The sequence below is a fragment of the Cavia porcellus genome, unplaced genomic scaffold, assembly GCF_034190915.1.
Source record: "Cavia porcellus strain 051 isolate PalLab524CR breed Dunkin Hartley unplaced genomic scaffold, mCavPor4.1 scaffold_19, whole genome shotgun sequence".
Taxonomy (NCBI): Eukaryota; Metazoa; Chordata; class Mammalia; order Rodentia; family Caviidae; genus Cavia; species Cavia porcellus.
Window position 1 is genome coordinate 63,325,942 of NW_026947502.1, and position 144,179 is coordinate 63,470,120.

At 36.5% G+C, this 144,179-nt stretch overlaps 1 protein-coding gene, 1 long non-coding RNA gene and 5 pseudogenes across 2 annotated transcripts; 6 read left to right on the top strand and 1 right to left on the bottom strand.

The window, feature by feature from the left end:
* Window positions 1–18,429: 18,429 nt before the first annotated feature.
* LOC100725003 (olfactory receptor 8K3-like) lies at window positions 18,430–29,316 on the top strand (annotated as a pseudogene).
* Window positions 29,317–45,448: 16,132 nt separating this feature from the next.
* Window positions 45,449–46,378, top strand: LOC100725273 (olfactory receptor 8K3-like). Its single transcript, XM_005000935.1, has one exon. The coding sequence runs from the start codon at window positions 45,449–45,451 to the stop codon at window positions 46,376–46,378; it is 930 nt and encodes a 309-aa protein (XP_005000992.1).
* A 3,829-nt stretch (window positions 46,379–50,207) lies between these two features.
* LOC100725544 (olfactory receptor 8K3-like) lies at window positions 50,208–56,779 on the top strand (annotated as a pseudogene).
* Window positions 56,780–63,572: 6,793 nt separating this feature from the next.
* On the bottom strand, window positions 63,573–80,655 carry LOC134471673 (uncharacterized). Its single transcript, XR_010041249.1, has 3 exons — window positions 80,314–80,655; window positions 66,523–66,600; window positions 63,573–63,995 (listed from the first exon to the last, which is right to left on the bottom strand). It is a non-coding gene; the product is annotated as an uncharacterized LOC134471673 (long non-coding RNA).
* Window positions 80,656–86,657: 6,002 nt separating this feature from the next.
* On the top strand, window positions 86,658–87,439 carry LOC100725814 (olfactory receptor 5W2-like; annotated as a pseudogene).
* A 10,630-nt stretch (window positions 87,440–98,069) lies between these two features.
* On the top strand, window positions 98,070–99,199 carry LOC100726087 (olfactory receptor 1165-like; annotated as a pseudogene).
* A 6,343-nt stretch (window positions 99,200–105,542) lies between these two features.
* LOC100726362 (shootin-1-like) lies at window positions 105,543–112,593 on the top strand (annotated as a pseudogene).
* The last annotated feature ends 31,586 nt before the right edge of the window (window positions 112,594–144,179 follow it).

The window sequence follows — 144,179 nt, forward strand, 5'->3', positions numbered from 1 at the left end:
TGAGAGATGGGAATAAAACCATTCCACAGAAAAAGGGGCTCCAATGGATGCCATTCTGGGACTGGGCAGGACTGGCAAGAACAAAGAGTAGCAGTAACTTCAGTTAGTTGCTCCATTCCCAAATGGGATTGGTGGAGTGTGCTTGGCCCAGGTCACACCCCTGATTGAGACCAAATGAATTATCTCAAACCAATTCCCTATGCAAAGCGGTGCTCACTAATAGAGTGAAGGCCTAAGCAGGTTAACTGATCCAGAGGGCAGGGGCCAGCATATGCTGCCCTTGTTTGCACCTCAGTCACAGATTGCATTGGGCAGGATCACCTAGCCAGAGTGCTTCAGAAGAATTGTAACCAATAAAGAAAGAAAGTGGGACCTTCTATATACACTTGTATGGAAGAAACAAAATATATGAGAGGAAGAAGCAACAAGAAAAAGTCCCCAGCCCCCAATTCTGAGAACATTGACAAAGAACAGGTAAATGCAAAGGAGACTGAGGACAGCAAACATGCAATATCAGACATGGCACCAGTGGACATAAAGAGATATCTTCAAGACCTCATAGGTGAGTTCAAAAGTGAAATATTTAACCAAGTAAAGCAAGATATAAATAGATTAATAAAAGAAATGCTAAGCACCTCTCAAGACACAGATGGAAGAGTGGAGGAACACATTAAAAATGGAGAATCATTTGATGAAGAATATAAAGAAAATATAGAATGCATGAAGCAGGTTCAAAGAGATTACCAGGAAATTAAAAACTCCATTGAAAACTGGCAAAACTGCTTGAAAGAAACTAAGGATAGATTATCCAAACTAGAGGACATGTTTGCAATGTGGGATCATGAAAGGAAAATTTTCTTTAAAATAACAAGGAAATAAGCAGTAATAATACAAAGGTTAGAAGATGCCAAGAGCATCTATAACAAGAATAAAGAATGTGAATGAAGAAGCAGGGGTACAAACAAAGGAACTACAAAGACTATTCACAGAAATAAAGAAAACTTCCCAAACATAGGAAAAGGAAACAATATTAAGATATATGAGGAATACAGAACTCCAGCCACCTACAACCAAAACAGAACTACACCCAGCCATATAGTAATCAAGAACATTGAAATCCAATATAAAAACAGAATATTAAAAGCTGTCAGAGACAAGAAACAGATTACTTATAAGGGAAACCCCATCAGAATTATGGCAGTCTTCTCCACACAAACCATCAAATTAAGGATAGGTTGGAGCAAAATATTCCAAGCCCCAAAAGAAAATAACCTCCAGGCCAGATTGATGCACCCTGAAAAACTGTCTCTAGAAATTAATGCACAAACAAGATATTTCCAAGACAAAGAGGAACTGGGGTAATTCATGACCACTAATCAAACTCTACAGAGAATACTGCAGGACATTCTAAAGAGAGAGAAAAGTACTAGGATTCCAGGAACAGTGGCAGAGAGGCCTCAAAGAATGGAGCAGAAAGCAAAATGAAGAAGACAAACAGACAACTAGTGACAGAAAAAGAGCACAACAGAAATGAAGAAGAGAAGGTTGGTTATAATATCTAATATAGATGGCTTTGATACACTAAATTAAAAAAAAGAGAATCACAGGCAGAATAGATCAAGAAGCAGAGTCCACCAAGATGTTCTTTATAGGAAATATAATTAACCTGAAAAAGGGTATATGGATTGAAAATCAAATATGAGAAAACAATGCTCTATGTGACAGGGAACCAGAGAGTAATAGGGGAAACTAGACCAGTATTTGTGGATAGGTGGGAATTTAATAGGTAAAAGAATACAACTAGAGATCAAGTCCAGGAGGGAGAAGGTTTGGAACCACTTAGGAAAATAGCAGATTTCCACCCTCCCCCAATTTAAAACCAAGGGTGTTGGTGAGACCCAAAAATGTACAATATACCCTGGGGATGAAAGGGGAAAAATAGTCTTTGAAAAAACAGCAGAAGATATTTTAATAGTGTATCAGGAACTAAAACCCATATTACTCGCACTGTTCTGCTTAGATAGAACTTATTCCGTCACAGTTTGTCTATAAGCACTAGATTTGAGGGCACAGACAGCTATCCCCAAAATATCAGGACATAGCACAGCAATCACCTTTAATTTCCTATTAACTTAATCTGGAGCCCTGTATAACTTATACTGTTATATAATGACTGATCTTAGTAAAATCTGGTTTGTTTGATTGGGGCTTGATATCAACAGATTTTATTCAAAACTGTTATGATTGATAGTATCAAGTCTGACAGTATAGACAACTATACTGAAAATGACAAGATTCACTATGATACACATTCTTGTTTGTTTTTGTAGTTTTACACTTTCTACAAAGTTTTGTTTCTATTAATACTGTTATGTACTTATATATTCAGTTATACTATATACTATATATAGTTATACTAAACTGATGATATATCCAATTCTATTGAAGATAACAATAGACAACACAGTAACCATGGTATAACTCCTTGTACAGTGGTTTTATACATCTTTTCATTTTATGTGTCTATAGGAATACATTTTCTTCTGTCCTGCTTTGTTTTATTTCCCCCTCTAGTAGAGAAAGTATAGAAATACATATTAAGACTTATGTATGTGTAGAACCTATAAACACTTTACGAGAACTGATAACACATGATGAAAAGAACAAATACTTTGAAGGAAAAAAATACACTGCAGTACCCAGTGCTGATTCCAGAGTGTCATGATGTAAAATCTAGCAATACTATTATTCTTTGTCCAGAGTGATTTTAGTCTGCTTTGATTTGTTTAATCTCAACATAAATGAAGATAAGAATAACTGCATGTATGTTTAAGTGTATAGGATTGATAATGATATTAAGTTTTTGTTGGATAAAACTATTTGCAATCTTGCTATTTGAATTCCCACTTATAGGTTCCACTTTTGTATCTTGCACAATTATTTGTAATAGGACAATGTGTAAACATCAACTAGTGATTTATTACTGTTTATATTTTTTTCTTTGAAAGTATGTATTATTTCTACCCATTTTCTGTTTTGTTTAGTCTTTTTTAAATAAAAAATTAAAAAAAGAAAATGATATGGGAAGCCATTGCTAATTTCCTATCATCTTGTTTTGAAGTCTTTTCATGCTTTTGTTCTTCTGTTTCAATTGTTTATATTCTGTTGTGTTTTATTTGATTTTATTATGTGTGATGGTATGGACAACTTTCTTGAGGAAAATGAGATATTATTGTATCCATTATTCATTTCCTGTAATGCTTTCATTTTTTAATCAGTTTTATACTATTTTGTTATGTTTGCTGTTATTGTGTGTGAAGGTATGATCAACTATTTTGAAGAAAATGAGATACTATAGTAGCCACTGTTGATATCCTATTATCTTGTTTTATTGTGTTGCTTGAATTGTTCTTTTATGATAGGGTTTGTCCTGTTTTGTTTTCTTTTGTTTTATTCTCCTTAAAATTAAAAATAAAGTGTTAAATGTTACAATTGGGTTTTTTCATAAGTCATCAAAATTATCTTAAGATAATTAAGAATTTCTTGGAGTTGAGATTATTAGACAGGACTCCAGTTGATGAGTAAGGAAGCAGCTGCCTGGTAACATTTTTAACCAGTTCTTGTTCATCAAGCAGTGGTTCCAGTGATCTCAGTAGTCTTAAGGGAGACACCTCAACTAAAGTCATAAAATATATTATTATAATATGTTCACATTGGTCATTGTCAAAAGAAATACAGTAAGGCTTTTGATTTAAAGATGTGTTCATACAAAAATTTCATATAGTTATGGTAGATTGCTATTAACCTCATAGTATATTCAGATATTCTGCATGCCTGCAGATGTACAGGTATTCCAAAATGTAAAATAGAGATTTTTTATGGTGATAGAATTTTATTTCATATTCAGACATCTTCTTTTAACAAAAACTTAGGTGATGTATATCCCACTAAAGGCCAACAAGTTAAGTAAAATCTTCCTATGTATTAGATAAGGATGGTTAGCTAAAAGGGATATTTTATGACAAAATAAAAATTCAAGTGTGTTACAAAATGTCATCATGATTGTCATGATAAAATGTTGTATATGATTTTGATTTCTAATTTTCTTTTTAAAATATGTAACTGTCTTATTACAGTTATTGAAATGTTAGAACACCCATGGTTTTAAAAAAAATAATGGTTCTATGTAATGCCCTAAGATGCTTGATGTTTAGATAAGATATAATGTTTTGCTTACTTCCTCTATAACACTGTACTTTTATCAATCCTTTCTTCTGAATGTTCAACAACTGAAGTTTAGAGACCAGAAAATAGAGAGATGAACTAAGAATAGCCAATGTTTTGGCCCTAGTCCTTCAAAGTCAGTGAGGACTCAGGACATTAGAGAACCTTTGATGCAACATCTATACTCAGTGAATCCTTGGTCTTCTGATCAAAGAGATTGTGAGACTACAGAGGAAAATTATCATTGGTGTGTTGTGTGTCCATGGAGAGTCATCAGGAGAAAAAGTCTCACAAGCTTTCATAGAAAGCAACCTGGTCAAGCAATGGATGTGACTCATCCAAACAGCTGACACTGAAAGAACTAAAGTACTATGTCTGGTTCTGAGGTATTCCTGAAGAGACTTAACTGACCTTTGTAGACAGCAAAAACTGTGTTTAAAGCAGGTCTAACTTTAACTTGGTCTTGAGCATCCTGCAGAAAATATACAACTACAAGAAGGTATTTAAAACAATGCCATAGTATATGTTATAAAAGAAACCCAAATCACTAATATCTTCTGATAATTGCCAACTACACTGGTAGCTGACTACTGTTATGGATTAATGAACTGCACATGGTTTCATTTGCAGAATGAAGAGGACTTAAAATCCTTGGACTGCACTTACATAGTATCTTCAGAGCTCTCCAACACAGCTCCTTCAGCTTCACCTTGCCATCCATCCTGTACTATAAAAAAACAGAAAAGAGGGATATGTTGGGTGCTGTTGAATCTGGAAATTCACCACACAGGCAGTACTGCAGCATGGCTGGGGCATGACAAATCTGAAAATAAAGAGTGCCCAAGGCAAGCCACATGAAAAATTTGCTACAGCCAAGAAAGACACGAAGCCCCTAGACAATCCAAGAAATGAGTTGCTAGGCAGCAGGGTTGAAATTGACATCCTTCTGATTATATAAATAAAGATACTACATATCTCAAGCAGTTCCTTCTCTCCCATCAGGAGAGTAAGGACTCCACCTGAAAAAAAAAAGCAATTATATATGAAATGTTTTTTGAGAAATCAGCAAAATTAGGCAAGATATCATGGTCTGTTCTGTCAGGGTGTGTCATTTGGGAAGATTTCAAAAATGAACTTTTTGAACATATGCAATACCCAAGCTTATAGAACAATCATTAAGGAATAATTGAGTTTTACCAGAATTATCACTTACCACAAACAACAGTTGATCAATGAAAGGTTTAGTTTCTCAGGCTCTTGAGAATAGAAAGCCCCAGAAAGAAGATAAAGAGCAATAAAAACAGGTCTCTGTGTCAAACATCAATTAATTCACTTTAAATATTTACATTAGAATACAGAAGCTCCAATAGATCAACTAGCATTTCCCATCTCAGCACATATTGGATATCACTAAGATTTATATATTCCTCTACCACATTAAGTATGCATTAAACATAAGCTACTCTTTTCCCTTCAAGCCTTGATTTCTGATATTAGAGTTCTTATTTCTTAACTCATTATCAGTTTTATGGTAATGCTTCTCTCCTTCATGGAATACAGTGGAAAGTGTTGATAAAAAAATTATGCAACTTTTATTGATTGGGCACATGCTCTACAAACTAAAAACATCATGCACAAGAACTGAATGACTCCTTGTTATCAACATATTTGTAATACCAAAAATCTGTACTTTACAGAATATATACAAAAGAGAGATTTAAGAATAAAATAACCACAGAACTTTCAGAAATATACATGTGAATTCCCAAAAGATTAGAGGTAATTATAAAAAGAAGTGAAAACTGCCTATAGCATGTTTGATTTCCTTATCAAGGTCATTTTTGTAGGAAAAAAAGACAAAATTATTGAATGTAAATATTTTCTTAGTATTGCTAGCAGTGCTTCTTTTTTTGGGCTACCCCTCTGGACATTCCTGCTTGACTAAAACCTCAAAGAGAGCAATTTGAAACCAACTTAACATAACTTCCGCTACCAATTTATATTTGAATTATATTTTTATTTTTCCACTTATTAGGCTGGAAATTACCAGAACTTTTGTGTTTCATGCCTCTCTTTCTTTCCCCAGTCCAAGTTCTAGCTTAGTAGTCCTAATCGTTATAGTTCTCACCAGCTCATTTCACCATCTTTGTTTCCCCTAGAGTGTGTCTGTACATTACACTTCACCTGTATGAGAAATACATCCACTTAATTGTTTACCATCAGACATTTTCACTAAATAAATTCCTACACATTTTTTCCAGATTAATTCTCCAGATTGACAGTTCTGCTGGTAGATTTCCTACTCAAAAATCTTACTGAATAGACAGTGCCTTTCTACTGAATATCAGAGAGTTAGATAAAATTCAGAATCTCATAAATCCCCAGAAGGAACATTTATAGGATTACAAAAGCAACTTTCCAAATTTTCATCCACGGTTCAGCACACTTAGACAAATCAACTGAAATGCAGTTATCCTACTCATTCTGTACTTTTGCACATTGTAGCTCTTTTATCTCATATACGCTCATTCATTCTTTTGGCATCCTTTCATTCCAACCCACTTGACAGTTTCAGGAGAGCAGAAACCATAACTCTTTCACTCAGGAGAGCAGAAACCATAACTCTTTCACTCACTTTAGTGTGTAGGAAAGTGTTTGTTATATAGGTGGCTTCAAAATATGTTTGTTAAATAAGTAAATGAAACAGCATCACCCCAGATATATCTCATGTGAAAAAATTCTCAAAAGTTCTCTGAATGTTCTGTAAAATTCTACTGCACTTGACTAGTCAATGGCGATTTTCAGAGATAACATCATTTTAATAGGAAGTTTACGATTGTCTTCAGTGCAGGAGCATTGTCTTCTTTAAGTTTTCTACAATGGTAACCAGTTAAAGATTTTGGACTAAATGACTACATGAATGAGGAAAATCTTTTACTGTTATGCTGTGAAAAGCCTGGAGTTTTGTGCATGTTGAATGCATCTCTAAGATAATAGGACACATGCTAAAAATCATGACTAAATTCTGTTTCTGTAAGTTTTAAATACCTAGTAAACTTCTAACCAAAAGTTTAGGATTGTTGATTCTGAAACAACTATTGTTAGCAGCCAGGCAAAGAATATTCAAATGTTCAGCAATTTATAATTAAAATATTACTGGCTACATATTCAAGACAAACAGTCTCCCAGATATAGACTTTATGCTAGGTTTCTGAGTATACTAATTAATTGTGATATTATTCCAGTAAAAGAGAAAGAACAGAAAGCAAATAATGAGCTCATTGAAATATAATGCAAATAATTGTAACTCCTTGATCTCTCAATAAAATTTAAGTTAGTAACCACACAATTAATTATTAATTAAATTGCTCAATACCATCATCCACTATGCTAAATGAATTAGAAGAGTAGCTTTATTTTTCTGGAGTTTTCAGATAAAATTTCAAACATGATGTAATAAAGAAATGCATTAGTTTTAAACATGCTGATGTGCTAATCATTATGACATAGCAAATATTAATTTTCCTAACAGTCCCATTCTTACATTTGGAAACCAAGAAAGTGAAATGGTAAAAGTACTTAGGAAGTCATAAGCTTAAAAGGTCAGTAATATTTTCTTAAAAAATTGATATACTAATCATCAACAAGTTTAGGAGAGAATGTTCAACGTCATTAACAAGGACAGGAATGCAAATCAAAATCACAATGTATCAGCATGGCTGTGATTGAAAACACAGAAATTAACAAATTTTTGTGAGCATCCAGAGAAGAGGTAACCCATGCAGAAAGTTGTCATGTTGAAGAGATATCTGTTCTCCTTTGTTTATTACAGCACTATTTCATAATATCTAAGACATGGAATAAACTTAGATGTTCATCGACATAAATAAAAAATAAAATGTACACATAATACCTACAAATTGGAAAATTCATATGCAGGTGGTATTATTCAGTTATAGAAAAAAATTAAATCCTGTCATTGGTATCCTATGTATGAGATTTGAAACCATTAGTATTAGGGAAAATAAACTAGGCATAGACAAGTATGACATGTTCTTACTTACATGTGGAAACAAAAATAATTGGTTCAATAAAAGTAGAAAAATAGAAATGATGTCCCCAGAAGACAGGAAGATTAATAGAAAAGAAAAAGTCATAGTCAGAGAATAGTTAACAGGTAAGAAACAGCAGTTGGCAGGAATAAATTGTGACACTGTACAGCAGAGTTAGGTGACTACAGCTCCCAACAAATTATTATGTATTTTATAAGGAATTAGAAGTGAGGATTTTGAATGTTTTCAACACAAAGAAATGATAAATGCTAGTGATTATTGAAATGATATTTTTCCTGGTTTGATCAATACACATTACATACATGTATTTTTAATTGATCATGATAAAAATATGACATGGTACGTATACATCTATACAATTGACATATGTTAATAAAAACAAAATGTCACAATATTTTTACTTAGTTTGATTTGTTTTTGTCTTTTTGAGACAGAGCTTCACTATGTAGCTTAGGCTGCCCTTGATCTCATTTTGTAGCCCAGGCTGGCCTAGGATTTGCAGCAATTCTCCTGCCTCAGCCACTTGAGTGCTCAGATGATAGGCATACACAATCACAACCCAACCAAAAGCCATAACATCTTTAAAAAGGTAATAAAAATGGAAACAAATTCTCATATTAAGAAAAATAATTTTTACTTGGGAATTAATATTATTGTACTTTAGGTCAATTTCTATTTATTCTTATGACTAACACAAAAATTATAAATATAACAGGGTATATACATGAAAAATGTACCAAATTTATTTTTTTTCTATGCATTTAATTATTTCTAACGCTCAATATACTAGTAAAATACATGTTTTAGTGCCATGAATTTGGTTTTACTTACTAAGTCATAATTGTGCCTATCAATAGAATGGAGCTTTGTAAACAACATTGTAATACCAGAAATCTAATTCTACTCTTGTTTTAAATCAAAAAATGTCAGGACACTAGCACATATCTACAAAAATGTTCATTTGATTTTATAATCCCTTATTTCTATGGTTAACTTGAGTTACTCTTATAATTTTAAAGAAGTCTGAAATAACCAGAGTGCAAAGCTGTTTGAAGGAGAGACAAGAATATACTGGCACGTATTTCAGGGTGGTAATAGTAAATTAGAGTCATAGCTGTGTCCTTCCCATTTCATTAGTGAGGAGTAACTAGGAGTGAGATACACTTTATCAAACAGTTTAACAGCCATAAGTTAATGGAGCTAAGATTTAAACTTGGAGAAATCTATTTCCAAAAAAATTTTTTTTGAGCCAGGGCCCCATTCTGTAGAACAGGCTAGTCTCTAACTTGATTATGCTGCCCAGACTGGCTTTGAACTCACAGGGAACCTCCTGCCTCAGCCTTCACAGTGCTGGGATTGCAAGCATGTGCCACTATGCCTGGCTACAGTTGTATAATTAACTGTATCCCAGACTAACTTACTCTTAGAAAATCTCCCAGTGTGGTTTAGTACTATCAATGTACTGTACTACACAAAATAAAGGTTCACTGGTCTTTCTTCCATGGACCAAAGCTACCCTATTATTTCAGAATGGAAGTGAAACTATTGTATATCAAGGGTATCCTATAATCACAGATGCTGATATGCTTGTCATCACACAGGCAGCAATGATCTTGCCTCACAGGAAACTTGCTGTTCCATGACAGTATCTAGCTCCTTCAGTTGCCTGATTTAAAACTACTCTGTATACAGTGACTCACTTAATTGCACCGAATGGGCTGTGAATCAGTCAGTACACAATCATTTTGCTCAAAGATGAGATGAGCTCATCATTTGGTGCTTAGCAAACACATGTTTTTCTGATAACAACAATAATTATTATAGTACTTTAGAGTTCTGTATAACATTTGCCTGGAGGATTTACAGGAGTTTCACATGCATATTACTAACTGTAGAGTGCTATACTGCCCTTATCTCAGTGGGAATATAAGAAGTAGTGTTTTCAATATTTCTTTTCAACTTCCAGTGAAGTAAAATCAGATTTATGGGGAGAGGAGAAACATATAAGTGTAATAAACTTGAGTTTTGAACACAACATTTAAATCTAACTTTGATACTAAATGTAAAAATTGTTGGTAAGGTTCTATAGATTTTTAACATGATTTCACTTATTTTGTGACAACAGCAACCTAATTAAGATAACAAATACAACTTACAAACTCCTAGTAGTGATGAAACAAAATTGTTACTTGGCTTAAATGGTTTCATAAAAAATATTAAATCATGAACTCATAATGTATATTAAATATCTATGTGTAGTTATTACTGTTGAAAATTAGTATCATTTAATATACTTATAGGCCATTTGTTTGCCCTTTACAATGAAATTTCTTCTCATATCCTCCTTGTATATTAATATATTAGTGACTCTTATTGATCATATATTTTGCAAAATATCTCTAAGTACAGTTTAATTTGTTTATGGTTTGTTTTACTATATGTAAGCTTTAACTATAAGTTAAATCACCCAATATTTCATGTTTTTCATGTATCATATCTCCTATATTTACTTTGATCTTTGCTATAAGCTGATATTTCTAGTCAACTCCTTGAATTACTACATATTTACTTTTTGTGTGGTAATTAAGAATAAAACACATTTGTTCCTCATATGAATAATTAGATACCAGGCACCATTTATGAAATAAATAGACTATGGATACAGATGTAGCTTTTTTATACAATGGAGTGCCACTTTGTCATGAAGAAGGATAAACTTGAGATATATCTAGGTAAACAGTAGCATCTTGAGACTAACTCAAAAATCAGACACACAGGCTGAAATATCACTTTTTCAATAGTGTGAGAAACTAAAAGTGAATATAAAGACAAAACTATATAATAGATATTGGGAAATAGGAAGAAAATTTTGGAAAGGAAAACATGAGGAGGGGAAAAAAGGGGAGAAACAAGAAACAAAAGAGAAAGAAGGACAAATGGAAACAAAACTTTTATAAATAAAGAGGGTCAGAGGGGTTAAAGGGAAGGGAGAGAATTGAGGAAAAAGAATCAATATATAGCATCATATGGAGGTATAAATTTCCTACGATAACTCATGATATATATCTAATCTCACATTACAACCACAGAATCAAGAATATGTGATATCACCATTTTGGCCTGTGAACCTTAAAATATTTACAATCTGGTCCAGTGCAGAAAAAATATTTACATTCTATTTTCACATCCTTCCTTTTTACTACAGAAATAATTTCAGGGGTTTCCCCCCATACAGTCTCAAGTTATCTTATAAAAAATTACTACAGAGGGGGAAGTGGTAAACAAAAAAAGAAAAATAAGAAAAGAAGGAAATATGGTAAAAAAAACTTTTGTAAATAAGGAGGAAAGGGATTGAAGGGAGGATACAGGAATGAGAAAAAAGAATCAATTTTTATCATGTACAGGTACAAATTCCTTATGATGAATGTGATCTTTATGGATACCTGAAATATACCAATAAATTTAATAAAATAAAAATAAATGAGAAAAAATGTGGCCCCACTTCTCATAAAGTAGGGTCTCTCGTCTCATTTTACTAATGATAAAAATGAGTAATGAAGTAGTTAAGTCATTTGCCAAAGATCAGTCAGCTAATAAGTGTCTCGCCAGGAATTCTACACAAAAATCCTGAATCTGAGTTCATCCTGTGGACCAGGGAGTTTATCTACAGCTCTGTAGCAGTTATCACATTATTATTTACTTTCATATTTTCTTTATTAGATTTTAGTTGTTTTACTAGCTTTCCTATGTGTCACTTCTTCACAAAGACTGGCCCCAAAATCAGGAATTTTCAACCAGGAATATTTGGTCAGATCCGGGACATTTCTGTTGTCACAGAGGAAGAAGCATTGGCATGTGGTGGTTAGAATGATCAGGGATGTTGCTATACACAATGGTCAGAATAGTCCACCATAGCAAAGATATATTTAGCTGAATATGTCAGAGGCTGTGAAACTGTGCTATGTCAACCAGTTTCTTAACTTCAGAGCCACATATGCAACTAATTATACAGTTACTTAATTTCTGTGTCTTAAATTTATTGAATCTTTCACAACTATAATAATAATGGCACTGGAGATCACATTTGTTTGGTTCAGTGTTATATTCTCTGTGATTTCCACAATAAAGGATTCACCTGTAAATACTAATTAAGTATGTTTAATAAGTAAACAGAGATCTCATTTAAGATTTTGTAGTGATTACTTAGTGATTCAGAAAACTATACATGTTTAGTAAACATTTTCATTTTCTAATTAGTCATCTATAAAATATTTGATATGTATATTTCACCATTGGCCATTGGCCTTATTTCCAGTAAGAGGTCCTGCTGTGAGGCAAGAAGAAAACCTATCATCTCCTGAGTTTCAGCAATGGTGAAGCTTAGGCTGCTGAGCAAGAAAGCAAATCACCTCCCTTCCTGGTAAGCATCCCTGGCATAAGCCAGGAAGAGAACCAGTCAGCACCTCTTGAGAACCAACCATGGCGGGAATTAGGTGGGTGAGCAAGAAACCATTTCACCTAACTTTCTGGTAAGTGGCTCTAACACTAGCCTGAAAGAGAACCAGTTAGTGTCCCTGAGATCCAGGCATAATGGAGCATAAGTGGCTGAGATAAAAGTCAACTGGCCTCCTTTCTTGGTAAGCAGATGTTATGTGTTAAGAACTGGTGGTCAACTTAACGCTGGCTGGAATACATCAGCATGTCACTGAGCATAGATGCTCCACCTGAGGAAAGTTGCCAGCCTAAATAGAGAGGTGGAGTAGGAGAAGGAGGGCATTAAGTGTTAATGTGTTCTTGCACTGAGGCATTGTAGGTTCTCCTACGAGTTGCTGTTTGAGCCTTTGGTTCTCCTGGAGAAGTTTTGGTCAACTGTTTCCTGGCTCCAAAAGAAAGACATGCACTGCTTGGTCTTCAGGATCAAATCATCATGCTGGCTTCCTGGCACATACCCAACTGTGCTTGTCCTTGGAGGAGCTCAGGGCCTCCATGTTGCTCAGGATGACTGTGTTGCCTTTCAGGACGGCCCGGGTCTTTGTTGTGAGTGTGACTCCTCGTTTCCAACACTGAACCCTCATCTCACCAGCACAGCTCCTCCAACCCACTGGCATGGACTTTCTGTCTTCCACCACTGACGTTATGGCCTTCCTGACAAGAATCCATAAAAGAGACTGGCATGAGTCCTTCTTGTGGGCCCTGGACCTCCAGCTGGAGTCATGGGAGGCATTGTCATGAGCTCTGGGTTTTCATCTGGACTCATGTGGGACATTGCTCTGGGATTTTAGGCCTTGACTAAATATTGTATGTTTTTGGTGTTGTGGATAGATTTTCTGCGTTTTCTCGTGTTAACTCCCAGTGACCATTATAAAAATAATATTATAAACTCCATATCATGATTGTAATTGTCCTCTGCATAACCCAGGACTACAATAGTGGGCCTGGACAATCCAGGAATTGAACCAGTCAACATCTATGTGAGATCCAGTCATTGTGGGGCTTAAGTGGCTAGGCAAAGGCAATTCACCTCCCTTCCTGGTAAGGGACCCTGAGGTGAGACAGGAGGAGGACCAGTCAGTGTTTCTCAAGATCCAGTCATGGTAGAACTTAGGTGGGTGAGCAAGAAAACAATTTGTCTCTCTGCATGGTAAGGGACCCTGGCCAAATCAGGGAGAGAACTAGTCAAAGTCTCTCAAGATCCAGCCATAGTGTAACTCATGCTGCTGAGCAAAAACTTACTCTCTTTGATTCCTGGTAAGGCACTCTAGTGTTAGCTAGAAAGAGACCCAGTCAGAATTTCTTAAAATCCAGCCATGGTAGAGCTTAGGTGGCTGAGGAAGAAACCAATTTTCCTTCCTTCTTGGTAAGTGGCTCATGCAGGATCCAATAAAACCAGTCACCATCTCCTGAATTCCAGCATTGTTGAAACTAAGGTGCTTGTGCAAGAAAGCAACTCCCTCCCTCCATGTAAGTGACAATAGTGTGAGCCATGAAGAAAACCAGTCAGAGTCTCCCAAGATCCAGCCATTTTGGACTTTAGGCACCTGAGCAAGGTAGCATCTCACTCTTGTTACTGTTAAGCATCCCTGGTGTGAGCCAGGAAAAAAGAAGTCAGCATCTCCTGAGATCCAGCCATGGTGGAACTTGAGTGATTGAGCAAGGAAGTCACTTGACTCTCATCCTGGAAAGCAGCCATTGCACAAGCCAGGAAGAAATCCAGTGTCTCCTGAGACTTGGATCCAGGCATGGTGGAACTTAAGTGGCTTAAACAGAAAGCAGTGTGCCTCTCTTCCTGGTAAGCAGCCATGGTTTGAACCAGGAAGTGGACATGTCAGTGTCTCTTGAGATCCAGCCATGGTGGAGCTTACCTGACTGAGTAAGAAAGCAACTCCCTGCCTTCCTGTTAAACAGTCCTAGCCCTAGCCAGGAAGACAATCAGAGAGCATCTTCCAAGGTTTAGCCATGGTGAAATGAGGAGGTTGAGCAAGAAAACAACTCACCTCCCTTCCTGGTAAGCAGCACTGGTGTGAACCAGAAACACAATTAGTTAGTGTCTCCTGAAATCTGGTATGGTGAAACTTAGGTGGCTGGGCAAGAAGCCTACTTGCCTTCCTTCCTTGTACGTGTCCCTGATGAAAGACAGAAAGAGTAGAAGTCAGCATCTCCTGAGGTTCAGGCATAGTGGAGCTTAGGAAGCTGAGCAAGACAACCACTCTTGGTAAGTGTTCCTGGGGTGAACCAGGAAGAGTCAGTCAATCCAATAAGAGAACCAGTCAGAATCTCCCAACATTCAGACCTGGTGGATATTAGACAGCTGAGCAAAAAGCATTTCACCTCCCTTCCTGGTAAGTGACCCTGGCAGGAGGCAGGAAGGAAACCAGTGAGCATCTCCTGAGACCCAGCCATGTTGGACATTAGCTCACTGAACAAGAAAGCAATTCCCCTGGCTTCCTGTTAAGCAGACCAGGTGCAAGTCATGAAGGACCAGTCAGCATCTCTCAAGATTCAGCCACGGTGTAGCTTAGTGGGCTGAGCAAGAAAGCAATTCACGTCCCTTCCTGGTAAGCAGCACTGGGGCAATCCAGGAAGAAGACCAGTCAACATCTCTCAAGATCCATCCATGTTGGAACTTAGAGGGCTGAGCAAGAAAGCAATTTGGTGAAACCCTGGTGCAAGCCAGGAAGAGAACCAGTCAATGTCTCCCCAGATTCAGCCATGGTGGAATTTATTCAGCTGAGCAAGAAAGCAACTTGCCTCTCTCCCTGGTAAGCAGCCCTGTCAAGAGCGAGGCAGAGAACCATTCAGCATCTCCTGAGATCCAAGCATGGTGGAACTTGGGTGGCTGTGCAAGAAAGCAATTTGCCTGCCTTCCTGGTAACAGTACCTGTCAATAGCAAGGAAGAGAAGTAATCAGCCTCTCCTGACATCCAGTCGTGGCAGAACTTAGAGGGCTGAGCAACAAAGCATTTGCCCTCCTTTCATGGTGAGCAGCCCTGGAGGGAGCCAGGAATAATACCACTCGGCCTCTCCTGGTATCCAGCCATGGTGGAACTTAGGCAACTCACCAAGTAAACTCCTCACCTAGCTTCCTCGTAAACAACATGGCCAGGAGTCAGTAAGAGAAGCAGTCATTGTCTCGCGGGAACCAGTCATTATTTCCCGAGATCCAGGCATGGTGGAGTTTGGGGGCCTGAGCAACAAAGAAAGTACCCTGCCTTCCTGTCAAGCAGTCCTGGCTTAATAGAGATTCTCTAATTTTCCTAGAATGAACTTGACCATGGAATTTTCCTATTTCAATGTCAGTTCTATAATAGTAAATCTAACTATACTGAGATGAATAAACTAATCAATGCTCTAATAGATATACCATGGGAAAGACAGACAGGTGGAGTCTCTAAGTAGGGAATGTGAAGGAAAATTTTGATGGACACAAACAGTGTCTGAGATGATAAACAAAAAGAGAAGAAATATTTTGTTGTGCAAAATTAGGTAAATTGTTTCTTTTGTTTTTGAAGTAAACCTGTATTTGATTAAGAGGATTTTATAATAGACTTCAGCATTTAAAAATATTTTTCTATGGAATATAATTTTTGGAAATCAGAAATTAGAATCCAGGACATTATTGCCAAATATATCTCATAGAATTTAATATTTAATACAATTTTAATTCAGAATATTTGATATGATTAAGAATAAGAATTACACAAAAATTTTAGGATGCTCAAAATGTTAATAGCAAAGCAACTTAATAATTGAATTTAGGATTCTAAGGTACATTGAATTTTTTCATTTATAGAGACACTAAGAAAAGAACAACAGAAAAAATACTTGCATGACAATGAACTCAAAATGTAATTTGTTCAAAATACTTCTCTCCTTCTCCCAAAAATCATGTCCAGGTTGCTTGAACAGTGAATTCTACTAATCTTTTATAAAGGACGTACCACTTCCTAAAATTTCTTTCATAAAACTAGAGAGAATGTATAATTAATATATTTTGAAGGAATATTGCTTTCTTAACAAAGGCCAATAGAAGCATCTTGAATATGAAAAGTCCAAACCGGATGTTAGGTCGCAAACCCAGATATATCACAAACAGTAATATATCATGTTTTAAGCAAAGAACTTGCATTTGGTTTAACATTCACAATTCATGTTAAGCACATAGTGAAGAAAGTAAAAAAAAGCAAGCATCTCAGTCTATGTCATATTTTCAGAAGCTTCAATATGCATTCATGACAAAACCTTTGCCTAAACACTAAATTGGAAATTCTTAAACTTGGTAGTGATCTGCCTTCACCTGTCATTTCCTTTATTTCTATTTTTCTGCTTTTTGTTATATTTAAGACTGATTAACCTCCTCAAGGCTCATCTTCAGCCTTGAATTTCAAGAGAGAATCAAAGAAAATAGAATTATATCAAGGAAAAGGATAAAATGGGGCTATGAAATTCAAATGGCACCTCAAAACTGTCCGAACAGAGCATATCTTCCTATCTCACATTCTTACTGTCACTGACTAGTATGGACTCTATAGTTCAAAACTCAATTTTAAAAATGCACAAAATTATGCTGCACATTATTAACACGTGTGTAACCACATAGTTAACCAATGACAACTTCCACATGAATGGCGTGCTCTAGACACAGTTTCTCTGGTGTAGGCAGTTACTTACTAGGGCCAAGGCCAAGAGTGAAAGGCAGAGGAAGCAGTTCCAGGGCTGCAGGCCATAATCCCAGCACTCTGGGAGCTGAGCCAGAAGATGGCAAGTTCCAGCCTACGTAAGATACTTTATTGGCTGCATTAGACCCTCTCTCAAAATAAAACAAAATAAACTCCTTGAGATATTGCTCAGTGTGGAGCCTCAGCAATGAGTCCCAAGTACCACAAAGCAGAAGAATGTATTAGATTTAAAGGATAGGAGATCTACATATCTGTGACTAAAGTAAACCCAAGATTGACTGAAGTGAATACGTAGTCAATCTTTTTAACTTATATATTAATCATTATGAACAACAAACATGGAATAACCTATGAAAATCCAATTGTGCCACTAGTTTATAGTTAGCAATATGCATTGGATAAGCAAATCATTTAAGAACTGTGTGAAACAATGTAAAATGTGAATAATGTAGATAATTTGATAACTTTAAATATGGTATCTGGTTGGTACAGGTTGTCATCTCAGATTTTTGCTAAAATGTTTTCAACAATATACAATATCTAATGAGGTTTGGTATAATGATAAGAGTGTTTTAAAATGTTCACACTGTAATGTCATGTTCCAAATTGTAGGAAGAATTTGGTACTTTTGTATGCTGTGTTAGCTTTCTGTCCCTGGGATCCAATACTTGTCATGCACAATTTAAAGGAGATTTATTTTTGCTTACAGTTTTGGGGCATTCAGTCTGTGTTTGGCACCTCCAAAGCAGACACATCACTAGCTGTTTAATGACCAAGAGGCCAAACAGTGGATCAGTTTCAGAAAGAAAAAGGCAAGAGGGCAGATATAGACCTTCAAGGTCATGCCTTGGAGACACTCAGACAGTCCCAAAAGTGTGCTTACTAATCCATTAGATGGTCCCCAATCTGCTCAATTGACAATGTTCACACAGGTGAAGAAAATGGTACAATGAAGAATGGATGCAACAGGTAGGTTGTAGAAAACACTTTGATTTGCTTCATAAGAAAGTATCCTCAGAGAAGCTGGCAGAGTGAAACTAACAGACAACTGCTCATTCAGTATACAGTACAGTGGGGGGCAGTACTCATCAGTTTGTGTGCCATAACAAGAAATGGGGAGGAGGCTGGGGATTTAATTCAGTGGTACAATACTTTTGTGGCAAAGGTGAGGCCTTGAGCTCCATCCCTGGTACCTGCCCCCCATAAAAAATGAAAGAACGAAGAACAGAGAAGCCTCAGGTAAGACATGCTTTTATTTCAGGGAGCACACACTAGGATATGCTTAAAACAGCCACCAAGCATTTAGCAATAGCAGAAATCCGCTGACATAGGAAACATGATGAAAGGCCTTCTCTCCAGACAGACCAAGTGATGCAAATGTCTGAATACTGATCTAGGACGCTGCAGCCTAGAAGATCCAAAGGTAACCCAGAATACCTCGTTGCTGTACATGGAAAGAGTGAAAACCCTTTCTTTTTTGACTTAAAATGTAATGCATTTGGGGTGATAGCAGAAGCATCAAAGGTAGGTTCATTTAAGCATTCCATTTAGTAATGATTTGTCACCTGTCTGTAATCCCGGCTATGCCAGAAGCTGAGACAGAAGGATTGCTAGAATCTGAAAGTTCAGTGAGATGCTTTTCAAATTTAGAAATTAATAAATGGCTATTGATTTCAGTAAGTCTAGAATGCATCTGGGTTTGATACCTAGTACTGCAAAGTAAATTTAAAATTGTAAGAGGGTAGCAAAAACTCTTCCACACTCACAAAATTCAGCATTTAGTGACTTCAAATGAACAGTGAAGAGATGTACTGAAGGAAAATTTTCCTAATTGTAAAATATATTTGGAGAAATAGTTTGAAAATTTCTAACCTGTTTATGCACAAGTGAATTACCATGGAGGAGATCAAAATCATATGACCAAGTGGAAAATAATGTGCATAACAAGTCATTCACCACCATATCATACATAGAGCTTTCTTCTAAATAAACACATTTATAATATGATTCATGATGCCTGCATGAAGTTTTGCTTCACCAACTACAAATTGCAAGTGAAGGAAAAATAGCTTAATTCTAATAAAATAGAGAACCTTCTTTTCTTTTCTTTTGTACAATGACAATTACACATTTTGGGTTATATTACTCCCACAGTTCTTATTACAAGATGGTGAGGGCAATACAGGGTTTCAAATGAAGTTAATAGGAAATCAAAGTAGGTTACTATAATGTATCCTGCTATTTTTATTTATTTTCCCCTTAATTAAAAAGATGAGAATAAAAAAGTAACTAATTTAAAAAGGGAGGGGATTGAGATAAAAGAGGGCATAAAAACAGAACAGCACAGGTCAAAACATAACCATTTAAGCAAAACAGTGTTTCACCTCAAGATATCCTGACATAAAAGTAGTTACCATAGTGACTCTTTCCTTGAAATCTTTGAATATAACTTTGTATACTGTAGCACCAAACATATCAAGACACTGTAAAACCATTCAATATTACAGAGTATTTAAAACCAGCTAACAGAAAATGAACAATGGTTTCTGTATAATCTCCTTGTCTATAAAAGTTTTTGCTTATATTATCACATATAAAATCCAATAAGATACAATCTGTTAAGACCGATGGAGACAGAAGAATACAAGCTTGATGGGACTTCAAACCAAGATGATACTAAATCATCTCTAGCTATTATGATGTCTTGTTTTCTCCAAAATAGCTGTTCCTACCATCCGATCTCCTCTGCCTCATTTCTGTTGAGCTCTTTTTCTGTCATTTGTCAGTTTGTCTTCTTCATTTTGCTTTCTGCTCCATTCATTGTGGCCACTCTGCCATTATTTCTGGAATCTTGGTATTTTCCTTTTATAGAATATCCTGCAGTATTCTCTGTGGAGTTGAATTGGTGGTTGCAAATTCCTCTAGTTCCTCTTTATCCTGGAAGCACCTTATTTTCCCATCAATTTCTAGCGACAGTTGTGCAGGATACATCAATCTTGGCTGGAGGTTATCTTTCAAAGCTTGAGTTATTTCCCCCCACGCTCTTCATGATTTGATGGTTTGTGCCAAGAAGTCTGCTGTAATTCTGATGGGTGTTCCCTTGTAAATGATCTGTTTCTTGTCTCTGATGGCTTTTAATATTCTGTTCTTATATTGGATTTCTGGAATTTTGATTATTATATGCCTGCGTGTAGCTCTGTTTGTGTTGTAGGTGGCTGGGGTCCTGTATGCCTCATACATCTGAGTATCTTTACCTTTTGCTAAATTAGGGAAATTCTCTTGGATTATTGCTGTGAATAGCTTTTGTAATCCATTTGTTTGTGTCCCTACTTCTTCTTTTATGTTCTTAATTCTTAAGTTATAGATCCTCTTATCATCTTCTAGCCTTTGTATTATTGCTGTTTGTTTTTTTGTTATTTTTAAGAAGTTTTTCATTTCATGCTCTCATATTACGAATCTGCCCTCCAGTTCAGATAATCTATCCTTAGTTTCTTTCAAGCTGTTATGCCAGCTTTTGATAGAGTTTTTAGTTTCCTGGTAATCTCTTTGAACCTGATTCATGTGTTTTATGTTTTCTCTATTTTATCCATCAAACAATTCTCCCCTTTTTTCCGGCTCTTCCATTCCACCATCTGTTTTTTCTTGGGCGGTGCTTAGCATTTCTCTAACTATTCTACTTATATCTTGCTTTAGGTCATTAATAACTTCATTCCTAAACTCGTCTATGAGGCTCTGGAGATACTGCTTTATGTTTGTTGGTACCGTGTCTGATATTGCATGTTTCTCAGGTTTGGGGGCCGAGGACCCTTTCTTGTTGCTCCCTCTTCCCATATTTTTTGTTCCTTTTATACAAGCGTATATAGGAGGCCCAGTTTCTTTCTTTGTCGGTTACAGTTTGTTTGAATCTGCCGGCTAGGTGTTCCTGCCCACTGCAGTGTACTAGGGAGACACAGACCTGGGCAGCCTCTGCTGGGCCTGCCCCTCCAGGTCAAGCTACCCAAGGCTTCACTGCACCTCCAGGTGCTGGGACCTGGTTTGGGCTAGCCTACTGGGTCTTAAGTTTGTGGCGTCACCCAGGCCAGGCACTCCCCACCAATCCCACTTGTGAGGGGAATATTCCACTAAGGACACTGCAGGGTCCTATTTCAGCTAGTCTGGCTGGTCCCAATATGTCCTTTGCTGAAGCCTCCTACTCTGTGGAAGGGTCTCTGATCTGCTCACTCACCACAGGTCAATGCAGGGCTCCCAGCCAGTCCCGCTCTCAACTCCATTCACTGCTTCCCACTCTCAGAGCTTTTGCACCTCTCTCCTTGCTGTGCCGATTGGGATGCAGCAGCGGCTACCGGAAACTCAAATCACAGCTTCCAGTGGTGAGGGCTCCAGCTTCTGCACTGAGACCTTATCTGTTCCTGTTATAACATCAGGATTGCGTTTCCAGTTGGCTTCTCTTAGTTTAGTTCATTCCTGGGTCGGCAGGGTGTAACTCCCCTTGCTTAGGACTTCTTGCCCAGCACCATTCCTGGATTTTAAGTGTGGTTTCTTAGAGAGCCCCTGAAGCTGCTGTTATCTATCTGCCATGTTCTCCTGGAAGTCCAAGGCCATTTTTAATTCACATCGATGTCCTACTTTCTTAAAAAAGCTCAAGAAAGTCTATTCATGCAACATATGTGGATATCAAGAAAGTTACAAGCTTTATATGTTATAATATTGTTCTAATTGGTTGAGTTTTTATCATCGTAAATAGACATATTATGATAATTTTCTTGAAGTCAGCCATATAGGTGTCTGGTCTTCTTTGTTTATTTATTTTCCTTATTGACTTGTTCATGACAGCATAGTATTGACTCTACTGGAACCATATTTCCTTTACCTCTAAATGAAAAAAATAAAATTAACTGTCACTTCTCACTCTTGTATAATAAGATGACTATCTTATTATGAAGCAGGTTGGTTGATTTTCATGGCTGCAACTGAATTTATTCAGATTGGATCTGTATGACTGTATACATTTCTTTGAACAATGTTTCAATCATGAGTGGGTCAGTTTTATAACTGAACTTCTAAAAAGTGGAAAGAGATAATCTGATTAATAAAGAGTATACTATTGTGTATACTGGTGCATATACATGTCTCTTCTAAACATTTATTCTGTAAACTTTATACTCCATATATTTGTCAGAATTTATCCCATTCAATATTCACAGGACTCTAATACATCATAAAGAAACTTTTCTGTATTTGCAGTGCAACATCATGGAGCAAAATTGCCTGTGACACTAATGCTCATGAATAAAAAGAATAATACAGTATAATAAAACCCTGCATATGTTGTCACTCTAAGGTATATGCTACTTAAAAGTTAGTTTTGTTAAGAATGTTATGATGATAAAATTTTGGAGTTAAGTTTCATTCTCTATCTGTATGTAGGAAAATGTTGTAAATCCTTAGAAAATAAATATTTGGAATGAAAAAAAATCAAATGTTAATACCAAATATTGTTGGTCATAAATAAATGAAAACAATAAAACTATTTTATTTTTAAATTATTATGTTTTCCAAATTAATTTCAGAGATTTTATACAATACAATAAAGGTCTATTTCTTTAATAATTGTTTACAAAATTATACATGAATTAATATAACCAATTGCTTCACTTGTATTAAAAGTCTGAAAATTACTGTTAATACCTAAACTAATGAAATAAAAATTGAAAGACAGTGTTGTGGTTTAGAAATATATAATAACTTTCACTATGAACTAATTTTATAAGCCTTTTCAAATGTTTCATATTTTATTAATAAAATAATAGTTTTTAAAACCAGGAATTGGAAACTGATAAAATTGTTGCTAATGTAATTTGAGAAAACAGAAATTAATACTCTGTACAATCACAAACCTGGAAAACTGAATGCTGTTTTGACTAAAAAATGTGAAAAGTAGGAAATGTTTATAAAAATGTAATCCATAATTAAGAATAAGATCTTAAGCATCATAGATTGCATTTCATTCACAGACACAAAAATCTACTGGTGAACGAACTCTTGGATGAGTAAGATCTCAAAATAGAAATTTTACTTAAACTTAACTGTCACCTCCTCATTCTAAAATCAGGTTCAAGTGGCTTTATTTGTGAAAATAATTTTATGTTTATGGAGAAAGAATTAACTAATTATTAGAAATTCTTCCAAAAACATAAAGAAATAATTATCTTCTTAGGTTTGGGAACTATTTTTCTAACATAAGAGCAGATAAAGATATTACATATTGGAAAACCCTAAACAAAAACATTTTTTGGTGACACTGCTACTACATAAAAAACAGTACATAATGTTGTCTTTAAACAAAAAATCAGTATTTGATTTTTATATTCAAACACGATTTCATTCACTACATCAAGAATGGTAAAGTAATCCATATACAGATATACAAACCATCATATGTATGTGTCTTATATCACGTCAATACGTGAAAATGTTTTTAGACATTCTTATTAAAACTTTTAAGACAAATTATGTTCTTCCTTTTCTTCTCCTTTCTTCATTTTTATGTATAGTTTTATTTCATTGTGAAGCACACTTTCTCCTCTATCTGTTGATTTTTTAAGGTCAAAAGAAAATCTCCTAAGCAAGGGAATTCTGTGCAGGATAATAATTTGAATAGTACCTCAAATTTCTATAAGCAGAACATTTTTATTCCTTTAAATATTCCTCAGCAATCATGCCTCCTTTGTTGGAAAGGTTTCTCCACTTCTATTCATTATTTTCTTCTTCAAATAACAAAGTATGATCATAGCTACTGTTTCTTATTTTCTATACTTATCACAGAAATTCAGATGAGCACTTTCCTTTTCTCAAAATGTGTGTGTGTGTGTGTGTCACTGGGTGTGTGTGCATAAATGCAAATTGTTCAGCATGTGAAAGAATTTGAAGCCCGAAGTAAAAATCACAGAGAAATTTGTGATTTAAAATTTTTCAAATTTTAAGTAAACATAAAATTATAAGTAGACAAAAATAAAAATATCATGATCAAATAAAGATTTGGTAAAATAAATACAATAGTTCATAAACTGAATTCTTAAGTATTTTCTGAAAATTGCATAAAAATAAAATGCATGAAAATAGAAATTATAAAAAGACAAAAATATAAAATGCATACAAATAAGTAATCTGAGAAATGTAAATGTGAACTTAATGAAACTTTTTCACATACTCTTGAACCTGAAAACTTAAAAGTGATGAACAGATGAAGTAAAAAAAACATTTCACTCTATTAATGCCATATGTATATTATACACTCTAGAAAAAACTGTAAATGTTCAAGAAATTTAATGCTTAAATAAATAAAAGAACAATTTATATATAAATCAGTTAATATTAGTAAGTCCAAACTGTATGTCTGGGTGAAAAATTAAATTTGCAATATTAAAAATGTCTTCAAAGTTAATTTAAAATACATATAAAATTATAGTGTGCATTGCTAAACAATTCATGAACGTATAGTTAACAATGAAAACTTCCTATGAATGACAAATGTTAGCCAAGATGTATGTCTGATAAAGGCATTAATTTGTTATGGTAAGGATCAATTTTAAAGCAAAAAGGGCATATTTATATTTGTTAATATTACATTTAACAATAAATAATCAATGATTAATGTGAACAGCCAAAGTCAATTTCCCTCTAAAATTCATTTAAATGAAAAATAAATTGATCAAGTTTAGGAAAATATGCATTTATAAATTTCATCTTTGATAGAGCCTTTATAATAATAGAACATCTTTAGTTAAATTATTAAAACTTTGATTGCATTTCAAAGATAAACTTGTGAAACACATAGTGAAAGTCATCAAAGCAAATTAAAAGAAGGAAATTTGATTGCTGTAATGTACAAAATGTCTTATAGAGAATAAGGTTTATTAATTTATTTAAAGGCATAAATAGTATATTGCTACATCTGAATTTACTGAAATTATTTCTGAACACATTTACAGATAATTTGCTAAGGATAAATTCCCACCATATATTATTAACTATTTTAAAATGATTAATTTCTCTAGTAATTATCACATATACAATTTGTTAAACAAATGCTTCTATATTATTTCAAAATATTGTGAGCACTTTTAATTACTCACTGGGGAATTTTCTCTTTCTTTCATCCTCTAAATACTTTTGCTCCACCTCAATTGATTTATATTGTCTGCATAGGCACAAAAAAGGAATATTTCTGAACTTGATAAATTATTTAAGCTAGTGGTTTTAAATTTTATATTTCTTATATAAAATTAATTTATCACTTCTAACATATTTATTCCATCATGGTAACAGTTAACATAGGATCTACCTTCTTAGCATATCTTTAGATTTACAAAGTAATATCCGAGTTTCCTGTGACAAAGAAATGGAGATAGAATATTTATACACAGAGAGGCAGAAGTCCTTGATTAAAATGATGAAGAAAACAATGGTGTTAGTGCGTACTTTACTACTCAAATGCTCCAAATGTTAAAAAAAAAAAAAACTTTGTTGTGGCACTTCATTAGCTGAAATAAAAGCATTCATAGACTTGTAATTAGCAGAGACTTCTCATAGTTACTGAAGGAATGGAAAGGAGTTATGAAAAAGTGATGGGTCAAAATATGGTATAAAATTTTATGTATGCTTTCAGTTTAGACACTCATCCTGGAACTCCTTATTGACACAGTAATAAACCAAATGCTGCTGTGAACAGACTTGTCCTTCCCAACTCCCAAACTAATCAATATAACATTCTACAATGAGTTTACCATTTTCCAAATGATGTCACATTTGCTAACAGAGCACAAGTTAACCAGCACATGAACTCAACACAGGACAAAGTAAAAATTACAAATGGAATGTCACAATTTCAAAATACAGAATTGTGTAATACAATCTTTGGATTTTATCAAGATATAATGGTGGCCTTGTATATCACAAAGAAAAACAAACTGGTACTCTTGATGTCAAATTTGTGCCATGATAGAAAAATTGATAGAGAAAATTCAGCAACAGAGTTTGATATAGAAATTTTCTATTGCAAAACCAAAGGTGGAGTAGCCTTTGTTGAAGAGTTATGTGGCAAATATTATGGCACTTCAAGCAGGAAGCATTAGCCAATTTTTTTTTTTGTTTTACTGGCTCCTAAACGTAAGTGGCATGCGTAATGTTATAGTTTTCAAAGAAAGCAACAAGTGCAAAACACCACTATGAAATTTTCTCAGAGGATTAAGACTGGAGCTCATAAAGAACATTTACAGCTGAGAAAATTCAAAGTGTTTCCTCCCAGGAGACTATGCAAAAATTGTTGACCTACCACAACCACAGGAAAACAGAAAAGATGTCAACTGTGCCCTACAAGAAAGGACATGAAAACAAAACTTAGGTGCGATCCTTTGTAGGGAACATGCAATTTTCATTTGTGAGGACTGCCTTGGGTGTTACAACTGAGGCAAAGAGTACTTGTATTGTACAGTTCTATTGGTATTTTCATTTTAATTCACATATATTCTTATTTCCAATATTACCTCTTAGGTTTTGTAAACAAATATACAGCTGCTGTGAAAATATTGTTGTCTATTTTAAGTAATCATTATATATTTGACTTTAATTTTATTTTATTGTCATCTTATCTTATTATTCAGGTATAATAATTAAAGACATTTTTGCTGGAGAGCCAGTGGAATTTCATTGTAGTTCATATAAGAATTTCTTTCTGTTGTTCTTTCATCTCAGTGCATTTTACTCTAATCTGTACTATCCATTACATGACAGAAATGGTATAAAGCTGTTGTGATTCATTGCTTTCACATGTTTTGTAGTCCCAACTGTGATTTGCTCTAATGAAGAACAGAGAAGCTTATATATCTATCTCTGGATTATTATTACTTATTTGTATTGTTCTTTATGTGTTAAACTCCAGCCACTTTTAAGTTTCCTTGAAATCTTCTTAGACACTTGCTAGCCTATGAAAACAGTAAATTCTCAAATTATGGGCTATCATCATGTCAGGAAAACTCTATTATATCTTCAGATCAAGTGATAAATGTTTCCAAGTGGTGAGATATAGAGATAGAAGGTTCTGCAAAGCAATATTTGTTGCAGCAAGTGATAGTGGAATTTAACAGTAGGCATTTTTGTGTAGGCTGATACATATCACAATGAAGAGAATGATTTTGCTTCTGCTCTCTTTTATTTCCTTCGCACTTTTTTCTATATGGATGCAAATGTTCAAACCATATTTATTAAAATATTTGTAATTTATATAAGCTTCACCTTAATACCAACACACATAAAAGGTCAGTAAGCTTCTGCCATGGAAGAGTTCCATTCCAATAAATGCACCAGTTACAATTTTACTGGATTTGCCACACTTTAGGCTCTTGATAGTTCCAATGTTCATTATGCCCATCATTCTTATGATGCATTGAACTGCACAAAGACTTTCACACTGATCTGTTTTTCACTAGGGGAGTTAGAAGCCCTGTGCCAAATTCAGTGGTGGAGGTGAGTCATTGTAAATTATATCAGATACCAAAATAACTTTATCTCATAGATTATGACTGGAACACAAAAAATTTACCAAGTGATACGCTTGAAACTCAGATATTTATTGAGACAAACAAAATATTTAGAGACAGAGTAATATTCTTTTGTGAGTAAAATCACTCCCAAATAGAAATGCCAACATACTTTCAGAAAAAAATTGGAAAATGTGTCTGGATCTGTCTTACACAATTTTGATATAATTGTATTCCACAGAGTGGAACTAGGGAACTGTTGACCAACTCTATCCAGAACAGGTTTGCTGATCACCCTGAGTGGAGGCGCTCAACCTCACAGCTATAACAGATTTCATCTTGCTGGGTATCACAGATCATTCTGTGCTGCAGGCTTCAGTGTTTGTGCTGTTCCTCATCATCTACTTGACCTCACTGGTGGGCAGTTTGGGCAGGATTGTCCTCACCATGTGGACTCTAGGCTGCAAACACAATGTACCTTTTTCTCAGACACCTGGCTCTCACTGATGTTGGATATGCTACAGCTGTGGGCTCCAAAACGTTGATTAATTTTGTTATGGCTCAAAATACAGTCTACTACTATGGTTGTGCTACAAAGCCTCTTAGCTTTCTTAGCTGTGCTTTTGGTAGTGAACTTTTTATTCTTTCAGCAGTGCCTCATGACCATTTTGTTGCCATCTGTAAGCCACTGCTTTACACCGTCACCATGTCACCAAGAGTATTTTGGACACTTGTAGCAGTTTCTTATCTTTAGTCATGTCTGTGTCTCTTTTATTCACAATAAATATTTTCACTTTACCTTTGTGTGGCCACAGTGTCATCAGAGATTTTGACTGTGACACACTGTCGTTGGCCTGCTCAAACACTCATGACAGTGAGGTAATAAATCCGCTATTTTCATCTTTTGATTTTATTTTCTTTCTTCTGATCATCTTTGTCTTGTACCTGCTCATCTTCATCATCCTCTTCAGAATGAACTCAAGTTGAGGGCAGGCACAAGGCCTTCTCTACCTGCAGGTCCAGTGTGACTGTGGTCAGAATGTTATATGCAACCATGAGGTTTATATCTTTGCAGCCCACTTCTAGCCATTCCATTGACAGTGGTAAAGTGGTCTCAGTATTTTTACTCTAATTATTCCAATGTTGAATCCATTAATCTACAGCTTGAGGAACAAAGATGCAAAATACGTTGTTCAAAGAACATGGATAAAGATACATACTGTTTTCCCTAAAATGTGGTTGCATATAGGAAGTTTTATAGAAAGGGAATTTGTTGAGAAGTTGGTTTCTGTGATTTCAGAATGAATAGCAAGTAAAAATGGGCTTGAAATATTTTTAAAAATTGGTCTTCTTGGTAGTAGATGAACCTGCATATCTTTGACACAAAATTACTGAACAACACAAAAAAAATTTAGCTTTTATTTATGTTAAAGTGACTTTGAAACATAATAAAGTGAGACCTCAGTTTCCAAACTCAATTAGTTGTAAATTTATGTGTGATCACCAAAAATTTTGAGAATTGAATGTATTTTTCCCATAAGAAATAATTTAAAAAACAAATAACTGGTTCTGAGGTCCCCGACTTGCACTTACAATTTTATTTTTTCCAGGACTTTCACACTTTCCCAATATTTTTTTTCTTTAACTTTACATTTGTTCTCACAGTTTACTCTCTTTCCTTTTAGCTTCACTGTGGACACCACTGAATTTCTTGTGAGCCATGGTTATGATATTTCACTCAAGTAAAGTGCAGAACAAGGACGTTATGAAGATTGTATAAATGCACACCAGGAGGGCACGTTGCAGGGAGAGAGCAGCACTTAGATTCACCGTGTCACTCTTTGGTCTCCACTCTGAGACACCACATGTGACTCGTTCTCAACCCTTCCAGGTTGTTTCAGCTCAGATTCTCAGCTTGACTTTGGAGCAGAGTTATGAGCACCAAGAACATTGCTTCAAACTTTGCTGTTCAAGCCGTGCAAAATTTGAGCTTCAGCCATTCCCCAGTGAGGTATCACCATCATTGAAGAAATGTTATAGTAGCATAAAAGGTGATTGGGACTTGTAAACCTGGAGTTTGACTAATGAGAGTAGGTTTGCTACAGGGGAATAAGGTACAATAGAAATCTAGTGATACCAGCAGTACCAAGAGGAAGTAAATTGTTGTTGTGAACTCCTCTACTATTATGAACTCTCTCTCTCTCTCTCTCTCTCTCTCTCTCTCTCTCTCTCTCTTTCTCTCTCTCTCTCTCTCTCTCTCTCTCTCTCTCTCTCTCTCTGTGTGTCTCTGTTTCTGTCTATGCCTCTCTCTGTCTCACTGTATGTCTCTCTCTCTCTCTCTCTCTCTCTCTCTGTCTCTCTCTCTCCCTCTCCCCCCGTGTGTGTGTGTGTGTGTGTGTGTGTGTGTGTGTGTGTGTGTTTCTGATTTTAAGTAATTAAATGCAGTCTTTCTGTTTTACAGTTCATACCTCTCTGTGGATTGCAAAAAAATGTAGCTTCGCTTTGTTCTCAGACAGCTCAGAGGATGGCACATGTGCTTAGCTTTCCCTTCCTATGTGGTACTCTGTATACACCTGTTTGGCAGGAGTTTCTTACTGTATTGAATGACATTCACTTAGCAGGAAAACAGGATGCCAGTAAAACATTCGTGATACATAACTAAAAGAGGAAGACTTTATTTTGCCCATAGTTTCAGGGGATTGAATACATAGATAAGAGAATGGAAGACAGAAACATCATGGTGAGGGGGAGTTAGTTCATGTCAGACAAGAAGAAGAGTGGAAAAACAGTGCCAGGAACAAAGGGACCAGACACACGCTGGAGATCCTCAAAGTTTGTCCTCCACTCCAGGTCCCACCCCCCACCCCACTCCAGGTCCCAACACACCTAGAAATCTTACTGCTTCCTATGTGGCCTTCAAAATAATCAGGCTGCCAATCAATGTTCATATATGTGAGAAGGGTACAGTGCAGAGTGGACACTTCAGTGAGAACATGTTTGAAACACATTTTCACTTCCTTCAGCAGCACATCCTCAGAAAGTTTAACAGAATAAAAATAAAGGCAATCAATAAATTTAATATACTACAGGTAACAAACAGTAAAGATTGGTTTGAGTGAATGGCAAAATACAAAATAAGGTGATTAGGGACACTGCATAAGACCTTACTAATGTTTTAACTGAATCCACAGGAGGAAGGATAAGAAGTGGCTACCATGTATATAGAAAGAAGGAGGATTCATCAGTTCAGCAAACAATGATGCATAGTGCAGGGACTCTCAGGGTCCTCAGTGAACACAAAGATGAGGCAGGGAAGGCTGCACTATCTCCGCAAACCCCTGAGCTCAAGAGAAGGGATTATCGATGATGAACATAAGAATAAGAAACATGTGCACTGTGCGTGCGAGGAATGAAATCACTTTCTCTTTGCAGTAAAAGATAACAGTTGGTGTGATATTGGAAGAATAGCAGGCATCTTCTTTTACAGTGTTCATTTAATAAGGACAGGTCGCGTGCAGTGACACAAGCCTGGGCTCCAGTTATGCCAGAGGCTGAAGCAGGAAAAGCATAGGTTCAAGACAAACATATCAACATGGCAAGACACATTTTCAACACAAAATTTTATTTAAAAAAAGGATGTGGTTGTATCTCAGAGGTATAATGAAACATGGTTTGATCTTTAGTGTTTTAAAACCAAATGGAAAATGTAGGATTATACCAAACACTTTTGCATACCTGAATATCAAAATGTAGTTGTTGCAAACAGTACAGAAGACAAAGTTAAAAGGGAATGTTTCTTCTCTGATGTTTGGAATCTGAAATTTAATGGAATTTTGAGAAATAATTTGTAATTTTATGATATATATATATATATATATATATATATATATATATTCAGGAAATACTGCCCAACTAAGTAAATTATTATGAATGCCTCCAAAAGCACCTTACCAAATAAATAATGCACAAGAAGTGACTTTCATTACCATAGCAGGAAGCTTCAGGTAAAATATCAAAATATATGAAGTGGAATTTACTTGCGTGTGAATGACAAGTGGCAGATACTGTGTACTAGCATGCACAGAAAGAACATGGAATGTTTCATCCATTGTTGAAAGAGGTTAGAGGTCTAGAGAGTTTTAGCTTATAAATATGATTTATATGACAACATGAAATAAACAGTAATATGTGTATACAATTCAATTAAACTATATACTAATCATTATAAAATCTAAGCATTTTAATTTTAGAAAATAATGTATTTATTATTTTTTCAGAAATTTGAGTGTAATCAGAATCATTAATTTATTACATACACATAGAGATATAGACACTCATAATCACACAGATAATTACAAGCCACATAATATACAAATATACACTATTTTGAGCACTCCAAATTTAAAACCTCTATGAACTAAAGGCTGTCATTAATAAGAAAGACAGCTATTTTATTGCAGTATATTCCCAAAATGTGAAAGTGAGTATTTTATTAGATAGACATTAAAACAAAACACAGGTAAATTTAGCATTAATTTAGTGATATAAAATTTTGCATGACAAATTAATTTTAAAGGAAACAATTTAGTGTTGATTATTACACTCACAACTCGTAAAATGAGGTGTATCTAATTCTGTATCATGTGCATCAGTCAAAAGTATCTATTAAATGATTCCTCTTTATTCCTCATTGTTTTCTGATACTGGTAAAATAGTTACTACCTTGATATGTCATTTCATATAAAAATTCATAGTGCAAGTAAATTTTGTTGCCTGGTTACTTCAAATTAGTATGTTTTCAAAACTCTTCCTTTTATACTGTGTATTGGTAATTAATTCTTTTTCAACAAAATATTTCATTATGCTTAGGCTAAAATCCATTTTTGTTACATGTTTAAATGTGAAATTCTACACCATTCATCTCAGAGCAATGCTTAGTATGGTCCTGAAGTTCTTCCTTGTTTTCAAGATCTGGTTTTCATCCCTATTTATCAGCAGCTCCTCTGACTCCAAATCTGTCAAAACCACCATTGTCTTTTCTGACCTGACACAACTGAATGTTTTGCATCACTTATAAAACTGAAATCTTACAATATATGTCCTATGACTGGTTAATTTTACTTACTCTTTAAAGTCATCACTGTTTTTAACCTGTTATATATTTTAATGCTAAAATATTCCCTATTTTGTATGTATTTTATTTGGCCAAACCCCCATTATATGCTGTGTCCTTACTTTGATATTTTGGTAATTTTTATTTACGCTACATGCACATGAGAGTATTTATATTTCTTTGAGATGATACTGCCAATACTTTGGATACATTACTCACAGGCAGCATTGCTGGAACGTAAAATACACACATGCATGCAAAAGTCACAATTACAAATTGTCACTGACAATTAGCAAAAACTTTCCTGGTATGTTACTGAGATCTTAAGTGACTTAGGGATGAAAATATTGCTTAGCAACTCTATGGGGACAGTGGGAAACATTCAAAAATACGTAAACTGAACTTGAAATCCCCATGTGAAGAAATGCATTGGAAATCAAGAGAGATAATGTAATATGATAACAAAGACAAATGGCTTCAGGTGGTACCAGTGTCTACTGTCATGGTCACGTTTTGCAATGATTTTGTTACCTAATATAAGTGGCTATTTCAGTTTCCGTTTCTGAGGCTTTTGTTAATCCATAATGAACAAAAATTCTATCTCTTGGATATAAATGAATGTGATACATAACCTGAGGTGTCAAGCTCATAATCTTGTTTAACACACACAGAGTTTGTGCTTTCCAGATCATAGTTAGGTTCAAAATCATAAACACATGGATTCCAAAGTGGAGAGATAATAAAGCAAAAGTAAAACAGTGTGATGTCTAAATAATAAGAATGTCAAAAGGCAGGGGGATTCAATCTCTTTCTGTCTTTCATATCTTTAGATATTTTTGGTTCTAGACTCTTGCTGTAATTCACTGAAAAATAATTTAGCATTCAGTGAACACATTAATAATAAAGAAATGTGATTCATGCCAGATGTCTTGAGGGGACCTTGTATATTTCATATCAAAATGTCTTTAGAAAAGTACTATTAAAGTATCAGGAGTTTCTTAAGTAGTTACTTACTGGTGGTAGCAAAATGTTCATTTTCATTAGGGTTTGATTCATTACTGAACTCCAAAACTCACAAGAAGAAGCATTTTTAATCTTTCCTTATTTACAAGAAAATTGACATTTTCTATATAAATTTCAATTTTTATTTTTCACATCTGAAAACCAAAACAAAACAAAAGAAAAATGGTAGGAATTCAATCTCACTCTGACGTCTTTCAAATCTTTAGTTAGACTGCTTATTCTTGCACTGATTTAAATACATTTCTGGTATGTCACATCTGACTTGTGCTTTAACATTTAATGTGAGTACTTCTCTATGCAGAGAAAGGTAGGATAGCAGGTATTCATAGCCCTATAAAAATATTTCTAGCAGGGGATTTAGTCCAGCTGCATAAGCACCTACCTTGCAAGTGTGTGGTAGTGAGTTTGATCCCTGATATCTAAAAAGAATATTCATGAAATCCAAACACATATAATCAAGTAAAACACATTACATGACTTTTCATTTGTTTATTCTCTTCTTAGAGAAGGCTGTCACCATACTTTCACTACAAAACACACCCTTTCTGTTTCTTTTGTTGATTTAGGATGCACTGTTGCTCCCAACATTTCCAATATTAATAATTGTATTACCTTAAGAGACCATGAGCCTCCTGTCATCCCGTCTTTTTACAAATTCTGTTTGTTAGAGCCACTCAGATTTCTTTTATTTCTCATATATATGCTTCTTTGTGTTATGCACTATGCTATGTATGGAAGAAACTCTAGTATACTTAGATTTATGCAAGAGTACAGAACATTTTTCAATAATATCTGGAATCGATGTCTCCTTCATTGTTACTTTGCTTTCTCCTTGTGGTAGTTATCATAAAAAGTTCAGACATTCTTTGAAAAATATGGGCTCACTTTATCCGAGAGAATTTTATGTTTTCATTTTATGATATCACTGCCAATTACCTCTCTGTAATGTGTTCTTAATGGTGACAACTTACCAATAAAAGGGTTTTCGTCACTTTTAAATATGCACATCCAAGAGCAGTCTGGCTTTGCTTCTTTTTAAAGAGATAGAACAACCGTTGAGTGCAAAAAAAAATTACAAGAAGAATGTCATGAGTCTAATTTAGATCAAACTCTACCCCTCTACAACACGGAGAGAGGGGGAGAGGGAGGGAAGGAGGGAGAGAGAGAAAGAAAGAGAGAGAGAGACTAAAAGTGAACAAAAAGCATGTTGATATTTTAGATTACTTGTGTTTTACTTGTTAATATCTATTTAATGATATTTAGAAATTAACTTGTGTAAGGCATACAGAGCCTGCCTCTAATTCCAGAGCCCTAGGATGCTGATGTAGAGGGATTTCAGTTTCATTCCCAGCCTGGGCAATTTAGAATTTAGCAAGACACCATCTTACAATTGAACTTGTACCCTATTTCTGTTTTTTTTTTCTTTTTCTCCATAATAAAAAAATAAAAATAAATAAAATAAAAAGTTCTGGGGGTTAAACTCGATGTAAAGTCTTGGATTCAACTGCCAGAACTGAAAAAGTGTGAATAAAATTACATAAAATAGCACTCCTATATAAGAGCATTTCTGTTGAATAAGATATATTTAGTTATAGGGGATACATCAACCACAAGATTCGTATAGTTTCTTAAAGGAGCCTGGAAACATTTGTGGTCACAATGTCATTAGGCATTTCTTCAGGGACAGTCTTCCCTTGTTGTCCTCACTCTGCTCAGATACTTATAACTTTGAGGTTATAATTCTGCACATCTGCTTTTGACCTGATTTTCTCTCTTTTGATCATTCTTGTATCTTGTCTGCTCACCCACACAAACATTCTCAGGATAAACTCCACAGAGCACAGGCACAAAGCCTTCTGTACTTGTGGGTCCCACCTGACCGTGATCACAGTGTTCTATGGGACCTTGCTATTTATACAGGCAAGCACAAGTCCATACTCTGATTATTCCAGTGTTGAATCTATTGATCTACAGCTTGAGGAAAAAAGATGTAAAATACGTTCTTCAAAGGATAAGCATTATTTTTCTTTGATAAGCATTATTTTTTTAAACTTATGTACAAGAGTAGGTCTATATGTATTATTAAGGTGTCCTATAAATAATTTCTAAATGATTCATATTTTAATTATAAATATTAATATCAAAAAACAGGAATTATGCCACACCAGCAAGCAAACCACACCATGCGTGGGCCACCACCTGCCTAGAACAGCCAGACACTACCTAGCCCCTTCTAGCACACAGATTGGCGAAGAAGTATCAACTCGCTCACTCGCTGCCATATGTGACAGGCTTATTGGGAGAAAAACAGGCTGTGATGGTTATGCAGGTGAAATGCATTCAAATGCCTATGGTACTTTGGTGTATCACTAATGTTGCAGATCTAGGACCAGTGGTCTGATCATAGGTTCAGAGGATAGCCGTATGCAGTGTGGCATCTAGGGCAGAGCTCCTTCTGATGGTTGCAGGCATTCAACAATGGCCTTGTTTTGGAAGTCCTATGTCATTTCCATTGTTTTGTTGGCTTGGGTTTTATTCTCTTTTGTTTTATTTGATTATGTCAAATCCAATGGCAGGAGCAGCTATTTCAAAGATAGCAAGATACATTATGGTAGCAATTTTGGATTTACTATTGGTTTGTTTTGAAGTCCTTTACTGCATTCATTGTCTTGTTTTCATTGTTTCTATTCTATTCTGTTCTGTTTGATTTTTAATATGTCGTACATTATCTGCAGCTATTTTGAAGACATCAAAAGGCATTATGGTAACTATTTGTGATTTTGCAATATTTTGAAGTCCTGTATTTCTTAAACTATTTTGTTTTATTTGATTTTATTGTTTTATCATCTTTAAAATAAAAGAGAATTTAAAAAATAAAAACCAGGAATTAGGTTTTATGAAATTATTGCTAACATTTTGCATCAGTAGAGTTTACTACCATGTATGGCAGCAACACAGAAACTTCACATAGTACCTGTAATTAATCAGTCTGTATTTCAGTTTATAATCATAAGCCTGATGCATTAAATTTTAAATCATATGGACACAAAAATACTGGTAAAATAAATTTGTATTTAAAGCCACTACTATTCTAAAATCAAATTTATGTGTTGTGATTTGTGAATTCAACTAAGTGGGGAAAGAACTAATCAGTTTGAAAGAACTGTTCCCTAAAAATAATGAGATGGTATGTTTTCCAAATATTAGAGTGTTATTTACCTGATTTGATAAGAACATGGATGTACCATATGCTAGAAGATATTTTAAAAAGTATCTCATTATTTTAGCAGTATGCAAATAAAGTAAGTGATATTGAATTTAAGTGACATATTGATGTTTTCTTTTATACTCAAAATCAAGATGCCATTCCCCATAGCAAAAATGATAAAAATGGGTGACACTATCATATACATATATATATATATTTATGTATACTGTTTATATATATACACTGTTTTTTATATATACTGTATTAGTTGATTGAGAATAAATTTTTAAAGTTCTAAAATATAGTAATGTTAATAATCTCAACCAAATTAACAATAAATTAAAATTACCAAGATTGACATTGTTTTTGTCTTCTTTCATTCATTTTTATTTATAAAATTTATTTTACTTCAAAACTGATTTCTACCTGTGTTGATTTTATTCTTTATTTCCAACAAAAAAAAGCTTTCTAAAAGTAGGAATCTACCAATGACATTCCTTCTATAGGTTAACAAATTTAGATAATATATCAAATGTGTATCAGCAGATCACCTCTTCCCATTGTGTTTCCTTTCCACAATGCGTGCTTTGAGCTCTCTCCACTGCCGTTCTCCCAAGTCACACTGCAAATATCTAAGGGCAATCACACGCTCACACACATAAACAAGGACTCCTGATTCTGTGTGTGTTTGTATGGATTCACCTAATTCAGCATCTAAATGGAATAATGTAATGTAAAAATAACATTAATAAATTTATTACTTAGAATTTTCAAAATGCACCATAAAAATAATTACAAATTTTATAAAAGAAGAAATATTGATTAAGAAAAATGAATACAATTGTTAATACATTGAATTAATAATTGATTGTCTTGTGATCTATAGGAAAATAAAACATATAGGAAAATAAAACAGACAATAAAACAAAAAATCTCATGGTATTTTTATACAATTGAATAGTAATTTGAGAATATAATTATAAATTCATATGAAATACCTTTGCAAATTCAGAAGTTTGAAAAGTTTTAATAAATAATGTTACCAAGAAGTGGTGATTAGATTGAGTAAAGAAAACATTGCTACTCTAATAATTGATTGTAAGTATTATAGACTCTTGGAAACCATTGCAAATATCTAACAAACTTTATATATCACAAGTTTGAGGATTGATGTATAACACAGTTAGAAAATATTGATAAATTCAAAAACATATACATATATGAAAAAATAGCAGCATTAGATATTTAATCTTTTAAAACTTAATTTAAGTAAAGTACAAATTTATGCCATATATTTTTTAAAAGGCATCAATACATAGTTAATAAAGAGAGCTCCATATTAATGAAAAGTTGTAGATCAGGCTTGGATATGAAGAGAGAGCCTGTAATGATGAAAACTGATTTTCAGGAAAAAAGGAAGGAAAATGAAATTTCACTGTTACATCATAAAATTTAATGACAAAAATAAGTCACTGACAAGTATGAATAAGTAAAGTCGATTTTATTTCTACGATTCACTACAAACATGAATGTGGTTTCATTTGTATGAATATTTATTCATAAAGGCAGCATTTGCTAGAGTAATCATAGGTAGAAGGAACCTGTATAAAGTTCATCAAGGAGTAAATTCATCGGGCACATTTTTTCAAACTCTGAAATTTGAGAGTTTACACATATTGTGTCAGGTGGGAAAGTGTAGCTCTAGTATAGCACCTTCTTGGCAAGCATGAGTCTCTGAGTTCAAATTCAGGTACAAAATAAATGTGTCCTGCTGCCAAGTAATGATTAGTAAAGTTAATTGTATACAGTTAATTAAATTATCATAAGACTAAATTTATTGCAATCACAATCTAATGGGAAACACCTATATGGCAAAAGGAAATTAAATTAGCATTTTTAACTAAAGATAATACGAAAAATGTATCAAAGCAAATTCATGCAAAATTTAAAGACAGTTGTAAATGCATTTCAAAACACAAATAATTAAATATTTATATTTCAAATTGTCAAATTCTGAATTCATTTAATTTGTTTATGTATACTCCCCCAATATACTATTACCTAGTTCACACTGAACAACTCAGCAAGAGCAATTGCATGCACAGGTTTTGTTCAGCCAGACTTCTATGGAGGCTCAGCATGTTAGCATCACTTGCAGGCTCTGACTAAGAAATTTTTCTCATCTTTCCCTCCTCTCAATTCCTTGCATAATTTCAATCCTTTTCTATGTCCTAAGATTCATATCCTCTAAATAGTTAGTAAAATTAAAGCATATTACCTTTATTTTATCTACCATCAGTTAGAATAATAGTTCTGGTTTCCATACTTTTTGCATTACATATTGAAAGAGGAGGGGGAAAAGTTGTAGCAGGAAAATTGGTGCTTGTAAAAAACTGTTCTTTGAAACCTCCATAACTGCTTCATGGTTTTGTAATTACTTCCTTAACCACTGTAATTACAAGAACATAACTCAGCATGCAGGATGCCTGATTATACCAAGCTGTGTGACCATTAATGGAGTCTTGTACCTGGTGATCGCATCCTGATAACTAATCAGAAGGACTGCCAGGCTGTTCTCTCTTACCTCTGTACCACCTTTGTACCTCCTGTTTATGCATCAGACAAAAGTGGGGCCGGACTTTTAGTTATTCTAGACAAGACCATTGGTGTAAAATAAAGCTGTCCTGCCTCCCAACTTCCTGGGGTGTCACTGCTTTTCCAGACTGAGTTTTACCATAATGTAAGTGTGAATTCTCTTTAAAGAAATTATTTTATCAGGATAACAGTCAATATACGTTCTTCATTTTAAACAAATTTTTAAGTACAGAGAGGAAGATTTTTAATTATAGTGACTTTGTTGTACACCAGCTCCCAATAAGTTATTCATAACATGTAACCGGAACTTTGTAACTTCAAAACTCACTCTCCTCTCTCTCTTCCATTATTGTTCCTGTTAAACCACGATTCTTCTTTATAATGCTACGAGTTTGACTATTTTAATTAACTCATGAAACTAGGATAAACTGATAAAGTGAAATATGCTTATTTAGCTAAGTAACATCCCCACAAAGTTTATCCATATTTTCACATATTTCAGGATACCCTTCTTTTTAAGGTTAATTAATGTTATACTTGCCAAGCATATATCACGTTTTCAGTATCCATTCATCCATAACAGACATACATGCAGTAATTGCACTTTAATTACTGCAAATAGTGCTGTGACAAACATGAGAAACCATCACTTCTCTTTGAGGTTTTGAGTTTAATTCTTTTGCATAAATATTCCAAAGAAAAATCTCAGCCACATTGTAGACATTTTTATTTTTTTGTTTCTGTGTAATTTTCCAGTGAATAATACCCCTCCCTTATAAAGGTCAAAATATTGCAGGAGGTGAAATGAAAATTTTCACATAATTCATAAAATTTAATTGGTCTTGGTGCTCAATTAAAGCATTGTCTAAGAATAATTATTTTATTTTATTTTATTTTATTTCCAAGAGAACAAAACAAGACAGAATAAAGCAAATGAGAACAGAACAATGCAAGTGATACAGGACTTTAAAACAAGAAAACAAAAAGTCAACAATGGCTACCAAAATGTCTCTCGTCTTCTTCAAAATAGCTGTCTGCACAATACAATCAAACAAAACCACAAAGAACTAAACCAATCAAACAAAAGAAAAAATTCATTGCAACATTTTAAAACATGATGAAGTCCTATAATGCTTTTGGAGCTTTTTATTTTATTTCATTTCATTTTTTTGTTTTGTTTTAAAGAGTGAAAAACAAAACAAAGAAAACAAAAATACAAGAAAAAATGTCAAATAAACAAAGATAACAAAAACCCAAAACAAAGGCTTTTAGGTTTTTAATTAAAAAAAAAACAAAATATAGGCTTTCAAAATGAGATAGTAGGAACTTAACAAAAGTTGTTATTTTGCATAATTATCTTCAAAAGAGTTACTCAGATTATCAAAGATAGACATGCAAAACTGATCTAATCCTATGGGTGCTAACCATTTTGTGCCAAGAACTAATAATTTTAAAGCAGATATTTTGTTTGCTTCTGTACTCATTCACTTATTTACTCTAGCAGTTATTTATTCCAAAAATGTCTGAAATAAAATATGCTTTGCACAGTATTACTTTAAAGGCTGCTAGTAGACAAATACAATTTTGCATTTATGCTGCTTTTAGAAGAGATAAATTAATACAAGTGAAAAGAGAAACTATTTTAAGCAAACCATCACAGTGTTACTACATGCACTGAGGAAAATCAATGAATTCTATGGAAATGCATTTTATATCCTGTAGCTTTATATTAAAAATTAGAAGTAACACTAGATATATGATGAGTGTCTTACAAATTCTACAAAAATTACTGTTGAGTCTATTTAGAGATATTTACATTTTGAATTCATATTCTGTATCATCTATTTTTCAGGAATTTATACCAATTTACATTGCTGTGTTTCTGAGGCCCACAGTTTGGAAACTAGAGTGATGAATGGCAACATTGCATTCTTTTATTACTCACTGTGATTGATTTAGTGAATCCTCACCATTCTTTGCACTTTGTTTTGTGTGATATTTTCAGGGGAGAATTGACTAATGAGTATTAGTCTTCCTTTCACGCCCTCGGGAATCAAGGCTTCACTTGGGAATTTGTTCCTCAGGATCCTGGACTTGAACCTTTAAGTCAAAGCAGTGCAGAGGGAAGATCTTTGAGTAGTGAATCTTAGCAGATCTCTCTGCACAGGTGGGTTACGTCATGTATTTTATTTACTACAAAATCTAAATGTAAGGTTTAAGTATCTGTGATTTTCTTTTCAATTTTAATTATGCACAAGATGCAATGAAATAATGCATCCTTTTATCCATGTAATCAAATATCTGTTCCTAGATTGCTGAGTGTCAAACGGTATAGTCGAATTTAAATTTTATGATGTCCTAAGTCTCTGTTGATAAAGTAAACTACGTCAATATTTCTACAGAGAACAAATAATCATTACAGAGTTGCATTTTGCCATAGCACACCCCAAAAACCTTATCTGCCTTACAGCCAACTGATGTTTTACAGGAGACTGTGCCAGATGAAAAAGACACTTTTTAAGTGCCAAGAATTGGTTTCTCTGATACCCATGTATTCTTTAGTAGATTCAGTACTTGTCCTAAATACAGTGACCCACGTCTACTGAAGTATAAGATGATTCCAAGAGTTGAGGAATTCAGCTTAGTGGTAGTGAGCTCTAGGTTTGATCTTTACAATGAAAAATACAAATACACACCAGTACAGATATGTGCATGGCAAGTTTCAGGTTAGAGACCAGTGAATATAAGCTTGAACTAAATTTAGAACTAATTTTATTGTCATTTCATTTTCCAGTTATGATAAGTTTTGCAAATGAAATCGGCCAGTATGTTTTGTTTTGTTGTACTGAAACACATACATTATCGGTCCAGGTTTTGTCTTGAAATTTTGGTCTTTAGTTTTTATAGATAAATAATGTGTACGTGTTTATGAGGTGCAACATAAAAAAACAGATGTATATAGTGTAATGATCCAATTAAGACTAATATTATTTGCATCTCTTTGAGTGTTTGTCTTTTGTTTTGATAGACAATGGACACTTAATTATTGTGAAATATGTATTAGCTTTACACTATGCAAAATTGTAATACATTGGATATTATTATTTAAAATGTGAAAGCCCTCAGTAAAACTGAGTCAGTTCAACAATTTCTGGAGTTGAAATAAGTAGCTCCAGAGTTCAAGTCAGTCTTTCTTGATGGGAGAAATGAAGTGTGAAATACACACATACCATTATACTACACATGCATGACAATTTTCAGGTTAGAAATCAGTAAAATAGGAGAGTGAAATAAACTTAATATCTAAGCATTACCTTTGTTAAAAGTTCTCTGCATTACAGTTCCCATAAATGAAGTTTATTTTGATCCACTTTTGTTCTCTAGAATGAATACCAAACACTGTGGGCTTATTATATAATTTTATATCTTTTAATTTATATTTTGGTGTTAGATACACATGAGAAATATAGGAGAACTCAGATATTTAGAAAAATCATTAAGGAAAACGAACACAGAAATGGTGCCCTGTTGTTGAGCAGGTGAAACTGAATGATATTGTAGATATTAGCAAGGAAAAGCCTGCTAAAGCTACCAGCAGGGATGCTTTAAAATACCACAGGATGAGTAACAGCAGTCAAGTTTCTTCTTTGCAGAAGAAACCTGGAGAAACTGAGAGGAGTCACCTTGGCTCATGAAGTCTGGAAGGATGGTCTCTTATATCACTACAAATATACACACATTTGTCTGGATAAGTTTGCTTATATGCACATACTTAAATATATGCTTGTGCACCAATTAGCCCATTTATTGACTAGAATCTGAGTGCCTACTTTAGTAAATACAATACTAAGGTATTGATTTAATTTGATACAAGCTTCATTAAAGAGTCTGAAAGCAAAAATTGTCAAAAAAGTAGATGGAATGAAATAAAATCTTTATATTACTATTGGCAAATCAAGACTTTTCATGCATATTTGGTGGAAGATCTATAAATATATGAGAATAGTATATACAGATAGTAAAATAAAATAAATGTATTTCATTCATGTCAATGCTGCACCCAATTTTATTTTTTAGACCAAATAATTATTGGTCTTGTCTAAAGACATTCAAACAAGTAAAAATTAAGTATATCAGGTTAATTTTACAATATCTACTACAATATGTTGATATGTTGAGTTGCAATGATATTGATCTACTAATCTAAAATTGTCTTTAAAATGATTGATATTTAGTATTAGGACTGCAGATATACACATAAAAAAGCAGAGGACTCTTTCTTTTCATTATAATTCCTAAAAAAAAAATTAAAGATCAGAATAAATTGTGAATTTTAATGAAAAAAATTTGAAAAAACTATCAGAATTATCAATCAATGTTAAACTTTTTCTAAGTATATGTTGCTTACAGATGCAAAAGCTGTTGTATATATTGTAGTTTGAAATTAACAATCAGCAAATAAGGCAGAAATAAATGTCTACCAGCCACCTTATATCTTACAGATTTCTAAACGTGCTTCTTGGTTCAGCAGTGAAAGTATGCCATTTTAAATTAGGACAAAAAAATCTTGGTTTGTCTTACAATTAGTGGCTACATTAAGATTTTAACAGGTGATACTTCCAGAAACACAGTAAGTTCTAATGGTTTTGCTACAGTAATTATTCTTAGTGGTCTGTATACACAAAAGAAATCAGTCAGTACTGAAAGAATTCATTCTAAAAGATGTCACAGACCACTCAGATCTTCAGGTCCCCTCTTAGAGCTATTTTTTATCATCTGTATAATTGCAGTGGTGGGCACCTTGGCGAGGATCATCCTCACTAAGGTAGATATCATGCTACAAACATTCATGTACTTTTTAGTAACACATCTCAATATTCTTAGTCTTGATCATGTAACAGATGTGGGATACAAAATCCTGGTGAATTTTAATGTAACTTAAATGCAATCCCTAAAGAATTTGTCACCATCATGTTCACCATTGGAGAACATTTTATACTGTCTTCAAGGACATAGGACTACTAAATGGTCACCTGCAACCCTTTGTTTTACAGGACAATCAGGCCAAGTTGCTTTTCTCACTAAAAATAACAAAAGTACATGAGGACATGAACTTGAGAACAATTTTTAGGTAGCATAACACTCCCTGAGTAAAAAAAGTCTTTCTTTGTCCTTCTCTCCAAAATGTAAGGACGTGCTAGTTTTTTATGCAAATGAAGACTTTCATGTGATTTAAATGCTGTATCCAAAGTAAATTTCTATACATTATTACAGTTTTATAAAGTAATGTTATTTTTGGAATGACATCATAACAAATGAGAAATTCTTGTGAAATTTTTGAAAGATATGTTAATTTTAAGTTATTGTAAGTTGGAAAATTTGAAACAATTTATAAGCAATATCTCTGGAGAGTGAAATTTTACCACATGATAGATAATATTGCAAAACTACTGATTATGCTTATATTTCTATCCTGAGTAGGTTTTCTGATCACCTGGATGGAGGAGCTCAACCTCACAGCGGTGACTGAGTTCATTCTGCTGGGCATCACCGATCGTCCTGAGCTGCAGGCTCCACTATTTGTGCTGTTTCTCATCGTCTACCTGACCTCACTGGTGGGAAACTTGGGCATGATTGTTCTCACCCAGGTGGACTCCAGGCTGAAAACACCCATGTACTTCTTTCTCAGACATCTGGCTCTCACTGATCTTGGTTACTCTACAGCTATTGGACCTAAAATGTTGGAAAATTTTGTAGAGGATCAAAATACAATCTCCTACTATGGATGTGCTACACAGATGGCTTTCTTTATTGTGCTTATTGCTTCTGAGCTTTTTATTCTATCTGCCATGTCCTATGACCGCTATGTGGCCATTTGTAAACCTCTACTGTACACTGTCATCATGTCACCAAGAGTATGCTGGGCACTAGTGGTGATTACTTATCTCTACTGCACATTTGTGTCTCTTCTAATTACTATAAAGATTTTCACATTGTCCTTCTCTGGATACAATGTCATTAGTCATTTCTACTGTGACAGTCTCTCCTTGTTATCTTTAGTTTGCTCAGACACACATGAAATTGAAGTGATAAACCTAATCTTTGCAGCTTTTAATTTGATTTCCTCTCTTCTGATTGTCCTCATGTCCTACCTGCTCATACTTGTAACCATACTGAAAATGAAGTCCATAGAGGGCAGGCAAAAAGCCTTCTCCACCTGTGGGTCCCACCTGACTGTGGTCACAGTGTTCTACGGGACTTTGATATTTATGTATGTGCAGCCCAATCCAAGCCATTCCAGAGACACTGATAAAGTGGCTTCCATATTTTATACCTTGGTCATCCCCATGTTGAATCCATTGATCTATAGTTTAAGAAATAAAGATGTAAAATATGTCTTGCAAAAAATGTGGGAAAGGGCCTGGTGATTTAGTTCTGACTGGCAAGTGTGAGGTCATGAGTTCAATTTCCACTACAAAAAAAAATGCAAAGACTATGAAACATCTTTTCTAAAAATGCACTGCATTGTGTTTCCTGTAAATGAAGTTTAGTTTTAAACTATTCTTTTTTTAACCCTAGAATGTAAAACAAACACATTGCACTTATTATATACTTTTATTTGTCATTTTGAGACAGGGTCTCGCTATGCAGTTTGGGCTGAACTTGGGCTCACTTTTTTGCCCAGGCTGGTCTCATACTCATAATGATCCTCCTACCTCAGCCTCCCAAGTGCTGGAATTACAGGTATGCAGCACCACACCTGGCTATTATATACTTTTATATATTTAGATTTTATACTTTTTGTATCAGATGCATTTCTATAATTGTGAGAAATAGAAACATTTCACTTATTATAAACTTAAAACAGTGTGACAATTAAAAAATTTTGTTTAAAGTCTACAGATCCTTTGGGGATGAAGCTAATTAGTGCACCCTTGGTGGATCAGGAAAATAGCTGGCACAGAAATAAAATGAGTTTTTATGAGATTTGCAAACATTATGATAAAACTTTTATCATCCATATGTGACTGTGAACTTATTTATATGTGTGCATAAGCATGATATTTCTTTTGTTAAGGTTGAAAATGATTGCATTTTCACCTGACTCCTTTAAGTGTGATAATCTGAGGGTATCATTGGTAATAATGTGCTCAAAAGTTCCCCTGGTATATTTAGACTGCTTCTTTTTCTCTTCCTGATGTGATTTTTTGTCTTCATATAAGCTTCCTATAGGTCAAAAGACCTCCACTTTTTTGTGTATTGAAGCATAGAATTTGACTTTCCCTCATTTAGTGCTTACATGTTGTAAGTTTGCACCCCTTTGAAATGCACTTCTGAAACTCTGCTGGCTCCGGGCATTCAGAGCTTTCTACCCACCTCCCCTACACTGGCTTGATCTCCATTCATTACTACACATTTTTCACTGAAGAGTGCTCACTGTTTCCTCCCTCACTAAAAAGAAAATGCTCATTGCAAAGTCGTAGCCCACCTTTGTTTACTCTTGCAACAGTGCCCAATTTATGGTGCAGTATTTAACTTTTTCTCTTTCTTGGGGATAGCATCCCTAAATCTTGTTCCTATAGTAGTGTACTGTTGTGGGAAGGGTCTTCCCATATTAGCAAATCTATTTGAAAATATGACTGGAAGAAAGCAAGCAGAAATAAGCCCTCAGTTTGAACAACTCTCTCAGGAATCAGTGTGTAGTACACTACATTGTATGTACACTTGTTGGTTCATCCGCATGGATGTCATCTGTGATGCTCTGGCATCTTCCATGTTTGCTTTTTTGTTGTATTGTTTTCACCTTACCATGATTTTATTTACATGACAGGTTTGTTGTCTTAGTGTATCAAAATTATCTGTGTAACTAAAAAGTAGGAACAAAACAATTGTGTGGAATAGTTTAATATGCATTACTACTAAATATTATATATTATAAACACAAGATATTATCAAATATTCTAAACTGATTTTTATGATGATGAAGTTTATGATGTATTATATAGAATAAATAATATTCTAATCCTAAATGTTCTGTATTCTGTAACCATAAATTTATTATGATCAAATTCTGTAATATACTATATAGAATAGAGTATATTCTAGAACCTTAAATATACATAAAATATTTCAAATTCCTAGAAAATAAATATATAGCAGGAAAAAGTGAAATGTTGATGATAACCATAAATCATAAAAATATTTACATTATTCTATTTTTAATTATATCTTCCCTAATGTAATATTCAAAACTACCTACATTATTTTAATACAAAATGATAAAAATTTGGATGTTTAAACTAGACAAAATATTTTTCAATATAGACCAATTTCACATTTTTATTATATATATTGGTATAAGTATTAGTGGTCTCTGAAGTAATAAGCCAAAAAAGAGAGAAGTATTTTGACAATTTAAAATTAGGTTAAAACTTCATTTATTCTGTTTGCCTAGATTGATAAATTATTTCAAGTAGATTGATAAATTATTTCAGAATTTACTTAAATTTATAAAGTAAATTAAATTTTAGAAAACGGAAATTGGGGTCTGACAAAGCTTCTGCTAAGGTAAGATGAGTCATAGAATTTAATATTACATAAAATAACTTTTTGGAAAGTTCAAGATAGTTTAGGGATACACAGGGTTCCTGAAACAAAGTTATCTGTAGCTGAGTTTAGTATCATTAGCAGTGACATACTGTATTTTTTTATTTAGAATATCTTAGAAAATAGTTCATACATGAAAATGACTTCAAAATATGAATTAAAAAAGATATACAGTGCCCTTCCCCATAATCACATCCATGTACTTGAATCCTTTTGTTTTGTTGAAAAAAGATTAAGAAACAACTTGAAATACTTTTCAAACCCTAGAGACAAAATATATTTCCTAAATTTTGGATAAATCTTCACTTCATGTGAAAGACAGATGAAGCAGAATGTGAATTGCACTGGGGATGAGTAACAAGGCCTGGTGACCATTTTAGGACATGACAATGAGTCTCATTAAGTTTTAGATGCTTTTCTGATTTAAAATATTAAAGCTGCACACTTTTTCATAATTCATACACTTTCTGAATCTGTAAATGTAAAAAGTTTTGTCATTGTTCACAGATGCAAAAATGGAAAGCCATTGTGGAACATGCTGAATTTTACAATTATGGGTGAAGAAATCATGCTTCCAACAGATAATACAATTAAATCATGACACTTACACAGGTAGTTAAAAGCAACAGTAAAGGAAAGCAGATGAATTGTGTATATAAAAATTCCTCAGTAGGAAAATCAAAGATACTCAGGGTAATTAAGAAATCCCAGTGTAACTATTGGTTCTTCTTTAAAGCTTTGGGAATATTCATAAAATAACATTTTAAATTCCAATGGCAAGATTCAAAATTCACAGACAATTATAAATTATTCTATATGCTTCTGGTTAGCTATCATTCAAAGGAACAGTAATTCACTTTTTATTTTAGTTAAGTAGTTGGAACTAGCCATTAAGATTATCAAATTCATTTCAATAATAATACATGATTCATTTCTCTTTAAACTACAAAATGGATAAAATTATGAAAAATAGACACAAATCTCAGACTAAATGTTTTCTATCATACTTACTAACATTTTTATTTTATAGCTACAATAATTTAATTTTAAAACTATTATCTTTATGATTTAAAAATGAGCACTGTTTCTATTCGTTATTACAATTGTACTACACTGGTATCCTAAACAATGAACATTATGAGGTCATTAAGCATGATTTGAAATTCTCATTTAAAATATGCTAATGAAGATATCATTGTTCACTTGTACAGTACAAAGACAGATTAGCTATTAAAAATTCAAATCTCAATATCCTTACATTTAGTCAGCAAAAAAACATCATTTTCTCTTCTTGGGATTTCACGTGAGGCACAGAAATTTTTGGTCTACCTTTACTAACAGACAGGAGGCTAGAATTGTCATGGTACAAATCCTCCCCAAGAGTAGCTCCTTAAGAAAGGACTCCTATGATCTTTACTTAGGAGGTAATTCAGGAAAGCAGATATACAAGAGTGGAGTATATCAGACAAAGCCAGGCTAGAGACAGAGCAATATATACCAAAGAAAATTTTATTAAGGTAAATAGTAAGAGATCACTCTTTTAATGTTTTGAGATTTATTACAAAACTCGACAGAATTACTGTAATTTAGCACAGAGAAGATCAAATATCTAGCTGGAAATTCCTTGTTTTTATTAGTAGTGTTCCTTCCATGCTAAATCTCATGCAGTTTAAAGATGTCTTCAAGCTCTTTGAAAATTTTCATCAGAAAGCAGCAAAACAGAGCAAAGTCATCACCATGTTAGAAAAAATCTTACTGTGCCTGCAGACCAGGTGAGACATGGCCTGGGTAACAAACGATGGGCAGACAGATGCTGCATTATGGCAGTATTTGCAAAGGCAGTGATGAAAGCCAGAAAGCAGCATCTCCATTCAGGCTGATACAACAATAAGGGGACGCTCTTTTCTCTGCTGTCTTTGTATTTAACTATAGTTGTTTCCATATGGATAGTGAGGCGCAAAGTTTGGAAGTATTCCTCAAATATTTTAATGTAGTAAGTCAGTGTTTACTACCAGTACATTCACAAGTTCAAGAAGAGATACTTGTGGCAAAGTTATAAACCAAAATATACAAGGTTTTTTAAATTTTTGTTTTTTGTGTTTGTGTATTTGTTTTTTTAATTCTGGTGCATCTGCCTCACTCGAAGTACAAAATAGTTGCGGGCATCACTTGCCCTCCCCTTACATGAGGTGCTCAGACAGACCTGATTTTCACTAAGGGATTTGGGAGTCCGATACCATGAACTGCATCAAACATGTAATAGTTTTGTTACGATGTGCTCCTATAACCATGGTCTTGAAGGAAATTGGAAATTTTTCCAAACTTCTTATTTGTATTAGTTCAGGTTTTCATCACATCATGATTGCATTCATCATGGGGAGTTGGTGCGGAGACATCACACATCTCAGTTCTCTTTCCTCCCTTCTCCCTCTCCTTCCCATCCCTTGGTTATGTTCCCCTTTGTAATGAAGCACAGTGTTTAAACGTTCCTCACTCTCTGCTGGGATATTCCAGTTCCTCATTCATATTGTTCTTAATATTAAGAATTTAATATTAAGAAAAGAAAGCATCATCCTGATTTGATGTGTACCTAACTTTATAAACTGTCCATATCCAAAGTGAATATTTTTGGAGGATAGGAAAAATAAACAGACAAGAATTTGTTCCTGTCTCTCCATGGTTGTCTGTAATGTGGCACAGGTATAAAAGAGCCATATAAATCTGTCCTTAAAATATTTTCAGTTCTGTAAAATCTTGCATAATGGAGTAGAATTGTCTGAATAAGTGCGGGTTTAAAATTTTATGGGTGATAAAAAATATTTAAGAAAAAATTTAGAGAAAATGTCCTAAGTATTCCTGCATTAGGAATAAATGGATAAAATATTTATATTTATATTAGTATATATATATGCTATTAAAAAGTGAAAAATCCTCATATGAACATTAAAATATATAAAGATTACTATAAGCCACGTAAAAAGATTTTGACTGAAATTCTAAGATCTTAGGGATAATGCTGAATTCACATTTTTTGAAGTCATAGAATTTTGGAATTTGTCTAGCAGCACATTTTCCGAAGTAGAATTTAGGAATTATTTAAACTGGCTTTATAAAACTCACAGATTCAATTTTTATTGCAATTAGTGTTTCACTATTGAACATTGTACCCTATTTTTCATAATAAGAAATGGAAACAAATCTCATATAAGACTTTTAGGTGACCTATGTGAGAGAAATCTGAGTGTTCATACTTCTCTTCTACAGTATTTAGATAGATAGAGTAGGTACATATATTATGACACCTTCTCACCAAAGGTCAAGTGAAACTTTCCAACTATTAGAATCTGTAATTTAGAGCTATTCTCGGTTTTTCTTTCCTTTGTCCTGTCTCTCATTGTTCCAGCCTCCTTTGAGTTGAAGACTGATAATCTCAGATTGGCCAGCTCCTTTATCTCCATGCCAGATATTTGCCAATTTTATAAAATACCTGAATGAGATGAGTTGTTCCCAAGCCCAAGAATGCATAGATTTATGGTCTGTCGCCCAATTCTTGGTGTTGATGTGGATTTTGTGCTTCTGACCCCTAGGGTCAGAACTATGGTTGGGGGTGCCTGCTTTTCTTCAGGCACTACAGAGTGTGCAGAGGAGGAGTGGAAGGAAAGGAAGGCAAGGAATACACTGATTCAACTGAGTTTCAGATAAAACACAAGTAATATGAAAAATTACAGAGCAATGGACTTGGAGAGTAAAACTTTACCAAACCATCCAAACTTCTCCCCGCAGAATTGTTACATTTTTCTTTTGAGACATAGTCTCTCTATATAATGCAAGGTATCCTTGGATTTCCTTATATAGCTCAGGTTGACTTCAAATTCATAGTGACCTTCCTGCATCAGCCTCTCAACTCCTGGGATCACAGATGTACCTCACCACACTCAGCAAGAATTCTTTTCTTTGGATTTGTCATTTTCTTCATTCAGTCATTGCTAATGTTTTTGTTTGTTTTGTTTTCCTCTTTGCTTTTTCATATTTTATTAATATTATGAATTAATTTTGGATAAAATAAATTTTATTAGTAAATGCATTGTAAAACTTGTCTAGAATTTATATTCTGATTTTCTTTTTTTTTAATTTAAAGACATGCAGATGTACCAGTTAAAATCACACTTTTTTTACTCTCTTGGTGCTAAGTTTTTGATGCATGATCACATGGTTTTTAAGTGTATTTACTGAACACTCAACATCACCAATTTCTGTAGAAATTATATCTTTATCCAGTTTTATGAATTAATTAAACCTTTGGCCACGATGTGAATACATAGAACATCTTTAATATACTGCTGTTCCATATTAAATATGTTCCTTTCTCTCATTTCCCTGTTTGGTTCCACTGATACATTTGTGATATTTTTGTAATAAATTAATATTCTGAAGAACTGTAGCTTTACAATTCTTAAAAATGTGTTAGAACAGATCATTTTCAGAGGTGTTCTGAATTTTTAAATTATTTATATTTTTATACACCCATCAAATTCCACAAAATACTAAAAAAGTGCCAAATTCTACAAAAATGCGGTAGTAAGATTCTGACCAGAATGAAATGGAGAAAATAGATCTATTTGGTAAAAATTGTTTGTAGAAACATGAATACTACTTGAGATTACTGTTAGTGAAAGATACAATACACACAAGTGGCACATTCACCAACATGAATAGAATTAAAACTGATTTTTTGAGTAAAATAAAATAAACATACACAAAAATTGTTATATGACTTCTCAAATTTGTGGAAAATTTAAAATAATAATTTCTTAGAATGGCAAAGAGGAATAATGGTCATTATTGACAGGGAGATGAAAGATAAAGATAGAAATATAATGGATAATATCTTCAAAGCTCACATAGAAGAGTTATGATTTTTCTATGGTATTACTAGTTGTGACAAACTATGATATATTACAAAATGACTAGAGAGCTAGAGAATGAAATTCTCAATACACAGATCAATGTTTGTGGAGATACAAATGCTTATCTCCATGATTCGATCATCAAAAATTGCATCAGATATCACTTTCTCATAACGTGTAGCATAAACATGCACAAATTTTATTTTTTGGTAAAGAAAAGAATTAGAAATTTTGCAACAGTTGATTAAACAGTTTAGGGACATAGTATGCCTATCAACTTATTTAAGATTAACAAGAAAATTTTGATAAACTTTTAGTCCATACTTTTAAGAATAGTTCAGTCCAGTTTGTTCAACACATTTTATCAATAATGTAATGATCCATCTACATCAAAGTTGAATTGATTTTGGACATTCTTAGTGCCATTATTTAGTATACATTAATATATTCATTATTCTATCTAATACTATCTGATTCACAGGATGAGCATTAATACTAAATATTCCACAACCAAATTCTTTACCAAGACCTAAGATTATTCTAAGATGAATGAAGGGTATGATTTTTAATATTTTGTAAGAGCATCATATCTATGATGCATTTATTAGACAGGATTTTCACATCTCCATAAGGAAAAACAAAATTCTGAGGATCTTGGGATTCTTATTATGTGCCATTTTGCAGTTCTGGTTTCTCCAGAACTCCTAGAATGAAGAGCATTGGAGTTCTCATTTTGTAACTCCCTGGAGGAGTCTGTGTAATATATGGATGATGGTTTTCATGAATATTTAGAAGCGCTTGCCATTAAAGAATTGTGAAGGAGAAACAGCGAGGAATTAGACAGGGACACAGTGCAACCTGTAAACTGTGATGCTTTATCAAAAGCTCTGAAATATATTTTATGAAAAATATATAATATTCTTCAAAATTCAATTATATTAAATATATTTCATATTAAGGCCATCTCTAATTTTATTTTTATAGATGAAACAATTACTTGTCTTGAACAACGCATTTAAGCAAGTAAAGTTAATTTCTTAATATTAGGTATAAAATGTCTAGTTTTCCCAGCTTTCTACTGCATTTTTTCCATAGGCTTCTTCAAATAATACTGTTTGCCTACCAAGAAGACATTGAAAGTAGCAATTTCAACTTTAGAATAATATTTCTCATTGTGAGATAGTTCTACCTTACAATTTTGGTGCAAGTTTTCAAATAAATTTAGATTTTTAGACTTATATTAAAATATCTTAAAATTATCTTAAAGTTTACTTATTTTAAAGTTCAGTGAAACAATTACAGTTGTGATATTAAACATATCATTGGAATGATATCCCTGCTAGTGTCAAAAAAATGCACACATGAATTCTAGCCATTAATATCAGATGGAATAAATTATAGATAGAGGATTTAGTTCATATGAAGCATAGAAAAAACATAAAGATTCCACTTAATTTTTGGACTTTGGATATACTGCTCTCGAGACAATGAATACGTTTTGTGATTTTGTCTATATATGGATATATGAATGTTGATATTGTTCTGTTGTAATCAAGCTAAATTATTCCTTTTATTATAAAATTATGTTTATTATGTTTAAAGTATATTAAATATAGTGTAGTGAAATGCAGTTTATAAAGACTACAGAGGGAAGGAGAAAAGTGTACCATTCCACATAAAGATGTACAACATTGAGAAGTTAACGAAAATTGTTTGTTGTTGCTGTTTATTGCTTAAGCATATATCTGTCAGGCATAATAGCCACATTTATCTTGGAGAACTGATTCATATGTGTAGCATATCTTCAAACTCTTGATGGATTTTACTTTCCTTCCCCTTAATGTTGACTTAATAATGATTTTCTTTGAGTAGTGCAGCTTAAGTTTCAAGGGAAGGAAAGAGGGAGCTGTTAACTTCCTTTAAAGTCCTTTTAGAAATTGATATATTTGAAAACAATCATGTAAATTTTCAGTGAAAATTGTTTCTGAAAAAATTAGGATTATCAATATATTGCTGGCATATTCACAGGGAGTCCTATATACCTTGTACTAATAATAACTAAATGACAGAAAAATAAAATGTATATGGTCTGCCCTATGTTTAGTTGTTTACCCGGTGTCCAGATTTGGTTCTGGGTTCAATGGTAAAAGTGAATCATTTTTAATTCTTCAGGTCAAACAAAGGTGTGTTTCTCTTACATAAAAAGACATCATTGATAAGCCTTTAATTGGCAGTACTATCTGGAATCCAGTGGTTTTTAATGATTCTTCCAACAGTACGTTTCATTAGAGGCCTGGACAGACAGAAGAAATTTAACAGTGCTGAAGTTCATTCTAACTGGCATCAGAGAACACCTTGAACTTTGGGTTCCCTTCTTTTGGTTGTTCCTCATCGTTTATATAGCCTCAGTGGTGGAAAAGTTGGGCATGATTATTCTCACCAAAGTGGACAAGAGACTGAAAACACCCATGTACTTTTTTCTCAGACATCTGGCTTTCATTGATCTTGCCATGGGACCCAAAATTTTGGCAAATCTTATTGCTAATCAAAATACAATTCCTTATCACTGGTGTGCCCATGGCTACTGTTCTTCAGCATATTCATCACTAGTGAGCTTTTCAGGCAGGCACCTGTACCACTGAGCTAAATCCCAGCCCCTCTAGTGAGCTTGTCATCCTATGAGCTGATGACTGCTATGTGACCCTATGCAGTCCTCTGCTCTACACAGTGATCGTGTCACACAAGGCATGCTGGATGCTGGTGACAATCCTTTATCTCTACAGTGATTTTCAGTCTCTGACAATAACCATTAAAAATTTATTTTCACATTTTTGTCAATAAAAATTATGTTTCATATGTTTAAAGTATATTAAATATAGTGGAGTAAAATGTCTACTATGACAGTCTTCCCTTGTTGAATTTGATTTGCCCAAGCACATGAGAAGTTGAGTAGATAGTCCTGATATTTTCAGCATTTAACATTTAATTTGGTTTCCTATATTCTGACAGTCCTTGTTTCCTACATTAAGATCCTTGTGATCATCCTCAGGATAAGCTCATCAGATGGGAGACACATGACCTTTTTCACATGCAGCTCTCACCTGACTGTGGTGGTCATGTTATATAGGACCCTGTCCTTTATGTGTGTGCAGCCCAAGTCCAGCCATTCGTTTGAGACTGATCAATTGACCTCTGTATTTTACACCTTGATCATTCCCATGCTGACTGAACCCTTTGAAATACTGTTTGAGAAACAAACAGGTAAAAGGTGCCCTGCACAGGATATGGAACAATGTGTGCAAACTTTGTCTATAAAGTTCATTTTGGCATTTATTTATGAAAAATCTGAATTGACACAGCTATTAACTATACAAACAATACTGCAAATGAACTATGGAAAAATAGAATAGAGAATCCTATTCAAGACATAGCTGCTTAAATATCAATTGTTTTTTAGGTCTTACCTCACATTTTTTGTAAAGTGCCTGAGTTTCACAATGCCAAACTTTACTTTTCAGCTGAAGAGAAACTCGTCCTTACACTTCTCCTTTTAGATCTCATGTTGTCATATATGTGCTTGGCTCTCTACAATATATTTTTCTACATACCTTTTAGATCCAAATGCATATTGCATCAGTGTATTGACATCTACCAAGAGGCAATTACTGTTTCTGTGCTATGCATATACAGGAAGATAATGAACTATTAAAAATGTCTCACTTAATATTACCATTGTATGTAGAGTTATCTCAGATTTCTATTAACATATTAATCATCTACCTTAAACTTATGTGTATACATATGGGATTATGGAGTAGAAATAAAAGCATAAGTATTTTTCAAGAGGAATAAATTTGTGTATAAAAATCCCAAACATCCAGAGATATTGCTCAGCAGCACAGAGCTTTCCAGGCAAGCATGAGGTCTTGAGTTTTATTCCTGATGCCAAATAAAACAAATAAATAAATAAATATAAAAATCCCCCAAAATAAGCAAACTAAAAATTTATATGAAATCTTCACAAGTATTTTTGCAAGGTCTCCACAATACAAATCAATTATTTTGTGTACTAGCATAAATAATTAACAATTAAATTAAAAAGACTAACTGCACTAGAATGATCACTGTAAAACACTGGCAAAAATTTAATGAGTAATTTTCTTGATTTCAGTCATTAAACTAGAAAGAATATATTTATGTCAATATGTCACTGTGAGTTAAAAAATAAGTATGTGCAAGTCAGATCTTACATTATTTTATAGATTTTAAATAGTAACAAACAAAATTACAGTAATATTTTAAATACAGTGTTGATATAAAATTTATGCTGAAAGAACAAGGTTTTATGAAATCCAGAGTCATAATGTGAAGAAGAAATAATCTAAAAGATTTCAAATAAAAGTTATCAACATATGACATAGAAGCACATCATTTGACAGTTGGTGATATTGGGACACATGTGACAGAATAATAAAATAAATAAAAATAGACTGATATGTAATATTTGTTTTTAGTTAATACAAAAACCCTACTAGAATTTAGTAAGAAAATTCAGTATATTTAGCTAGCTAGTTGAGTTTGCTATGGAGCACTGTTACATTTAAACATAAATTTGAAGTATAATACAAAACTCAACTGATGATACACATTTACATGATGCATGCTAAATAGTCTGTTCAGCTAGCCCAATATTTATACACAAAAAATCATTCTTTACATCTTTAAATGTGCAATATACTTGTGAAAAATTGAAAATATAAAAATTTAACAATCGAGAAATACAAATTTTAAATGTGAAAAGTACACTGTTATATAAAATTATTTTATGAAAGAATTGTCTTTCAAAGACAAATATATATTGTCTTTACAACTCAGAATAAGACAAGATGCCTTAAATCAGACATGGTGGTGCATGCCTGTGACCCCAGCAATGAGGAGGCTCAAGTGTGAGTCCTGTATGTCTGAGGTCACACTAAGCTATATATAAAGAGACCCTATTGTGAAAATAAAAAGACAGACAAAGAGACAGACAGACAGAAAGAAAGAAAGAAAAAAAGAAAGAAAGGAAGGAAGGAAGGAAGGAAGGAAGGAAGGAAGGAAGGAAGGAAGGAAGAAAGGAAGAAATTGAGCACCATAAAATGTGCTAAGGTAGGTGGTAAGGATGTGAGATTGAAACATTTCACAACACTTCCCTTATTGCTTTCCTGGTTGTACAATACACATCTTCAGTTTTGAGCTGTTTCTACTCACTGTCTACAATTTTCCTCAAGGGATTTTTAATGTCCTTAGCATCTCCAACTTCCTTGGGTCTCTTATGAAACTTTCATTTACTCTCACAGTTTCATACATCAACATTTCAGAGGCTTCTTATAGGCCCTGTACTAGTCTTCCAGGCCTTACTTGGAAATTTTGATGGAAACTTCTTGAACCATAAAATTTGAATTCTGCATATATATCAACCCAGCATTCTATGGAGCAGGTCATGGTCTGCTGCCAGCTTCAGCAGTAGTCAGGCTCTTTGAATCATAGAAGATCTGACTGCTGTGTACCCTTACTACTGTAAAATGAATTCTAGGGAACTAATTTCTTTGGAGGCTCTGCCTTCGCAGGACGATCAGAGGCTCTCTCCTCAAATGACAAGGTTTCACTTTTTAGCCTTATGGTTGATTGAATCTTGCTGATTCCTTATATCCTTTCAAAATCACTGTTATGATTTGTGTCTGGATGTCCCTCCAAAGCCACATACAATCATTGGAAAAGACTTTAGAATTTGTGAATGATTTATGATCCAATGTGGGGTTTATGGATTAATATGCTACATCCTCTCTAGGGTGGGTGGTTTACATACCAGATAAAGAACAGAAAGTTTTCTCTCCATGCTCCTCCTCCTTTTCTTTTGTTGCTTTTGCAGTCTTCTCCCACCATGAACAGTTGTCCATCTACCTCACCATTTTGCCTTTCAGCCAGCAGATTATCAATTGAAACCTTCACAAGTATGAGCTAAATAATTCTTTCCTTCCTTCATTTAGGTCATCAGGTATTCTGCCTCGGTAATAAGACAAACATAACCAAAACAATGTGTTCCTTCTTTTACTAGCTCAACAGCCTACTTTTCTTTTTAATGGCAAGAATCTCTTCAGCAACCACAACTGACTTGACTGAAACTTTACACATGCTTCTTTCTAGCCTAACTATAAGATTTTCATGCTTTTTTCTCTGACTTTTGTCCTGATTCTGAGTATAATCAAAACAAAAAGCTGCCAGTGTTACTCATGCCACAGCACAGACATTGGGCTTCCTTGACTATTATCCCACAGCATTTCTTCTACTACCTTTAAAATTCAGACCTTTTCAAATATTCAGGACATGAAGAATATGGGGTAATTTCTTTACCAGAATGTAATGTGAATGATTTTTTATCTAATTACCAATAAACTTCTGTAGTTACCCTATTATTAACATTGGGACTGATCTCTATGACTCATGTCATATGGTGCTTGAAGACCTGTGATCAGAAGAGAGCTGATCATCACTCTGTTCAATAAAGGAATCCTAAGAAAAATCCAAGAGATAGTTTGAGTAAAATACATGATACACTTGAGCTGATAGCACTGAGAACTGGGCCTGTACACTTGAGTTGATGGGCTTAGGCACTCTTGGGAACAGCACAGAGAGTGATCCTACATCATGGAGCTGCAAGACTATGGGCTCCCTCTAAGTCCCACCTTATTCTGTCTGAAGAGTCCTCAGCGTCTCTTCAGGACAGGTCACATCTATAGATTATATAAAGAACACTTTACATACTTAGTTTTGGTGCTGACTCCCATGAGTCCTATTCCCAACAAAAAATATCAAAATTGGTGTCTAGAAAAAAAGTTCTGTTTACATTTCAGGTAAAGAGATCTAGGAACAAAGGCAAAATGACTATAAATGAAAATATGTAAAGCAGTGTCACTGACCAGAAGGACACCAGTCCTTGAAAGCAGTCACATTCAGATATTACACTGCATTGTCTGTGCTCAAGCTCCAGTGTGAGAGGGCAGGTTGCTCACCAGGTCTGCAGTTCAAAGTCTAAGGCCTGTTTATGATAACTGCCTAACTGGACTAGTCAGGCCAAACACTCATACATGGTTTTTAGCCAGAAACTTAAGTTCATAAACTATGGCGAAATCCAAGGTTATGTCGAATTTCACCTGGTTTTCTCGTAGACTTTTTGGTTTTTCTTGTAACAACATTTAGAGACAATTTTGCCTGCACTTCAGGGAGGAGTCCAGCATCTGTCTTTTGCATACATGCATCCATTGGTCACAGCATTCTATGCTGTTCTGACGTTTTTCCATCCTTGTCAAAAATGTATTATAGATATGTGTGTTTTCTTTTTATGTTCTCTTTGCATTTATGTACATGTTTATATTTTGTCAATAACAGAGTTTTACATACTCTCTCTGGTACTGTTTTAAAATTAGAAAATGTGGTTTCTCTAAGTTAAGGTGTTTCTGTTTTACTCTTTGTTTGTTCACTTATTCTGAGGGCCATTTCATATTTCATGTGAATTTTAGTGTTGAATTTTTTATTTGTACTAAACACTGCATTCAGTCAATTTGTTAAACTCTATAGATAATTTTGAATGGTTTTTGAAACTTATATGTTTAGGATTTCCAATCAATGAAAATGATTTGTTATTTCATTTACTAAAAATACCTTCTGTAACATACTTCATCAATGTCTTGTAGTTTCAGTTTACAAAACTTGCCTTGTCAGAGATAAATTTATTTTTCAGTATTTTATTCTTTTCTTTTAGACTTGTATCGAATTCAAAGCTCAAATTTTTGAAAAAAATCATTGCTAATGTATAGACACATTACTGTTTTGTGTAGCAATTTCATGCTTTGCAAGTTTGCCAAACTTGTTTGTTAATTTGAAAAGCCTTTTTTGTGTACCTGTTATGAAATCTTTGGAATTACTAAATATATGGCCATGCATTCTATTAATGGGAATAGGTTCATAAAATTTCTCTAAATTAAAAAACAATACTGACTACAGTAAGAAAAGTGGACACTATTTTCTTTTTTAGTCTTCTTAGGTGGGAAATCTTTGACCTCTAACCATGCATTGTCAGGTTTCACATAGGTTTAATATAAAAACGATGTTCCAGTTTTATGATGTATTTTTTCCTAACATTCTATTCAAGTAGTTTTTGACTAAACTTGGTATTTTTTATTCTTTAATTTATTGCATATATACTTGTGTTGAAATTTTCTTGAATTCTTGGGATTTTTCAGATTTGATGAGAAATTATTGTCTTTTTAATATTTTGCTGGGTTTGATTTTTTTCTTTTTTTAAAATAATAAATATATATCCAAAGGTTTCTCATCTTGATGAGTGTTTTGTAAATATTTCAAGGTAATACAGGATTTGTAGAATTTGTTAAGTATTTCAGTCATATTTGGACTGAGTTATGCATTTATTTAAAATTTGATGATAGAATTTATTTTTCTGATTTTGTAGATTTATATCACTTGTATCTTAAAAAAACTGGAAGTAACACCAAAAGCACTGATTATATTTAGGTGAAATACTTTATTATGAATACTTCATATGATTATGCATACCTCCCATTTATGTCCTTAAATCATTTCTGTATTTGTAACGTTAACCTTTTACTAAAGAATATGTCTTCAAAGGTGTCCTTATTTGAATAAATAAATAAATAAAGTATGAATTAAGTTTTTGGCAAAGTATGAATAATATTTTATCCCACTCACAGTAAAATTACTCAGTGAAATTAATGTGTTTTTTTGTTTCTTATATGTTTGATTTAGTTTATGTACTTCATGATTTATGTTAGAATTCCAAAGTTGGAAACATTAAATTTTCTTATGGTAACATGTGCATGAATATCCATACAAACACACAAATATATACGTGTGTGTATGTGTGTGTATGTATATATATATATGTATACATATTTTGTAGCATAGCTATTTTATATAAGAGCTTGATTGTATAGATATTCTCAGGTCATATCTAATAGAAGTTAATGGTTACCCTCAGGTTTGTTTCCAGGGTAGGTTTCCTAAATGGCTCTAATGACAAGCAACCTAACAACACTGGAGGTACTGATTCTCATGGGAGTCACAGACCTCCGTGAGCTGTAGGCTCCACTATTTGGTCTTTTCCTAACTGTGTTCACGATCTCAGTGGTGTGGAGCAATGACTTCATCATTCTCATCCACACAGACTTGAGGCTGCAGACACCTACGTACTTTTTCTTTCAGCTATTTGCTTTCCTTGATCTTAGCTATGCCACAACTGTGGGTTCGAAAATGTGAATAAATTTATTGTAGACCAACATCTGTTACTTTAATAATTGATGCTATGTAACTGGAAAGCTGATGCTGTGTAACTGCATGAATGAAAGTCTTTAAATTTTTGGATCTGTTCAGGAAAGCAGAGATTATTTATGTTGCTTTTCTCCTTTCCTCCTATGTTTGTCACTCCTATATTTGTCACTGGGCATTTGGTATAGGTATTCAGTCAGCATATGGAAGACAATTCTCTAAGTCTCTCAGGTGATTCATGCATAAGAATAAGAATGAATAATATTATACTTCCTCAGGGAATGACACAAATGAAGAGTAAAATTATGAATTCTTGCTTCCCAAAGACAGAAAAGTCAAGAATAATTTTTGATATGAAGATTTGATTCTTCCTTAAGGTTAATGGAAAATAATTGTGCTTGGCTTTGACCTTCACCAGTTGTCTGTAATTTACTAACACTCCTGGCTACTGGCTGCAGCCATGCTGATGTTGAGTGATAACTGATTTCTTCCAATATGCTATGAAAATTCTGCAAATGTTTTCTTAACTGAGGCTTCCTGGATTTGCATGGTGTTTCTCAGATATTGGATCCTACAACTTTGCAGATATCCTACACCTGTTGTATTCATGAAATTTGAAAATAAAAGTTAGAAATACCTTAAAAATTCATCCCTGAGTAAACTATTACATTTACTTTCAGATAAGTATTGCTCATACAATATTGTGCGAGCAAGGTAATCACCTGGCTGATTCAGAGGACTCTGGGTAAAATGATAGCAACTGAGGTAAAAGGAATAGCTTTTATTTGATTGGCCTTGCAGACCTGGGGTTTAGGATCTCAGTGTCTACTCAGAGGATGTCAAGTGCACTGTTACTTGGGATCAAACTCATGACCTCATGCTTGTCAAACAGGCACTTGTGCTGCTGAGCTAAATCCCTGGCCCCACTCATCTTGTTTGGAAATCTGTATATAGCTGGTGTTTTGTTGTTGTTTTGCTTTTGTTGTTGATTTTTAACTTTGTTCGCTTGTTGATTTATCTGATTTTCTTCTTTCTCTTTAAAATAAAATGAAAGAATAAAAATAAATGAATAAATAGAATGAAAAGGAGAGTTGGATTCAGTGGAGACACATCAGGCCACTTCATGTAGGAAAAGCAAGGAACTGGATCAGCAGTCACCACCTCCTCTCTCTCCTCTTGTCCTCTTTCCCTGGATGAGAAAGGAAAAAAGACCAAAGTAATCAGTGTCCTGGAATGGCTGCTTATTGTACAAAGGGCTCAATGGGCTTCAGACCGCAGGCCTGGACTCTGTAGTGAGTGTTCACGGCTTCTCGTTGGTAGCTGCACAAGCTAACACTGACGTTTAATCAGTTCCTCGCATCTCACATAAACTCAGTGAATATGCAATATTTATCACTAAGAATTCTGGAATTGTGATATTGTTTTCCATAAATACTCTGCTCTACTAATACAGGAATAAATTGACAGGAAGGTATGATTTAATAAATGCTCAAATAAATACTTTAGAATCTTTATAAATCTAATCATCTCTAACATAGTATGCTGAGAGAAAAATGAATAAGATTAAATAATAAAAATCTATGAATATCCATATTTTTCAGCAGCGATAGATCCAAACTGTAGATCTGTATGCCCATGAAGCTTATGTTAAGGGGTTTTTCTCTAAGAAATGAAAAGAGGGGCTGGGGATTTAGGTCAGCGGCATATGCGCCTGCCTTGCAAGCAGGCAGTCGTGAGTTCGATCCCCGGTACCGATAAAAAAAAAAAAAAAGCAAAAAGACAGAAATGAAAAGAAAACAAAGTGAAATAAAATTGTATGTACAAATAGAGATGTAAGTGTGGATATGTATAAGGAATAGTAAAATAATTTTAAAACCTCAGTTAATGATAATATAAAACTTTCAAACACAGTGATTTTATTTATGTAATTTCAGACACAATTCAGCTTACTGTATAGAGGTACATTTCTGATAAATGTCATTGACCTTTAATATATATATATATATATATATATATATATATATGCACTAAAATAAAATCAAGTATTATCCAGTCCTCCCACACTTGACTGGACCTCACTTATGCATACACATGCACCAGTGTGAGCTGTATTATTTGAAGCCTGGTACATTTCAGATTACCAAGAAATGGAAAGTAGAATTCGTTGACCATGGTTAATATGTATCACACTTAGAACTTTCATGAAGATACAGTACCATCTTGGTACCTACTTGTGCTTCTCCCAAAATTGGAAGTGCAAATAAGATTGTAAAAGTTATGATTTTTTGGATCCATGTTATTTCTGCTTGCATCTTTTAAGAATATCCAAATTCCTCAAGAAATCTGAGACAGTTTTGAGTACACTAAAGAACACTGTTAACCTTGTGAAGATGAAATTATCACTATACTTACTAACAAATGTCAGGAAGCTAATGACCACCAGTCTGAGCACCTCTTTTAATCATAGAGACCAAAATTATGGATATATATATGGAGAGAGGGAGAAAAAGAGAATTTGGTTTTTGATTACATGAATGGCAATTTTTAATGACATTCTCTACATTAAATGTTCTCTCTGATTACATTTTTTGGAAATTTTTAAGAACTGGCAATGTACTTGGTTAACCTTTACTGGAATTTACTATTAATTCCTGGTGGCACTGGGTCACAGTGGTGAGGACTGTGAGGCAGAGCACACTGCTTCAGGTAGGAACAGCAAACAAAACAGAGGTCATTGAATGGAGACTAACTTTACTTGCTAAGGCGTGATCACTAGGACCTCAGGATTGTCCCAGGCAGCACAACCTCCTGAAGTTTCACCATCTCCCAGTGGCCCACTCTGAGACCTGTAGGGGACATTTGTGTTGTAAACTATAACAGTAGTACCCTATCTAACCATGTTTGTATGTGTCTGTATGTGTGTTTTTCCTGTACTTGTGTGTGTGTGCCACATACAAGGCGTGAAAGAAATACATGATAAATATTAAATAAAAATGCACTGCAGTTAAAGATGCATTATCTTTAGTCCCACTAACATACTTGACCTCCTCTTCAAACACACTTACCCCTTTTCTGCAACTGTCTGGAGCAGTTCTGGAAATCATTTTTCATGAGTCTCTTTGCAAGTCTGATAAAAATTAAATAGCCAACTGCCACCTGACAGGAATGTCAGGGATATAAAAAAACTCACACACAGTACATTTTCATCTATTTTATTCACTGTATCTGACATTTTCAGGCTTCTCACTCTTTCCCAAAGTCCACAGGAACATGAAAACAAAACATTTCTGAAGCAACTGACACTGAGCACTACCAAATTAGATACTCAGAAAGGAGGACTTCCAGAGATGCTTCAGAAAGTTGCCAGAGCTGTGGAGTGGCTGCGTTCAAAGCAAGAGGAAGCATTTTGAGGACTGGTGGCAATAATATGCTTTTTACTGCAATACTTTTTTTTAAAAATTTAAAGATTTACATTTTTAATCACACCTCATCACACAGTACAGCAATGCTCAACTGCAAACAATACGATGTTACATAAGTTTTAAAAATCTAATTTTAAAATATCTTTGGTATCTGAAAACAATTTTTTGTTATTTTTAAGAATTTTATTAGTACATATTAATTATACAGAACAGTGGTTTTCATTGTGACATATTCATGCATATATATATATATGTGTCATACTTGGATCTTACTCACTCATCATCTTCTCTTACCATTTGTTCTTCCAGATCCCTTCTTTGATAATAATTTTCCTTCTACTTTCATATCATCTTCTTATCCTTATATTTTGCCTGTGAGAGAAAACACATGATAACTGTATTTTCTGACTCTGGGTTATTTAATTCATTTGATGATCTCCAGTTCCATCCATTTTCCTAAAAATTATATATTTTGTTCTTCTTTATGGCTGAATATTATTCCACTCAATAAAATATTTTAGAACTGCTACATGATCAAAGTATTCCATTTCCTGGTATACACTCAAAATATCAGAGTCAGCATACTATAGGGTTCCTTCATACCCATGTTTATAATGGCAATTCACAAGCACTAAACTATAGAAACTAGATGCTCAACAATGAATGAAGAAAATTATAAATACACATATATGTGTATGTTATATATATATATATATATATATAATTCAGTAAAGATAATTTTAATGTGAGCTACATTTCAAACGGACATAAAGTTTTTAAACAATAAAAGAATATTTGGTCACCTTTGTCTTAGGGATGTATTCTATTAGAGATCATAGGATTAAACTTGCTCAGGTAGGGAGTCTCTTATGGGGGGAAAAACCTGAAAAGTATTGATGACCCACACTGCCATGACAAATTTCAACTTTGATGAGAATCAAGTGTGTGGAAGCTTTACCCCATGAGATATGTTTGGTGCCACAGGGTTAAAGAAAGGTCAAGTTCATTTCAGTCCCACCAGCAGCTTAGCCAGGAGAATCTTCCAGAAAGATGGAGAGCAAGAGTAATGCCACCTGGATGAAAATATGTTTGATCAAGATTAGTTATATTTTTCTGAAAAGAAGGTCCGTGGGCATTAATAGCTCCTCACAATAATAAGCCTTGTTAGGTGGACTATTAAATACATAGTAATATTAGTGCAGGACTCCAAAGTGGATCAGTGTAGGGGGGTAGATTACATTGGGCCAGGTTCTTTCTTGTGTAAGGGAATGCATATTCATTCTTTTATTTAAGTTTCTGGACACATTTTCATTACACCTAGTGATAATATTCATCATAGGGTGTTTGTACCTATAAATAATATATTTTGATCCCACTTTTTTCCCAATTCTCTCTCTTCCCTTCAGCTCATCTGCTCCACCCTTTTTACAAAGTGTAATTTTCACTTCACCCTTTTTAAAATTATTGTTTTCCTTTTCCCTTCCTTGCTTTCCCCTTTCCCCCTACACAGCTCTTTTCTGCTATTGAACAATTTCTTTCCACTTACAAATATCTACTGTACACTTTGGTCCTTTTTTACTCTTTTAGTTTGTCACACAAGAGAGATGATGCAATGTTTACATATGCGAGTGCGATTCATTTTGCTAATGCAAATGGATGCCTCAAAGTGCATTCATTTACCAATAGATGCCTCAAATCTATCCTAATTTATGGCAAAATAGTTTTCTATTGTATAAAATCCCCACCTCATTAACCATTCCTCACGTGATGGACATTTCAGATGTCTCTAAGATTTAGCTATTACACACTGTGCTGCTATACACAGGGATGCTGAGGAAACAGAGAGCCACTGGTGTTTTCAGTAGTTGGTGTTGTGCACGTGGAAACAAATAGACGTTAAGAACTTTTATTCTGAAAGTTAGAAATAGAGTTAAAAGACAAGATAAAACATGGCATAGAGGGGCACATTTGTAATATATACAATTAGAAAACTTGCTCACATCCTAAATTTATAATACTTACATAAAGAGCGTAATACAACAAAGAGCATGAGTCAAGAATATCTTAAAGGTCCTACAAATCAATGGAAGAAAGAAACCATGAAATGAACTTAATAATCATTGATATCTTTATTTTTTACTGCCACCATAGTTCATTTTTGATAACTTATTTTCCCTTTTGTGTAATTTTATGATTTACTTAAGCTTTAGCATTCTTTGAATAAAATAAATTTTAGTTAAATGAAATTTTTAAGCATTTTCTATATTCTTACTTTGTAATCCTGTATTTCTTGTACTCTGAAATCATGTTGTAAAGACTTGTGTTTATTAGTTGCAAAGCAACACTTGTTAAATCTGATATTTTGCATATTTATTATACATGTACAAAAATTATTCATTATAATATCTATTTATTAAAATAGCTGTATATATTATTCACTAAATCAGCACTTCTATGGAATACATAAAATACGAACTTTCAATCACAGTTGAAATACATTTTATATTTATGACATTATTTACTGCTCTTTTAATTTTATGTATCTTTTAATACTATTTCTCTTAATGTAGATGATAAAATGTATACTGTTTCATGCCAAAACCAGAAATAGCATCAATTTTCTAGATTGAGCAAATAGCATCATTTTCTAGAAATAGTTGTGAGCTAGTTTATTTGCTTTTAGCAATCACAATATTATTATTATCATTACTATATATATTACTATTGCTGTATAGGAAGTTACACAAATGTATATACATAAATAAAAATGTTGCTCTTAAAAGTCATATTTTTGTTGTTGGTGGTCTTTTTGGTGCTGGGAATTTATTGTGACATCTCTTCAAAATCAGTAGTCATCTCAATCCACTGCCATGGTGATAGTTCATAAAAACATAATGTCCAGGTAAATAAAACTCTAATTTTTCCAGGGATATAGCTGAGCTTCACAGTGCCTGCCTGTAATGTGAAGTTATACTGATATTAAAAAGTTAGTCGTTTCAGATATTAAAGAAAATAATATGTCAGTTATATAATTAACCTACTCTTCTGAAAAAATTTAAATTTCATAAAAATAGACATAGTTTGCTACATCTCTAGAAACATGCATGCACTTGTGTATTTAATCAGTTCTCCAGAGTGTAAAATATACATGCACTTCTTAGATTGATAGGCCAATGGGAATATTAATCACATAATATCTTACAAGAGTTGAATTTTAATTTAATTTTGCTAAAATGAAATTATTCACCAGAATGCCTTAAATTTCCAGCTTCCTCTGTTCTCTTGTGAACAATGAATACTTCAAACATAAGAATGAACAATATCACAAGAAACCAGCATCACTGAATTCTTCTGGACGTTGGCTGCAGCTGAAGACTGCTGGAAAGACGGCAGAATTAATAGTGACTTGCTGTGTTTGAAACACTGCTCCTCCCTCGGGATGCTTTACCTTTGGCTGCTGTGTGGTTGTTCTCCTTGTTGCTGCCTTTCCCTCATGCCCGAGTCACGTTTCCACGGTGGTGTCGCACGTCATTGCCCCTTCCTCCTGTTGCTCTTGGCCATTCCTTTGATTTTCTCTTTCCCATTCTCTTTGTCTTCTTTTCTGTACCCTGTTCCTTTTTCTCTTTTTTGTAACTGCTGTTTGTGGCTTTTCACTTTTCTTTCTCTACCTTTTCTGGTTTTCTTTTGTCTGTTGCACACTGTGCCCTTTCATTCTGTTGATTTCTTTGTCTCTTGGGATATCATCTTTGTGTTTTCTCTTTCGCTTGTTCCTCTCCTTTCTCTCTCTGTCTTTGTTTCTATTCTTCTTTCCTCTTTTTTTGTTTTTTTTTCTCTTTATAATTCTTTTTCTTGATATTTTTCTTCTTTTGCCTTTTCCCATTTGTGTCCTGGGTCTGCTTTCCTTTTGCTTTCTTACTACGAATGCTCCTGTTGTTTTTGTTCTTTTTGTTGTTCTTCTTATACTTGTTTGTATTTATCTTCTTCTTCTTCTTCTTCTTCTTCTTCTTCTTCTTCTTCCTTCTTCTTCCTGCTCCTCCATTCTTCTTCTTCCTTATCTCTTCTTCATTTGTCTTTTTCTCTTCTTCTTCTGCTACCCCAAATCCTCCTAATCAGTTTTTGTCTATTGATATTTCTAGCCCTCATTCTTTTTTCTCATGCCTGCCAAAACTGTTAGGTCTGAGAGAAGGGAGAGGAGGAGAGAGAAGTCCGTGGGAGGTATGGAGCAGACGGCCGTGAAAGTAGTGGTCAGTGGTGGCTTTATTCCGGGAATGCGGGGAGGGGGCCCCCCGCCGCCGCCGGCCCCGGGGCGCAGCATCTCTGCACCGAGCCTGGGGCCGGGCTGTGGTCTCTCCGGGAACACGGGGAGTGGAGACTGGCGCGCTGGCCGGCGCTGGCCACTGGAGTCTGGCGAGCTCTCTCTCTCTCTGGCGAACTCTCTCGGACACGTGGCGTGGGGGAATCTAAATAGCCTAAGCTTGGGGCAGTGCCCTAAAGCCATTAGAGATGCACAGGTATCTCATTGGCGCACAGATTCTTAAGGATGGGGATATAGGGTTACAATCAAGTGCATGGGGGGCAGGGGGGGGAGGAGTTTAGCTGCAGCCTTTTCTGGTTACAGTGTTTCATCTGGGCCAGCAACTCTTTCAAAAACGTTATCTTCTTTTTCTTCTGAGACAACCCCAAAGCCCAGGGACTTGTCCTGCACATATCTGCTGCCATGATCAACCAGCACAGACACCAGTACCTGTCCTCATTCGTGATGTTTTTATCCTCTTGCTGTTGTGCTGTTGCTCTTGTTCCTTGGCTCTTCCATGGCTGAGCTTTGTAGCAGTGGGGGTTTCAGAGCCTGTCATATTCTTCCTCCTCTGGCCCTTTTGTCCTTTCTGTATCAGTTTCTTCCCCTTTCTCTTTCTGTTTCCCTATGTCTTGGTCTTTCTTTCTCCATTGTTTTTCTCACTGTCATTTTTGTCTTTCTCTTTTTCTATTTTTCTCTTTTCTCTTTCTTCTTGTGTCTGTCTTTCATGTTTCTCACGTGCTCTTTGTGGACCGCGTGTGTATATGATGTTCTCTGTCATCGGGCCTCACTTTACTTTTTCTCTCTTTCCTCTGAGCTTGTTTCCATTTTTCTTTTACATTTACCCCTTTTCTTCTGTTTTCTCTTTCTTTTCTCCTCTTTGTGGTATTTTCTCCTTTTGCCTTTTCTTCTGGTATCCCTTGTGCATTTTCCTTTTTGTTCCTTGAAGGTTATTTACTTACTGGTTGGTGGATGCTGCTGCTTTGTGTCTTATATATTAACGTTTGACTTTTCTTTCTTCTTCCTTATCTTTCCTTATCTTCTCCTTTTCTTTTCTTCTCCCTGTTCTCCTAATCTTGCTCTTCATCTTCCCCTTCTTTTCTGTTCATGTAAGGCTCTGGCCCTCTTTGTTCTTTGGTCTCTCACCCCAAAACATTTTGCTCGTCTTCTTCTTAGAGATGTCAACAGCTAGGAGGACTGTCACTCACGTGGGGCTGCCGGGACAGCAGCGCTCAGCTCCACGCCGTCTCCTCTTTCCTGATGCTTCTAGCCTTTGCTCTTGTGATGCAGCTGCCCTTTTTTCTTGCCTTTTCCTCATGGCTGTGTTGCAGTTTGATGGTTTTTTCAGTGGTCATCACCCTCTTCCTCATTCCCTCTGTTGTCCATTCCATTGCTTTTCACTGTATCTGTCTCTCTCCAATTCTCTTTCTTTCTTTTGCTACTTCCTTCCTTTTTCTATTATTTTTAACTCTTTTCTGCAGCTTTTCATTTTTTTCCCTTTTAACACACACACTTTGCTGTTGTGTTCTGTTGATTTCTTTGTCTCTCTTTCCATCTCATCTTTTTCTCTTTTGCTTGTTCTTTTTTAATCTGTCTTTGATTTTAATCTTCTTTCCCTTTTTAAGTTTTCTTTTTTCTCTTTCTCTTCATTTTCTTGATGTTTTTCTTGTTTTTTTTTTTCAAATAGCATTACTGCTTTCTATTTTTTTTCCCAAGACCTTATTATTCCATTTTGTTGTGGATGCCAATCTTGCTCTTGTTGTTTTTGGGGGTTTTTTATGTTGTTGTTGTTGTTGTTGTTCTTATACTTGCTTGTCTTTTTCTGTTTCTTCTACATCTACTTCCTCATCTCTTGTTCTTTTCCATAATCCCGAGAAAATGTGGTTAATGTGGTATGAAGTGGATAAGTACCTTACAATTATGAATTTTGATAAAAGAATGAAGTCCACAAGTGCAATGAATTTCCATTACTTATTCATTATGCTCCAGTATTGTAGGTCTTAAGTAGTAACAATGAATATTCAGTACGGAATTACTTTCCAAATTGAGAATACAAAAACTATAAGCATCAATGTTATTCCTAAATACTTAGACATAATAAATAATTTCTCAGGTAAACAAATTAAACACAGGTAAAAGTAATCTCCCATTCATTTCTACTGAGTGCAGAATGTGACACACATAAAACTAGTGAAACATGGAAGGATTGCAAGTGATTTGGAATGGAAATGTGTCAAGAATGGTGCTGTTTGAAGGTCTGAATTAATGAATATCCATAGCATGATTAACCCTCTAAATTAGAAACAATTTACAAGCTTTTTAACATACAAATGAATAGACAAAATTTATCCTTTCATAAAATTAAATATTATTTATCCAGCTAAAGGAAGGAAATTCTGAAAAATTGTACCTTGTGATTATAAATGTAAAGTAAGGGCTAACATGAAAAGGCAGAGACTAAAGAAATTTGTTTATATTTAAGTTCAGAATAGATAAACACACACAATAAGAAAGCTGGGAGCTGCGGAGGACTGTGGGAAAGGAGAGGATGCAATCTCTCCTATTCCTTACATGTTCCCTCATGTGTTGATAAAATAAGTAGACTTTAACAAATAGCCTATGGGGTCTACTCTGGAACACTTGGTCTGTGCTACACACCAAAGAAAGGCTCAGCATGAGGTTTGTAGTACAGGTGGTACATCTCTGTAAACATATAATCTAAAGTTAGTGATAGTTTAGCAATTTAGGGAAAGAATTTGTGAGCATGTGAAGTACAAATGAAGAGTAGAAAGATTTGATAATGAGTCTTTAGGACTTTAATTACAGTTTGCTCCTAGTGGACCAACATGAGACAGATTATTTACATCAGAAAATTTTTATGCATTATACATATTATATGGTGTGAGATTAACTGACATATGGGATTTGGTAACTATATTCAAGACAAACCCAGCATGTGCTTCAGTGGTTCTTCTATTCCCAGCAGAAAACACAGATCCAGAAATTCAGTTAATTATATGTTTGCATAACAAGGAAGTCAAATCAAAGTAGCTTCAGAGAGTTAAGTCCCCAAGCTGCCTGTTATAATAAAGTACCATCAGCATAATAATGTTTGGTTACCAGTGCAACACTAACCTCTGGTAAGTTCTTGAGATTCCCAAGTGAAAAAAAAAAATAAAAAGAAATGTAAAAGCTTTGGAGAAACCCCCAATGATTGCAGAAAAGCTAGAGAATCTATGCCATATTGCTTAGAATAACACATCCTCACATCTTATTTTCAAAATGGATAATTTCTACTTTGAAATTAAAGACTCCTTGAACTTATTAGTGTCACAAAATCTCATTTTACTTATATTCCTTTGGTTCATGTTCACAGGCATGTTTTATTAATTTAATTATTGTCTAAGTATGTACATAAATTTAAGAGGTTTTTTCTTGCCTAATTAGTATATATTTGAAGTATCACATTAAAATAATTATCAAATTTGTATATGCAAAAATTTAAGTTCATGGACACTTTATAGCAAAGTATCTTAAACAAAATAATCAAACAAAAAGTATCACCTATCTACATCACTCATGTCCCATGTCTAATATTTTAATTAAGAATCATGTACACATGAAAATACATAATACATTCTCAATATTCATGCACTCAAGGAATAGAAACTTGTTTCTGTTGATGCCTTGTGTCAACTTGAGCAGTTTAGAAGTTTAGCTAAGAGCCTCATCAGGAAGCCAGTGTTCTTACTTCGTAAATATCCTCATCTTGTGCAAGAGGAAGGCAATACTTTGTGAGTACAACTACCCGAGTGTTTGGAGTGGTCTCTGTACATCAGAAAGGAGAAAAAAGCGGCTTTCTCTCCCCTCTCTTTTGCTCTGGCTGCTTTTACTGGATGTTTCCTTTTAGAAATTTCAAGGCAGTCAAATATTGAGGATGTGGCATGGATTTTGTTGGGGATGTTAGTCAGATTTATGTTGCAACGCAAGAGCAAAGTACCCAACAGGATGATTTAAGAATTTGTGAGTTCAGCTTGAAAGGAAGCTCCAATAAAGCTGTGGATTGACAAGAGAGAAAAGTGTGCCCCTGAGAGGGAAGTGTGTGGAGGTGTGTGAAACCAAAGGAGCAGTGGGGGAACTTAGAAGACTGGAAAAGGCAGGAGCATGGATCATCTTAGGAAAGCTGCAAGGAGGGAGCAAATCCAGCCACAGAGAAAAGCTATGGGCTCTACAATCACCAAAAGTGCGATAGGAGTGGGGTCTATTAAACTCTTTTGAGCTCACAATTTCCTAGAGATTGCTTTAGATGCTGAACATAGAACTACAGAACTCAATATTTGTCTTGCTGCATTTTGGACTTTGGTTTCAATCCTTTGTGTCTTCCCATTTCTAAATATTGGAATGGAAATATTTATCATGCACCATTGACTGTTGGAAGTGTCTACCTTTCTTTTAATTTATACAAAGGATTGGAGCTAACAGTTTTTCTTACATCTTGGAGGATACTTTGAACTTGAACTTTTAAAGACTGCTGGCAACTTTTAGAGATGGACTAAATGCCTTTTGATAAAAGGATGTGTATGAGTTTTGGAAAGTAAGGGGCAGAATGTTATGATTTTAATGTAACATAATATTGATAGACTTGATGTTGGTTCTTCAGAGGAGCTCCACATTCCTCCTCAGCTTGGACTTTCTCTCCTGGCTTCTGATACATACTGTTCAGCTTCTGCCTGGGCTCCTCTGCCTTCATCATAGACTACTCTTAATTCTTTGTCATAGACTCTACAATGTCCCATTACAGAACCATGAGCATCCTGATATGCGCTTGCATGGGACACTGTGGCAAGTTCCAACCCTTGGGCTGGACTATCCAGCTACCAACCTGGAGACACTATCTGCAGACTTCCCTCATCCAAATTTATGGCTAACAACTGTAAGCCAGTCTTGTAGTTGTTATACATTTGTATATCTTGTGTTACATTTATTTCTGTAGTTAACCCTGATTGATACAGAGCTATAGGTCTCTAACTTATAATTGATTTTCATCTTATTTTCAATTATTTATATATACTTGCTTGTTTTATGAAATAATACAATCACAAAATGTGATAAAATCCAAGTGCATGGGTTAAAATATGTTTTTCCCACTAGTATTTTAACATTTCTTTTGCAGTGACCAAAGCACTCATCTTTTATCTCCAGCCTACATTTACAGTAAGCAATGAGCTCTTAAGTATTTTTAGGCAAAAATTATTGGGTATTTCTTTCAGTCTTTTCAAATACTACAGAGTAAAATTATAATATGTTTAATTTGTCAATGATATCATTTCTTCTACAATACTAAACAGTGTTTTGAAACCATAAGTAATCTTTCAGGGGATAAAAATTGTAAATTTTTCCAGTTGATGATTAATTTAAGAAAACAGTAAACTCTACGCTGCATTTCTCTTAATGTTATTTTTATAAAAAGTGTGCTTCATTGATATTATCTTGAAATTATACTGATATTTAAGATTACCAAATATATATTACATGAAATAAAAGCAATAGAAGAACCAGAGAAATTAGAGAAAATATAAAAAGGCACATGTGTTATGATGCATATTTAGAGTTCACTCAAAATTTCTCAAACACTATCAAAATGATGATTTTTATTGTTGCAAAAAGCACACAATGAGTGTTTTATGAGGCTAAAAATTACAGAAATAAGTGTTATTCTGTTTTGCAAATATTTTGCAATTTACATAATAATTAATTGTATCTGTAAGTTCTTCAAGTTTATACAGTAATAAGAATGCACAAGGGAAATTGTTCAACCTTCAATAAATTAATTTTCTTGGGAATTACTGATAACACAGATGTCAGAATGACACTTTCATCAGTTTTCTCTTCATTTATCTCATTGATCTCTTAGCAATTTTTGGAAAGTTAATGTTACCAACAATGGATCCCCACATGCATATACTCATGTACTTCTTCCTCAGCCACCTGTCTTTCTGTGACCTCTGCTATTCCCTGTCAATCAGACCCAAGATGTTGGTGGACTTCATGGACCAGGAGAACTTAGTCCCTTGCTTGGGCTGTGCTCTGCACTTTCTTACATTCTGCATCTTTGCAGATGTTGAGTGTGTGCTGCTGGCCATGATGGCCTTTGACAGGTACTATGCCATCAACAACCCCTTGCTCTGTAGTCTGTTTGGCAGGGATTGAAATTCACCATGGGTGTGGTGTGGCTCAAGAAGGCTGGCTAAGCAGCATAAGGCTCCAGGGAGATGTGTCACCTGTAAGAGAACACAGGGGATTGTGCCTCAGGAAATAACATTATTCCTGTTGTAACGTGGGCCCCGGTATAAAGTCCACGGAAACAAGAGTCCAAAACTTAAGTGGCAAAGGCTTTATTGAGCCAGTCCTGGCGGCACAGTCTCTCCTGGATCGACCCAAAGACTGCGCGCCCAAGACTGGGGAAAGGGGGTTTTAAAAGTAAGGGAAAGTGGGGAGGAAACCTGTAAGGCCATTAAACCTGTTGACCCGCATCTGGAAACTGTATTGCTGTCCACTTAGCTCTGACAGTCCCGGGAGTTCCTGTTGTTGCTCAAATTACTCCCATCCTGCAGACTGACATTATCTCAGAGTGGCACATCTGCAGCAATATTTGGAGAAGAAAGTGGAGAGTTAATTATCCCAGGACAGCTTGTCTTCGCCAGTGAGTGCGAAGGGGTCACGAGTTATGAGATGCTGGAACTTAAGTTTTACAAAGATCTGATATCTAACCCATTGATACATACAGAACAAAAGGAAAGCACCGATCGGGGTTTGGGCCATAGCGTTACCCGGTAATTTCTCTTAAGCTAAGCAGTTCCTAAAATTGGGGCCGGCTCATCTTATGACAGATCATCACCAGGTCGGGGAGAGGTCACCAGAAACCCAAATTCTTTATGGCCCAGATAGGTGGGTGGGGGGAGGCAATAAGGCGCGCTACAGAACAGGAAAACGGCGAGTATCTATCTTGTGGGAAGAGTAACTAAGGTTAGGTAAAAAGGTTAAACTCATGGGCAAATCTCCCTGCATATAAACAAGCTACTTCAAACAATGTGTAAATTAGTGGGCCTTCTTGTCTTCTTTAGTTCTTTAGCGAAGAATAGAGGCGCCTACCGGTGATTAACAGCCCTTGTTAGCTTGTTTTAGCACCACTCTTCTTGTTTGTAGAGGGCCGCTCCGTGATTAACATCTCAATTAAGTGAAATTCTTGCAATTCTTTACAGGGGAGAGTATTGCTCAACATATCAATTGGGTCACTTAACATATCAGTTAAGAAAAAAAAAAAACATTTAGTAAGCCGCGGTATAGGTTTGCTATAATACACAAAATGATGAAGCTACTTTCTTAGAGTACAACAATTCCTGGGCATTACATGGGGTCTTTGAAGAACTGTCTACTTGCTTTACAAGGCATTCAGGTAGCCATCTAGCTTCTCTATCTTGTTGAGAGTAAACACACACTGAACCTCGTCCCCAGATAAGGACTGGATCAGGGCCATTCCACACATTGGTTAGTGGGTCTCTCCATAAAACAGATGCAAACCATGTTTGAGTCTGAGTATGCCAAAACCGAGATGTTGCGGAGCAGCCTGAAGCATCCAGGGTCAGAAAATTTAAAATAAAAAGAGCATGTGAATGTACATTTCTAGGGGACCCCTGGGTGGGGTACCATGTCTCCCTTTTTATTTTATCTATGGTGAATTTAAGAGAACGATGCGCACGTTCAACAATGTCTTGTCCCTGAGGATTATAAGGTATACCTGTGATGTGGAGGATATTAAGGCTCTTGCAAAATTGAGCAAAGGAGGTACTGGTATAGCCAGGGCCATTATCGGTCTTAAGCTGTTGAGGACATCCCAGAACTGAGAAGGCTGACAGCATATGGGCTATAATGTGTTTAGCAGCTTCTCCAGTCTGGAGAGTGGCAAAAATGAAGCCACTATAAGTGTCAATAATAACATGTACATATTTTAGATTGCCAAACTCATTGAAATGGGTAACATTCATTTGCCATAAGGCATTAGGAATTAAACCTCTAGGTTTGACTCCTAGGTGTTGAACAGGTAAGTGGATAGCACAAGATGGGCAATTTTTTACAATTTGTCTGGCTTGCTCACGGGTAATTTTGTAGAGAAGGCGGAGGGTGTGAGCATTGAGGTGGTGTAGCTGATTGGCTTGTTGGGCCTCAGACACCTTGGAGTCCTGAGCCATAAAAACCTGTGCTCGTACAGCAACATCAGCCAAATGATTTCCTTGGGCAAGAGGCCCTGGGAGGTTGGAATGAGCTCGCAGATGACCAATAAAGAACTTATGACGGTGAAGCCATATGAAGCATTGTAATTGTTTGAACAGATTTGCAGCTGGGGAAGCATGACAGATAGTAGCAACAGTCTCTAATAATGGAACAGACTGAGCAAGGTAAGCACTGTCAGTATACAAATTAAATGGTTGGTTAGAGTAAGCAGCAAAGGCTGCAAGAATAGCTTCTAACTCTGCTAATTGTGCGGAGGAAGTGTTTGCCTGGAGGGTAGAAACATTGTCTTGAGATACATAAGCAGCCCTTCTGGAGGATGAGCCATCAGTGAATAAAACCAGGGCACCTGGAAGGGGTTGCAAAGCTGTGACTTTAGGGAATATAAATGGATGACGATTAGCAAAGTCAACTAGCTTATTTGGAGGGTAATGATTGTCAATAGTCCCTGAATAGGAAGCTAAGGCAATAGGCCACACTTCAGTACTCTGAAGTAGCCAATCTATTTGGTCTTTTGTAAAAGGTTGAATGATAATATCTGGTTCTTTGCCAAAGTGACATTTTCCTTGCTTTCTACCCTGAATTATTAGGTCTGAGACAGCTTGGAAATAAGGCAAAAGTGTTCTTTTTGGTCCTTTGGATGTAAAGGAATAGAGAAAAAGCAATCCTTAAGATCTATGACAATTTTTAAAAATCCCAAAGGAATGGCACTGGGTGAGGGGAGGCCTGGTTGTAGGGGCCCCATTAAGACCATTGTCTTATTTATCGCCCTAAGGTCTTGTAGCAGCCTCCACTTCCCTGACCTTTTCCGGATAACAAAGATAGGTGTGTTCCAAGGGGAATTACTAGGAACAATGTGGCCTGCATCTAACTGGTCCTGCACCAGCTGCTGTGCAGCTGCAAGCTTTTCAGAGTTAAGGTTGTTTCTAAAGGCTTATATGAATCCCCAATTTGCCATGGAGGCACAGGGAGTAGCGGGCTGCCATCCTGGGACCTGCTGATCATGTCAACAGGTGGAAGTGGAGGCAGATCACCATGTATGAGGACCTCTAACAGGCCATCATTCTCTGCATCTGAGAAATTAGAGGCTTCAGATTTTTCTGAGGATGGTTTTGAGGTAGATTTAACGGAGTCGCACAGGGCAGCCTCACCTAGTGTAACTGTCTCCTCAACCTGAGGGTCTGCATGCCTCTGGGCAAGCAGCTCAGAAATTAAATTCCAATATGTAAAGGTGGTCACAGGAACCTTTTTTGGACCAAAAACTCTATAATAATCTTTTAAAGCATCTCTTACTCTATTCCACCTCTTGGTATCTATAGAACCCTCTAGGGGGAACCAAGGGCAAACCTTATGAATCAATTGAAAATACTGTAATAATTCTTTTGTTCCAACCCTTATCTCTCTTGTCTTTCATGCCTTTATAAGGCCTCCGACAAACACTTCGTGTTCGCTCAATACTTGACCTATGTCCGGGAAGGGAAATGGGGTTGCCGTTCACTCACCGTGACTCGGGCAGGACGTCGGGTAGTCGTCTGTGCAGGTCTCAGTACTTAATTTAATGTCTTGTTGCTTTAAGCTTTAATCCTTGATTTAGTTTACTCATTCCTCGGCCGAGGTCTCTGGTTCAATTCGCTTTCACTTTCAGTTTAAGCCAGCTGTCTCTCGAACGGCTCCCTCCCTCGTTAACTTCTCCGTGCCAGGAGCTCCCACGCTGAGCGCCACTTGATCCAGCCTGCAGATCAACAAGTTCAGAGCTCCTGGAGGGGAAATGGGGATTAAATAAAAGACATAGGGGAGACAAAAGAGAGACGAAAGCAAGACGAAATAATCCGATCAAGCTTCCGGTTTATTCAGAAAATAATCACACCTTTTATAGGCTAAGGGCGGGATCTGGGACAGGAAGAGGTTAAACAGATGAATACAACAGGGTCACCGTCACATCCGGATACGTGACATAAGCAGGAGAGGATTATGGTTAATGTAGGCAGACGCAGTGCCCATAGGAGAGAGCGAGACATTGAGGCAGCAATGCCTGTCACTCGGCTCCCTACATTGCTCTATATGGCCCATATGTCCAGCAGGTTCTGCTCCCTCCTCATGGAGTTTACCTGCTGGCACTCATCCTTTCTTCTGTGATTTACTTCCTTTTTCTCCTTTGTGGTGCTGACCCACAAGTCAATTAGCTGGCTTTATTTACTGTTCTTGGATTCTCTGAGCTGAGTACTCTCTCAGAGGTCCTTACTTCCTATTATTATATCATATTGTGAGTCATGCAGATTTGCTTTGCTGAGGGAATGCTCCAAGCTTTCTCCACCTGTGCCTCATTGCAGTTTTCATCTTCCAGAGAATCATGCTCTTCATATACCTGCACCCCAGATCGGCCTGCTCCCCAGATCAGGGAAAATGACCTCATTGTTTTACACTCTGGTTATTACTATGCTGAACCCTCTGATTTACAGCCTGAGGAACAAGGATGTGAAAGAGACCATACAAAACTAACACCAATTAAGTGGTTTTATCTGATTGTATTTTATCTGCATGCAATGCTGTTAGAATAATTATTGTTTTGAAAAATTACATTACATTATGTATACTGAATTTGGCATGCAGCATAACTTACTGAAACAAACATTTAAACGAGTTCCATAGTAAGAAAATGTTGCAGGTCTCCACTTATGTCATGTCTCACTTTTATCATTAATTGATTTGTGACTCTTCCCTGTGGTAAGTTTTTCCCTGATTTTCTTGATTGCACCAAAGGTGCATTTTACATGTTTTCATTTAATCTCAAGCTATACTGAGGTGTACTAAGTGGTTATTAATTGCCTCTTGACACTCTGTATGTTGTGGCAAATCCAGTTTATTTACCAGTGAAATTTATATTCTAACAGAAGGAATAAAAATGAGCTAAAATAAGCAAGCAATTCACCATATGGCTGTAAACAATATTGAAGTGATGATAATTTGGTTATTATCCAGAGAAAGTGTTCACAGCTAAATGCATCTTTCACAAATTCAGATGTTAAGTCTCAGATCTACATAGATACATGTAAGGAGGGAAGCAATGTTAGCCAAGAGTATTGCTAAGTATAGAAATAATGAGGTAAATAGTGCTAGACAGATGAATTACGAATTGAAAGTAGTATCAATAGGTTAGTCTGTAAAAAGGAATTTTAAAGTCTCTGGTGAGTTACTTCTGAATTCTGCAACAATTGAATTTCATTGCCTGTTTCTGTTCATTCTTTCTTTGTCATATTCTCCATAGTTGAAGACTTGTGTTTACTATTCACAACCATTTCCCTTAAATCATTATTTTTGCTTATTGCTTTAGGCATTATGTATCATATGATAAAATGATCTTTGTTTTGAAGAGTCAGGAAAAAGCAGAAACTTAGATATATAGTGTACAGGTACAAATTCACTATAATCAATGTGAACATCATATATATCTAAATTGTACTAATAAAATTATTTTTAAAAATAATTTCAGTTCTTTTTTATCCTAGAGCTATACCTTTCATCTTTGTTTTCCAAAATTTTTACACTATGTTGGGGGAACACAAAACATTAAATCCTTGCAACAATAAATACAACATGCATATTTTAATATTTACAAGATATCAATGTACAAAAATTCCCTGAGAATATATGTGTCAATCTTATAAAAAATACTTACATATACTGGCACACACATTACCATATATAATATTGTATATTTTATATAATATAAAGTATAATGTATTAACATGTAATATATATTATATGCAAATATATATTAAATGGGTATGAAAAGAAAAATAAAGTATCTAAAAGATATGAATATTATTTTTGAGAATTTCAAACATTCATTTATTACCTTGATGTTTTCCTTTGTTTCCTATACTTTTTTTGATCATTCAAGCACTAAATGAACTAGTTGAGAAACTGTGGGTATATCTATGTATGTGAAGTCCAACATAAGACACACTGACTTTCCTAATTAATCATTACCGCTACAAGGCAGGAGCCTTGGGTTGTCTTAGTGTTCTTTCTGCCACTGTGATATTCCCAGTGTGAAACATTTCTGGATGAACTTGAAGCCAGAAGAAGCAGGTATAGTGGTCCATACCATTAATCCCAACTTTCAGGAACATAAGGCTGGGGATGGTAAATGTCAGCCCATCCTAGGCTACTTAGAAAATTACAGAAAAGTTGGCTCAGATTTAAAACAAACAAATTGACAATGACAGGTGAAAAATATAACTCAGTGTGAATTTACTGAGCTCAACCTAAGTACCAAAAATAAAAAAGGACACAGTGGAGGGGAAAGAGAGAGACAGAGAAACTAATAAAAAATATACAGTTCAAGGAGAGATAATAGTACAGTATTGACATAAGCTTGAAAATGATGAATTACATAAAGTTTATCTGTAATATTGGATTATGTTGGTTTTCTTTTTAATCTGAAATATACATAGCAATGATATAAGGTAGGTAGCATGGGATTGAGAAAACCAAATGTACTTAAGAATAGCACTGTTCAAATGGTAGCTTCTTTGAATCCTGAATATCAGAGATATCATAGTAGTGGACACACAACTTATACCTCTTTTAAATTGGGTAAGTCACATGAGAGGCTCTTGTGCTTAGGGAGCTCTTAGAAGTGTTGGACCTATTTGAGATGTGGGATAGTTAGGGGTTTCCCCATCATATGTTAATGTGTCCTTCACTGTGTCATTGAGACCCTGGCACATATTTTCTCTCTTCTTGTTTACTTCCCAGATGCTAATTGGTAACCAGCTTTAACTGTAATGCACACCCAGTATCATGTGATAACTTGCCACAGGCTCAAATCAAAAGTGCTGAATGATGATGGCTGAAGTCCCTACAATCAAACTGAAGTAAATCTTGCTCTTTCTAAAGAGATCGTCTCAGGGATTTATTATAGAACTAATTTTTTTCTGGAAATAGCTATTTTTTTCTAATTTATAGATTCTATGTGTTTGGCTGAGGCAAATGATGTAAATTTTACTTATTATACTCTTCATCATTGTTTGGTACTGCAAAAATCAAAATTAAAAAGAATGGGGAAAATTGTGCATCTTTGAATGAATTCATTATCTGGGAAAGTTTCAATTATCCTGATATCAATATGACATTTCTCAATATATTTCTCATTATTTGACTCTTGAATCTTACTTCAGCCTTTGTAATCTTATTGCAAACTATGTGAACTTTGTGCATGTAGTTGTATATTGTTAGTGCTTTGCAGTACCAGTTTGAGCAAAAATATCATCAATTATCCTCTCTAATTTTGATAATGGTGAAGTTAGTTGTTTACACTTATTAATATTAATAATGTTACTGTGAATGTTCATATGCATTTCTTTGGGTATACTTATACAATTATTTATCTTTTTATGGAACCAAGTTTAGCAATACATGAATGTGTGTGTGTGTGTTTGTAATGTGCATGAGTGTTGCACACTCAATATATGAATCGTCCCTCTATTTTAAATGTTCACAAATACTGAATCTCATTTATCATTGTTGTATTAGAGAGTGCATGCAATCTTCTTGATGACTCCTAAGGTCAGATATCCACTTTTAAAATGGATCTTTATCCACTGCCATTCATAGGATTTTCCTTTCTTTACATTTTAATGCAGTTCCTTGGCTGAGGCTTGAGCAAAGAGAAAATGTCACATTCCTTAATCTTTCAGTATTAATTCCAAACAGAGAATAATTACATAGGAAATGTAGTCCCAGATTGCAAGGAGCTAATACGACTATGAAATTAATGAACAAAGTGTAAACTAAAGAAGTTTGTATTCCTGGGAGAAAGTGAATCACCTGATGGGAAAATTAATTTCTACTAAGAATAACATCTAGCCTTTTGCACCAAGAGAATGTTGTACTCCCTCCAGGGAGGAAGATAATGGCAGGAAATTTCCAAGGAGAGCAATTGCATCAGTCTCTTCAGTTTAATTTGTGAAGCAAGTTACCATTACTTAGTTTAGCTATGGCTTCAATAGTTCCTCTCTAGGAAAGTTACTTTTGTATTAGTGATGTCAGCCAAAGAATGTCAATGTAACATCAAGAGAAGTGTCTATGAATCTCTAAGAAAATCTTTCCCTAAATAAATAATACTTTAATCATTGATTTGAAGATATTTTCTAGTTAGGGACATATAGTTCATGTCTGGTGTCAGAAAATTTAAAGAGGAAAAAATGCTTATGATATTTATGAGTGTATTTTTATGTGTGTCCCTCAGTGATGGAGACCACTATGAAGTGGCTCTCAGTAAGATTTGAAATTAATCAATTGGTTTTCTATGTTTACTTGTGGTTCTGTCACAGGCCTAGGCCCCTGGTCTGGAAATTAATAGTTGATTCATAGTAAATGAAACTCTATGAATCACTGGTTCCAGCTGAAGCTTGTAGTGGCCTGTGATGTCAGGAATCTTCAAAGATAAGACAAGGCCATAGCTGAGGATGCCTGGCTTTAAACCAAATTTAGTAGATGGAGACCTTAGGTGCAGGAGTCTTATTCCTGATGTTAATGTCAACCTGGATATAAGCCAGTTCTCCTAAATAGCATAATTTACTACCTAGGGCAGATTTTGTACTAACCCCCAAGGCCTAATTCAGTTTCTGCATTTTCCTTTGTATCCCCTCCCTTTGTTTGAAAACCAAATAAATACAGGCCACCCCAAAATGTTCTTGCTCACAGCTCCCAGAGAATCTCAAATTCTGCTAACGAATTTTGATCCTCCTAGAGCCCTAAAATCACATCACTTGTCTCTTATTTAAGCCTTTATCATCCACTTGTTTGAGAGGTTGTGAACTTGATCAGTATGCTATACCTCTGTTCTTATTTTATGCAGAATATTATTTATTTAGTTGATTCTCAATAAAGTTAGGGTAACTATAGAATGACAGAATATATGTGGTAATCATAATTATATACATTAGTGGTTTGTAAGGAATTTGCAAATCTCTCATCATCTGCATCTTTCAAACATCATGTATTATTCCTTAGAACATGGGACCCAGTACAGAGAGGCTTCCTCTTTTCTGCACAGCCTACTGCACCAATCTGGTTATTTCCTATTGGATTCCTATAATTGTATGATAAGGCATGACTTCCAACACCAGTGCTATGAATATTGAATTGCCCTGTTAAGATCATTGAAACAGATTATGTATCAATCTGGCTACTCTTTGATTACTCTTTTATGTCCTCAAACTCTGGTAGGATATTGCCTTGGTTTAGAGATGATACTAAATGGCCTCTCTATTTTCATAAGAATATGCAATTCATTATTTTAGTGAATTTACCTAAATATACTATAACATCTATGAGAGTTCATAAGATGTTTCTTTCAATAAGATATATTGAACATTTTCTATTACATTGTTATTGTGTAAAACCCAAAGAGAATGAATAATTTGGGTTAGAAAAATATGCCTGTGGAATTCCTGAAATTCATGATTTACTTATGTATTTAACTTTTTAAATCTGTACAATGAAGTTGATAGAGATGGAAAAATAATATGTGAAGTATTAGTAAGAAAATGTGAACAATATAATGGTGTGACACTTATTAATATATGTACAATAGTATATGTTTAACTTCTTAACATTTTCCCTTAAATGAAAAGTATGGCTAGGAAAACATACCTACTGGCAGTGGAGCCAAAAAGTTTTTTTTAGTCAGAAACATATAAATGAATAATTTAGGGCTTGCTCTGTCCTAAGAAAGTCCACCAAAGTTAGAGAGTAAAATAATAGATCATATAATAATACTGTGAAGTGGCTAGAGTACTTATTGGTAGTTACAGGGGTGGATTATGCATTCACTTTAATGACCATTTTAATCAGAGTGGATTCTTGGCTTCATACACCAATGTATGTTTTTCTCCACCACCTGTTGTTCTCTGACCTCTGCTATTCCACTAAAGTGGGGGCCAAGATGCTGGTGGACTTGCTTGCCATGAACATTTCAATTCCCTTCACTGGTTGTGCTCTGAAATTCTTCATTTCTGTGTCTTTACAGATGCTGAGTGTGTGCTTCTGGCAGTGCTGGCCTTTGTCAGGTACAAGGGCATCAGCAGCCCCTTACTCTACATGGCCCTCATGTCCAGCAGGCTGTGCTCCCAACACCTGTCTGGGGTTTACCTGGTGGGAATCAAAGATATTCTGATGCACACTACTCTGACATTCCTCTTATGTTTCTGTGGGTCTAATGAGATCAATCATTTCTTCTGCGATGTCCCTCCACTCCTCTTAATACCTTGTTGATATATATATATATATATATATATATATATATATATATATATTCAAGTCAATGAGTTTGTAATTTTCATGATTTTTGGTTTTGTAGAACTGTATACAATCTCAAGAGTGGCTCATATTGCTATATCATCTTGTCAGTCTTATAGGCCTACTCTACCGAGGAAAGGTTCAAGGCTGTCTCCACCTGCACCTCCCACCTCACTGCGGTTGTCATCTTCCACCCCAGTTCTGCCTGCTCCCTAGATCAGGACAGAATGACATCACTGTTTTACCTCCTGGGCAATTCCCACATGGAACCCTCTTTACCCCCCACAAAACAAAGATGTGAAGAAGCCCTGCAGAAGCTGAGAAACAAAAAGTGGTTTTAAACAATTTTATTCAATCTATGTGTAAAACATAGAATGGTGGTTGTTTTGAGAAGTGGTGGTACATACATATGTATTTTAATTTACTGAAAGGAGCAATTGTACTAACATCTAATCCCAAGAAAATATTGCAAATCTCCCAACTTGTCATGCTTCATTATTTTCTTTGAATTTATCTGTGGAACATTTTCTTGATTCTCTCAATTGTACAAAGTTTCATTTTTCATTCTTTTTTAATTTAACGTGTGTGTTAAGCAGGTGTGTTATATTTTTATTAACTGTCTCATGCTGTGTAGTGGATGGCAATTTCAGTAGTGTATTACTGGAATATTTTATATTTTAGTGGTGGGAATAGTCTTTACCTAAACTGAACATTCAAATAATGCATGGAAAGTCTCTAAACAACACTGAAATACAGTGTGTCAGGTAAGATACAGAGAAAATCCTACAAATCCAGAGTTCAAGAGGAAGCTTTTTTTGGATGGAAATATGCAGTCAGTCTCAAAAGTAAAAATGATTATTTTAGGCAAAAAACATGAATTTTAGGCAAAAGATATTTTTATTTATTTAAAGAAAGAATGAAAAAATAGAAAAAAGGTAGACTAAGATAGCACTCAGAAAAGAAAAATTAAAACTAGGAAAGCGCTAGCTTACATATTGTCATCTTAGAAACAGTTGTTCAAGTTATGAAATCAAAGCATAAAAAGTGGTTAGACACTCAAACATGGACAGTGAAAACCATTCTGTTTAATTAAGCAACAAAAATTTAGTAATATGGTCATCTATCTTACATACTTATACATTCAGTAATATCCTTTAGAACACTTTCTTTCAATTTAATTCTTACAATATCTATTATACATTTTAGATCTTATTACTTTTTCAGTTTTTATTATTTTTTCTACTACAGAAACAATGTGATACTTACTAACATGTATCTTGTTTATCTCACTTATCCGGATAGTCTCAATTTTCCTCCATTTACCTACAAAGGCTTCAAGATCATCTGTCTTTATAGCTGAGTAGTATTTCAATGCATAAAAAACACCAAATATTTTTAATCCAGTCTGTGATTGATGAGCATTTTGGTTGTTTCCAAGATTTAGCCATTACAAATTTTGGTGTTGTAAACATGGGTACACATTTATCACTGTGACATAGAGTTTCCTCAACAAACTAGGATTGGAAATTCCATTCAATCAAACTATTTCCCTCATAGGTATTTTCCCAGACTAAAAGGTAAATGTTTAGCAATTAAAAGAATATGAACTTCACAGTTTCGTGATTTTTAGAAAACAAATAAATCTTGAGATTTTTATATAAAGGTATATTTTTAATTAGGTAACCATCTTAATAATATGTTTATGCTACCTAATGATTAATTTATCATAAGATGATATATGTACAAAACAAATCCTTACAATTTTTACTGTCAGAATATGAGATTTCTTTATTCTGTGCATTGTCTTTCTTGATTTTATATACCATGACTTCCAATGCTTCTAACCCAAAGTGCACACTTCTCTCAGTCACAAGTATGCCAAGCTAAATCTATCCAAAATGGATGAAAAACAAGTGATACTTGAAAGCTACTTTGAAGTAAGACTCTATCATGAGGAGGGAGCAAAGATAGCAGATCTGCATAATAGCTGGCTACAGAGGCTCCCTGAGATAGTCAACTTAGAATTCAACATAATACAGCATGGGGAGCCCTAAACAAAGGGAGATTAATTCTCTCACCCCAAGAAGAAATTAAGGTGAGATGAACTAATCAAACATAGAGTCTCAGTGCTATTATTGGAACAGCTAAAGGCTCCCACTGCAGTGGGTGACTTGCTGAGCCGTTCAAGGTCCCGCCACTCACTGGAGACACAGTCACACTTAGGTCAGGGATTGGCCAGCCAAACAGAGAGTTAAGCTGGCTTTCTCTGTTTGTAAAATAAAATCATAATTAACAAGTAGGTTTTAGATACCTCAAGGATCATTCATTTTTTTATTTTGTTGTTTCTAACTATAGTTACTGTGGTAATAAAAATGACATGCTATAGAACTAAATCATTTTTTCCATTATTTACATGATTCTGAGTGCTTGATTCACATAATTTCACTGGAATTCTCTACTCTAACCAAAGAAAATGAGTTGCAATTCATAATATATATGTTTCTTTGAATATCACTATATCTTCACAGCTTATGAAATTATTTACATAAAGCTGTAAGGAAGCCAAACAATGGAAGACATTAAGAAAGTAATACTAGACATACAAATTCCATCAACAAAACTTTCATCCCATTTGAGAAAAAGTTATACAAATCATTACCAAGTTTTATGAATGGTATTGTTAGCACATGGCTCTCAGCTATCTTTATACTTTTACATTTGACTTATGTATCATGTATTATGTTTAAAATGATAAAAGATAAAGAAAAAAAGAAAAGATTTTACTTTTCTGTATCTGTTTTTAAGTTCTTTTGCTTAGACTTTAATGTTGTTTCATTGATCTAATCTCTACTATTACTTTAATTGATACAACAGACCAAATGTTTTGTTGCAAGCCAGGCATGGAACCGTCCAAGCAAATTTTTACATTTGTTAACTGTGTATTAAAAACAACTCACACTTGTAAAGACAACCGTAAGTGGATGCTGAATGTTATTTATCATTTTCTATTGCTTTTCCATTTCTAGCTCTATTCCCTTGGAATAATCATGGTATACTTTTGTTACAAATGCTACTCCATAAGTACATTTGGATAAATTTAATATTCTTAGGTTAGTTATTTTGTGGGTCACATCTGACATCACTGACTGTCTTCTCTAATTACAACCTGCAGAAGTGTATGTGGGACTCATAGTTGGTGGATTTAAAGTCTCATTAATATGACTGATTTGAAGAATATTACTGAATCTATAGCAAAATCCTGGTGCTTAGAATTTCACAATTTTGTGAACTATGCAATTGAAAATATATTTAAGATATAATAATAATTCTATTTTTGACCATAAAGATATTGTTTAGAACAGTGTAAAGTACGCTTCTGCATAAAGAAATATACAAACAGTCATTCAAAGGAAACATTAAAATGCATGTCAATTATTCTGAAGATGTTAGAATAGACGTAGTTGAGGGGTTTTTTTTTGTTTTTGAGTATTTTTTTAAAACTTTCATATCTGTACAGCGGTAAGATATTTTGTTTTGTTTGCTACTTTGTTTTAAAAAATAAATATATTATTTTAGTTATTGTAAGAAATTCATAATTTACATAACAGATAACATAATTATTTTCTTTTAATTTCTCTGTATACAGTTCATGACAACAAAGACTTAGGAGTCTCTGGGGGCTGTGTCTCCATAGACAAACATTCCAGAGGACAAACCAACAAGGGTGTGGGACACAACCTCAAGGCTGGTCTCTTCCTCAAGGGAAGTTCCAATATTCTTTTGAATAGTTTGGCAATTGGGAAATATAATTAGCTGACTCCTTTATTCAGTTCAAATTTGTAAGAGTGACTGAGTGCTTTTAAAGAAAATAGAAAACACTTTAATGTCATTTAGCATTGTGGGAGACTGCTTATGCTGTTTACTAAAAAGACAAGTTAGCCATCAAATAAAATACCAGCATCAAGAAAACCTGGCTTTTGGTGAGTGGCTTTAATGTTAGATATCTTTTCATTTTTATAAAGTAGGTATAGGTATTTTATAAGGTAGGTATAGGTAGATTAATATTAATAAAAGTGTGGCAGAGGGAAAAACATGTAACAGGGAAAGAGACATGTCTACTAAATTAAGCCAATCGTTCATATTTCAGGTATTAAATAATATTTTCCTTGCACCTTGTAATTTTTTTTCTGAGTGTAGACATTTTAGATATTGTCATGGTTTGTGTCTGTGGGCCCAGGACTCATGAGATTGCATTGTGCACTTGTGATTGGTTCACTGTCTAGTGCTTGTATTGATGGTGTCAGTGCTATACCCACATAGGGGTGGAACCAAGATGTAATTTAATGGCAGGAAGAAGGTATGTCTTGTTCTTTTGCTGGTTTTGCTGTTTGCAGCTGCCATGAACTGTGGCCCTGCCATGCCAACTTGCCTTGGAGCCAACTGAGTATGGACTAAAACCTCCAAAAACTTTAAGAAATAAACCTTTCCTTTCCCAACTTTGGGCTTCAGGTATTTTGTCTCAGCATACATTAGATATTTTACATGAAATGTTACATATAAGTTTGATTCTCACAAAACAACAAATTGAAGAACTATAAAAGGAAACAAATATAAATATACATATAAAAAGTAAAATAGCCATATAAAATAAAATATTTCATAAGTGAAACAAAGGAGTAAATTAAAATGTTATTTATATTCTCAGAAAAATTTTCTTGGAATAAATGTGTAGGGAACTTTCATGGAAAATGATATCTCATATAAAATACTGGGGGAGAAATGAGATGATTTTAGTGAATTAGAAAAGCAAAGAAAGTTGTCATTTCATAGGGCACCATTTTGAAGTATGGATGTGAATTGAATCATTAGGTTATGTCCATTTTGGCAGATATAATAGAGTGCTTATAGAATACTATCAATTTGATGGTCTTTGTAATGGATGCTTTGATTATTTTGTTCAAATCTGAGAATTTGTGTTATACTTTCACAAGTCTTACAGAAACTCTTCATGAAAACAACTGGCAGTAGCAGAAATGAGAGAGCAGGATTATCTGATGTCTGTTTGTTTTCGTATGTAGTGCCTATTGAATTGGCAACAGCCACAATCTGTGACTGCAGTATTGAAAGGCAACAAGGAAAGAAAATTTCAGGGGAGAGAGAGGATATCAGTGAAAGTTTGAATTGAACAGTGAGTATCCTGCAATTAAAAGGAGTTAGAATACAAATGTCAATCCTTTTTTGTCCTTTTGCTAGCATTGTAAACATTAGTTTAGTTTATTTATCAAAACCCAGTAATTCTCTCTGCCTTGTAGCTTGATTAAACTCAAAGTACACTAGGAATCAAAATTTAATTTTATAAAATCTGATATTTCATAGTAGTGGTCAAGATCTCCTGGGACCCATCCTCAGTACTGTGGAGGAACCAACAAAATGAAACAAAACAAAAAATACAAAACCAAAACTATGGCTAATTTCATAACATTTGCCCCATAGCATTGTTTTAGCATTTTTCTGATCTTGTTCTATGTTTTTAGGGACTAAATGCAACAGGCACTATTTGCACTCCAAGTGAGTATGAGGTGGTTAAGGAAGCAAAATGTATGGGAGGGGGAGCAAAGATGGCGGATAGTTAACAGCTGGCTACAGAGGCTCCCTGAGATAGTCAACTTAGAATTCAACATAATACAGCATGGGGAGCCCCAAACAGAGGGAGATGAATTCTCTCACCCCAACAAGAAACTAAGGTGAGAAGAACCAATCAAGCAAACAGTCCCGGTGCTATTATTAGCTAAAGGTTCAATGCTCCCACCACAGTGGGTGACTTGTCAAGCCATCTGAGGTCCCACCACTTTGACTCACTGGAGGCACAGTCACACTGAGGTGGGGGGTCAGTCAGCCAAATGAGAGCTGAGCTGGTGGGGAGCCTGCATTGCCCTGTGGTGAGTGATGGGAGTAGAGCCATTCCACAGAGAGGGGGGCTCCGATGGATGACATTCTGGGACTGGGCAGGACTGGCAAGTACAAGGAGCATCAGTGACTTAAGTCAGTTGTTCCCTTCCCAAATGGGATTGGTGGAGTAAGGTAGGCCTGGGTCATGTGACCTTGCAGAGACCCAATAAGTTATCTGAAATCAATTCCCTAAGGCAGCAGCACACACTGGTGCAGTTAAGCCTCATAAGTATGACTGAGCCAGAGAGGAGGCGGTGCATACTAATACAGTGCAGGCTGCAGCAGCTTCACTGATCCAGAGGGCAGTGGCCAGCATATACTGACCCTGTCTGCAACTCACTAGCACAATGCAGTGGGAAAGATCACCTAGCCAGCATGCTTCAAAAGAATTGTAACCAACAAAGAAAGAAACGGGGCCTCCTGGAAGAAATAAAAAAGATGGGAAGAGGAAGCAATAAGAAAAAGTCCCAAGGTCCCAACCCTGAGAACATTGACCCAGGACAGGTAAATACAAAGGATAATGAGAACAGCAAACATGCAGTATCAGACATGTAACCAGTGGGCATAAAGACATACCTTTGGGATCTCATAGATGAGTTCAAAAGTGAAATAATTAGCCAAATAAAGCAAGATATAAGATTAATAAAAGGAGTGCTATACACACTTCAAGCAGACACAGGTGGAAGAAGGGAGAAACTCAAATAAAGGAGAGAACCATTTGATAAGAACATAAAGAAAATATACAATTCATGAAACAGATTCAAAGAGATTATCAGGAAATTAAAAAATCTATGCAAAGATGGCAAATCTGCTTGAAAGAAACTAAGAATAGATTATCCAAACTGGAGGACAGTTTTGCAATGTGTGATTATGAAAGGAAAAACTTTTTAAACATAACAAGGAAATAAGCAGTAATACTACAAAGGCTAGAATATGGCAAGAGGATCTATAACTTGAGAATAAAGAAGGTGAATGTAGAAGCAGGGATACAAACAAAAGGAAATAATTCAGGAAAACTTCCCAAATATAGGAAAAGGAAATGATATTCAAATGTATGTGGCATACAGAACTGCAGCCACCTACAGCCAAAACAGAGCTACACCCATGCATATAATAATCAAGATCCCAGAAATTCAATACAATAACATAATATTAAAAGCTGTTAGAGACAATAAATAGACGACCTATAAAGGAAGACCTATCAGAATAATGGCAGACTTCTTGACACAAACCAAGTCAAGAAGTGATGGGAGTGAAATATTACAAACCCTGAAAAAAAAATCCTCCAACCGAGATTGTTATACCCTGCTAAATTGTCTCTAGAAATTAATGAAGAAACAAGATGCTTCCAAGATAAAGAGGAACTTGGGAAATTTGCAACCATCAATCCAATTCTATAGAGAATATTGCAGGACACTCTAGAGAGAGAGAAAAGTACTAGGATTCCAGGAACAGTGGCAGAGAAGCCTCAGTGAATGGAGCAGAAAACAATGAAGAAGATAAGCAGACAACTGACGTCCAAAAAAGAGCATAACAGAAATGAGGCAGAGAAGGTTGGTTATAATCTCTAATATAGATGGCCTTGATATACTAAATTTTTAAAAAGTACCACACGTGGAGTATATCAGGAGGCAGGGTCCACCAATGCTATTTTTAGGAAATATAATAACATCAAAAAAAGTATATGGACTGAAAATCAAATATGAGAAAACAATGCTCTATGTGATAGAGAACCAGAGCGTGATAGGGGCAACTAGACCAGTATTTGTGGATAGGTTGGAAAGACAGGCTTAATAGGTAAAGAAAAACAATTAGAGATTAAGTCCAGCAGAGAGAAGGTTCAGAACCACTTAGGTAAATAGCAAGTTGCTCCCCTACCCTCCAATTTAAAACCAAGGGTCTTGGTCAGACCCAAAAATGTACAGTGTACCCTGGCGAAGTGAAAGGGGAGACAGAGTCTTAAAAATGATGGCAGAAGATATTGTTAATAGTGTTTCAGGATTTAAACCACACATTACTCACACCACTCTGCTTAGATATGTTTTATTCTTTTTTTGATATATTTGATTCTGTCCCACTTTGTCTACTTGCATTAGATTTGAGGGCACTGACAGCTATCCCAAAAACAGCAGGATATAGCACAGTAACCATCTTTAATTTGCTATTATCTTAATCTGGAGCCCTGTATGACTTATACTGTTTAATCATGACTGATCTTAGTTAAATCTGGGCTTTGATTGCTGTTTAGTATTGACAGATTTTATTCAAAACTGATATGATTGGTAGTATCAAGTCTGAGAGTATAGGCAACTACACTGAACATGACAAAACTCTACGATACACATTCTGGTTTGATAACTACCTGTTTTTGAAGTTTTATATTATATACAAAGTTGTGATTTCATTAATACTGTTATGTACTGATATATTCAGTTATACTATGTCTGATGATATAGCCAATTCTATTGAAGATAACAAGAGACAACACAGGAACTATGGTAGAACTTCTTGTACAACAGTCTTATATGTCTTTTTCATTTCATGTGTTTTACAAATATGTTTTGCTTTGTCTTGCTTTGTTTTGTTTCTTCCTCTAATATACAAATGATAGAAATACATGTTAAGACTCTTGCATGTGTAGAATCTATAAACAGTTTATGAGAACTGATCTTATGACACATGATGAAATGAACTGATATGTTGAAGAAAAGATACACTAAAGTACCCAGTGCGGATCCTGGAGTGTCATAATGTGAAATCCAGCAATAGTATTATTCTTTGTTCAGAGCAATATTAGTCTGCTTGTGTTTGTTCAATCTCAACATAATTGAAGAAATGGATAACTGCAGGTATGTTTTAGTGTATAGGATTGATAATCATATTTCTAAGTCTTTGTTGGATAGTTGAACAGAACTGGTTGCAGTCTCACTGTTTGAATCCCCACTTTATATGCTCCACTTTTTAGTATCTTGAATAACTATTTGTAAGAGAACAATCTGTAATCATCAACTAGTGATTTCTCACTGTTTATTTTTTTCTTTGAAAGTATGTGTTATTTCTACCCATTTCCTGTTGTGTTTACTCTTTTTTTAAATAAAATTTTTTAAAAATAGGAAGCAAATGTATTTGTTCTGAAGCTTCTACATTGCTCTGGTTCCACAAGAAAGTATGTGTTTAATACACCGTTAATGTTCCTCTGGAATTCAGATGAAGGAATGTTTTAAAAAGTTTTACCAGTTGCTCAAGTTCTGATGGTGTGTAGAATCATGTGGCTACGTTTACTGATGACCAGTAAGATCAGTGGAAGCTGGAGTTATAGTGAAGGATTTTAGGCAAACAGAAAACCCTGAATTAAGGCAAGAATATTGGTAAAAGCTTCAACAAATTAGGATAAAAAGTCACGCAGGCAGCCATGAGAAATTATGAAATGGATTTCAAGTGTGATAATAAAACACAATTCCAAAAAGTTCTGAATTGTTAAGCTTGAGGGCCATGATTTATCAGTAATTCATGGACAAATTTTGGTATGGGAGGGAATAGAGCTAGAAATATATTAATTTTAAATTTTAACTAGTGGATACATATTGAAAGAAATTGCAATTTTCTGCAATAAGTGCATGTGGGCTTAGACATATTTTCCTGAGATAATGAGTTTAGTTGAAAGGGAATGGATATTCAGGATAAAATAAGGTTAAATAAAATATCTTAAAATATTTGAAAAATCTATAAAATTATGAAAAACAGTAACCCAGTCTTTTTATTTTCCTTTGAAACGAAAATATTTCAATTTAAAAACAAATGATAAAACTCAACACTAACAAAAGACATCTTAAAACACATATTTGAACATATAATTGACATGATTGGTGCTGTGGTTTATTTCAGTGATAAAGTTTGAAAATAAGGCTTTTATATGTGGGAAAGGAGGTTTAAGGAGAAAAATGAGCTATAAGTTTGTTGCTGATACAAATGAAGCACAGTACATGAAAATATCTAGGAATTCTCTGTATTTAAATTGTACCATTTCTCTAGAGAGCTGATTTTCAAGATTTCCAGAAAGCCACTTTCATTATGCTTAGGATAAATGTACTCTTACTATTCCAGGAATTCTGTCTCTAAGTCAAGTTTCAGGACATTTACTAACACAATTCATGAGCTTCTTTTCAGGAGCCACAGATTTTACTTCAACATTTTGAACCAGCATGGTGTATCACAACAAAAATACTTCAAGTGCCTCAGTGTAAGAATGAGTCTTTAAAAAAACACATGTAACTACTGAGTATCATTCACATGGAGTCACCCATGTGATGTGATGAATAGGGGCAGATTTCATGAGAACACTGTAAAATAAAGTTTCTAAGTTCAGCCTGGACAGTTTGGAGACTTAGAGAGAACCTGTCTCAAAATAAATAATAAATAATAAAACATAGCTCAATGCAAGGACTCTAGGTCAATGCTGAATAAATGTCTCCAAAATTTTTCTCCGAATATCACTTCATATGAATCATGTATACGAATGTCAAATAAAATGACAGTGGATTATATAGTTTTAGCAACATAATTTTAACTAAAAATTTGATGGAACTAATTAAAAATTCACTTAAGTAAATATTTTGAGAACTTGACACTAGACTACATATTATAATACGTAAAACTCCAGTGTATCCATAAAAAATATTGCCTGTCAAACAGTATATACTTCCTATCCCAAAGTACTGCAATTGCTTTTATAGTGGCAATTGAAAATCTTTTAATACTCCTATGGTCTCCTCTGACATGAATGATTATATGACTACTGTGACCTAGGCAACACTTGTCAGATTTTGCTTTGTCTCCTTTTATGTCACATATTTTATTTAGAGGTACTATATGAGATATTTATATATATAATTTGCATGTCAGATCAGTATTGATAAGAATTACCATTTTATTCCAGATAAGAGAAGTGCAAAGTACAAAAGGGCTCACTGAACTGTCTGCCATCAATAGTCAGTAAGTGGCCATGCAGGACTCCAGAGGGAACTGGAGCAGTAGGAATGTGAAAGAACCCACCTGGCTTGTTTCCATGGAGCCCTGCTTCACCATCTCCTATTTAACAAGGTCTATTTCTGCTGTGCAACTTTCTTTTCATTATTCTTTTCTAAATAAAGAATCATAGCACATGAATTGGGAAATCAGAGTTCTGTGACATCATTCATTATGGTGGGGTTCTCAGAATACCCACAACCTCCAGACATCCCTCTTCCTGGTGTTCCTGACCATCTACACAGTGACTATGCTGGGAAACTTGGGCATAATTCTTGTCAGAAACGTCAACACCAAACTTCAGACACCCATGTACTTTTTCCTTAGCTGTCTTTTATTTTTTGATATTTGCTTTCCAGTGTGTTTACACCCAAACTGCTAGAAATATTAGTTGTGGAAGACAGAACCATCTCCTTCAGAGGATGTATGACCCAGTTTTTCTTTGGCTGTGTGTGTGTGTGTGTGTGTGTGTGTGTGTGTGTGTGTGTGTGTGTGTGTGTGTTACAGAGATGTTTATGCTGGCAATGATGTTTTATGACTGATTTGTGGCCATCTGTAACCCCCTGATCTGCACAGTCACTATGTCACCTAAGCTCTGCACTCTCCTGGTGGCAGGAACATACATGTGGAGTGGATTGCGTTCCTCGAGAATCACACATTCTCTTGTGCAGCTGTCCTACTGTGAGTCTAACATCATAAATCACTTTGACTGTGAATACTCTGCTGTCCTCTTATTATCCTGCTCTGATCACTCCTTCAGCCAGATGATGTGTTTTGCCATTTCCACCTTCAATGAGGCTTGCACCTTACGCCTTCATAGTCATCACTGTTATCAAGATGTTCTCCAAGGGTAGACTGCAGAAAGCCCTCTCTACTCGCACCTCCCACCTGACTGCCATCAGCATTTTCCACAGCATCATTCTTCTCTACGGCATGTCCACATCCAAAGGCTCCTGGCTCCTGGTCAAATTGGCTATGGTGCTTTTTACAATCCTGATCCCTATGCTGAATCCCATTGTCTACAGTCTCAGGAACAAGGATGCGAAAGAGACATTTAGGAAGATAATCATAGATAAGTTGCATTCTCATTCAATAGAATTCCGATAAATATATTTTTTGCATCTTGTTCATACCCTTGCTTTAAAGTATATATGATACAACTTTAGGCATAATGAACCCAAATCCCCATCAATATTCTTCAACAGCAAGTCCAAGTAGATCAGCCTGCAATTAATCTAGTGCTGATAAGATCTGCTGTGAGAGTAAGGATTGGAAAGGTGGCTTACCTGCCATTTGGCAGTTAAGACAATCACTAGTCCAATGGCCCTTGAGGTTTTTTTTACTGCCACTGGGCAGTAAAATTTCAGCCTTTTGGGTTTTATGGGACAAGATTATGAATGAGGTGTGTCTTTTGAAGGATGAGAAAAATTTGGTCATTTACATGGTGACCAAACTGGAGGTGATCCAGGAGCTACAGCTAAAGTAGACTGAATCACACTTTCCAAAAGAAATTGTCACTTGTTTTGAGAATGTGACAGAGAGAAAGCACCCAAATCTGTCCTCATCGGCTGTCACCAAGCGTACACAGAGGGGTTCCCAAAGGATGAGAGGGCAATAACCCTACCTAAAGGCTTAAGGTAGTACACCTGCTCAAGGAAGTTGAGAGTTGTTACACCTGTCCAGGGAATGCACAGGAGGTTTTCTGATGTGACTTCGTTGATTTCTGAAACTGAAAGACTGAGAAACTGATAGGAAACCCTGATCTGAGAGGTGCCTCATCTGTGAGGAATGATGTGGATTGGTGTTGGATACAAGCTAGCAACATCAAATAGGCAGGTCCTGGAAGAAAGGAGGGTGGCTCATACACAGGGGTCTCAGAACCAGAGGTGACCACTAGAAGCCACAAGCACTGCCAATCCAAGTCATGGTACCAAAATCTTAGGTTTTTCGGCACAATAGAGAGGCAAAAAGTAAAAGATGCCTTTACTGAGGATGTGGAGAAGAGTGCACAACTTGTGTGGCTGAGCTTCTCTAAACAGAGACAAAGGGAGGTGAAGGTTATATGAACTCTGGCCAGAGATGGAGTTTGGGGGCAGGCATTGATGACATGTGAAACAGACTGGAGTTTTCTTCATGTGCATGAGAAAGGAAAGAGGAGGTTGTATTCAGGGCTGCAGTGAAAAGGAGGAAAAAATGATCATCAGAGAAATAAGTTACTGCTTTTGTTTTTGATCTTCCATATGTTAGACTGACACCACAATAGTAATTTATAATAGATCAGAGACCTTTCAAATGTCACCAGAAATTCTGTAGCTATTAAAATATTAGTAAGACAAAAATATAAACTAAGCAAGATTTAACTTCATTTTTATGACGACTATTTTAAATCATCAAAAATTTGGAAAAACACATATTAAATGTGAAGATAATTGCCAATAATATACATTAAAAATGATCTACATGAAAAATTGATATTATTTATTTATGCAGATGTACATTAAAATCTGCATGAGATTAAAATTCAGAACTTTCAGAATGAGTCAAATTAATAAAGATTGATGCTGTAGGGACAGAGGTGCAAGTATAATACACGTCTTGTGGGAATTTAGACTGTGTATCCATTTTGGAAAACATATTTTAGATATTTCTCAGAAAAGGAAACATATATCTATAATCAACCAGTAATTTCATTCCTAGGTATTTAAGAGAAATGAAGGTATGTGTTCACTAAAAATATGTACATTAAGATATATAGCAGTTTTAATTATAATAGCCAAAAAGAATAAACAACCCAAATATCCATTAAGAACTGAATAAATAAATACTGTAGAAACTGCCTACAGTGGAAGACTACTCAGAATAAACGAGTACCATAATCCTACAAAAACACAGATTAATTTCAAAGTGCTTATACTGAAGGAAGTGAGTAACGTAGAGAGATAAAAGAATGCAGGGTCTACTTCTCCTTTGTAATTCTCTCTGATCCCGTAACCTACCACTGGAGGTAAATCAGATGTGTTCTGAAATTCTGGCCCTTACTTCTATGAAACTGTTGTAGACACTGCAAAAATGATAGCTCCAGTAGTACAAACAGGCAAGTGAGCAGCTCTCACAAGCATGTCATGATTTCTACAATATGTGCCATAATGGCTACAAGAATAGTTTTCATGAACTAGCTTTGGGTCACAGGGCACAGATTCAAGATTCTTGGATTTAAATTGTCCCTGTTGACATCATCTGACTGTGGGACCCTCAACAATCCTTAGCCATCCATGTTCTGTCATGTAGTTGTTAAAATAATAGTAAGATAAAGATATAAATTCTATAGATAGTGCTACTATGTGTAGCAGTGATGGAAGCACTTGTACACATCCTTTCAGTGAGATGAGGGCTTGTGTGACTAAAACCACTTACCTTTAGTCATAAGGAGGTCTTTAATAATCACTTCTGGTGGAAGTGTGTGAAACACAAAGCTGTGACCAATGGCAGGTCACATGCTGGGGAGGCACATCAGTCAGAAAGTACAAAAGGGGACATTTGTATCCAAGGGAACATCAATCAGGAGTAAAACCATCACAAAACAAAGAAAACCAGGGAAAATATTACAGTTCTTTAATATGTACTGAAGCAAAAAAGACATTCTGAAGAGTGTGGCAGAGGCAGTTGCATATCATCTGCATTACTTTTCCTCAACATAGATGGTACAACATGGAGCAGGATAACTTCAGTGTGGGAAGAGCAGAGGCACGTGAGCTATACACAACCCAAGGGAACTTCTAACTGTAGAAATAATGAATGAGTAGCCCCATGACAAGGCAGGACTTCACAGAAGGGGAAGATACTCAATTAAATGTCTGTGTTCTTCTGTTCAAATAGCAGACCTAGAATAGAAGCAATGGGAAATACACAGACATATTGTCTACATCAACTGAATATTGGAATGTTCCTAATGTTTGACTTGTATAAAATTGCTATTGTCTGGATAACAAAAGTTTTTCCTGAATAAAAGAAAATTCCTAGAAATAAAGTCATCTGGCTTTGGAAAATTACTGTAAAATCTGTAATTCAACAAATGGGGGAACATAGAATTTTAACTCATGGACCAAATAGAATACTACTGGTTAATTTGTTATTTAGCAAACCACTGCTTCTATTCCACCCAAATCCTAAGCTTTCTCATGCCTCTTTCCTTGTGGTTCCCTCATTCTCTGTCCTTCCCACATTTCTGCACATTCATAATATTGTTACCATGTTATGCAACCCTCTACTCTCTTCCTCTAAAAAATAATTACACTAGAGGACTTAGCAAGGCCCCTCTCACTCTTTGGAATAAAATAAGAGTCACTTAGTGTGACTAGAGTTGAGAATCCAAGCTCCAGTGGAACTGCAGTAGCTGAGAAGTGTCAAGCTCTCATATTAACACCTTCTCACAGGATGTGATATATATCAGCTGATTCTTTTATCTCAAGACAGATAGGAAAATTTTTTAAAAAGAATAAAACCATAAATGATGGTAAAACCATAGATGATACAAGAAAAGGTGATTTGAGGCCTAAATTTTTCTGAAGATTCTCTCCAATACTCCATTTTTCTATGGCATTTGAAAAGATACAGAGAAAGGAAGTATATGTTAACCATTGCAGCCTTCTACAAACAACAGATATTATCTAAAATTGACTCCTAAAATAGGTTGACAATGGATTGCTAATTCCTGGGAGACTTCTCTGTCCTCTGCAGAAGGAAACAAAGGTCTTCCTCATTCCTTAGCAGATCAAACATCTTTCATTTTCTGATCCACACCCACAACACCTTACTGTGTAAACCATGCTTTCTACAAAACCTCTGGAAAGTTTTCAGGGAGACACAGAGCTTTTTTTTTTATTTAAAGAGAAAAACAAAACAAAGCAAAACAGTAAAAGGCTACAAGTAATACAGAATTTCAAGAGAAAAAATATACACTAAGAATTCACTAGTTAATAGATTACATATTGTCATCTCAGAAACAGGAAAGAAAGAGACACAGAGCTTTTGCAAACTCCAGTGCACTGTGTCACTGTGCCCAAGATAAAATAAAACAGCTCTGCTTTTAAAAAACATGTCTTGCACCATTTTTTGGACCCAAGCTTGGAGATGCAAGGGCTTGTTTTTGGATTACAAGCCTGACCTGGCACCTACTAAGCACTGACAACCTCCATGCTAGGAGGGAAGTGTCTGTGGCTTGGACTGCTTCTTGCATCTGGGAAAATGGCTACACTTCAGCCCCACTAAGCTTCTTTCAGCTCTTTGGCCATGCTCTGTGGCTTGCTACCTCAGGACTCTGCACATGCAGTTTTTGTGATAACTCAGACCCCGGTATAAAATCCAAGAAAGCAAGAAATTAAAATTTGAGAAGCAAAGGCTTTATTAGGTAAAATCCAGGCCTGGTGATGAGTCTCCGGGAGCCAATTTGGAGACTGCACACCTCACAGCTAAAAGTCAGGACTTTTCATCTTGTAAATCCACAAACAGCTGCTGGTCACATAATGTAAGGAGGGGATGGGGATGTGACGCACTACAAAGCAGAAAAGGCAATTGCAAGTCTCCCTGCATACTAGCAAGTTTAGATAAGAAGAAAACTTGTTATTCTTAGCAAAGAATAGAGAAGTCTAACAGCAATTAACAACCTTAGTTACCTTACTTTAGCACCACAACTGTTCTATTTGTAGAGGGCAACAATGGTTAACATATCAATTAGGTAAGATTTTACAATTCTTTACAGAGGAGAGCATTGATTAACATATCAATCCTTTGCCCAGAGGGAAAGGAAAACACACATTTACAGTAAGGCCAAATTACAGGTATTACTATGATACAAAGGAAGCTATTTTTGTGAAGAATGTACAATCTAATACAATCTAATGCAATTAACACAATTTGTGACGGGCTACCCGGTCTTTTTGGGTAGGGAAGACCCAGGTTGTCAGGAGCTATTACCTCAGGCCTTTGTTTTATGGCCTTTAGGAAGTTAAAACTTAACCTAGTTAGATTTGAAGGGAGAAAGGGAGGGGAAGCTGTAGGTGGGCTTATACAGAACAGACCTTAGTAAGGTTAGGGGGGCTTAGGTTATAACATTAATGGAGTTTAATGTCTCTGTTGATTCCTAGTTTCTTTCCATTGTAATCTAGCAAAATCCAGTTTTTGGTGTAAGGTGAGAGTTGCTTTTGGAATGAAAACATGATCTACTTTTATAGTTCCATTACCTGCAAGAAAAAAATGTGTGTTCTGCTGCTGCGGGGCAAAACAACAGATGTCTACAGATATCTGTTAAACTCACTTATTCTATGGTGGATTTTGAGGCTGATATTCCTTGATTTTTGTGGTCTAATCATCTATTTAGAGAGTAGGGTATTTAATTCCCCCACTACATTTCTATACATATCTGTTTGTTCTTTTATGTTAAGTAGCATCTGCTTTAATATATACATTAAGATTATATATATATATCATATATAAAGCCATTATTGCTTTTTGCTGAATTGTTCCATTTATGAATCTGCACTGATCTTTTTTGTTTCGTATGACCAGTTTTTTAAATTGTTTTAAAAAGCAAAACCGAAAAAATGAAATGATACAAATAAAGCAGGGATTTAACATTAGTTAATATATTACATATTGTTGTTTTAGAAGTTGTACTTCAGGTTACAAAACCTAGGCACAAAAGTAATCAGGCCAACAGTGACAACACAATGTGTTCTTTTTGGGTTTTTTTGTTTTGTCTTTTTCCTTTTTATTGGTACCAGAGATCGAACTCACCACTGCTTGCTTGCAAAGCAGGTGCTTATGCCGCTGAGCTAAATCTCCAGCCCCAATGTGTTCTTTTTGATGACTAGCAGAGATTAGCAGTATAGATATCTAGCTAGCATACATATACACACATACATTTGTAGGTGTTTACCAACATACATGTAATTTTTCCTTTTTTCCTTTCTCCTATCCTAGTTGTTCTGTCCTTTTGAGCATTTTCTTTCTCATTCATTATTCCAATGTCTATTTTATATTCAGAATCTTATTACTCCTTCAGATCTTTAATTTTTTATTTTTTTAAAACTAGGAAAACAATACATTTACAAATGTGAATTTCATTTATTTCACTCATGAGTATGATCTCAAGTTGCCTCCATCTATCTACAATAGACTCAAGATTATCCTTTTTTATAGCTGAGCAATATCCCATTGTATAAAATACCATATCTTTTTTTATCCAGTTTTGATTTGCATTTAAAAATTACATTGTTCTACCCACCGCAGGGATGATCCGGCCTGCGCTGGGCACCAGGAGGAGGCAGAATAGCACAAATTCTGCCCTGGGTGCTGAGTCTATGGCCAAGTCCTGCTTTCCCCCTCACCCACGGCCCCCTGGCCACTCCTGCTGTTCCTTTTATTCCCAGCTGCACCCACCAAAGTGAACTGCATGGTCAGGGAGAAGCAGCTGCAGCTCATCACGGGCTGAAGGAGCCAGCTGTAGGCAAATATGAAGATCTCAGAGTAGAGAACCAGAAAACAAAGGAGAAGCCTGATAAAATCAGGCAAACACGAGACAGAGCTGTTTCAGAAAATTTCTCACATGATCAAATTAATTTCATGCAAACCACCTTGAAATACAGAAGACTTGTAGGGAAAGTGCTGAGCTCAGGCAACAAAGCTAAATGAAAATCAAACACTGACGAGAATCAGCATGTTACACCTGGCCAAGTGGGGACCAGATGTAATAATGGAGGAGAGAAGCACTGATGATGAAGATGCCATCACAGATATAGCCAGAGCTGCACAGAGCCTGTGTCTCAGTGGTGGAGAAGCACCAAAGAACTTCGAGTTCAAGTCTTGTCTGCCCAGGAGGAAAAGACAATATTTGCCACTGAGCCGAAAAATCTCAAGAGCAAACTTGTGGAAGTATCTGAAGAAGGAATAATGTTAAACAAGAAAAGGCTGTTGTACATGCAGAAGTTGCTGATCAGAGAAAAGTCTTAGAAAAATGCAGTCAACTGTCTGCATTGGCAGTAGTAGAAGAGGAGGAGATTCAAGGAAACCTGGACCAGAAGGACCTCCAAAGAAAGCAGAGTCATTTGGATAAGAGCTGTTCCTAGAACAAAATGAACTGAAGTATAAAGCCACCTTCTGCTACAGAGCACTGTCCCTGAACAGCAGCTTTTGAAAGCTTTAGGTAAAAACGCAAAACTCATCCTCAACTTGAAGAGAGAATTCAGCACCAGCAGCAGGTCAAAGGATTGGAGGAGCAACTGAAGAGACAAAGAAAGCTCGTTCTATCTGCTGCTTCCCCTCCCCTTCTCCCTTCAAATCCAACTAGGTTAAGTTTTAACTTCCTAAAGGCCATAAAACAAAGGCCTGAGGTACTAGCTCCTGACATCCTGGGTCTTCCCTATCCAGAAGCCCCATCACAAATTGCGTTAATTACATCAGATTGTATTAGATTGTACATTCTTCACAAAAATAGCTTCATTTATATCATAGTAATATCTGTAACTTGGTATTGTATCACAGTAATACCTGTAACTGTAAATGTGTGTCTTCCTTTTCCCCTGGGTAAAAGATTGATATGTTAATCAATGCTCTCTTCTGTAAAGAATTGTAAAATCTTACCCAATTGATATGCTAACCATTGTTGCCCTCTACAAATAGAAAGGTTGTGGTGCTAAAGTAAGGTAATTATGTCAGGAAACTCAGAGATAAAGTCTGCTGACTATGCTAATCAAGATTGGGAAGTATGTCAGAACCAAGCCACACAGGAGCTAGGTGACCTAAAAATAAGCTGTGCAAAACAAGACAGTTAATCAACTCTGACCCACTGGTCGCCCCTCATGATCTGACCAATCACAAATGGACAAATCACCAACTGTTCTGCTCTAACTGCTATGATTGGCTTCTGTAACAATGCTTGCTTGCTTTGCGGTTTTCATCCTTAAAAACACCAGCCCTGCCCCAACTCAGGGTTCTCCGTTTCCACCTGTTTGGAGGACCCCGTGTACACGGAATAATAAAAACCCCTTTGTTTTTTACATGAGAGCGAGGCCCTTACAGTCTTCCTCGCGACACCGGTCTAACACAACTAAAAAATGAAACACTGCACAAAGAGATACACAACCTCAAACAGCAACTGGCACTTCTAGGAAAAAGTAAGAATGAACTGGAATTGAAATACCAGAATTCTGAAGGAAAGGCCAGAAATTTAAAGCATTCTGGTAAAAGTTGGGGCCCATATCTTATTATTCATCTGTTAGAGCCAAGGACAAAGCATTGGATGTAATCGGTACTGAATGCCATGCGAAAATACTAAGACTGGTTTTTATATTCCTTCCTTTCTATCTACAGACACTCAGCAGAATAACCTCTGTCATCAATGGCTCACAAATCTTTAGATTTTCTTTTTGGACTAGAGGTGCAGGATTAGGACACAGAGATGCCCTTAGCATGGAAATGCTGTCATTTCTCAGGGCATTAAGGATAAATGTTCTTTAAGTGTACTTCATTTTGTTCCCCTCTGTGTAGTTTTTAAGAAGCAAATTTTTTATACTACTTTCATCTTTGATGTTGATACTCCCTCGTTGCTGTCTAATTATATGCATGAAATAGTACTTTCTATGCTACACCTAACAATGAAATATACAAATATACTTACTTCCCACCTGTTAGTCACTGTCTTGATCTTTTTTTCCTTTTTCAAAATTGTATATGCAGGAAAAAGATTGTGGCATTTTATTTTAATAGATAGAGGGCCTTTCTTGCATAAGTGATAAACTAGATAATACAACATTTGAAAATCCAAAAAATTATATTGTTTATATATAAATGATCAATTTACAAGATAAGCATATCATTTACCATTATATATACTACCCCACAAAGAGCTAGCCAGTAGTATTAAAACTCATTAACTCATATTTGTTACCCAAACTATGTCATAGATAGATGTAAGCACTGTGTATCTAGGAAAGAACATATAACATGCTTAGGGTAGGAAAACCCCAACAAAACAATAATAAAACCTCACTGTAAGTTTTTAATTTCACCAAAGAGTGGCCAGTAAAATAGCAGTTTATTTATTATAGAGAAGCAATTTATTTTCTCATCTTTTAAAACTATTAGCATTAGGCCATGTAATCATGAGGACACCAGGAATGATACAGCTACTAATACTTTATAACAAACAATTGTGTACACTGTTACTAAAAAGTTAAATCAGTTGTGATAATGTAAAGTATTAACTTTAGGGTGTCCTACAATTGTGAACAGCAGTGGTGGTGCATGCCTATAATCCAAGCGTTTATAGTATCACTGTGAGGTCTGTGCCAGTCTGGGGCACATAATGAATTCAAGGCCAGCCTGACCTACAAAGTAAGACCCTGTCTCAAAAAAAAAAAAAAAAAAAAAAAAAAAGAGAGATGTCACCCTGAGAGTCACCAGAGAATGAATATTTATTTACTTTTAGGGAGGTATTAGGATCAAATTCACAACCTCATGCTTGCCAGGGAGGCGCTTATGCCACTGAGCTAAATCCCCAGCCCCAAGAATGACTATTTAAAACTCACTTTAATGTTTGTTCCCCATCAATTGACCAGATTTTTTTCTTAGATTTTTACTGTCTCTCTTGAAGAGTTATTTAAATGTGTTAAAAGCCTGGGAATCTTTTGTTGTTATATTGGTAATAAATACATATATGTATATGTATGTAATATATACTTTGAAAACTTTTTTTTTTGAGACAGGGTTTCACTATGTGATTCAGACTGGCTTTGAACTTGTATTCCAGGCAGGCCCCAAACTCATGACAATCCTCCTGTCTCAGCTCTCTGAGTGCTGGGATTACAGGCATAGAACACCATACCTGGAGTTATAAAACATAGTTAATAGACAAAATATATCCTTTTGTTTTTAGTACCAGGGATTGAACTCATGACCTTGCACTTGCCAGGAATGTACTCATGACACTAACCGAAACCCCCAGTGCACCCAAATATATACTTTAAATTTTAAAAAGCCAAGTATATGAGTTTATATTTATGAAATGTTTTTGAGTATTTTAATTCAATTATATATAACTTAGATGTTTTACTTCTATGTGGATCTAAAACAAAGTATTAAAAATTATTTCTCTATATTCCCCAAAGAATGTAAGCATCTGACAAATGCAAGTGAATTTCACAAAACAGTTGTTGCTTGTTGTCATTGTTGTTTGTTTTGTTTTGTTTTATTGGCACAAGGGGTCAAACATATGAGCTCACACTTGCCAGGCAGTGCTTGTGCCACTGAACTAAGTCCCTAGCCACAAAACAGTTTTTTTGGTTGATGAAATAATGCTTAAAAGATGTAGTCAGTATTTTGGAAATCATGTTTAAATGTGGTATAAGAAAATGTTATTTTAGAATCTTAAGAAATTTTTCTGGGGTTTTGAATTTGAATGTTTATATTGATTCCAATGAGTTATTTTTAATGAAAAATGTGTCTCCAAATGTAAGCTAGCTTGGATAATAAGGATGTCCGTAGTGAATTTATTTGGAATATTACACAAAGATTATCAATCATGGGCATTTGAAATTACAAAGCTAAGAAAATGTAGAAAGATCTAAAAACTACATGTGGAAATTTTCCTGACTAATGGTTTATCATTTTAGAGTTGTGGAAATTATTATTCATGTATACATGGGCCTAGCTATTTCAGGAAATTATGCAGAAGCACAGCATGGTAGACAATGTTTGTTCAATTAATACATCAGAAGGGCTCTATTTTTCAGACTTAGATTTCAAATTGATTCTATTTCGGTAATGTCAAGTAAATAGAAACTTTTTAATTGCTCCCACATTATTGTTGCATAAAGCATAGTGAATCTCCATTATCTAACTCAACTGCTACTGAATAGAAGCTATCAGCCCCTGTGCACTACTCTCATTTACGAAAGTAGCCCTGGACCATTCTGGAATCACCAGTCCTGATACAGTTCTGGTACAGAAACCACTATACCAATGGGGAGCATGCAGCTCTGAGCCAACACTTGCCACTCACTCAAACTATGCTTTGCATTTATTTTCCTTATGAATTTAAAAGCCATTTTTCTATGAATATGACACTTTCAGTCAGTGTCAAGCAAAGTACTATCTTTTAGGACTACCTATTAATAATAATAATAGAACCAACTATTAATAATAGAAGGCTTTGTGCTGCTGGTTGCTATCTAATATTTTTTAGAAGATAAACAATCTACCCTTTTAAATAAGAGTCCCTAGCCATATTGCATTAATGAGTCACAGTATTTCAGTGTAAATGACTCTAAATTTTGAGTTGTTGAACTCTTAACACTTTAAATTTTTTATTATTTTATGCTCTTCAGTCATAATTTTATAAGACTGTAAATATTATTTGAAAAGTCAAATAACTTAAATGTAATTCAGATGGCTAACTCAGGCAAAATGCATGTTGTCAGTTGAGGATATATTTATTTTATTTTTTAACGCTTTCTAAAAATAGTATGAACAAAAAGATATCAGGCCAAGGTATTTTTAGTTATCAAATTTAGGAAATCTCAACAGTATACTAACACAAGTGCACATATAGACATAATGTATAATATACACATTTATGTCAGCAAAAACAAAATGCATCCCGCTTTAAAATGCTATACTATTGGCATGATATTTTATAACTGTAAGCAATATTTAATCTTAAGTTTGTGTGTTTAGAGGATAGGTTGCAGGTTGTGGCAAGCTGAGAAATATATATCTGAAAAGCCATTGCTTGCCTACATTAGCTCACTTTGAATTTTCTGAAGCATTTTGGTTTCCCCATAATTTATTTTAAGTCTTAGTCACTTTAAAAGCTCTTGCTCCAAGTTTCAAGAATTTTATTGTGCTAACATTTAGATATATCTGGCCAGAAGTTTATACATTTTAACTTGACTCTAGTTTTAGAATGAAATAAAGAAACTACTCAGGAAAAGTACTCCCCGCCAAATAGAAAAACAAACTATATGTCATCAGATTTCTTCTTTTACTTTCCTTAATTTTTTCCTTTTGATTAAGAAATGACAGTGACAGATGACAAAAATCAACTTTCAACAAAGAAGTATTGACAAATATTTTGAAACGCAGCCAGTTTTAAATGAATCAAGGATTTTCTGTCAAAAGGAGAGAAAATTTAAGCACCAATCAACTTACCGATGTCAGCCACGCATCCGCACACTGGGTGGGTGCAGAGGCTTTGGCTTCTACTCATCACTATTCCAGGAAAGGGAGAGGAAAGCAGCTATGGATATTAACTTGGCCAAAGTTATTTGAAGAACCTTTTTAAGAATAGTTTTAAGAAATCAGAGAGTGCTTATAGTCATACATACATTGCTGTTTCTCAAAAAACTACTCATTTCTAAGTCACAAGAAACTAAAATTTTGGGGGAAGCTGAAAAGTAGCACAAGCACATTTATTTCTGAGCTGTTCACAGTGGTGCCCCTCAAACACACCATCAGTATCTCTGTCCTTTTAAAATCTCCTACCCAGGTATGGCGGTACACCCCTATAATCACAGCACACTCTGGGGGCTGAGACAAAAGGATTGCTATGAGTTCAAGGCCAGCTTGAGCTACATAGCAAGACTCTGTCTCAAAAAACTGAAAAGTTACAATAAAATAAAATCTAATTTTTTATTTTATTTTATTTTTCATACTGGGGATCAAAATCATGACCTAGCGCTTGCTAGGCAGGTGCTTATGCCCCTGAGCAAAATCCCTGGCTCTCCAATTTTTTTTTTCTTTATAAATGGTACAAAAACTCTATATGGGCTTCCAAAAAAGCTCAGAATGTCTTAAAGCTCCAAATGGCTTGTGTAATTCTAAATGGTACTAAATCCCTACTGCCCATTCTAGAATAAAGGTGGTTATAAAAAGAGAAATATAAAGCAAACCAAAACAAGTGCATATTCCACGCCCAAACCCTGGAAAGATTTTTTACCTCTTAATCTCTTCTCACACCAGTCAGTGCCCCAATATGTCCCACAATAGGTCCACATGATTACAAATGGCGAGGGCACTTACCTCACTCCACATGTCACTGACAACCAGTCGATGGCCCCAAATGTCCTACCAGAGACTGAAAATGGTCCCAAATAGTGAAGCTCTACCTCAGCCAAGTGACTGGTTACTGACCTGAGACAAGACTCAAACTGTGTAGACAGCAGATCCCTGGAGGGCCTCTGCAATGGGAAGCATCAGCGCCCAAACAACCATTTACTTTTCACCCACAAAACACTCACAGGCAGCTGATACCATGAACAGGAAATAAGGAGCTGCCCGGGTGTGAAAGTCCCCAGCGGCAGCTGCTGACCTGTCCCAGAGGCCCTGAGCATGGGCTCCTTAGCCAGGAGTGTCACTCGCTCTTCTCAAGTGACTTGCAGGATGCAAAGCTCTCAGGAGCACAGACTTACAGTCCTTCATGGTCACCAGAACTCTCCCTGACCACTTAGATTCTGGAGTTCCTTCTACAGGGTTTTATTTGAGACCCAATAAGATTCTTATTTTCATTTTTTTTTTCTCAACATTGTCTCTTTTTACTGTTCATCTGTGAAGTTGGGGTTTCCTGTTCTGAATATTTTTTACTTAGTTTATTAAATCTGTTTCATGTAGTTTAGAGAATTCCAGGAAGTCATTCTTTGTATTTATTTGTATCTCTCTCTGTCTCAGTCTTTGATCGATGTATCATAAAATCTGAGATTTCTGTTTTTCTGATGATCTTGTCCTCTTGATCTTCTCATAACTTAAGTTCAGAGTACTTTGTTGTGTGGTTTCATCTTCAGAATTTGACTTGGGTTAAATTCACCTTCATCTGGGCCAGGAGACAGCATCTTCTTCAGGTAGGAAGAGGCCACAGGAGAGTCATCTTAATTTTCCCAGTGTGGTCTTTGTAAAGGTTGTTTATCTGAAATTATCTCAAATGTAAATTATGCTGCGACATCAAACAAGCCTCCTTAACCCCGAGTGAGCACTTATCACTGGGATCCCCCAGTTCCCTGCTCTGCCTCCTTTGCTTCTTCACTCATTGCATTTCTGTCTCTATCTGGGGACGGAGCACAGCAGCGCTGATTTAGGAAGCAACATGGTTCAGTACTGCACTGCACATCTCAGACCCAAGCCACGTGTTCACATTTACTCTAACTCTGTTAAATATATTTTTAGTTCTTTCCATGCAGTTTTTTTTTTCTCTGAAACATCCCTGATGTTAGCCACCATGACACATATAAAAAGCATAGATGATGTCACAGGGAGCCTGGCCAGTGTTTACTTCTGAGAATGCACAGGTTCTGCACTGACTCTAGGTAGAGGTTTATAGGACTGGCCAAGGCCCCAGACCAAAACTGTTCCAGCCTCTCACCATCTCTAGTCTGACAAACCCAGTTGCCACTCTCCGTCTTGTTCTCACATCTTATGCCCCGCAAGGTTCTGGGGCATCTCACATATTTTACAGATGCTCCAACACAGTCAACCCATTCTCATTTATACCATATTTGATATTAAATTCCATAAGCCTCGTCCATAACATATCATTCCAAGATGTCCCTGCCTTTGCCCCAATTCCTGTTATATGAACCCAAAATATACTAAGCCCATGTTATACTAATACTTCTAAATATTGAAGTTCACAAAACAGCCTGACTGTCTTATTTGCTAATACAGCCTCCATCCTTGGCACTCCCCTGTAATGAATATTATTTTCTGACTGGTCATCAAGCCCCAGAAAGAAAAGGAGGAGGGCAAGAAAGATTTACTCTCATTGGAGTTTGAAAAATGGAATTTTGAAGATATGACATTTAAACTAATATTCAAGCATAGTGCTTGGGAGCATACATGAGGATGCCAGGATGACATAAATTGTGATATTAGAGCTCAGTGTGAAATAAAACCAAGTATGGCTTATGTCTGTGTGCCTCGGAGTTGGTGTCACATGTGAATTTCTGGAAATGTAGTGGAGTTACTATGGAGGTGAAGAGAAGGAATTGTCATTTGAGAGAGAACTTAGTGTCTTTGTTTTGATATATACTTCATTTGAGAGCTAGAATACGGGCAGTGCTTTCAGAAAGGTAGTGCCATTTGAGTTTTTAGACATTACAATTAAACAGATAATGCAAGGAATTAAAGTGGTTGAATGTAGAAGTAATGTAAGACAGTGTAGAACCACACAAGCAAACAAGACCTGTAAAATTAATGAAGAACTTAAAACACACTTAGGACTGACCTGATTCATTGCAGGAGAAGCAGAAAGCTGAGCTGTCCAGAAAGAAAAATAATGATTTGAAAAGGCGGTCATCATTTAAATTTTCTTGCATTTCAATAACATCACAAAAGGCCTCAGGATTGGGCCTGAGGTGTACAGTACGGTGCTTATTTATGGTAAGATAGCTGATCTGCTTACTATTTGTTAATAGGAAGAACCTTTGGCAGTCCTCTGAAAAGGAGGGTCCTTCTTCTCCACCCTCCTCTCCCCTGATTCTTCTCTACTTGAAAGGAGCTGGTAGAGAAAGGAAGCCTGGAGTCCAGTTTTGAGGATGTTGGTGTCACAACTTCATTCTGGAACCCAGGCCGGGAAGCTTCATGGGGTGGGCAAGACCCCCCTAGGCTCCTCCTGTGGGGAGGGACAGTTGAAGGTGGAAGTGGCAGCTCTGGCTATGTAAGTTCAGTAAGGGCATAGCTCCTGTCTGACTGAATCAGTCATGACTGTATACAAAACTCTTGCTGCTACATTGGGTGCTCCAGACACTACATAGTTTATTACTGTATAATAATCACATCCCAAAACATTCATAATTTCTACAGTAGTCAATGGTTTCTACCCATGTCAAGAATAACTCTTAATTATCCTCCTTTGCATTTTTCGGTTACTCGTCACAGGTAATAGCTCATCTATATATAATGTCTGTTCCAGCCTGAAAATCCTCTTTTAGCATGTCTTGTGGAGAAGATCTGCAGATAAAAATCTTCTCTGTACCTTTGGCTGCACAGTGAGTTCAAGACCACCATGAACTACACACTGTCTCAAAGAAAAAGTATGTTTCACTTTTATTTTTGTAGGCCATTTCTACTGGACATAAAAATCTAGATAAAATGTGGACATTTCTAACAATGGAAAGATGTTATTCCACTAAGAAGTGAAGTCTTCTGGACTTCGTATTTTATGAGAGGTAATTTATCATTCTAATGTGACCACTTATGATATATTGTGTATTTCTTGGTTGGGGGCCTTAAAGATTTTCTCGAGTTTTACAGTGTGCCTATGATACAGCAAAGTCTGCTTTCTATGCATTTACACTGATTGATTATTAAACTTTGTAAATCTGTAGGCTAAAGTTCTTAATTAATTTTGGAATATGCTTGACTATTACCCTTAATACTCCTTTTGTAGTTCCCCCGTCCTTCTGAGACTCATCACATCTCTGATTGTATATGTTCCCTAGAGCTCAGATGATGTGTTCAATTGGTTGGTTTCTCTTTCGGCATACACCAGGTGATTTCATTTGCTCCATCTTGAAATTTACCATTCCTTTCCACTCTGTTGAGTATGTGTTTAAGGTTGAGAAAATTTGTATTTATAATATGAAAGGCCTCGATTTGAGCATACCTGATGGTTGTTTATAGTTTGTTCCTTAAATTCATCATCCTTCACTTATATTGCTTACCTCCTCCTCTCTGAACCCATTAAAATACTTTGCATTGTCATTTTGAAGTTGTTTTTTATTTATTTATTGGCACCCAGGATCGACCTCACACCTGATGGGCAGGACTTGTGCTGCTGAGCTGTATCTCCAGCTATTTTAAAGTTCTTAACTTGGCAGCGGGCCCGCACCAGCACCCCCACACCCCACTCACCCCCAAGCCCCAGCTTTGCAGGGAACCCACAGGGAACCCAGCTGTGAGGTGGCAGGTTTTGTGTCTTTTTGTGTAAAAAAAAACACCAAGATAACCTCAAAGCACTGCCCTTTTTTGAGTGACAATGTAGACATCTTATTCTATAAATCTGGCTTTTCTTTGTCATCTTTGGAAGTCAACAATAGATTTTTTTCCTGCATGTGTTAGCATGTGCACTGAGATGCACACATCAAGAGCGAGCGTGTCTGAAACCCGGAGAGGAAAACATTATGCATGAGCACACTGACAGGCTTATTAAAATGTTGATAAGCCACTGCGAGAAAATATCTTCCAAATGCAAACTGCAACACACTTTGTATGCTACAGTATTCACTACATTCGTGGGTCCAGTTTAATTTACTCAGTAAACCCTTTTAAAAAATGAAGTTCTTAACGTCTCCTTGCAGATCTGCCCTAAACTGAAGCTACTCAGCCCAGGGGTCCCAAGCTGCTGTGCAGAATCCCTTTCTCTCTGAATTCCCTTCGAACCACCCTTGGCCAGTCTCTTCACAAGGGAACCTTTTCCTTGCCTCCCTGATCTCTTCAGTGACCTGCCAGGTTGTGCGAGAGTATGGCTTTCCGTTTCCACATTGTTTTTTACTTGCCTGTTAATTGTTTTAGTTTCATTTTATTGTTGTCTGATTGAATGGATGGGGTCACCTCCCTCTTCAGTATTTATAGAGAATTGCTGTGGGGCATAAATTATTATCTGTTTTTATAGTAGTGCTGTTAGCTGCAGAAAAAAATGTGTACCCTGCTCGTTGGATAAAACACTTTGTACATATCTGTTAATCTACTTCTATGACGTATACTCTGATGCTTCTTGACTTTTGATGAGTTCATGTATTTTCAGAGAGGGACTTTGAAGTTTCCTATTATGATTACATTTATGGGTATTGGTCCTTTTATATTAAACTGAGTTTAATATAGAATATATAAATTGAGTTTCAGGTTTGTTTTGTTTTGTTTTGTTTGTACAGGCCTCAAACTCATGACCTCACATTTGCCAGGCAGGCACTTATGCCACTGAGCTAAATCCAAAGCCTGAGTTCCAGTTCTTGGAGTATAATTTTTTCATTTTTTATTGTCAGATGGTGTATAATTTTGTGGACAAGGTATATCTCTTGCAACATATGGATGGATCTTATTTTTTAGATTTAATTGTAGGTAAAGTTAGAGGACAGACAGGGAAAAGTAAAGGGTCACAGTGAGGTTCCCGGCAAATAAACAGCTAAACACCAGACAGAGAAGGAGAGAGAAAGAGAGATCCAGAGAACACAACTAAGAATTTCTCCCTTTGTAATTCTCACAATAAAAAATGTAGGGAAAAAGTGTCAGAGTGGATTTTTAAGTAAGTGGGATATTGGTGCAAGGAAAGTTAGCCTAGACCATACTGACTTTTTGTAAGAACCCACTAAGAAATATTTTGGATGTGATGTAAAGGGTTTTTTCCCCCGCTTGGTGCTGGGGATCTAACTCAGGATCTTGCATTTGCCAAGTAGGCATTTTGCCACTGAGCTAAATCCCTGGCTAATACAACAGTTTAAGGACTTAAAGTGTGTCTAATTTATTTGGCTGGTGGACTGAAATATGGATCAGGAGATGCTCACTCTTAATGTTATGCAGAAGCCTGATTTTTCGGGGAGGGGGCTACTGTCAATGAGAGAATTCAGAGGTCAGGGAGGTGGGAATGGTGGAGTGGATCTACCATTAAAAACAACTCCACATAGAGATGGTCCACAAAATGTTCCCTTGACTAATACCTTGAAGAAGAGATTCTGGAGCCTAGGATATAGCTCACTGTCACAGAACTTGCCTGGGAGGGTTATGAGTTTGATTCCAGGTACAGAAAAAAAAAGAGAGATTTTGAGGGTAGCATTAGCACCCTTGAAAAGTTTCATCACTACTCGTATCTGTATGCCTGACCTTTCTCTGGTTACTCAGTTGGGAAGCTAAAAGATAGCAAGTATAATTGAATCCCAAAGGACTCAGTGACATTTCTCAACTGCCAGAGTCAAGGTGGTTCTGTTTGCAATAACTGACAAGAAATAATTGAAGCAGTCTCTCATGTACACAATATACGCAGAAAAAAATTAAAGACAGATGAATTAAATTGTACCTCAATTTGTAGCATGTGAATCATAGCATTTTAACCCACTAATTCCCAGACTTAAATCAGTTTACACACCCAGAACCCTTGAACAAAACAGAGACTGAGCCCTTGAAGAAATACCTGGTGCACAAAACTATGTTACTGTTAACATTTCTTCTGTGTAACCGGGTCCTGGGTGAAAGGAAATAAACTTTTCAGGGAGTACTTGATACTGGTGCTAAACTAGCGTTGATCACAGGTGATACAAGAAAACATTGTGGTCCCAAGTGACAGTAGGTCCTGTCTTAATCAGTTTTCTCCATGCTGGGACAGATACCTACACATGTGGATGAGAGGAGAGGTTTACTTTGGCTCCCAGGGGCCTGGTTCCCAGACTGACAAAGCATGGCAGAGGAGCACAGTGGCAGCCAGAAAGAAGGGAGAGAAGGAATGCAACAGGGAAGAAGACTCATCCTTCTAGGTCCGGTACACAGTGACCACCTCTAACCAGGTCCTTTAACCAGATCTCCTGAAGCACCCCACAATCCAGCCACACGCACAGGCTTGCCTCTGAATGTGTGAGGCTTTGGGGGTCATTGTGGATCCAATCCAAATCACTCCTCCCTGGCTTCCAGAGAACTGATGTGCATCTCTGTGCAAAATGCATTTACTCCAAAGGATTATATGCAAGTAAAATATATGCAAAACACTATGGGATATAATTACATAAAAATATGTATTAGGAACGTACCTGTGACACAGTGACTGAGAAAGAAAGGTATAATATAAATGCAGAAGATCTTGTTGAGCATACTGGTAACCCAGTTCACTGAAATTTTAAGGTTGTTTACTAAAAAAAACCCACAATTTTATAGTTTGTTACTTTAAGCCACAATTTCAAACATGTTTAAACTTTTCATTCAGACTGATTTATTTAGAATGGTTTTCTAGATTTTCCTTAATAAAAATACAGAATACCTACTAAATTTATATATTATCACCAGTCTCTCTGTCTTACATATCTAAACAAAATGAAACTCCTATATTTAAACAAATTCTAAAAATACAAGTTTCTGGCCAGCTGTGTGGTCACATGCTTGTAATTCTAGCACTGGGGAGGCTGAGGCAAGAAGATCACCATGAAAGTAAGCCGAGGTACACAGTGAGGCCAGTCCAGCCTGAACTATATAAGGAGACCAGCCTCAGAAAAACAAATAAAAAATATAAATTTCTTCACTGTGTGAAAACATGACTTGTGTTTTATTTTTTTAATTTAATTTAATTTTTTTTTTTTTGAAACAGGGTCTCACTGTGCAGTTGAGGCTGGCTTTGAGCTCGCTTTGTAGTCCTGGCTGGTCTTGGTCTTGAAGTTGCAACAATCTTCCTGCCTCAGACTCTCAAATTCTGGGATTACAGGAGTGCACCCGGCTATGACTTGTGTTTTGAAGAAGTCAAATACATAAACTAATATGAAGGATCTGCTCGAAGCATTCCTTACTGTTTAGCTTTCTTCTACAAAACAGAATTTCAGAAAGTATTTAGCCAGTCAGGGTTTATAGTTTAACAATGTAACTTTGCCATCTCTCTAGGAGTTAAATAGAGCCTTGCATGTGCTACTTAAGTGCTTTACAACTGATCCCCAGACCTTTTTCATCTCTTTCCCAGGATGCTTCAAACATTAATCTGCTTGCCTTGGTCTCCCATGCCTAAGATCTCACCTGTGTGCTGCTTTGCACATTCTTTTTTGTTCTATTTTGTAATTTTGAGTCAGGGTCTCGATGTATAATTCAGGCTGGCCTTGAACTCATTACGTACCCCAGGCTGGTCTGAAGCTCCTGGTGATCCTCCTGCCTCTCAGCTTCCTGAGTACTAGAATTATAGGCATGCACTGTCACATCTCAGCTTCCATTACCCATACTTACAGTCACATTTCAATTACCAAAGTTATTTCAAAGTTTTACACAGAACATCTTAATCCAAAAATGAGAAATTCCAAAGACTTTAAAATCCAAAACTTTTTGAGCTTCTTAAGCCTTAAATGGAAATTTTAACACCTGATCTCCCTTTGCATTCAGAATATTGTATAAAAATATTTTTGGCTACGTATACAAGGTACATAAAATGCAAATGAATTCTGTTTTAGACTTTAATCCATTCCCCAGTGCAGCTCCTGAGGTTCTTGGGGTTAAGAACCATGAGAGGATGAGAACAATAAAGAAAAGACAAAGCTGGGGTCAGATGGAGTCCTCATCCTCCTGATGGGAAGAAAGGTACTGTTCAACAAATGCAGCATGTTTATTTATATACTGGGGAGGATTCCAAATTTCAGCCCCTCTGCCTAGCAACCCATTGCTTGGATTGTCAAGGGGCTTGGTGTTTTTCTGGGCTGTAGCAACCTCTTCACAAGGCTGACCCAGGCGTTCTTTGTTTGCCAGTAGGATCACCTCTAGTTCATGCCCTAGGTCAATTTCCAGCTTCCATGGCTCGCAACACCCCAAGATATCTTATTATGAATAGTCAAAGTTTCCAAAATCTGAGATAATCTTTCACATTTATGCTACTAAGCATTTCAAATAAAGAGCAGTCAACCTATACAACTTTCAAACAATTACTGAAAATGTTTTATTTTGAAAGATTTGATTGTCAATTTTTAGATCAAAATTCATGTATCTTTAAACAGATTTTACCCTTCTTTTTAGAATAGCCTTAAGGTCCAATTTTACAAACTTTCCTAGTTTTCCCAAAAACTTATATTATTGGGATTCTTATAATATAAAACAATTTCTTGAGCTTAATGTTCTTTAAGAGAGACCTATAAACAATTCAGTATCCACTTTTTAGGTGCTACTAGCTGGTTTTTAACTTTTATAGCACATCAGCTAAAGAATTTAATAAGACAACATTATGTAATATGTTGACATTAACTCAAAAAATACCAGGCGGGGCTGGGGATTTAGCTCAGTGGCATAAGCGCCTGCCTTGCAAGCAGGAAGTCGTGAGTTCGATCCCTGGTACTGATAAAAATGAAAAAGAAAAAAAAAAATACCAGGCACTTTCCATATATATCAAACAGTGTGGCCCAAGCCTTCAAATCCTACTTTTTGTTTATTAGGAACCAAACACACATAACCCTTGACCACTTGCAGTTCCCGTAAAGCTCCGTGGTTGGCTTGGGTTGGCTTACATGGCCTGGGAAGCCTTTGCTTTGGCCCAGGTTTCCTTGCTTCCTGGCTCAATCTCTTCTTGTTGCCAGGAGCAGATGGGGAATTTGGTGACCAGCAGGGACAGTACTCGCGACACCAAGCCCTTTGTCGTATCTTGAGAGGTAAATCTTTATTTAGAATTCATAAAAAAAATCTCACATCCATAAAAAGATTATAGATATAAGTGTAGATGGAGAAACAAAATTCCTTTATTGGAAAGAAAAAAGAAGTAAAGAGATAATGTATTGTGGTAAGGTAGGGAATCTCACACCAGAAATCAGCTCCTCTCATTCCATACCACCAAATGTACAATTGCCCCTGAGGCTGTTGTAAACTTGAGAGACTGCTCTGGGCTGAGACCACTGGTTTGGCCACTGCCTCTTCCACGGCTTGTGTTCACATTCTTGGACGAGCTCTTCTGTGGCCTCTTTGTGTTGTCTAGGTGCTCCTCTTGTGAGACCTGCAGCAGAGTTACACTCAAGGGTGAATTAGTAAAAACGATGCATGCACATTTTCGTGTGTTACTGTGATAAGAGAATAATAAAATACATATGCAGTCAGATTTAGGTGTTTGAATGCCTGGATGTCGGTACATATTTTAAATACAGTGAGTTTCCCACAGTGGAGACCTCCTGCCCCTCCTTGTTTCCATTGTGTTTAATCAGAGGTGGAGGAAGGCAGGCCCTGAGCCTCACCAGCTCTCTGATTTTCTTAGCTTCTCTTTCCCTGGCAGGGATTTAACTCATTATTTGCCAGAAACCTCTCTGAAGCCTTCTAACTTTCCCAACCTGTCCCCTAACTTCCCACATCTTCAGCCATCACCCTGCACCAGCACTCTCCACTCTTCAAGTGTGAATCAAAGTTTGATGTGGAAGGTTCTTTTCTGGTTATGCCAGTTGGTGAATTTTTTGCTACTTGGAATTTGGGAATTTTTCTGCTGTTATTTCACTGAATAGATTTTTGTATCTTTAGTCTTTAAGCTCTTTTCTTATTAAAAAAAAAAAAAGCACATAAATTTTGTCTCTGAATTGTGTCCCTGAAGTGTTTCATGTTTTATGGATTTCTTTTGTCTTTCTTTCTTTGTCTCTTTCTTTCTTTCTTTCTTTCTTAGTTTCCTACTATTTCAGTCTGGTGATCCAGCTACCCTGTCCTCTGGCCCTGAAAGCTTGTCTTCTGCCACATTTAGTCCATTGGTAAGTTTTCTGTTGAGTTTCTATTTAACTTGATTTACATTTCTAACTGTTCTGTTTGGTTCATTTTCAAAATATCTTTTTATAAAATGTATCATTCTTAGCCTCCACTGTGTTTAGCATTTTGGGGTTTCTGTTTCTTTCTTTGTTTGCTTTTTTTTTTTTTTCTTTTTGGTACAAGGATCAAATTCATGACCTTGTGCTTGCCAGACAAGCACTTATGCTGTATAGCTAAATCCCTTGCTCTTTGTTTTCTTTTTGACACAGTGTCTCACTATCTAGTCCAGGTTGGCCTTTCACTCACTGCTATCCTTCTGCATTAACCTTCAAAAACTGGAATTGCAGGCTACAGCCGCCACACCTGTTTCTATTGCCTTCTTTAATTTATTCACTTGGTTCTCCATATTCTTTTGGGATTTAGTGATCCCTTAAAAATTTTTTTGAATTTTTTATTCCACATTCCATCTACTTCCAATCTTTGGAGCCTATTGGTAGTGCATTTTGAACCTTGAGAGGCACTGCATTGTCTCACCCTTTTCATTTTTCTTGAAATTCTGTGTTGAGATTTATGCCTCTGTTGGCTTGAGTGTCCCTTCAGCCTTTGTGTGAGATCAGATAGGAATGACCTTCTGTTGATGGTGTTCCCTGGGAAGTCAGATGTTCTGAGGTGTTAAATGTTTCCACAATGTGCTGTGGAATACTTTCTTTTCCTTCTTTATTGTCAGGGTATTTGCAACCCACCCACACTCTATCCAGTCTGAGGGTCTCGCTCTCTGTAGACACTGAGTAAGCAGGGTCTTTCTGGGGATCCAGAAATCGAGTTGCAGATAGCAGAGTACATAGGCTCAGCCCCTGTGACTGCTCCTCTAGCATCCACAGTGACATGCATCTGGAGGGTCTGTGGTGTGATGCTGCTGAGGCCCCACATAGGTGTGGAGCCAGGGTCTCTCTCTCTCTTTCTGTCATTGCCACAGGGGTTGATGCCTGGATACTCTCTTTAGCAAGCTGCATACCTGCTTGGGCCTAGGCCTTGCTGAGGCCTTTTCATCTCTTATTCTTTAAGTAAAAGTGTACACCATAGTATAACTGGACTTGCCTTGTGGGTGGAGCCAGGTCCACTGCCTGCCACCTGTAGTGGGAATGTGACTTAGTGTCAGAGTGTCTGCACAGAGTACTTGAATGGTCACGGCTGGTCCGCCGTACCAGGTAGAAAAGTGGTCATGAAAGATGAAGATGCTCGAAATGGTGTTGGGATATGTAGTCTCAAACACCCCAGAGGCAAAAGGAGGTAGACTGGAGATCAAGGTCAGTCTGGGTAACCAAGAGGAGCACAGCCTCACACCTTACAGAAAACCTTTAGAAGGCAAATTAGGGATACAGCGCAATTGCCCAGCACCATGTACAAACACACAATGCACTCTGCACTTATACACACCAAACGAAAGCAAATGCAAACAGTAAATAAAATAAATTGTTTTAACTATGAAGACATGAGCTGGAGATTTATCTCAGCAGCATAAGTGCCTGCCTTTCAAGTGCAAGGTCATGAGTTCGCTACCTGGTACCAAAGAAAAAAATATGAAGACAAAATAAGAAATTGACTGTTAGATGGAGATAAAAAAGGATAGTTGAGGCATCAAAAGTGAAATAAGAGGAAAAATAATGCTTACAAAAGAGAATACAAGTATATATGAAATAATCAGGAAATACAAAGGTTCTTTATGGAAAATGAAAAATTATCTCCCCTGACTGAGGCAGTCAAACATGTCAACAAGAGTGGGCAGTCACCACCATGCCAATCTGTACTTCTCTCTGTGTCTTCCTTGGGCCATGCATTCCTTAGGGAGAGCAAAACTAGAAGCAATTCTTCTCCTCCTGCTTTTGGACTGCTTGCTTGGCTACCATGGGGACGTTCAGGGACTGAGGATGATGAGATGTGGCAGACACTGGCACTCTGTTTTGCATGGCCCTGAAAAGTGGGACTCTGTAGGCAGACAGCACCATGAACCCATCTTAAAGAAGCTAAGGCTCAGAGAGGGTAAGGGGTTTTCCCACAGCTACTCAGAGGCCAAGTGCGTGAAGGAACCTAGGTGAGGCCCGGCCTCTGTGTTTCCAGAGCCCATGTTCTTCCCATAATTTGTCACCCTTCATTCAGGCCTCATCCATCTTCAAGACCAGCCTGGACCACTCAAGAAGTTCAAGCCTGAACTACACAGTGAGACCCTGCTCCAAAAAACAAACAAACAAAATATAAATAAATATCTGGGCATGGTGGTGTGGTGGGGACCACTATGTGGCTCAGTAGCTCTGAGCAGGATTTAAAATCAACTGATTGGCTTTCTATGTTTCTCTGTGAGTCTGTCCTAGGCCTAGGCTCCTTGCCTTATGACAGGAGCTGAGTCATAGTAAGTGAATCTCTATAAATCACTGGTCCTGGCTGAGGCCTGTAGTGGCCTATGAGGCCAGAGATACCTCAAAAGGCATGACAAGGCCACAGCTATGGACACTTTGCTCAAATGTCAATTAAGTAGAGAGAGACTGCAGCTACAGGAATTACTCCTACAGTCTCACTCCTACAATGTCATCATGATGGTTCTTATAAATTGACATGATTTATTACTTGGAGACGGCCTTGAAATGACTCCCAAGGTCCTGCTCATTGCCTACACCTTCCTCAGTTTCCCCTGCTCATTGTTTAGGACCTAATAAAAATGGGTGGTCCAGAGAAGTCTCTCTTAGCATTCATTTTCAAACTCAGCTAAAGGATTTGACCTTCCTGGAGCCCTAAAATCATACCACTTGTCTCATTTTATTTAAGCCTTGGCTGTACACTCATTTGGGAGATTGAGGATTTAGGTCAAGGACCTGATAGGTGTACACACCTGTAATTCCAAAACTTGAGCATCTGAGGCAGGAGAATTGCTGTGAGTTTGAGGCCAGCCTAGGTTACATAGTGAGTTAAAGGCCAACCTGAAATACAGAGCAAAACCCTGTCTCAAAAAGACAAAAAGAAGCAAACAAAATAATAAACTATTCTTTCTCAATTCCTATGTTTGTAGCCATATGATTCTAGCAGAAACCTCTAATAAGGCATTAAATATAAATAAAGATGGTAGTGGTTTTAGTCTGTGCTACTGTAACAAAGTGTCTGAGCTTGGTGATTTATACAAAACAGAGTTTTACTGCTCAGAGTGTGAAGGCCCCTAAGATCAAGGACCTGGCAGGCTCTGAGTTTGGTGGGGTCCAGTCCTTGGCTTCCCCTGCCGTGTCTTTCTGCTACACTGTGTAAGAGGAGGAAGGCTGTGTGTTAACACTGCAGAAAGAGTAGAAGGGCAAACTCACTCCCCAAAACTACTTCATGAACACTTTCATCTGAGCCATGAGGCCTCTGCCTCTGGAAAACCTCATCCCTTAACACTATTGCATTGACAAATCAACTCCAGCACAGGAATCTGGGGGACACATTCCAATCTAACCTGTCATCATTCGTGCCTTTCCCTGCATTGTATGGAATTTACCTTAGTAATAAATAATAATGAGCTTCTGGGGAAATTTTTCAACCACACATAACACAACTTGATCATTTTAAATTCAACCTCTCCCCCATTCTTTTCATCCAATTTTCTCTCTCTGGAAGACCTTTTAAATTCCTTTCCTCTTTCCACTTTACTGTATCTATTCATGGACTTTTACTCATACAGGAGAAGGCACAACTGTATGGAATTTATTCATGGTTCCTCCACTGAGTTAATTGTTCATTTGGTTTTGAATTTTGCGGTCAAAACTTCTGGCTGAATGTGCCTGGGGCTGCTCCTGCACCCTGCATTCAGCGCCACTGACTCGGCATGTCCTGTTTTGTGCTAGTTCCCTGCTGTTTTTAATCCCGTGGCTGTGTGATGTAACTGGAAATCTTGGGTTGTACTGTCTCCTGCTTTGACGTTGCTTCCCAGGGCTATTTTTAGTCCTCGAGTTCTCTTCTGCTTCACTGACTCATGAGACGGTTGCACCAGTTCCGTGAGAGATGCAGTGTGGCTGCAACTGCGTTGTCTACAGATCAGTTTTGGTAATATTTCCAATTCAGCAAAATTCATTCTGCCTGTCCAAAACAGGAGGTATCTTCCTTTTTACGATGTTCTCTTTGATTCTTTTTCATGGCATTAGGGTTTTGATTGTAGAGGCCTTTTATTTCCTTTCATAGATTAAATAAGTGTTCGATTTTTCTTGAACTTACTGTCAATGGTATTTTTTCTTAATTTGTTTTCTAGTGAATTCATTTTTTGTGAACAATAATGCTATTGACTTTTGTGTTTTGATTTTTCATTTTGATAATTTAAATAGATTTCCTCACATGAATTATTCTTGCATTTCTGAAATATGCTACTATTTGATTTTTGTCCTCCAGTGTCATTTTGGTCTATTTATCAACTTCTTCTAGTATTTCAAATTTAATGGAATGAAGTTTTCCAAAGTAACATCACTTTAAAGTTTCATGTATTTCAATAGTTTTTCCTTATAATTTTCCTATTACTTGGCGTGTGTGTTTAATTAGGGACTACAATGTAAAGTATTACAACTTTTAGACATAGTCTGCATCTTTAGATAATATTAGTATTTTGACATGGCAGTCATTTAGACATGAGTAGCATTTCCAGACTGATGGGATAGTTCATCTTCCAAATTAATTTATAGTTTTACAGCACAGTGATAACAATATGTTTTATGAACTTGACATCATGGAATTTATTAAATTTTTTGTACATTAACATGTAGTTGGTTTTCATAAATATTTTGGTCTGTGTACCTGAAAATGTGTCTTCTCTGTTACTAGAGTATAAAGTTTAGTATTGTAATGATTAAAAAAAACACTGAGGGGTTCCTTTTTATTTTTTATTTTTGTTAAGAAAAGATCTCACTATGCAGCCCAGGCTGGCCGTGAACTCTCCCTACCTCAGCTTCCCAAGTGCTGGGAGGGCACCAGCATACCTAACAACTGAGAGCCTCCATGTAATTTAATTTTGCCCTCTTTGCAGGTCGAAGCTGTGGGAAATGCACAGATGAGGTAACTTGTGAAGAACGGTAGCCCCAAGTTTTGGTCATCATCAGCTAGGAGCCAGGCCCAAACAGGAGGTAAACAGTAAATGAATCAGTAAGTGAATGAGAATTTACTCAGTAGGTCATGAGGAGGTCAAGACTCAGACTTACAGTGAACACTGGGGAATACTGCGGAGGTTCTGTGTCCCTGTGATTGTCTTAGCCGTGGCCATAGCCTTTGTCCTGGGAACCTGGAGACCCTTGTTAGCTCTATGCTTTGGTATAGCACTTATTCTCCTGCAAAAATGTACTGTGTAGGGGCAGTACAGGTGTTCTGTAAACTTTGGGTTTACAGGTGTTCTTTCCAAATAATACATTTTGTGTTATTCGGAAAATAAAGGTAGAAGAATAAGTATTAGTTGCTGCATAAATATTAGATCATAGTCATTGTGCTTTTACTATATTTAGCAAAGATGGCAGATAGATAACAGCTGGCTACAGAAGCTCCCTGAGATAGTCAACTTAGAATTCAACATAATACAGCATGGGGAGCCCTGAACAGAGGGAGATGAATTCTCTCATCCTAAGAAGAAACTAAGGTGAGAAGAACCAATCAAATATACTATTATTGGAACAGCTAAAGGTTCAGTGCTCCCACCCCAGTGGGTGACTTGCCAAGCCATCCAAGATCCCGCCACTTCAACTTACTGGAGACACAGTCACACTGAGTTTGGGGGTCGGCCAGCCAAACAGAGAGCTGAGCTGGTGGGGAGCCTGCATTGACCTGTGGTGAGTGATGGGAGTGGAGCCATTCCACAGAAAGGGGGGCTCCGGTGGATGACATTTTGGGACCGGACAGAACTGCCAAGTACAAGGGGCAGCAGTGAGTTCAGTCAGTTGTTCCCTTCCTGAATGGGATTGGAGAAGTGAGCTAGGCCTGGATCATGCCATTTGGCTAAGACCCAATAGGTTATCCGAAATCAATTCCCTATGGTGGTGGCACACAAACCACACTAACACAGTGAAGCCTCAGAAGTTTGACTAACCCAGAGGCAAGGCGGCACATAGTAATACAGTGCAGGCCTCAGCAGCTTGACTGATCTGGAGGGGAGACACCAGTATATGCTGCCCCTGTCTCCAACTCACTAGCACACTGCAGTGGAAAGGGTCACCTAGCCAGCATGCTTCAGAAGAATTGTAACCAACAAAGAAAGAATCTGGAGCCTCCTGGAAGAAAGAAAAAAGATGGGAAAAGGAAGCAACAACAAAAAGTCCCCAGGTCCCAACCCTGAGAACATTGACCCAGGACAGATAAATACAAAGGAGAATGAGAACAGCAAACAAGCAATATCAGACACAGCGCCAGTGGACACAAAGAGATATCTTCGGGACCTCATAGATGAGTTCAAAAGTGAAGCATTTAGCCAAGTAAAGCAAGATATAAGAAGATTAATAAAAGAGATGCTAAGTGCCCCTCAAGCAGACACAGAAGGAAGAAAGGAGGAACTCAAACAAAGGAGAGAACCATTTTGTAAAGAATACAAACAAAATATAGAATACATGAAGCAGATTCAAAGAGATGACCAGGAAATTACGAACTCTATAGAAAGATGGCAAATCTGCTTGAAAGGAACTAAGGATAGGAAATCCGGCCATAGTGGGACCCAGGCAGCTTATTCATTTGCCCTCTTGGTAAGCATCCTGGGGAGGAATAGGAGGAGAACCATTACCTGTGAGCCTACTGTCATGCATGCTGAAAATCAAGCACCCTTCCCCTGCCTATCCCCTCCCCCCATAGCTACTGGGAATAGAAGTCTCAGTATCTCTTGGGAAGATGACCATATGCAGTATGGAAAATATGGGGGATTTCCTTCTATCTTCTATTTCAAGACAAAGGTTGTTTTCACTGTTTTGTTTTGTTATGTTTCTTTTTGCTCTATTCAGTATTCTCAATTGGTTTTATAATGTTCTACTTTTCGTTTGACTTTGGTATACCTAATTGACTGGACAACTATTGTTAAGTTAAAGAGATATACCATAGTACTTATTACTACTATCCCAGTATCCTACTGTGAAATCCTGTACCAATTTCACTTCATCGTCTCAGTTGGCTTTGATCTGTCTTGTGCTGTTGCATTTTTACTATTTTCATAATAAAATTTTAAAAAATAAACTAAGGATAGATTATCCAAACTGAAGGACAGGTTTGCAATGTGGGATTATGAAAGGAAAAACTTTTTTTAAATAACAAGGAAACAAGCAGTAACAATACAAAGGCTAGAAGATGACAAGAGGATCTACACCTTAGGAATAAAGAATGTGAATGAAGAAGCAGGGGTACAAACAAAGGAACTACAAAGCCTATTCACATAAATAATTAAAGAAAACTTTCCAAACATTGGAAAAGGAAATGATATTCTGATGTACGAGGCATACAGAACTCCAGCCACCTACAACCAAAACAGAGATACACCCAGACATATACTAATCAAGATTCCAGAAATTCAATATAAGAACCGAATGTTAAAAGCTGTTACAGACAAGAAACAGTTAACCTATAGAGGAAAGCCCATCAAAATAACGGCAGACTTCTCGACACAAATTATCAAGTCAAGAAGAGTCTGGAGTGAAATATTCCAAGCCCTGAAAGAAAATAACCTCCAGCCCAGATTGATATACCCTGAACATCTGTCTCTAAAAGTTAATGGAGAAACAAGATGCTTCCAAGACAAAGAACTTGGGAAATTCGAAACCACCAATCCAACTCTACAGAGAATACTAGAGGGCATTCTAGAGAGAGAGAAAAGTACTAGGATTCCAGGACCAGTGGCAGAGAGGCCTCAATGAATGGAGCAAAAAACAGAATGAAGAAGACAAGCAGACAACTGATAGCAAAAAAAGAGCATAACAGAAATGAGGCAGAGAAGGTTGGTTATAATCTCTAAAATAGATGGCCTTGATACACTAAATTAAAAAAATAAGGAACCACAGGTAAAGTAGATCAGGAGGTAGGGTCCACTGAAATGCTACTTATAGGAAATATAATTAACATGAAAAAGAGTACATGGACTGAAAATCAAATATGAGAAAACAATGCTCTATGTGACAGAGAACCAGAGAGTAATAGGGGCAACTAGACCAGTATTTGTGAATAGGTTGGAAAGAGGGACTTTAACAGGTAACGAGATTAGAGATTCAATTAGAGATCAAGTCCAGGAGAGAGAAGGTTCAGAACCACTTAGGAAAATAGCAGTTGCCCCCCACCAATTTAAAACCAAGGGTCTTGGTGAGACTCAAAAATGCATAGTGTGCCCTGGGGAAGTGAAAGGGGAGGGAGAGTCTTTAAAAAGATGGCAGAATATATTGTTAATAGTGTATCAGGATTTAAGACCCACATTACTTGCACCACTCTGCTTAGATTTTATTCTTTTCTTTTTTTTTTGATAGATTTGATTCTGTCCCAGTTTGTCTACTTGCATTAGATTTGAAGGCACAGATAGCTATCCCAAAAGCATCAGGGTATAGCACAGAAATCATCTTTAATTTATTATTATCTTAATCTGGAGCCTTATATGACTTATACTATCTTATCATGACTGATCTTAGTTAAATCTGGTTTGTTTGATTGCTGTTTGATATCAACAGACTTTATTCAAAATGATATGATTGATAGTCAGCTGAGTGAACATGTTTGGCCCCTTTATCAAAGATAAGGTGGACTTCCGGGAGAACATGGCAGACAGATAACAGCAACTACCGGCGGCTCTCTGAAAGACTCGGCTCAGAAGCCAGCAATGGTGTGGACTAAGGAGATACAAGCAGGTGGAGATATGCTCTGCTGACTCAGGAACGAACTGGGCTGAGAGAAACCAACTTGGAATGCAGTTCTGGTGCTAAAACAGGAACAGAAAAGCCTTGGTGTGGAGGCTGGACCCCATGCCATTGGAAGCCGCGATTTGGGTTTCCCGCCGCGCGGCTGGCGACTGCATCTACAGCGGCTTGGCAAGGCATGCGGAAGCTCTGAGAGCGGGAGTCTGCGAACGGAGTCGAAAACTGGATGGGCAGGGAGGCGTGCGCTGACTTGTGGTGAGGTGAGTGAGAGAAACTGACACTCTACAACAGTTTGACTCCAGCGGAGGACTTTCTGGGCCCCGGCAGTCCTGCGGGAGCAGGGCGCGGTGGCGACTCCAGCCACACATCCCCCTCTTGGGCGGGATTGGTGAAAAGTGCCTGGCCTGCGTGACGCTGCTGGCGGACCCGGTGGGCTGGCCCAACCCAGATCCCAGAGCCTGACTGTGGCCGGGAGGGGCGACCCCCGCGTAGGCTGCCTGATCTGCAACTTCCTGGTGTGCTGCAGTGGGTGGGAACACTTAACCGGAGCAGTTTGATCAGGCTGTAGCTGACAGGGAGAGAAGCTGGGTCTCCTATATAAGCTTGAATATATAAGGAACAGAGAATATGGGAAGAGGCAGCAACAAGAAAGGCTCCTCGGCCCCCAATCCTGAGAAACAGTCAATAGGGGACACCGCACCAATAGACATAAAGCGCCATATAGAGAGCCTCATAGACCAATTCAGGAATGAAGTTATCAACGACCTGAAGCTAGAAGTATGCAGAATAGTTAGAGAAATGCTAAGCACCACCCAAGAAAAAACAGATAGTGGAATGGAAGAACAGAAAAAGAGGGGAGAATTGTTTGATGGAGAAAACAGAGAAAGCATAGAATACGTGAAGCAGGTTCAAAGGGACTACCAAGAAACTAAGAAGTCTATCGAAGACTGGCATAACAGCTTGAAAGAAACTAAGGACAGACTATCTGAACTGGAGGGCAGACTTGTAATATGGGAGAATGAAATGAAAAACTTCTTAAAAATAACAAAGAAACAAACAACAATAATACAAAGACAGGAAGATGATAAGAGGATCCATAACTTAAGGATTAAGAACATAAAAGAAGAAGTAGGGACACAAACAAGTGAACTACAAAAGCTACTCACAGAAGTAATCCAGGAGAATTTTCCTAATTTAGCAAAAGGTAAAGATACTCAGATGTATGAGGCATACAGGACCCCAGCTATCTACAACCCAAACAGAGCAACACCCAGGCATATAATAATCAAAATTCCAGAAATTCAATACAAGACCAGAATATTAAAAGCTGTCAGAGACAAGAAACAGACCACTTACAAGGGAACACCCATCAGAATTACAGCAGATTTCTCTTCACAAACCATCAAATCACGAAGAGCGTGGGGGGAAATAATTCAAGCTTTGAAAGATAATAATCTCCAGCCAAGATTGAGATATCCTGCACAACTGTCCCTGGAAATTGATGGAAAAACGAGGTGCTTCCAGGATAAAGAGGAACTGGGGGAGTTTGCGGCCACCAATTCAACTCTACACAGAGTATTGCAGGATATTCTAAAAAAAAGAAAAATACAAAGAACCCAGAAATAGTGGTGGGGAGGCCACAACGAATGCAGCAGAGAACAAAATGAAGAAGACAAACTGACAGCTACTGACAGAAAAAGAGCTCAACAGAAATGAGGCAGAGAAGATTGGATGATAGGAACAGCTATTTTGGAGAAAATGACATCTTAATAGGTAATACTGATTTAGTATCATCTTGTTTTGAAGTCTCATCTAGCTTTTGTTCTTCTGTTTCCAATGGTCTAAATAGGTTGTATCTTATTGGATTTTGTTATGTACGATAGTATAAGCAAAAACCTTTTAAAGACAAGGAGATTATACAGAAACCATTGTTCATTTTCTGTTAGTCGATTCTAAATACTCTGTAATGCTGTCATTCTCTTAAATGGTTTTACATTGTTTTGATATACTTAATGCTACAGTATACGAAGTTGTACTCAAGGATTTCAAGGAAAGAGACAATATGGTAACTACTTTTGGGTCGGGATTATCTGGTGGTGAAACACTATTCTGCTTAAATGGTTATGTTTTGATCTGTGCTGTTTTGTTGTTATGCCCTCTTTTATCTCAATCTCCACTCCATTGTTTACTTTTTTATCTTTATCCTTTTAATTAAAGGAAAAAAAATAGCAGGATATATTATAGTAACCCACTTTGACTTTCCATTACCTCAATTTAAAGCCCTGTATTACTCTCACCATCTGGTTTTTAACTGATGTTCCCCTATTCTGTTTTGCTGGATAGTATCAGGTTCGAAAGTTTAGGCATCAGCTGTGAAGATAATGAGATTCATTATAACGCCCATTCTCGTTGACTTTTATCTACTTTTGAAGACCTACAATGTCTCCAATGTTTTGGTTTTGTTGGTTTTATTCTTTACTGTTTTGTTCAATTGTATTATAACTAACGATATAGGCAATTCTATTAGAGATAGCGGGAGGCATTATGGTAACCATTGTTGATCACCTTGTATCATGTTTTTACACTATCTATTATGTCCACCCTTTTGACTTGACCGATTCTGTTCTGTTATGTCACATTTGGTTTTACTCTCTTCCAAAAAAGTAATAAGAACCGTGAGAGCAGTGAAACCCAAAATGTGTAATAGTCATGGTACAAAAGAGAGGAAAAGAAAGTGCTCTAAATTATATAACTGCATGTATATTTAAGTGTATAAGATAGAAAATGATATCACAGAGTTTTATTGGATCATTGAACAGAACTGTTTGCAGTATCATTGATGGAATGTCCCCTTTACAAGCTTTAATTTTGTGACTTGAACAATTATTTCTAGGATGACAATATGTAATCCATTAACTAGTGGTTTCCTACTGTTCATTTTTTTTCTGTAAATCTGTATAACTTGTACCCTTTCTCTGCTTTTTTTTTCTTTTCTCCTTAAATAAAATTTAAAAAAAAGATTTAAAAAAAAATGATATGATTGATAGTATCAAGTCTGAGAGTATAGGCAACTACACTGAAGATGACAAGACTCTATGATACACATTTTGTTTTGATAACTGCCTGCTTTTGAAGTTTTACACTATATACAAAGTTGTGTTTTTATTAATACTGTTATATACTGATATATTCAATTATACTATGTCTGATGATATAGCCAGTTCTATTGAAGATAACAATTGACAACAAAGCAACTATGGTAGAACTCCTTGTACAATAGTCTTATGTATCTTTTTCATTTCATGTGTTTATAGGAATATGTTTTGTCTTGCTTTGTTTTGTTTTTCCTTCTAATATAGAAAGGATAGAAATATATATTAAGACTCATGCATGTGTAGAATCTATAAACAGTTTATGAGAACTGATGTTATGACACATGATGAAATGAACAGATACTTTGAAGAAAAAGAGACACTAAAGTACCCCGTGCTGATCCTGGAGTGTCACAATGTGAAACCAGCAGTAGTATTATTCTTTGTTCAGAGTGATATTAGCCTACTTGGGTTTGTTCAATCTCAACATAATTGAAGATATGGATAATTGCAAGTAGGTTTCAGTGTATAGGATTGATAACCATATTTCTAAGTTTTTGTTGGATAGTTGAACAGAACTGGTTGCAGTCTCACTGTGTGAATCCCCACTTTATATGCTCCACTTTAGTATCTTGAATAACTATTTGTAAGAGGATGATCTGTAATCATTAAGTAGTGATTTCTTACTGTTTATCTTTTTCTTTGTGTATGATTTCTACCCGTTTTCTGTTTGTTTAGTCTTTCTTTAAATAAAATGTTAAAAAAAAAAAAAGACACTACAGTACCCAGTGCTGATCATGGAGCGTCATGATGTGAAATCCAGCAATACTATTATTATATGTTCAAAATTATTTTAGCCTGCTTTAGTTTGTTTAATCTCAACATAAATGAAGCTATGGATAACTGCATGTATGTTTAAGTATAAAGAATTGACAACCATGTTACTAAGTTTTTGTTGGACAGTTGAACAGAGCTGCTTGCAGTCTTGCTGTTTGAATCTCCACTTTATGTGTTCCACTTTTGTATCGTGAACAACTATTTGTAAAAGGACAGTATGTAAACCTTAACTAGTGATTTCTTACTGTTTATTTTTTCTCTGAACATATGTATTATTTATACCCATTTTGTGTTTTGTTTAGTCTTTCTTTAAATAAAATTAACAAAAAATAAAGAGTCTTTTCTCCCCTTGCTTGCTTTTGCTGTCTTCTACACTATGAACTGTTGGCCTCGTGCTGTGCCATCCTGCCTTAGAATTAGCCAATTATGGACTGAAACCTATCTGAACTGTGAGCTAAATAAACCTTTACTGCTTAAAAAAAATGTACTGTGTAGTCTCAGTACTGTGTATCCATTACACATGTCCCCATGTGTAACTGACAGCCCCTCCCTATTTGTTCTGGGAAGAGGACAGGTCAGTTTGTGGCCGGGGCAAAATGGGGGAGGAAGTGGAGCCCTCAGCTCTGTGTTCAGGGTGGGATTTATGGGAAGACTGAGGTGGCAAGGGCCCCAGCCAGGTCTCACAAGATTTGGGATGGGTTGAGAAAGTTTTATCTGGGAGAGATGGGAGCCACAGCAGGTGCTGAACACTGCAGACAGGAACTGGATCCTTGAATGTACTGAGGTGGGTAATGCTGAGGGAGAACTGGGGTCGGAGAAGCTCTCACGGCAGGTGTCCTGGCCAAGGAAGCCTTCACTAGCAGGTGACATTTGACCTAAGCCTCACAATGACTGTTTCCAGTTTCTGCAGACTTGATACTTTGACACCCATGCTATATACACAAAATGGACACTCCATGCTCTGGACAAGTCACAAATATGCCTGAGTGGGGCCCTTTATCCTTCTCCTTAGAAGGAGTAAGGACTGTGCTTCTCAGAAAAAAATGAGCCAATCCAGATTTGCCTTTTATTGTCAGGTAAAGTCTATGAAGATCAGACAAAAACAAAATATCCGACTTCAACATGGACATTCCTCTCATATGGATAGTCATAGCATCGCTCCCGTGTTTGGTCTCAGCTGATCACATCCTACCTCAGCTTCTTGATTAAGCGCTGCCTGCTGTAATGAGATGAGCCTCCAAAACCTGGCCTTTCGTGTAGAGACATGGCCTGGCTGGAAACTCCAATCTTTATTTCTTCAGCCTTCCCGAGGGCCAAATTTTGCTTCCAGGTGTGGGCGCCACCGTGCTCAGCTATCTCTGATCACCTGACACAAGGAGAGTAGCACACCGAATGGGCCATGACCAGGGATGGTGCGGGAGGAGCGACAGTCCTGCAGGAAGCATGGCACCAAGCGAGAAGGACAGTGGATTTCCTATAGTTAGATGTGGGTAAACTGGAATGTGGTGCCTCATTGTTGCTCTGCTGATGCTGCTGGGATAATGGAGCTTGTGACTGCTTTTTGCCTGACTGACCCTTGTCAGTGCTATACTTCTTTAAGTGGTCGTCACTACCTCATGTGAACCATATGGAATCATAGCGATCCAGAAGTCTTGGGAGCCAGTGTCTCCCTCATAACCCTCACCCTCACTGTACCTACCCTGGGGTTACTGGCTGGCCCACATGTGTGCCACTGCACCCTGCCTGCCGAGAATTTCTTTTCAGAGTCTACATTGCATATTAGAGAGCTTCACAATTCCCTTGCCCAAAAGGGAAGGAAAACTGTCCTCGGTGGGCACACAGTTGTGTGTTTTGTTTAGTTTGTTGTTTTCACCTTGACAAGGTGGGAGGCAGGCAGGAAGGGAGGGAGGGAGGGAGGGAGGGAGGGAAGGAGAAGGGGGGTGAGGGCAGCCTTCCCAGGTTGGCCTCAAACTAGTGACTGGTGATGCTCCTGCCATTCTTAGCTCACCTAGGGCTGCAGTCAAGGGCTTATGTGCCACTTCTTTGCCTTGGGCTACGTTCTGTGCTGAGAGCAAGGGATCGGGTGGGGGTGGAGGTGGGGTGGGTGGGCAGCACCCTTTCCCCAATATCTCTGCTCAGGCAAGTCCCTTGTTTGCTTTTGATTGTTCTTATTTTGCTCTGTTCAAGTTCGATTTGATGATGTTGGCAGCTATTTTCATGAGACCATTACCGTACTCGGTCAATTCCTATTGGGTTAGCATAGGCTTAGGCTTAGGGTCAGTGTTAGGGTTAGGGAGAGGGACTAAAATTTCGGGACACAGAATAGATTGGACAAAGCTTAATTTTTTCCATTCTTGGAATGTATCTCCCAAACAACAGAATTCCTAACCGCACTACAGAATAAACCTTGTGTTCAGCCCTGGCTAGCTCCCATTATTCCGTTTGCTGGCATACTGGCAGCTGGCTGAGACCCTCAAAGCGGCCTCTGGGGCTCAGCGCCAGTTTCCACCACGCTGAGAGGGGTGGTGGTTGGGGGGGGGCTTTGGCCTGCAGAGCTCCACTTCTCCCACACGGTGGCGCTGTTTCCAACTCCTGGTTTCACTCTGACTCCCCGAGTTGCTTTTTGCCTGCTTCCAGTATGCAGCAAGTGGGCTAAGATTTGGGTCCCAGTGCGAGTTTAGCTAGGCCTTGGCCAGTTCCACATCGCTGAGGATACTGCAAAACCGGGACCCAGTTGTTGGAACCCGCTTGCTTGGTTGCTAGAAATGTATTCTTTTCTACCAGCCTCCCCCTTTGGATCCTAGCACACCATCCTCTCAAAACACCGAGCTTGCTGCGTCCCACACGGATCCATGCTTCACTTAAAGAGACAGCTCCGGGGCCAGAGACTGGTATTCTACAGCTGGTTCCTTCCAGCCTCCGAGCACTCAAGAAGCCCACTGCCAGAGTTCACCTCGCTGAGGATGCTGCAAAACCAGGGCCTGGTTGTTGGGACCTGCTTGGTGGTTCCTGGAAATGTGCTCTTTTCCACCAGCCTCCCCCATTGGAAACAACAGCACCATCCTCCCAAGACACTGAAGTTTGCTGTGCCCCACATGGTTGCTTCACTGGAAGAGACAGTGTTGCCCGGGCCGGAGGTTGTTCTACAGTTGGTTTGAGTTAGAGTTAGGGTTAGGGTTAGGGTTAGGGTTAGGCCCTTTGCTCCCTCCCTCTCTGTTTTTCTTGGGGACTTTTGCCTTTTATCATGTTCTCCCCCCCCCTCCCGTTTTCTGGGCTCTTTGCCTCTTTTTGATCTCTCTCTCTGCTTTGCTCAGACCCTTTGCCTTTGTCACTCCCTCTCTGCTCTGCTTTCTGTCAGGGGTTCCTGAGGGTCAGGGGACTGCCAGGTTAGTATTAGGGTTAGGTTTCAGGGTTCAGGGTCAGGTTTTATGGTTCAGGGTTAGAGTCAGCCCAAAAGACGGGCTGAGGGCTAGGCTCCAAGGATCAGTCTTCTTTGAGGGAGGGAGGCCTCGTACTTCTAGCCACAGGCTTCCCAGGCAACAGGCAGGAGGCTTCTTCTGGCTTCGGGCAGTGGGCTGACTTCAGGGTGCCATGAGGGAGGTTGGGAGGGAGGCTCATGCTTCAGGCTTCATTCAGGGTCTAGGCTGTCAGTCTGCAGGCTTCAGGATGGCAGGCCCCAGGCCCATGCTCCAGGCCCCAGACCCCAGGCCCCAGACTTGCATGCTTCAGGCTCCAGACTCCAGGCTGGCATCCTCCAGCCCCCTGGGCCTAGGCTGCAGGCCCCAGACCTGGGCTCCCTGCTCTCTGCTCTTTGTTCTCCAAGAGCTCTTTTTTTCTGGGCCCTTTGCCTTTGACTTTTTGCTTGTTCCTCTCTCTCTCTCTCTCTCTCTCTCTCTCTCTCCCTGTCTCTCTCTCTCTCTCTCTCTCTGCCTTTCTGTCTCTCTCTGTCTCTCTCTGTCTCTCTCTGTCTCTCTCTCTCTCTCTCTGCCCTCTGCTCTTTGGCATTTTCAATTTGTGCTCCCCGCCCTGTTTGCTCCCTGCTCCCTTTGGTCTCTGCTCCCTGGTCCGCTTGTTCCTTACTTCTTGGTCCCTGGTCCCTGCTCCCTTTTGCTCCCTGGTTCCTTTGCTCACTGTTCCCTGCTTGCTGCTTTGGGTTCTCTGCAGGTTTTTTGTTTTTTGTTTTTCTCTCCTTACTCTCTTCACTCCAGGCCCTGTGCGCTCTGCTCTCTGCCTTTGCTCTGGGCCTTTTGCATTTTTTTGCTCTTTGCTTTGGTCCTTGTCATAGCTCGGCACCACCAACGCCATCTTGAGCCCCACATTTAACCAGGATCCCACATTTGCCCTGCATTCAACCAATGTCTTATATTTGACCCAGGAAGGAAAATGGAAAATCACTCAGTGAGGTCATAAGTCCCCCAAGAAAAGCAGAATGAGCACAGCGGTGACAGTTGGAGGTAGTGGAACTTTTCAGAGGCGGGACCCAGTGTGAAGCCTTTAGTCAGGGGTCAGATCATTGCAGGAGACAATGCGACCCAGCCCCTTGCATTTTCTTTCTCTTCCAGCCCATGCAGTGAGGGTTTTGCTCGACCACACACTCCTGCCATGACATGCTGCCATGATTGCACAGACAGAAAAGCATAAGCGATCCATCTTGGACTGCAGTTTCTGAATCCCCGAGCCACTGTAAACCTATTCGCTTTGTAAGGTTCTTTCTCAGGTATTTGCTATGGTGGTGGAAAGCTACCACAAATACTACTGCCAGTGGCACGGTTTAGCCTGTTTCCTTCCCTCCATTTGTCCATGTGGACATTCCCAACATTAGCATGCAGAGCGCATCCGCAGCTGGTTCTGATTTCCCTAACACTCGTATAGCGCCCCATGTCCTGAATGTATCACACTTTACTTAAATAGCCTCCTTTAGCAAACACTTGTGCTGCCTTCAGTGTTTATATTTTACTGTGCCTAGCCCAGTGATGGTCCAGGATATCATTTGTTACCAATGAACACTTACAGGAAGGGCAGCTTCCAGGCAGTCAGGCAGCGGGACAAAGGCCAAGTGCATCTGCAGGTCTGATGACTAAGTGCTGCCTTGTAGCCTCATGTGGTGAGTGGTCACTGCTCTCCTCCTCAGTGGTCACTGAGAAGGGAATGCCTAGTCCCAAGCACAGTCAGAGGAGTAGATCCTTATTCCATGAAATTTATGGTTACTTTCTCCCTCCTCTGAGCATGAGGAAAGTTTTTCATGTTTTCAGCTGGAGAACTTGAGCAGTTCTGAAGCTTTGGACTCTTGGTGGGACACACCTATGCCCTGATGAGGTCCCTATTTCTTAAGGGCAGTGGCTCCTGCCCCTCCATGCTGTGCTTCCTATGTCCTCTGTTCCTGGGCTTTGAGGGCTAAACAAAGTTTCCTGAGCTTGGTTCCTGCTGTGCTTAATCAATTTACTATTAGATGTATCTGCTGAATTTTAGTTTTTAGAAACTGATTTTTTATTAATTCTATATTTGATTCTGCTTGGATCAACTGCTATTTGGAAGTGAAGTTATCACGATGATGGTTGCTGACAATCTAACACAGATATCTTCAAAATCTAGAAGACAAAATGAGAGCTCAGGTCCACACAGTGAAAGCCCTGAAGTCCAGTAATGAACCAACACAAACTAGATTCTCACTAAACTTGCACCTGGCTTCAACTCAGCAGTAAGGATGTGCCTACAAGGAAAACAATTTGGGCCAATATTTCATGAAAATTGTCCCACAAACAATCTCAGAAAACCACCAGTTACCCAAAAAAAAGACATATACTATTCTAATATGTGCAGAATATAATTTGATATAATTCACAACTTACAGTCTCACACAGTATTAGGATCAAAGAGAACTGTGTAACCTGATAAAGGGTAGCAGATTACAACTTCCAACATCTTTGTGGATTAAAGATCACATTGATGAACGATTGACATTTCCTCCATGTCTGGAACAAAACAAGAACCTGCCCACTGTCACCACTTCTGCTCACCTTTGCTGGGCTCTTAACTAGAGCACTGAGGCAAGAAAAAGAAGTGAGGCTTTCAAGACTTGAAATCAATCGCTCATATTTGAGCAAAGTACAGACAATATATTAGAATTAATAAGTGAATTTAGCAAGGTCACTGAATATAAGATAAATCTATAAAAGTCAAATATATTTCTATATACTACAATGAGAAATTTAGAATCTTAACTTTTAAAAAGATGTCACTGAATTTTGGGTTACCTTAGAATAATTTCAGCCGCTGATTTCCAAATCTATTTCCTCTTTCTAGCAAGAAAACAAATACGCAGCCCAACATACTAGTCTTTCCCATACTAGTCTTTTCCCATCATACTAGTCTTGCCCCACACAGAAGGTGGAAAACTCCGCCAAGGGCGCCCACTCTTACGCGGAACAAACACAGCATCCCAGCGGCTGCTGGGCGCACGCGCAGTGCAGAAACCGGCCTCAGGCGCTGCAGGCGCGGTGTGAGAGGCTCCGGGCAGGGCCCAGCAGGGGCGCTCCTCCCCGAAGCACTGGCCCTCGGAGGGAGCCCACCCCTGGGTGCCAACGCGCGGTCCGGAAGCGGCTGGACCCGGCAGGTCAGCTGGCTCCAGGCAGCAGATGAGGGATCTGGGAACCAGCTGCCACGCGCGCTCTGTGGGCAGCGGACCAACAGGAACGCGGGTGGCGTGGGGCGCACACCATGCAGGCTCGGGGGCGCGCGGACGGAAGGCGCAGCCGAGTGAGTGCGGCGGCGTCGGGAGGGCAGAGCCCCGCCCCCAGCTCCAGCCGGCCCGCGCGCTCCTGCCCTTCGCCGCGCTGCCGCAAGGGGGCGGCAGTGACGCGGGGTCTCGGCGGCACTCGTCTGGCGCCGCCCTGAAATGCTGCTGGTTTCATTCCCTGGAGGTGTTGGTTGCAGCTCTAACTCTCAAGGAGGAGATGTCTGCATCCACGCGACACTATTGTGAGAAGAGGAGGGAAAACGAGAATAAAACCTTCGGCTGGTGAAAAATTTCCCAGAAAATTACCTATGAGCAGAGAAAATCTGTGAAACCTGAATTAACCCTAAAGAGTTGAAAACACACCTTACATGAGACGTTCAAAACCTCAGCCGCGTTCCCCAGTTGTGAGTGTACGTGTGCTACGCGTTTGATGAGCAATGTTTAACATTACCCGATTCAAGTCAGACTTGAATTAAGTTATCAATGCCTTTGTATAACAAGATGTAAAATTAAAGATGAATGTGTGAAAATAATCACTCAGTGTCTTTAAAGTTGGTCAGTACTATATCTGAAGCCGTGGTCTGTATGTTTTAACTTTCATGGCACAGAATAAATCAAAATGGAAAAAAAGTCACAACTTCAGACCAAAAATAGACAATGAAAAGGAAGCTAATACATGAGAACTGACCAAATTCAGGAAAGAATTAGAAGAAAAACATTAAAAAACAAATTAGAAGCCAATACTAAATTACAGATCCAAGGGAAAGTTTCTTTGAAATTGCAATTTTGAAACTGAAATAAGAGGTATTGAATCAGGGAAGGAAGAACCAAGATAACAAATGTGACATAATCCATGTATTAAAAGATCACACTTGGGCTGAGGGTTTAGTTCAGTGGCTCATGCGCTGATCTGGTAAGCACAGGGTTGTGAGTTCGATCCCAGGTACCAAAAATTAATTAATTAATTAATTAATTGACCAGAGATTTAGCTCAGTGGCATAAGTGCCTACCTGTCAAGCATGAGGTTGTGAGTTCAATCCTTGGTACAAAAAACAAAACAAAAACAGGTTTTGGGAGTGAGAGTGGGCTTGCCTAGTATGCATAGGATCCTGGCTTTGATCCCAGGCACCACATCAGAGACTCCCTTTAAGGACATGCATGCATCCACCCAGCAGGAAGGTGTGAAAAGAGACTTGTGCAATGGAGAAAGCAAAAGTGACCAGGGACAACTATACTTATATCAGATAAAACAGACTTCAAACTGAAAGTATAAAAAGAAACAAATCAGATCATTCTGCCATGGTAAAGGGCTTAGCAAGAAGATGGAGACATGGTTGTATATATGCAGCTGGTGCTGGAGCACTCATATCTTAAGCCAGTGTCACCAGAGCTAAGGGAGAGCCAGACTGCAGAAGAGTGACAGTAGGGAACACCAGCGTGCAGCTTTTGGCAGTTAAAGTATTACCAGGTTAGAAAAATCAACAAAGAAACATCATGTTTATATTATAGGAGACAGAGGCAGGAGAATCACAAGTTTGAGTTCAATTTGGACAACTTAGTGACTTATCAAGACCTGGTATCAAAATTCTAAAAAAAAAAAAACACTTAAAAAGGGCTGAGGATGCAGAATCACCTGGGATATCAATGAAGGCTCTGTGGTCAATCCCAGCACTGCAAAAACAGAACAAACAAACAACTGAAAAGATCGATGATATTGTGTTGTTTTTTGAGAGGATAAATAAGATTGACAAACTATTAGCTGCACTCAGAAAAAGAAGAGGGCAGACTTGACTTAAAAAATCAAAAATGAGGGCCAGGTATATAACTCAGTGGCATAGCATCAATCTGGCAAGCACAAAGAGTTCCATTCTCAATACTGGAAAAAAAAATCAGAGATGAGAAAAGGGGTATCACAATACCACAGAAGGGCTAGGGATATAGTCCAGAGGCAAAGCGCCTGTCTGGCAAGCATGAGGTCATGAGTTTGATTCCCCCCAGTACCAAAAAATAAACAAACAAAAAAATGTGCTGCACGATCTTGTAATCCACAAATGAGCCTCTCAGAGCCCCCAGCTTGGTGTCCAAAAGTGGGGCAAGACATGTTTTTTAAAAAGCAGCGCTGATTTATTTTATGCTGGGCC

Coding starts and splice junctions, on each gene's coding strand:
- LOC100725273 (XM_005000935.1), top strand. CDS start 45,449: ATGGAGGAGCTCAACCTCACAGCGGTGACTGAGTTCATTCTGCTGGGC.